General features: G+C 39.1%; 2 protein-coding genes across 3 annotated transcripts; one reads left to right on the top strand and one right to left on the bottom strand.

Moving 5' to 3' along the window:
* The first annotated feature begins 33,130 nt into the window (after window positions 1-33,130).
* On the top strand, window positions 33,131-71,784 carry EMB2394 (Ribosomal protein L6 family). Its single transcript, XM_087694839.1, has 3 exons — window positions 33,131-33,289; window positions 33,400-33,714; window positions 71,186-71,784. Exons 1-3 carry the CDS (start codon window positions 33,255-33,257, stop codon window positions 71,520-71,522), a joined length of 687 nt encoding a protein of 228 aa, XP_087550965.1. The 5' UTR covers window positions 33,131-33,254; the 3' UTR covers window positions 71,523-71,784.
* Window positions 71,785-78,506: 6,722 nt separating this feature from the next.
* LOC148025123 (uncharacterized) lies at window positions 78,507-94,253 on the bottom strand. 2 transcript variants are annotated; one of them, XM_087693809.1, is made up of 2 exons: window positions 93,669-94,253; window positions 78,507-78,999 (listed from the first exon to the last, which is right to left on the bottom strand). In XM_087693809.1, exons 1-2 carry the CDS (start codon window positions 94,246-94,248, stop codon window positions 78,980-78,982), a joined length of 600 nt encoding a protein of 199 aa, XP_087549935.1. In that variant the 5' UTR covers window positions 94,249-94,253; the 3' UTR covers window positions 78,507-78,979. The 2 variants fall into 2 exon arrangements, with proteins under 2 accessions (XP_087549935.1, XP_087549936.1); XM_087693810.1 differs by lacking the exon at window positions 78,507-78,999 and adding an exon at window positions 83,719-84,084.
* Window positions 94,254-144,179: the final 49,926 nt, after the last annotated feature.

Raw genomic sequence — 144,179 nt, forward strand, 5'->3', positions numbered from 1 at the left:
CTCTCTCATATATGTCCATTAGTTTACTCACGAAGTGGCCAAGCTAAAATATGACTTCATTGTATCAAAGTTGTTGCAATGTAGCATAGCATGTTCTAAGTGTAATTTGTTATATATGAGAATGAGAATTGACAAAGTATAATTGTAAATTGCTTGCAACCAAGGAAGTGGAGTCATTTATAATAACATTGCTTTTCTTGAAATGTTTTGGTAAGAGCTAGGCTCACTTTTGGCTCAACTCTCTCACCTAGTTGGCTTGTACTCTTGCATCAAACCAACTAGTTCTCTCCTCTCAATTGCTTAAAAAAGGAAAAGCTAAGTGATTCAAGAATGGATATAATGAGTATAATTGTAATCCGCTACGCAGTTTGATTTGCCATACGGTTTTTTTATAAGCTTCATCATTCGAGTATGGCTCCTCTCTATTTGTTGGTACTCCCTTCATTGATTTGGTTGATGTTGGCACTCCAACTAAGAGAAATATAGAGAAGGTGAAGATGATGATGATGATGATAGAGAATATAGATTCTCTCAACAAGTCTCACACATGTGCATACACACACTCTCTCTTTCCCCATATCCCCCTCCCTCCTCACTCTCATCTAAATATTCTTTGTATAGCAAGATTGAAAAACGAAGAGGAAGAATGAAGAGTAGCTTCTCTTCCTTGAGTCTTTTCCTCACTCTCCCTCACTCTCAAGCTATGGTGGAGCAAGCAAGAAGATAAAGAACATAGAGAAGAGTAGGTTCTCAATAGATAGAGAAGATGAAGAAGATAGAGAAGGGGCCACTTTAATGCCAAGAGAAGAATAGAGCAACGGAAGAAGAAGAAGATGGAGAATGGAGCTTCTCTTAATCAATCCCTCACTCTCAATCTCTCTTACTCTCTATTTTACTCATGCTCTCATCCCCTCCTCATTTGGACAACAAGACAAGAAGAACAAGAAGAAGAGGAAGAATGATTAGTAGCTTCTTTTCCTTAAGTCCATTGCTCGCTCCCTCACTCTCAAGTTATGATGAAGCAACTAAGAAGATATGCAAGATAGAGAACAAGAGGTTTTCAATGGTTTGCATGCACAAGAATGAGTTCTCTATACTTTTATGCATTATATAATAGGTAACCTTAACCCTTATTCACTCTCAAGTTCAATCTTCTCTCTTTTACATGCTATTGACTCTGTAGTGTAAATAGATGGACTTGCTTGTGGCTCCACTTATTTTTCAGGTCTTGTGTGTAAATGGAATTGAAAATATAGATGCCTATGAATCTAACAAATATGAATTTGACAAATATTAAATTGCATGGAACTGAGATTGACTCTCACATTTATAATAAGTATTCTTTGTATGCTATTGAAATTTGACAACTTGTTCTAATTTATGGTGAACTAGTTTTGGGTGTGGTAAATGAATAAAGATACAATTTAAAGAGATTGTGGCTCTAAATATCTCTAAAAAATACTCTATTATTTTTCTAGGCTTCACCTATCTTCTATTTTCAACTATTGGTTGTTATTTAGTATTTTGAGTAGTTACTAATATGATAGCTTATGAAAATGATGCTTCTAGTAACTCCCAATGTCCATGCCGGCTTTCTTCACATTTTTGACATTTGTAATTGTTATTTTTGACAAGTCACTATACTTAGCAATAGTTGCTATTTTGGCAATTTGTGAATAAGGCTAACATTTTTTCCTCCTAAACAAGTGCCACACCCTTGGTACTTGTTGCTGAAGGTAACATGCTTAAGCATGCACCATAGATATGGAATGCTTAGATGTCCATGATGCGATCTGTCGAAGGAGCAATGATTGACATTGATAATGAAGATGAAGGATGCATGAAGCTATAGTAGCAGATAGGGATGAGGGTTGAGATTGGTGTGTGTCACAAATTGCAAGGGATTGTATTGTTGATGATGGTTTACTTGATGATGGCCCTTCGTCGAGTGGAACTTAAATGGGTCAAGGAGGATGAATTATGACATGTAAAAGGTGAAAGATTGGCTACAGAAGTAGACATGATGACTCGAGATTCTCCATATTTTTCATACCTAGAATTTAAACCTCACATGTGTCTACTTCCTAGGGTAGTGTTAGTCTTCTAGTATGCAAGGCATAGTGAGAGATGGATTAAACTCCAATAGAGCCTAGGGTATTGTCCCACATTTGAGGACCCAAATCATTAGGTTATGGTGAAAATAATATGTGAGTATTCATGCTTACATAGGCTAATACTTAGCTAGAAGATAGCTTCATTGGGAATCTTCTTGTTGGTGAAATTAATGAAGGAAGGGAGCTTGATTGTTGAGGATGGAAAAAATTTCCATTGATGGGAAATCAATTCATAAGAAGATCATGAAGAGATTAACGCCGAATTGTTGAGGTTGAAAAATAGTATTTCCTTCTAACATTTCTATACCTTGAGGCCTTCAAGACATTCCTCTTTTGCTATGTTTTCTTCAAGCTTAATCTTTTCCCATTTGCCAACTATTCTTAATTTGAATCCACTAGATACAACCTTGAGAGAACTTCTAGTTGATTCTAGTTTGGAATTTTGAAAATTTTGAGCACAAGTTGATCTTCTTACCAGTTTACCTTGTACTATAGCTCATAATTTCCCTTATAGAACAAATGTGGCAATGCTTGGATTATTGCACGGGTTAAACTCTTGTGGTATACGTGGTTTGAAAAGAAAAGGTTGTTGTAGTACTTGATTAGATAATGGAATGTCTTATACGATTGCAAGCACTCATAGGGGAAGTGAGAGTTACGTATGTTGGATAATCCATATAGCTCTCCTTTTCTCTAAGATAGTGGTTAGACAACTTTTGATTTGGGCAACGAAAGCATAAATGGTATGCCATTCCCTTTAAAACATACTTTGCCCTCATGTTTTCCATTATATTCCTTGTACCTCCTTTAGGCTCTTTAAGCAGCAGCGGTGCTCAATGTGGCAAAAGGAAATCAAGCGGAGACTCTTGGAGACAACCTCAAAGATGTGCTCTATGATCTACAATCAGGGGGGGGAGCACGTGCAAATTATTGCTTATTTCATCTCATTAGTAGGCCTAGAAGATCTTCATGCTCTTGAACAAGAATATAAATATTGGCTTGAGCATACATGCGAGTAAGTCGTGATACTATATTATCAATTTCAATGAGACAGTTACTAAGCAATTCTTCTTTTGAGATTTTTTTGACTACCGTCTCCTTAATAAGAGATCGCATATTCAATTTAGGCTCCAAGCCTACTAGAAGGTCTAGTAAAAAAACCTCATCTTAAGAGTGATCTTATTGATTATGTTCTTTCTCTCAAAGTTTGTTTCTCTTTTTGTTGCAGGACTAGGGTCTTGTACCTCAGCTAGCTTGATGGTTTTACTTGCAACTAGGGACTACATGACTACTTGGATTCCACTCTAGGATTGGAAGTGGTAGCTATAGGTTTTGTGGGTTTTGCAATGTTAGCAATCAAGGATGACTAATCACTCAAATCCTTGGATTGTTTGGAAGTAAATGCCTACTTAGTAGTCTTGGGTGTAGATTAGACATTGAGCTCACATAGCTCTTATCAAACTTTGATGTTTACTTTACCTTTCATTTAAGATTCAATTTTATGGCTTGAGCAGAGGTACAAGGTTTCCACTGTTGCATTTCCTGTTTTTGTTTTGGTGATGTAGGCTCCTTAGACACCTTAGGATAGTCAAAGGAGCTTGCAACTACCATGGCTAGCTACTTGTCTGTGTCCAATTGTTTTAACATTCCCCCTTTAGAGTTTGACCTTTTAGATTGTTGATGTTTTGTTTCCTCCTAGGATAGTGGTAGTGGTTTTTTAAATACCTTAGGTTACTCGTGTGTGGACTGGCAATTGCCTTATACTATTGGACTTCGATGGCTATAGAATCTTGTGTTTTATTTTGATCAACAAGCATTGGCTTTTTGGGCCACTAATTTATTTAGTTTTGATGTTCTTTTTGGCTGACTTGGTCAGTAACATTGATTTATGTTTAGCTTTAGCTCTCTTGTTTCTTAGTTTTGATGAAGTTTGTGCCATGGTCATTGAAGGCACTTATGTAGATGGTTTAGGCAACCAAATCCATTAATTACCCACATAGTAGCCTTGTGCATCTAGTAGTACTTTGGGGATCCATTGTAGCTTCAAAATAACTTTCCATTAATACCCACGGCCATAAGTTCTTGGTCACTTGAATGTCCTTGTTAGGGCCATTTGGTGTTTGGTCTTTATAGCCTTAGCAACTGTGTCATATTACTTTTGGTAGCTCTAGTGCTCTCTTTCCTTTTACTAAGAGGAGATTTGTTTAGTGGCTCTCTTTTCTTATTTTGAGCCTTGAGTAATTCTTTGATACTTTCTTGCTTTTCTCACTAGGGTCATGATCATGATGCAATTTTCTTATCTTTCCCTTTAGGGAAATCAAGATTGCCTTAATTGAAAGATGTAGTGATCTTGACATTTGGGAGGCTAAGGTGTACATGCTATACCTTGTTATCGATATCACACTTTGTCGGATGCTTGAATGTTCTTCTGAGCAAGAATTCCTTACAAACATCTTCGATGTTTTGGAGCATGTAAAACATTATCAACATGCATTAGAAAAAAAATAACTCAAAAATATTATAGTTTAATATAGGCATTTTGGATTATCAAATAGGAAAGTTGGATATTGGCATCCATGGAGGGTGAATCTTTCTCTCCAAATCTTGGGTTTTCAACTTAAAGAAGAGGTAGTGGGGAATTTTAAAAAAGAGAGAATGTATAATGCACAAATTTTAATTATATTTATTGTAAGAAGTTGGGAATAAGGATTTAGTGTAAAAATAATATTGATATTATGCCATGTCACACTGACATTTGTATAAAAGGAGAGGACATGTAAATTTTCATTATCTTTTGACACATTAACACAATTACTGTCCTTCTCTCTCATCTTGCTCACAACTTCTATGGCTTCTCTCTCTTTCTTGTCTTTCTCACTCTAATTCTAGTCTTTCTCTCTCCTCGTCACTCTCTTTCTCTCTCTTCATGCAATCTTTCTCTCTCTTCTGTAGTCTTCTCTCTCCTCTTTCTCTCTCTCTAGTTCTCTCTCTGACATTTGACATTTATCCTCACACTCCTCCCTTTTTTGGTGAATTTTTTATTTTACTTTCTTTTCCTCCCATGAAATCAATTTGACCAAAAAACTGAGCAACATGCAACTTTCCTCTCTTCTCCATTTTGGTGAATTTTCATCTCCATTAAAGCTTACTGGTAAGGGTAATCAAGGTTTTAATCATTCCATTTATCTCTACAAATTTTCTCCTTATAGCTCTAGAATTTGGACAAAACATGGGTGCTCATTTCTCTTTGCATTTTCTCTTATCTGCTCTTTTTTTTTTAGTAGGGTTTGATGTTGTTTCTAGCTCTTATTGTTGTTTTATTGTAGAGATTGTTAGTGATCATATATCTCTCTCTCTTTCTACAAAGATTATTTTGGGCAAGAGGTTATATGTGCTCATCTGTGTGTGTGTGTGTGTGTGTGTGTGTGTGTGTGTGTGTGTGTGTGTGTGTGTGTGTGTGTGTGTGTGTGTGTGTGTGTGTGTGTGTGTGTGTGTGTGTGTGTGTGTGTGTGTGTGTGATTTTCTACTATCTTTATAGTAGGATTTTATGTTGATTCTAACTTTAGAATCAATTATTATTGTAGTAATCAACACAAAGGTAGAGTAGAGATTGCATCTTCTATTTTGCAACTCAATTTACATGTAAATTTGCCCTATTTTGTGGTGTTATTCATTTTATTAGTTGTTTTTTTGTTAACTAGGCTTGATGTTTTCCTTTATCTATAATTTTCAATGGGTTTTGATGATCTTGATTTTGTAATCTAGTGTTCTTGCAGCAATTAACGCAAGGTAGATCAAAGATTCCATCTTGTATTTGGCAAATTGGCTTATAGGTAAATTTTCTTTCTTTTGTGTTTCTTAAATTTATGTGACTAACTAGTTATTTTTTGTTAAGAGGAATTCGTGCTTCAAACAATTCAATCATTATTTTCTCATATCTATCATATTCAATAGGTTTTGATGATTATAACTTTAGAACCAATTGTTGTAATGACAATCAATAAAGAGCAGTTTTTCAATTTCTCATATATTTATACAATTATATTTGGAACTATTTGAATGTATATACGCATAATTAACTTTTGAGATAAGACATGCATTCGATTGCAGATTAGGGGAGAAATATACGTCCCCTAACCCTTGATTATTGAGAATATGTATATACACATTATTTAATTGAGATAAGATGCATACATAGTTTTTTTATTAAGATAAGATGTATACACCCAAACATCCATCTAGGGATAGGAGGAAGGTGCCTTCTCTCCAACATCAATTGATAAGAGTATGTGTGTATTCTTGCAATTTACAATGTATTTTTTGAACATATGTAAACATCTTTTTTTCGAGATATGACACATACACACGTACACCTATATGTTATGGGGGGAGAGAGAGAGAGAGAGAGAGAGAGAGAGAGAGAGAGAGAGAGAGAGAGAGAGAGAGAGAGAGAGAGAGAGAGAGAGAGAGAGAGAGAGAGAGAGAGAGAGAGAGAGAGAGAGAGAGAGAGAGAGCTCCTTCCAAATATTAGTTGATATAGTGCGCAAGTACCACATAGACATATTTATACATACATGTCAACTTTAAAAAGGTGTTAGTTAAAAACACAACTAAATATAGTATGTGAGCAATCCTTTGATGGTTTAAATCTTAGGGTTTTTAATATAGAACTAGTTTATTCTTTCCTTCATTATTTCATTTTACACGTTCTCTCTTCAACTCTTCACATCCACCACATCCCTCCCACCTATTATGATGGATGCTCACATGCACTTTGATGAAGTGGATCCATGATACTCGCTTTTAGAACCAAGGTGGTCATATCTTTGAGGTTTTCTCAAAGGTCTTCAAACTAGAATGCACTCTCAATGTTGGATTTCCCCCTTTAAGTCCTAGACTACTTTAACACCCTCGTGAAAGGTGGAAAGGGTGAGCAAGTATGTGAGCACAAGTAGAAGTAAGAAGCAAAAGCTATGGAGATTGGGGCAAGAAAAAGAGAGTAAGATCATAAGTGGGAACTCCAATGATTACCAATGTGTGACTTGATTTCCCTTATTCTATTGTCATAACAAAGAATAAATAATAAATAATAAAGGATGGACGGCCAACACCTACAATGTACATGTATGCAAGCACGAAATACATAGTAAATGTGGACGGCTACACATTTGCAATCTTTAACCCCCAACAACCTCCCACTTAAAGGTGAATGTACCTAAGTGAGGAGAAAACAAGAAGAAGTGATAAAGTATAATGTGTACATATAAATATAACTGGACGAGGAATAAACCACCTAATCCTATGCCCATCATCTTCCTAAGAAAGGCATAACATTCCACTAACAGACTTTTAGTAAGCAAATCAGTGGGATTCTCATATGTAGAGATCTTCACAAGCTCTATTGCTTGTCCTCAATCACTCTCTAATAAAGTGGTAATGGACCTTAATATGCTTGGTCTTTGCATGAAAGACTAGATTACATGCCAACTAGATGGCACTCATAAGAATCCAAATATAATGCAGGACTCATATCTGTGATATCAAGGTCTGAACCAAGTGGCCAAACTATAGGATCTCCTTGTAAGTCTCACTGGTGGTGGCTACAATATACTCAACCTCAATGGTAGACAAGGCAATGCATTTTTGCACCTTAGACATCCAAGAAACATCATCTCTAGTAAAGTTGAAGACATAGCTAGAGGTGGACTTCCTACTATCAATATCCTATATAATCTGAGTGCATGTAAACTACAACTCTAGTGTTCTGACTACCATAGCAAAGGCACAAGTCTACAGTGTCCTTAAGGTATCTCATGATACCCTTCACAATGTCCCAATTTCGCTAGGTGTTGCCATCTAAGGAGCCGCAACTCCCACTACAAATGCTATATCACATCTAGTGGCTATCATGGGATACATTAAGTTGGATTGTAGATGCATGTATGGGATCTTGGTCATCTTGACTCTTTCATCATTTGATTGGGGATAATATTCCTAACTCACCTTCGCATGAGAAGGTAAAGGGGTGCCAATTAGATTGATGCCCTAAATATAAAACCGCTCAAGTACTTTGTGAATGTACTCCTTCTATGAAAGGAGAGGAGTCCCTTAGAGCGATTATGCATAATACTCATACCAAGTCTATGAGATGCATGCCCCATATTCTTCATCTCAAAGCTCTTTTTAAGTTGATTCTTTAAAGCATGTAGCTCATCATGACTACTCCTAGTAATCAACATCTCATTAACATATAGTGCCAAAATGATAAGGTTGCCATCACGGGCCTTCTTCATATAAAGACGTGGATCTATATCACTGCGGAAATATGATTGTGAATACATGAAAGTATCAAACTTGTGATACCATTCCCTAGGTGCCTACTTAAGTCCATAAAGACTCTTCCTCATCAACTTGCACACTCGGTGTTCTCTGCTCTTTTCCACAAAGTCCTTAGGCTTCTACATATAGATATCCTCATGTAGGTCCCCATGTAAGAAAGTTACTTTCACATCTATCTTGTACAAGTCTAGATCCATCTATATAAACAAGACCAAAACTAACCGAAGGGTAAGCATCTTGACCACTGGGGAGAATATTTCATTATAATTAACTCATGTATCATATTTAAAACCTTTCATAACCAAATAGGCCTTATATGCTAGCTCATCATGAGCAATTCCATCATTCAACAACTCATTAACATATAGTACCAAAATGATAAGATGGCCATCACGGGCCTTCTTTGTGTAAAGACATGGATCTATATCACTGCAAAAATACGATTGTGAATGCATGAAAGTATCAAACTTGTGATACCATTCCCTAGGTGCCTACTTAAGTTCATAAATACTCTTCCTCAACTTACACACTAGGTGTTCCCTGCCCTTTTCCACAAAGTCCTTAGGCTTCTACATATAGATATCCTCATGTAGGTCCCCATGTAAGAAAGTTGCTTTCATATCCATTTGGTACAAGTCTAGATCCATCTATGCAAACAAGGCCAAAACCAAACAAAGGGTAGTCATCTTGACCATAGGGGAGAATATATCATCAAAACGAACTCCCTTTTCTTGTTTACAACCCTTAGTGACCAAACATGCCTTATATTGCTAGCTTACGGTGATCACGGGTGCTCTTCAAGCTGTAAACCCACTTGCATACAAATGCATGTTTTCACTACGCAATGGAATCAAATCCCATGTATGATTCTTCTATAGTGAATCAAACTCAAACTGCATAGCCCTCTCCCAAGTGTGACTATTACCTTTGTGCATAATCTCTTCATAGGTAAGGGACTCATCAAAATCTATCACCATTATATAATGCATAGAGGGCTCATAACGATCAAGAGGACATGAGGCTCTAGTAGAGCATCTCAAGTTTGGTTGGGAGGCTTATAGATCATGTCCTCTCTATCCAATGTCATGATCCTGCATAAGAGGCAAATCCCAAATTACTACATCATTAGTAGCTACATGCTATCTAATTGGGATTGGTTATAAGGTAATAGAAGGCTCCTTCTAAAAGATCATCCTACATGCCTTAATCACTTGCTCTGGTGGCTTGTGCATCTTATTCTCACGAAATACAACATCATTGCTACAGATAACCTTTCAAGCTTGTGAATCCCAAAAGCAATATCTCATCTTACCTACATTACCATATCTAAGAAAGATGGATTTGACATAGTTCAAATCTAGCTTGTTGTGTCTGTCCTTGGAAATATGGCAGAATGCCTTACCTCACATCTAAAGACTCTCAAATGAGCATATAAGGGAGGTTTACTAGACCATATCCCCTCTGTAACTCTACCACCAAGAGTAATGCATAGGGATCTATTAATCAAGTGAATTGTATACTAACCACCTCAACCCAAAATATATGTGGTAAGCTTGTCTCACTAAGCACGATGCAAACTCTTTCTTGATTAATCCTATTCATGCACTTTGCAATACCATTCTAGGGTGAGGTATAAGGGGCACTTGATTGACACTTAATACCTCTCTTATCATAAAATTTCTCAAAAGCATGTGTGACATATTCACCCCCATTGTTAGATCTTAGGTATTTTAGCCTATACCCAAAATGGTTCTCAACCATGGTAAGTATTGAACGGTAGGTAAAACTTTTGGATTTTTTTTAATGGGATAGGCCTATATTTTATACGAATAATCATCAATGAATGTGGTGAAATACTTAGCACTAGCTATGGGACCACAAATATCCGAATGACCAAGAGCTAAAGGCTACCCTATGCATATACAGTGAGACTTTTTATGCATATTATGAGTCTACCTTCCATATAAACAATAATTACACTAGAATATTTTCCTCCTTTCACATAGGAACCCCCCTAAATAATTACAATTATTTCAAAAAATTTATCACTTTTCCCCCTGTTGTCACCGAACAGGTGGCGGGGGGAGGGAGAAGGAGATGATGATGACGAAAAAGGGGAAGAAAAGGAGGACGACAGCGAAGTAGATGACGACAATGATAATGAGGGGGAGGCCATGGGACTTACCACCCCCCCTTGGGCATATCAACCAGTCCCCTAGCCACCTCGCCCAGTCTGCAAGCCAAAAACTCTCCCACTCACCGCCATGCATCCGTGAGTGGTGAGACACCACCACTCCACTTCCTCCCCATCTCCCTCCCATTATAAAATCCCCCCCCCCCCCCCCCCATCAAAACAAAGGGAGAAGAAGGAGACGGCACGTTGCAAGGGGGAGAGAGAGAGAGAGAGAGAGAGAGAAGGTTCTAAAAGATTCCTTCTCTTCCCCTTCTTAGAGGGTGACCACACACATTTACCCTTTTCCTCTTCCCACGAGCTTACCCCCCCCCCCCCCCCCCAATCGCAATAGAAGAGAGCCACCCCGGTACGCTATCTCTCTAACAAGAGAGAGAGAGAGAGAGAGAGAGAGAGAGAGAGAGAGAGAGAGAGATTTATAAGCTGGAAGTCTGGCTCCAAAACGAAGAGTGACACGTACCAATGGTAATCCCGCATCCAACAATAGAGCCATTGGCTAGGGCATTGCAGTTAATATGAATACAATGTTGGGTATGGATAATTCATCTCCAAATACCCAGGGGATCATAGGATAATTCCTTCCGTGTCAGGTTCACCATAACCATATATGACCTTGCATAGGTTTATGCATATGGTGCATTGAAATTCACACAAATCCTTGTACCCAAATAAAATCGTTGAAATGGATAAACTTCATCTCAAATATTCACAAGACTGAGTCTTCAAAGTGCATGTGTCAAGAGAAGTAAATTTCATCTAGATGCTATGCAACAAATCCATACGTAGCACGAACAGCATATAAGGTTCCAAGGTATTGTCGATTTTCTCTTCTTGCAAATTAGCAGTTATGTTTTCGCAACATTGAAGTTATATGTTGCAGCTTGCACACCTAATGGATTGTATGGTAAGCAACCCAGTTAAAGGAAATTTGTTTTGAGAAACTCTGGGTCATTTCCCAAAGATCTTTCTAACGCCGTGAACTAATAGCCCATGTTTGATAGATTGGGATCTTGATAATGTGCATAATTAGTACAAACAACAATCATAAGGATTAAAACTAAGATGCCTTGAGATCCATCTGATAACTACTACCTTCATCAAGCCAATTCAAAGTTAGGCCAGATACAAAAAACAACTCCGTGCCTCAAAGACAAGTGGAGAGCTCAAGGATTAGGAAACTCCAAGTCAAAGTAGAGACCAGTACTTTTATACTTGCTGGGAAGAATGTTGGGTTGATGATCAATGTAAGTGATCAATAGATCTTACATCTTGTATAGTTGTATAAGACCTTAACATATGCCTTAGCCAAAGGAAGGGAGTGTTAAGTAAAATTTTGCATAGTATCACTCTTAGATCCCAAGGGGGAGAGCGAATATGCAGATGGAAATGTTATCGCATCTATTCTTGCATTGTTTGGAAAAATACAATTGGTTTTGTTGGTTGATCAAACAACATCCTAAATGCTTTTACATTCAATTGATTGCTAGATTATCTTTTAGATGATTACTCCAAGTGCTTGTAATTGATTATAAATTCATGGCAAGGGTTTGTGATGACAAATTGCCATTGGAATAAAGGAATGATTTCTTGGAAGATGATATTAGGGTTGGCTGCCTTGACTGTGCTTGACTCTTAAATGATCTAATTAAGGAAATGTTCTTTGCACGGGTGGATCACCTCCATGATGGCACCGCGGATCAACCCAAAAAGGGCACTACTCGATTTATGGGGCAAAGGTCGAGTGGTGAAAAGGCCAACCACGGGAATAATGTTTCACTCCTAGGCAGCTTGTGGGTCAGTTGGACACACCTTGCCAAGTCTGGAATGGAGTTGAAAACCTCCATGGCCCCAACATCTGTGGCATTGGAATATCCTATTCTAGATAAAGGATGGAAATTGTGGTGCCATGTGAATTGGACCAGTTACTTCTGCAGGACTAAAGGGACATATAATTTCTCCTGTATGGGTAGGAGGCAAAGATTAACTCGAAGATAAGTTAAGGAACTTGTTTGTCGAAAGGATTGCTTGCTCTGTTTTCGTGTCGGTGCTATAAATTACGTGAACTAACCATGTTCCCTAAAAGGCTTAATTAAGGAAGGTGATTTCAAATGTCACACATAAATGTGATATGGCCTAATTAAATAACTAAAGAACACCTATTGAGGGAAGCAGGTGGGTGGAACCCCCGACGGGTCCATCCTACGACAGGGTGGTCCCAAAGAACTGGGAGGCTTCTCACAAGGTTTTACCGACCCTTAGAAAATTGTTAGAACATAACCCCAATTCATGTCATTTTAGGGGACCGGAATGGGACTATGCCCTACGAGTAGAGAGGTTGAGTGGCGCATCCCTCTTGTTTCCCATTCTCTTTGAACCAACTATGACATGGGTCTGCTTCAGCTTGGGTATATCTGCATAAAGTAGGATGTCTAGGAACCGATGCTAGAATATTGTCAAGAGACCTTGACCACTAGGAACCCAAATTTCAAGCTGATCCCAATGGGTTCGATCGCAAACGTTCCATTGTGAGGCGAACTCGAGAAACCCTAGGTGACAAACCCTGTAACATTCCATGGGAGTGCTGGGCAACAACTCTTAGAGACCGCTAAAAACGTGTTTGGACAGCCAATAGGTGGGCACGTTACATACACAAATTAAAACATGAAAATTCTAGGGGTGGGAGATTCTGCAAATGAGTTGATATTTTCATTTCTTTGAGGAACATATGCTTAAGGCGGCAATACCAAAGAGATATATGTGAAACATGAATAAGCCAAAATGTGATCAGTAGTAGTACCAGATAGAAGTAAGGGATAAAGACTACTAGTCTTGACACCTCTATCCAAAATGAGGTTTCCATGAGTGACTTCCATGCAAAATCACCAAATGAAACATGATATCCAGCATCACCACCTATCTAGTAGAAATGAGGCTTTTAGTCAAAGCCAACACATGGTGTGTATCATACAAAATAAATAAAGTGTTGAGACTCGAAGTACACTCTTAACGTTAGTATGCATGTACATGCCTTATTTACTATGTATGAAACAACCTGTGAATGTCATGTGAAGGGTGGATACCTTGGTTGTAACTCCTTATATACATTTTTTAGAATCTATCTTTGATGTATAGTCAAAATCCTTCAAGATGGCACCCTATTAGGTTGTAGAGGTCATAACCTGAATGTCTATCTATGTCTCCCAAAGATATGATGTTTTTAATTATAGTTTCTTCATTTAGGAAATATGTGATCGGTAATATTCACAACAATGGTTGTTCTTGGCTATCTATGATGTGACCTGAAATCTTGTACCAATTTCTTGAAAATTAAATGCCATTTTTTATTATTTTCTCATTTAGAAAGAATGTAGACTGCAGTATTTTCAAGATAGCATTTTCTTTCTATTATTTACTATGTAACCTGAATTTCTATACTACTTTCTTGGAGAATATTTTATGTTTTCTATCATATTCTAATTTAAGAATCTATGGGTTGAATTATGAGTATTCATGGCAGATTTCTATATTGGCTATTATTCTTATTTTGTTGTGGTAGAATAAGCCAATACACTTTGGCGATCTTGTTGGTTTCATGGGCATAATTCTCATGATTTAGATGTCAAGCCTAGAAAGAATAAATTTGCAAGAGCAACATGTGAAAGCACATGACTATAATATCTAAAGATCTGGGTGCAATGGAGGATTCACATCTATTCAAAGAAGATTTTAGTCATATCTATAAGGCAAATCATTCGAGTTTCATCTTGCTTCTTGAAGTTCTTACTATAAGTTCTATTATGATGCTCTAATTTCAAGATTCGTGCAATGGAGACAACACAAAGTTGTAATGGTTTAGTTGATAGCTTGAAGATCTCAATCTATTCAAGAGTTCTTAATGTTGTGGGTTCAAAGCAGTCAGGTTCAAGTTGAAATCTCATATCTGTGATAGCCTAGTAGTTTCAAGGATTCATTTTGGGAGTTTCAAGATGCAACCCTAATTTCAAGTCTTTAGGCTTCTTCTTCAAAATTGAAATGTTAGTAGAAGAAGATACAAGAGCAGCAAAAGAGGGTACAATCTGTTGAGAGGAAAGTGGAGATGATGAGAGAAAGGTGATATTTTTCTAGGAAGACATTATGATTCATTTCTATAAATGGAGGGTATCATGTTATCTCTTCTTTAAAATGTATTGCATTCATTCTATTTTAGAGCAAATAGAGATTCATGCAGTTTCAGGGTAAACATGCACTCAAGAATATTCTTGCAATTTAGAGAGTTTTTTGCCATTAGGAAGATTCGTGCAGTTGAAGCAAATTCCTACAACTCAAGTAGTTTCCTACAATTTAGGCAAATTTGTGCAATTTAGGGAGATTGTTGTAATTCAGATGTTTAGGAGATGGTGGAAAAGAATACGAAGAAGACTCGCAAGGAAAGTGTTACCAACAAAGAAAAAGATCAAAAGCAACTTTGAGAGATGCAATAATGAGAAATAGATTGGTAGGAAATGCTTCTTAGGCTAAGATGATGAATAGGAAGATAATATAAAAAATAAGAAGAGGAACTGATTTTACTTTATTGAAATCAATCCTGCAAAAATAATCTAAAGTGCAAAAGTGTTAAGGATTTGCAGAGATGACATGAATATCCTAAATTGTGGTAGTTTCATTTATAACTTGAAGTGTAAAAGTATCACGATCTTTAGAAATGGTAGGAGTAATTTGAATCGTCAAATATCTATTAGAGATGGTCTAATATGATAGAGAAATCTTATCAATATAGGATTTTTTGGACAATACCTGCAAAAGAGTTTTTCAGGTAGCTTGAACTACAGAAATTGCACATAGGATGAAAAACTACTACTTCATCATTGCAAAAGTTAGGAGGTTGGTTGAAAGAAAAGTAGGTTATTCACAAACGGCAAGCATGTTTCATCATGGGTGAATCTAAGAAGAAGCAAATTCTTTGAGCATGGACATACCTCAAGATGTTGGCCGTATAGTTACGAGTCTTGTGAAAGAGGGAAATCTTATAAGTATTTCTACATCGTTGATTTATGTATGCATTTCAATGGTCTTCGCAAGAACCTTTCAACAGCAAAGAAAGGTGTAGTTTCAAGGATGGATAGAGCATGAGAGAAGTTGAGTTCTTTTGAGAATGTACTTGATGATGCTTATGAATGGCATGATGACCATGAAGGCCATAAAGTTAAATCTTGCTCCACTTTGAAGCTTGTTCAAAGATTGTTTAGAGCAGTTGAGAAGATCAAGGAGAAATATGAATATGCTTTGGTTTTTGATTTGGATTCAAGTTCAAGTGATGATGATGATTGCAACCCTTTACCTGTGGTTTTACTAAAGATTGAAGCTGAGGGAGTGAGAGAGCACAAGAGCCAAAGCAACCAAGGATCCGTGAGTGCCCCAAACCCAACAAAGGAGCTTACCAACAGGATAGTGGAGCATCATATACCTTGCATGGATAGCTTGAAGGTATTTTCCATATTTTGATGTCTTGCAAACTTTCATAATCAATCTCCAATCAATTTTGCTAAAGAAGGAAGAAGTAATGAAGTTATCATCAAGGAGGTTGATCGGTTTGGTGATCAAGAAGATCAGTTTTGCGTTCAAGAAGATGATGTTGTCATGGATGAAAAGCATGAGGATTATGGTTTTCTCAATGAAGATGCTATTATGGATTATCTTCTTGGTTCTCTAACTAGCTTTGAGAAGGATAATGCAACAAGGAAGTTATATTTTAGTGAAGAAGCTTTGCAACTACTTGAAATGCAATTACCTGTAGTACAAAATGATTATTTTCAGATGTAGTTTTTCACGGTACCTATATTTCTAGCATACTGAATTTTATTTCAAGACATTATATTGTTCAACTTGAAGAAATTTAGTAAGTTAATATTGTTGTAAACTTTCAGGATATTTTCCTATATGAATAGTTTTTAGGACAACAAGCTTCAAGACAGGACATGATCAGTTTTCAACAATGTTCAGGTTTACAATAGTAAGTTGAATGTCAGGAATTATAGAAATTACTTAGTTTGTGTGGCTTTCTTAAAGATTTGCAAGGGATATGATCTATGGATCGATCTTCAACTAAGATGGTTCAAGGGCTTTCTTCTGAGTTGGAAAAGGAAAGGAATGCATATAAATTGCAGTAGTTAAGGCTTTATTTGTTATCAATCGGCTTCAAGAAGAGAAAGTTTTGCTTCAACAAGAGGTTTCTCATGTCAAGTATGCAATGGAATTGCAGTTTTCACATTGTTTTGAGGTTTTTAATGCTCTTGAAGAAGTTGTTTTGCAAAAGGATGATGAAATTACTAATTTGCATACTCAATTAGCATTTTCTCATGTTCCAAGTTAGGATGTTATTCTTGAGGATATGTATACACAAACAATTAGTTTGGTGGTGGATGATGTAGAGGGTGATGAGGAGGAGTTATTTCTTCAAGAAAATGCTTTAGTGGTTCTAGTTTTTAAAATAGATATTGATAGCATCATTCAAGGGTATTAGGAGTAGCCCAGAAGTGCAAGAAATGGAATTTTTGGACACCAAACTATTCAATCTACAAATCAAACTTAGTCATAATAGCATCCTAAATATCCTGTTGCAAGTTTAGGAGTAGTTCGAATTTTAGGATAGGTTAGGAAGTGAGCAATATAAAGTGGTTCGGGACCATGGAATCAGTCATATTGAATATGGGTAGCATGGGAAACCTAAAAATCAAGAAACTAAGGAGAACCAATGTATGGACAGTTTAGATATGCAACATGAGGAAGGACAAAAGCCTATTATTCAGATTGAGCAAAGATATAAATATATTATGAGAAGGTCTACAAGAGTGGTGAAGGATGAAGTACGAGAGATCGATTTGAAGGTGGAAGGAGAGGCTAAACCTATCAAAATAAGCATATATGTGGAGGAGAACTTCAAGAAATATCTCATCAAGCTATATACGGAGTTTCAAGCCATATTTGCATGGAATTACACTGACATGAAAGGCTTTGATTCAATGGTGTGTCAACATAGACCTAACTTAAAGAAGGATGGCAAATTGATCATACAAAAGCAAAAGCTAAATGTAGCAATAATTACCGATATGTTATTGATCCCATTCACGAATTCTCTTTTTTATGATATCATGGGACATGAGATGTCAAGTTTCCATCAAATTTTAATAATTTAGGAGTATTCAAGTTTGTTGGTAGCATCAGTATTCTAGGATGGCTTGCAAAAACCTGAATTCTTGAAACAACAACCTGAGTTCTTGCAATGGCAATGGGAAGTGTTGCAGTATTTTAAAATATAGGATATTAAGTGGGAAGTGCTGCAATAATCTCAAAAACAACAATTACAGCAACAAGCTAAAGATTAGAAGATTTAGGAACTTGAAAATAGACTGGAAAGTTAGTATATATAGGCTCTATCAGTTTGGATCGATACACCAAGCAATACTTTGCAAATACCATGCTGTAGATTGAAGTTATGAAAGATTATGATGCAAATGCAGATGCAATTCTGTATTGTTTACTTTTGCATGTTTTCTTAGATTATCTTACATATTCCTTTGGAGATACTATTTCTTACTCGAGATTCAAGTTGTGTGGTACATTCCCATACATTGCTTATGACGCAAATGATGGAGTGTCATCGATATATTTTTTGATTGATATGACTATTCTTTGTCATTGGAGTAGTGATCTACTTATTCAGCCATGGTTCTATGTCTTCATTCTCTATTATATTCTATGATATCTTTGTACTTAATGGGTTTCCAGCCATGGCATGTTGCTTTGAAATGGTTACACCATTATTTATTTTGGATGAAAGGATATGTGGATTAGGTCATGGCTACCATGCAACCATCCACTAGGTTGTGCCAAATATTGAGGCTCAAAGTACACTCTTAACAATAGTATGCATATAGGTGCCCTATTTACTATGTATAAAACAACATGTGAATGTCATGTGAAGGGTGGGTGTCCCAGTTCTAACTCCTTGTATGCATCTTTTAATATCTTAACCTTAGTATGCATGTAGGTGCCCTATTTACTATGTATGAAACAACATATAAATGTCATGTGAAGGGTGGATCTCCTAGTTGTAACTCCTTGTATGCATCTTTTCCGATCTATCTTTGGTGTATAGTTGAAATCTTTCAAGATGGCGCCCTGTTAGGGTTATAGAGGTCGTAACCTAAATGTCTGTCTCTGTCTCTTGAAAATCTAATGTTGTTTACTATGGTTTTTTCATTCGGGAAATATGTGGTCACAGTAATATTTAGGACAATGGTTGTTCTTGGCTATCTATGATGTGGCTTGAAATCTTGTACCAAATTCCTAAAAATTGAATGCCATTTTCTATTATTTTCTCATTTAGGAAGACTGTAAACTACAATATTTTTAGGACATCATTTTCCTTCTATTGTTTATGATGTAACTTGAATTTCTATACTATTTTCTTGAAGAATATTTGATGTTTTCTATCATATTCTAATTCAAGAACCTATGAGCTAAATTATGAGTATTGAAGGTAGATTTTTGCGTTGGCTATTATTCTTGTTTAGCTGTGGGAGAATAGGCCAATACATAAAGCACGAGTAGCAAACTGCAAGTGAACATCACCAATGCCAACAAAATCACAAACATGATTATCTCCTAATCTCAAAAAACCTATTATAGGATGATAAGTATAGAATCAAGCACGATGCAGAATCACATAAAAGGAAGCCTCCAGATCAAGCAACCAACACTTCACCAAAACTTGCTGCATCTAAGTTTTCCAATAATTGAAGTTATTGCCATTCAACTTATCAATGTTAAAGATGGCATTATCCTTAGAGGCACTAAAAGCACCTATCGTTGTGATTGCAAAGTAAAGAGAAAGTGGATGCTATAATAATAGTAAATTAGGCCCAAAACTGAGCCAAAACTAAATGCAATAGGTAGGGTGCACTACAATGTATGGTTGTCCACAAAATGAAAGCACTTAAGTGCTTAAACCAAGTTTCTACTCTCAACAAAATGACTCAAAACTGAGCTCAACACTGCTCTATAAAACTATAGCAAAAAACTATACAACCATATGCAAATTTCCAAAATGACAGCTCCTACTACCAAGGAAATCAAGGTAGCAACCAAGATGCACAATGCAACTAGTAGTGTCAAGAAAGAGCATAAATCACCAAGTACTAAATACAATCAAATATCCAAAGGTGTTAGCTACGTAGATGCATTCCAAAGTGCTTAACAAGCATGTGTCCACCATTGATAGCATGCTGACAAGAATAAGAAGCGAGTATCCAAAGCAAAAGTGGATCAGTCCATTAGTAGGCAATGTCTATAAAGATAATGCATGCATAAATTTATTGAGCATGTACATAAACAAGAGATTACGACTCTCTCTAATAAGCCAAGCTTTGCAAGGAAAAGTCGATGTACTCCAACTAAAGCAAATCTGAAATGTCTAAAGGAGTAAAGTAAGCTCAATACATAAAGCTCATAGCATTGCCCAAGTACATGGAGTTTACATTCGAGAGTATATATTTTACCATAGATCTTCAATCCCGTAAATTGAGAAACCAATGAACCAAGTAGCCACTACAAAGTAGGTATGTAACCAAGCTCAAAACCAAAGCTCAAAGCTCAACAAGAGTATAACCATACATGTACATCAATGGCAAGCATCCATATGTGCATGTAAAGCCCCTGGGTAGCATGTAGGCATCAATTGCATAAGCATTCAAGTTGTATGCTTGCTATCCACAAGGTATTACAATAATAAATCTTTCAATGACTAAGCAAAGCAAGCTCTAATCTGCATAGCCTTCCTGAGCATTAATACAACATCCCAACATTGAATATTCAATGCATAACCATAAGAAAACCATTGATTTTCATGAGTTTGTTGCCCCTAACTATGAGGAGTAGATTTTTCCACAACTATCAATCAATGGTTGATCAATCTCTTCCTAAATAATGCCCAAGATGGAGTTGAATATGTGCGAAAGAACCCCCAAAGGCAGCACCAGAGAAGAAGGCTAGAGCAATTGTCTGATGCAAAATCAATAAGGTAGCCCCTTAAAAATGCATCAAACATTTGCGGGGGTTGCTCCTAGGCCTTCTCCTATTATGGCTAACCTCAAAGGTCACTTGGTAATGGTCAAATTGAACTCTTACTGGGGAAGAATCTCAAGAAGGTGGGAAGTTGCCATGTACCTCAAATGGAAGAAGGGGGTGTGGCTTCCATAAAAGCTTTGTTGATCAGGCTGAAGAACAATGGATGAAGCTCCTCGAATACTCGCTCTAATACAAATTAAAAGTTGGAAAGGGTGAGCAAGAATAAGAGCACAAGTGGAAGCAATAAGCAACAGCTATGGAGATTGGAGCAAGAAGAGAGAGCAAGACGATATGTAGGAACTCTAACAGTCACCAATGTGTAACCTACCTTCCCTTATTCTATTATCAAGTAAAGAATAAAGAATAAAGTGACAGTGATAGATGGCCACCACTTGCAATGTATAAGTGTACAACACTAAGTACAGAGTAAATGTGGCAACTAGGCACATGTGGCATTTAACACCCAATGCTCGCTGCTTATACATGCTCCATTGAGGGATCCAATGTGACTTGGGTACCTTTAGAACAATTCATGGTATTTCAAGACAGGATGAACCACCAAAAAGTGGTGAACATGTGTTTGGCCCATGTGAATCCTTTGCACAAAGCATGCATTGTTCCCATGCAGATTGCACTAGGTACGACACCTTTGGAGCTCATGGAGTATGACTGCATATTGGCAATCCACCTCCTTGCATTGGATACCCTCATAGAGGAGAAGTTCAACAAAGATATGACTCTAAAGGTTGTTGCTATCACATGTAGGGGAGAAGAGCCACTTGAAAAGCTAATAAACATTCAAGAGGAACATTGAATGGTGGCATAGCAAGGGTTGGCTCTCATGGTACCATCCTCTTCATAAGAGCCACATCTCAACTAACCTAACCTTACCTCCTTGATAGCCATTGAGATAGATGGCTCACAATACTTGCTTCTATCTAATGTGCTACATGTAATATCCCCCCCCCCCCCCCCCCCGGTGACCCCCGTGCTTCCCCCCCATGCGAACCCCCCCTTAGATTTTTTTTTTAAATTACACAAATTTTTTTACTCTCCCCCTGCCGATTGCATGGCGGGGAGAGAGAGTGTGTGTGAGTAATGAGTGGGGGGGCATGCAGCCCCCAAATGGGCGGTGGTGTGTCGTCCCCCCCTCCTCCACCATATAAGGGAGCCCCCAAGTGGGCGGTGGCGGAGCCGTCTCCCCCCCCCCCCCCCCCCCCACCACCACCATATAAGGGAGCCTCCGCCCCTCCTCCCTAGTAATCAACCGCTGCAAGCCCTCCCCCCTTGTCGTGGACAGTGCGCCCCCCCCTCCGTCTTCGCCAGGCAGTTGCGCCCCCCCTCCGTCTTCGCCAGGCAGCTGTGCCCCCCCTGTGGTCTCCAGCAGGCCCCCCCCCCCGCGTGATCAGAGAGAGAGTGAGAGAGAGAGAGAGAGGAGGAGGAGGAGAAGAAGAAGAGGAAGAGAGAGAGAGAGAGAGAGAGAGAGAGAGAGAGAGAGAGAGAGAGAGAGAGAGAGAGAGAGAGAGAGAGAGAGAGAGAGAGAGAGAGAGAGAGAGAGAGAAGAAGAATAAGAAGAAGAAGAAGAAGAAGAAGAAGAAGAAGAAGAAGAAGAGGGAGAGAGAGAAGGAGGAGAAGAAGAAGAAGGAGAGAGAGAAGGAGAAGAGAAGAAGAAGAAGAAGAGGGAGAGAGAGAAGGAGAAGAAGAGAAGAAGAAGAAGAGGGAGAGAGAGAAAGGAGAAGAGGAGAAGAAGAAGAATAAGAAGAGAAAGGGAGAGAAAGAAGGAGAAGAAGAGGGAGAGAGAGGAGAAGAAGAAGAAGAAGAAGAAGAAGAGGGAGAGAGAGAAGGAGAAGAAGTAAAACAAGAGTGAGAGAGAAAGAGAGAGGGAGAGAAGACTATGAGATGGAGAGGGTGAGATAGAAGGAAAGCAAATTGGGGAGAGGGTAAAAGAAGAAGAAGAGTTATGCATGTTTGAAGTCACATTGATTGGCCTTAGATTCCTTATGGACCCTCGTACCACTTCCTTCTGCCAAGGCAAGAGCGGTCGATTTACCTCAAGGGTTGCAAGACCAAGAACGCACAAGGGTGGCACCCAAGAGACGAGATACAAGGAGCACAAGTGCTGAAGTTGCAAACGGAGCTAGGAACATACCCAATGCAAGCAGAGACATGAATACCACCAACCCTCCGGCAACTATAGCTCATATCCATGTTGTACCAAGATTTAGATTCTTCTCACGCATCTTGAATTCTTAAATAGAGGTAGAATTGCATGTATTCGCCATTAAAGGGCTTAAGATGGGTTGATCTTCTACCCTAAATAGGTAGCCATGATTAATAAAGGTCAAGGTGAAATCACATAGATCATTAAAAAGATCTAGAAGATAACCGTTAAAGTTGTTCCTTGAGAAACCCTAGATCCCAAGGGGGAGAGTAAACCCTAGGGAGGCAGTATATCAAGACTGAAAATGATTTAAGTAGGGATAAGCTAAGTTCCAATGCAACGGTGGCTTAAGGGACTTGTTGAGATGGTTTACCATTGATGTTTCTAATGAGGGTTGACCTTGTCTAAGATGGAAAAGAGGTTAGTAAGCAGAGTGGTCACTTGCTGGATTAGGAAAGGATGTTTTCCTAGTTAAAGGATGTTAGGCTGGTTGTTTCAGCTTGATTGTTTCCAAAAGGATACCTAAGGATTGGTTGTGGTTTTGGATGAATATCCAAGTGATTATATTTTCATGGCGGGAACTATAAGGATAAATTGCCATGGGAACAAAAGGGATGTTTTCCCTAGTAAATGATATTAGGCTAGTTGCTTCAACTGTGGATGATTTCCTAAAGGGATAATTAAGGAAGGATGGCGCTAGCTACCCCTCGCGAACCGCCAAACCCTAACCAAGGGGGTTAAGAATCCGCACCGGGAATGTGGACCGAACCTACCGCAAGAGGTCTCTCTATGGAAATTACTTGGCATAGGAGGACGCTTGGGTGCCAGGGGGGCTCTGGCTGTAAATCCCAATGCCTTCGAATCCTACACAAGTGTTCTACATGACTCAAGATGGGATCTCGAGGCCTTGATACTAGTTACAAGGCAAAATCTTGGTAGGATAAACCTTCAAGTTTTTATTTCCGAGATACGAAAGGATTATTTGTGCGGAGGCAGAAAGGGACACTTAATTCTCCTGTATGGGTGGGAGACAAACATTAACATGAAGATAAGTTAAGGAAGTGTTTGATCTTGTTTTATCTTGTCTTTGTGTCCATGCCCTAAATTACATAAAGGAACTTGTGATTAATGGGTTAATTAATGAAGCTGTTTTTAAATGTCAAACATAATGTGTTGTAGGTAATTAGATAACTAAAACAACCCCTGAGGAAAGCGTGGTGGATGTGACCCTGATGGGTCTATCCTATGGAAGGGCGGTCTTGGTTAGCTGAGAGCTTTCCTCAAAGGAAACGTTAACGAGAAATGTCAGGAAAAGTCGGACGATGGCCTTAGACAATGTTGGTTAGAACCCTGATTCATACCGTTTTAGGGGACTGGAATGAGACTATGCCCTACGGGCAGAGAGGTCGAGTGATGCATCCCTCTTGTTTCCCATTCTCTTTGAACCAAGTGCGATATGAGTCTGCCTTGGTCCAGTTGTATCTACGGAAAGTGGAGCGGCTATTGACCGTGATGCTAGAAGGCTGTTAGGAAGACTCGATTGCTAGGAACCCGGACTTCAGGTCGATCCTAGTGGGAACGGCCGGATAAGTTCCGTTGTGAGGCAGACTCGAGAGACCCTAGTTGGCAAACCCGTGTCATTCCTTGGGAGTGCCGGGCAGCATCTTCTAGATATATCTCTCGATGGATTGCTAAGACGTGTCCCACAATTTGAGGAGCGGGCACGTTACACTACAATATTTAGATATGAAGAAAGAAGAGTTATTCTCAATCCTTGTTAGGGATTTGATGGATTTATGATTACATGGATGTGCATTTAACAATGGCAAAGGTGGGAAGATATGATGGCATAAGCTTAGATATATTAAGTGCTATCATTGTGGCACAAGGGTAGATTTCCATGGTTGAGGTAGATTACCTTATATTAAGGTTGAGATTGAAATGGTATAGCATGATCTATTCTAACCAAGGCTTGTGGTTACTAGTAGGGAATTTGTGGATCCCTTTGCCTACAAGGGTGCCTCCTTGACACATGACAAGATGAAGATATAGAATGAGTTGGCAAAGGTAAGATCTCCAACTACTACACATTTGCATATGACAAAACTTGGGTGTAGTGTGCATCGAATCCACATGATTCCATTGATGCAATATTGGGTCAAGATGAGACCTTCAACAGCCTAAAGTCTGGCGTTTGAGGCACTTTTGAGTGGAAACAACACACAGTGGAGTAAGCACACAAAATAGACTGAAACTCAAAAGAGAATTCAAGAGGCAAAGAGAATGTGATAACTTTCTTAATAGATTGCTTGGAGCTCTTGAGAGAACACTAAGAACATAGAGCTAGAAGAAAATCTATCTTGTCTCACCAACAAGTATGTTATTCGTCTCTTTATGGAACCACAAAAAGAAAACAATAGGAAGAATAAGAAGATCTTCATGCAACATCATGTAGAATATCTTCCATGAATTTATCTTCAATTTAGTACATCACATCTTCATACCAACAAATTGAGAAGGAAAGGAACACAAAGGAATGCTCATGATTGAATATAAATTATCATATAATATTCATTCATCTCTTCCACAATAATCCATAGTCTTCATCTCAATATCTCACAATCTCACTCTCAAATACAATGTTTCTTGGTATAGAAATGGCCCTCACTCTCATGATATCTCTCTCGCACATTCTATCACTCATACAACGTAATACAATAGAATGAATGCCCATAATCCTCATTTGGTCATGGAGACACTCTCCAAGAGGTCTAGCTAATCCGAAAGGTCACCAAAGCCACTACAATGACTCTTCAGAGAGGAGACCAATGACACTATCACTCCTAGTCTTCAGCTTTAGTCTCCAACTGCTACTTCTTCAATAGAACTATCTACTTGAATTTGTATTCTCCTATTTCTAAGAAAGGAAAACTGTCCCAAGCTAAAAATCAATTGAATATAACATATATAGAAGCATACAAAGGCTAACATAAGACATGTAAAAGCTCAACAAAGCTATCGAAACCCAAACAAAAAACAACAAAACCATGTAAGTCAAACCAAAATCACTCCAACTTATCAAACCATCCCATACATCTTCAATCATATCACAAACAACTTATTCACAACTAACACAAATCAAACATATTAGGACCAAATAGTTTCTCAATAGAACCCAACAAAACTCTTCACACCAAACCAAATCTTCAATGAGCTATCAAATCATACTCAACCTAAACCAACACTCTCAAAACTAACCAAACCTATCTAATCAAGCATCAAACCATCCATTCAACTCCAAAAAATAAATTTAAAAAATCTAAAAATTAAGTCTTTTCAACCTTGAATATATTCCCACACTTAGCATAGGGAGTATCCTTACGACCTTAGAAAGAACTAAATACACAACTCTCATAGTTAGATAGCATTTCTTCATTCATTATGCCATCAACATCCTCAAGCACAACCATGACCCCAACATATATTCATAAATAACCTAGGTCTAAAAACATGAATGGAAGGAAAACATGAAACTCTATAGACCATTACATAAATAACAAAACAAATAACTAAAACTATTAAAGGATATAAGAGCTCACATGCTTCTTTGAATCAACCAAAGAGATATTTGATGTGAACCATTATCTCGTTGTTGTGATCATCTTCAATTGCAATAGCTTTACCACCTCCACTTTGATGAGGATAAGACATTCACATCCACACATAGACAAGATATCCACATAAACATTGAAACTCACATACTCACGATACAGTAGATTGAATGACAAAGGTCCCCAAAATGGATAGCAAAAAGATAGTGTCATGAAAAATCAGGATACAATATAGAGCTAGTCAACTAACTTGCTAGGATGTAAACACTTCTTCTTAAACTACATGCTAAGCTTAAGTCTCTCTAGTGCTCTAATCTCACCAATAACTATGTGGAAACATTATGAAGGAATTGTAAGCAACACATGCATTCCATCAAGATAATAAATCTAGTATGAAATGCTTGTGTAAAGTAGTATAATATATATATTTGAGCCACAAAGATATCCTCATTAGAATGGTTCAAAATGGGATGGACTTTTGAGTGTTCATGTGAGATTGTTGATACACAAAAGCTAAATACCAACAAAAATCTGCATAGCCAATCTCATAGAAACATCTTCTAATTGAGCCTAGACCCTAGTAAAGTGAATGTAAGAATTCAAATAGGCTAATGGATTCTCCATCCCATGACCTTGGAATGAGAGGCCAATTAACAACTGATCCTATTAAGGAATCTTGCAAAGTCCTTTGCCTTTGATAAAGTATGTCACAATCAAACCCTAGTGTATCCATAATAGATTGAGGGAGACCGATATATTTAGCAACTTGAAGAAGTGGGATAAGAGTGGAGCAATGAAGGGGCAGATATGACAAATCATAAAATGAAAATAGTTGAAGAGATAGGGATGCCAGCAAAGGAGGAAACCAAAACAAAAATGTTTGAAAGGAATTCTACTGAAAAGGTGGATAAAATAGGTGGGCCAATTGTAGAGGGGTTTGAAGGAGTAGGAGAAGATGTAGGACCAGTAAGGGCAAGTAATGAAAATATAAATTTGAGAAGTTGTGGGTAGGAGCAAAGGATAAAATAGGGATAGTATTTAAATAAGAATTAAGAATGGAAACATAAATAGGAAGGTGATGGAAAATCTGTTGATAATAAGTAAGAATATCAACAAGGTTAGGTGGATAGATGGGACAACACTAAGTAAAGGCTTAAAACAACACAAAGGCTTAAAGCAAAGGGTTGTTAGGAATATGGGTAAGAGCTTTAGCACACAAAGGTTGGATATTGGATTTATAAAAAGTATTACATTGAGGGCGTTGCACCATTACATCTTCATCCAAAGATGGATGCCAAGAATGCCCTCTACACTAGAAATTCCATTGCAAATATGTTTGAAGGTCATCTAATAAATTCACCTCAACAAAATGATCATACAATACTACTTATAAAATAACATTTTTTACATATATAATCATGTCTCTCTATGGAATACACACACACACACACACACACACATCTCTCTCTCTCTCTCTCTCTCTCTCTCTCTCTCTCTCTCTCTCTCTCTCTCTCTCTCTCTCTCTCTCTCTCTCTCTCTCTCTCTCTCTCCTTTTTTATTGAACATATAAATGTACAATGTAGGTATACTCTAAAACCATACAAAAATGTATGTAGACTATAAAAATACATCAACAATACATGCACACATGTATGTATATATACACACAAGTATGCATATATGCAACCATACGCTACATATAGAAACATATATGAGTGATATAATATATATATATATATATATATATTGAAAGGAAAGTGCGCATGCTTATGAGACTACACAAATAGACACATCTATTAAATGCATCCACACTTGCATACATCTAAATATATATGAGTGAGAAATTTTAGTGAAAGAAAAAGAGCAAAGTAGAGAGAATGGATACACAATTAAAAGATAAGAGAGAAAATCAAAATGATGAGAGCAAGATAGAGGATACACATTTACAAGACCACACAAATAGGCATACATGTATTAAACACACACATATACACAGAGTATACACATATATATGTAGGTACACACACATGTATATTAATCATACACACATTTGCATGTGTGTGTGTGTGTGTGTGTGTGTGTGTGTGTGTGTTATTATGAGAATGTATTATGAGAATGTATTTTATAGATATAATAATAACAAATATATTTATAATTATATTTAATATATATAATACTAATAATAATTATATATATGTACCTTAATTCAATAATATACATGTTAATTATAGTTATTAATACATGATCATAATTGAGTAGGTATTAATTATTATTTATCAATACATTAATTAATTCTTAATTAAATATATATAATGTATAAGTATATAATAATTCATAATTAGGTTAATGTATATATGTATTACTCACTCTCTTCCCTAATGTATGCAGGGCAATTGATGGTAGCCATATCAAGTCGACAATGAAGCATGACATTAAGGACATACCTACCCACTCAACATTGAGGTCATGCTTGCCTGGTATTGATGTAGAAACCACTTCCACTCTGTTCTTCTATAAGCAATATGTGATACACAAAAACCAAACGTGATGTTTGTGTCATTGTGTTAGGAGATTCCAATGATGTGGGCCATCAGAAAGCTTCATCCATCCACATGTGTTTCAAGTAGCGGTAAGGAGCCTATACTTCATATTCGAGGAGTGTGCATCATGTCCTACTTGCTTGTAGACTAGAGATATGGAGCTTGTCCAACAATCATCACCCCATTCAAAGAATCGCACCCTCTAGAGAGGTGGCCATTGGAAGATTTTCAATCGCCACCTTTGTAGAGATCATGTGCAAATTTAAAATGCATTCAATATGTTAAAGATCACTCGTGCATTCTTAGAGAGATTGGTGTCAATCTTGATCATGTTCCCATGTACATTTGTCGCTTACTGTGTTCTCCACAAATTTCTTTTGGAGAACATAGGCGACAAGTTTAGAGAGAATAACTTTGATGCCCATCTAAACAATGCAAATATAGTGCACAATTCACAACATCGAAGCATGTAGAGGACCAAGACCTACATTGGGCAATCTTTGAGAGTGAACTACACATGTTGATCTTTGAAGCAACATGCCTTCTTGGTTTTTCTATGCCAGTGTCACAAATAATTTAATAAAGGTGACACTTTTATTCTCCACTTTGAAAGTGAACATTGGATTGTAGTTTACAAATCTGCATTGAAAGTTGAAAGTTTACATTGAAAATATGCTTTCAAAGTTGATTGAAAATGTGCATTCAAAGTTGAAAGTTTATATTTAAAATTTCCATTGGAAATTATACATTAAAACTGAAGCATTAATTATTTTATCCTCCACTTCAAAGATATACAATGGATTATGCAAATTGCTACTCGCAAGGAACTTTGTATAAAATTTGAGTCTAAACAAATTTGCAAGGTTATTGAAGTTGCATCCAAAACACCAAAAGGCATATAAGGTAATAGTGAAAAACACTAATAAGATGGGGATAGTAGTTGCAAAATAAGTGCATTAATAAGATTTTTAAAAACCCTAACAATATGGGAATGGTAGCTGCAAACAAAGTATTGAAAGGGACCTAAGCCACTACAATGACATGAATCTAGTTCTGTTCTAGTAGGATATTCCTTGTTGGTGCAAGGAGCTTTGTAAGTTCAAGCTATGTTTCCATGTGTTTTAGCTCCACCTCCTCGAGTGTAGTTGCAAACATCCCTATGTTATGCTCCACAGATGTGTCTAAAGCCTCTATATCTCATGCTAACTTTTGCTTCTTGGTATTTTGTCCTTGAACTTGCTAGGTGGTTGCAAAATTGGGCGCAACATCATCCACATTATAATTATCACTTTGGATGGAGTGGAGTTTGCTTAACTTTTGCTTCTTGGCATTTTGTCCTCGAACTTGCTGGATGGCTGCAACATTGGACACAACATCATCCACATTATAATTAGCAACTCTTGATGGAGTGGAGTCTACCTCAAGCACCCTCGTTTGAAAGTGCATTTGTTGCTACTAGTACCTCCTCCTTATCCTTTGCCAAGGATACAACATCTAGAGACATAGAGCCCTCGCTAGGGAAGCCTCTTGTAGCCCTAAGACCTTAGGGGTGCCATTAATCAAGTGAGACATTCTACAAAAGTTCTCCCATCTTGATAGTTCAACCCATAAGGATGCCTTCTTCTTATGCCAAGTTTTCTTCAAATTCTCCCACTTATTTTTACATTGTGTGTTTGTAAAGTTAGTTCCACACTTTGCATTAAGCTCATGTGTTATGTCAACCCAATGTTTTGCTTTCAGTTGTCTCTATCAAGGCTTATCCACTTGACTTCATAGAAATCAACTAGCACACTTGTTTCTAGTGAATGTCAAAATTTTAAGGTTTTTTTTTTTTTTTTGGGCTATTGGAGCTTCTGTCAAGGAAGTGGTTGTGGAGGTACCCTAGGAGAGTTGTGTTTGTTGACTCACTTGGGTTGTGGGTAGGCGGATAACGATTGAAGGAGCAAGCAAAGGGGGCCGAATTGGAGTAGGAGGCATTGCCATAGAAGGCACAACACTAATTGGCACTTGGGGAGGTGGTGGTTCAAAAAGAGTGGCATGCATTAGTGATGGGAATGTGTTCCCATAAGTTAGGATTGGTGGTGTGCACGTTTGGGAGTTTGGGACAACCTCATCTTAAAAAGGGAAATTTGACAATTGAGAGTCTAGTCGAGAGGTTCGTAATGGTTGTTTGTCATTTGTGGAAGGTTGCACTTGAGGTATTGAAGCCTAGAATGCTAAGAATGCATGCAGGCAAAGGAAAGAATCCATTCTTCATGGATCCCAACATGGGGTGCTTCCCCTACTTAGTGCCTTTCGTGTACAACAAAAGCTTTCTCACATGATAAGGTTGAATAGGGTTGCCATAGCCCCACCCAGATGCATATACGTTTGGGTCTTGTCTTTCTTGCATACCTTTATGGGGTGCCCCTATAGGGGTTTGTACTATAGCTCAGCCTTCATGGTTCCATCCCTTAGCATGGAATCCTTGTGCATCAAGATATCCCTCTTGCGTTGCGGCTAACACAATGTTGTTGATTCTCTTGGTCTCAACTTTGACACTTGGACTTGTTAGATCATGCCACGGGTCCTTCATGGGCTCATTTGCACATCCTCTAGACCATGCCATCGTGATACATCATGGTTCACTTCCCACTTCCTGTGGCTCACCTCAACCATGTTGGGTCCTCTCGGCTCGCCTCAACCATGTTGGGTTCACTTCCCACTTCGTGTGGCTCGCCTCAACCATGTTGGGTCCTCTCGGCTCAACCTTTGAGCACGGGGCCCAATTGCCTTAGCTTCGTAGAGAACATCACAACAATGAGGGGCAAGGGATGGTTGCTCTTAGGCCCATTGTGGTACCTAAGAGGAGGAAGGAGGTAGACATGGGTTGCCCATGCCTTACACTTCCTTTCATCATACATAAACCTCATTCTACAATTGTAATAGAGTTAATGTGTAGGCACATGCATGCAAACATTGATTGACTTGATATTGAGCTATGTTAAGACCCCTAACCTATTTTTCTATGATTCAAAAAGCTTACTTCGTGTGGGGAGATGCAAGAGTCTTCTTATTGATGTGATCATTGAGTTTTTTTCAAGGGGAGGTCGGTATGAGGGATAACAGTACATTGATAACTAGTTTGTCACCACTGACCATGGGAGAGCCCCTCACATGCGCCTTCAACTAAGCCTTATATAAAGCCCCCACTATGAAGTCTATCACTATTGATTAAGGAAGAGCCCCTCATATGTGCCTTCAGCTAAGCCTTATATAGAGTCCCCATTATAAATATAGTTCATAGCCCTCTATATGGCCCTTTGCAACCTCTCTTGTGCTTTCATGTGCTCTTGTGTGTTAGAAGTGCAGGGTAGCTCATTTGTGGTTCCTTGTGTGGAGAGTGTAGGGAAATATAGGGGAGGGCATGTAGAATTATAATTGGACTGCCATGTTAGAAAAGTACTTAATGTGGTTGCCTTTTTGGGAGGATGATACCTCATGTGTGAGGTGTATGAAGGAATGAGAGGGTTGGTTCATCACAATATGTAGGGTAATAGGGCTAGTATAGTGGCACCTAATTCGCGCCCTATTGAAAATTCTTTGTAGCTAAGATTTGGGAAAATCCTTTTGTGAAGAGGTGCACAAGAGTAAGGGGAGGCGAGGGAATTACTCTGACAAATTATCTGGTTGCAATAGACGAGATCGGAGCTCAAGAAAAAATTTCAGTGTAGTAAAAAAAGCATGCAAAGCATCCCTAGTAGAAGGACAGGCTTTGTGGCAGTAGGATGTTCATTAACGTTGCAGAGCTTCCCTAGTAGAAGGACAGGCTTTGTGGCAGTAGGATGTTCATTAACGCTCTCTCCCCTCCAATCACATCTTCAAATTTCTGTCTTTTTACTAGCTATGGGATCCCTCTCAGAAGGGGGGTGTATTGGCATGGTAGAGGGGGCGTCACTTTATTGGCCCCCTTACCCTACATCATGTGAACATAAAGGCAATGTTGAGCCACCCATTTGAGGCTTTAAATTTGACCAACTCAACCACACACACTACCAATTTGGGCTGTCGTTTGGGTAGGCCAAAGTGAAGCAGCCAAAGCAAAACCCCGCAGTGTGCATCTTATCGTAACCAGGCGATTTGGGCTGTCCACTAGTGAGCCAACTTGGGGAGGTTCGTGGAAGAGGTCCAGCCATGGCTGCCCTGCAGCTTCCTTGCGCTCTTTCCTGGTAAGAATCCTGTCCAATCCTGTTTCTATCAGCTAATAGGACATGATGCCATCTCATTATTAAGTGCCTTGTGACCCTGGAACTCGCACTTCCTGTCTATCTCCTCTCAGCGACCTGAAAAGCAGCTTCAATGGCGAGAGCTTGAGCATTACCGCTGCAGAGAGTAACACTGGGCTCTGGAGCAATAACAAAGGTTCTCTGAGAATAGAGTGCAAGGAGTCGAGGATCGGGAAAAGGCCTGTACCTGTGCCCAAGGGAGTGTCCTTTAACATGGAAAACCAGACCCTCTTCGTGAAGGGCCCACTTGGGGAACTCTCTCAAACATACCCCCGTGAGATCAAAGTGGAGTGTGATCCTTCTGGCACTATTACTGTTGCGCGTGCCCTTGACACCAGGCGAGCTCGTCAGATGCATGGCCTTTTCAGGTAATCACCTGCATTACTGATGTAAGGAGTTATTGAGTGCCTTGCTCTAAAGTTGCAGTTTCAAATCCTCACTTCATCTAGCTTTCATGCATGTGTCCTGTGATTTTTCTTTTCGTAAAAGCCTGTCTTCAGAATTGCTAATGGCGGAGGACACTTACTTTCTGCTTTGTACCATTAATACAGTTACCTTACATTGTCTTTTGGGTCCATGTGCTGTAAAGTACCGTTGTGTAACTCAATATGGCTGTGCATTTCAATGTTTCTTGGCAAAGGGCTTTCATTTTCAATAGATCTGCTTCCATGTTTTTCTCGTCTTCCTGCAAATGCACTGCTTTCAGGCTGGATTGATAAACCTTCTTTTTTCCTTTCGTTTCGTGGAACACAATTGATCTTCACACATTTATCTTGAATTGATCATTGTCTAGATAACATTAAGCTAGTACCCACCAGTGCTTAAATGTAGAGTCTGTGGGGATTGTCCCTGTGCACTCAAGTAGGGAAACATTTTGGCTATTGTACTGTGAGTTTACTGTGTCTTCACCACAATGTATTGCTAACTGTTGTTTTGTCAACCAAGCAATGCTGGCTCTGTTGCTAATGCATGCATATGGTTGCTCTGCATATTTTCTGACCCTCGCACATCGTGCTTAGTTGCATCTTGTCAACAAAATTGTTCTTTTATCAGTATTAAAACACTGAAATTTACACTGGATCAATGGCATCACTGCTGCACTTATTTTAATGACTCAAACTGTGGGATTGCTGTAAATTGTTTGCTGAAAACCGTAAAGTGCTTATTTTTCATGTTAGCTACTTGGTTAGATCACCTCTTGCATTTCAAACTGCTGCTAGCCCGCAGCAGTTTGAGGAACATCATAGGGATAGTGTGTTTCCCTTGCCCCATCTCATTTGGATCCTTTGTTCAGTGGCCCTTAGGGCTTCCCTTTATGTCTTGGTATGGAGGTTTCCATTGTGTTTGTAAATGGCCCATGCAACATCAAAAAGGCATCTCTAAGCATCAAGAATTAGCAATATATTGATCTTTCATGGCATCCAACTCAATGTGATAGACCCTAGTAATTGCTGAAATTTGAGGCTTTCTTTACAGTGCATTAGCCACTACATTCTTTTTGCTATCAATATGTACAATTTGAAAATGAAATATTGAGAGGAAGTTTGCGAATTTCATATGCTTCTCAGACAGTGAAATCAACCCCTAAAAGATAGTGTTTTGAGGTGAAAAAAGCATGAACTACAACAAGCAATTCCTTCTCATAAACTTGTAAATTCTTGAATCTTTTTAGTACCATGGAGAACACAACTTTCATAAGCTACCACACGACCATCTTACATTAAAACAATGCCAATGCTATTACCAGATGCATCACATTGTAGTATAAAATATCTCTTGTGGTGTAATAATATAAGAATTGGATATGAAGTCATCTTTTCCGATGGCTTTTCAAACGTGGAAACTTCCATTGTTGTCCATCTAAATGGAACATCATTCTTTTGCAAAGTATGCAATGGAGAAAGAATTTTAGCAAAGTGCTAGACATATCTTCTCTAATAAGAACATAGGTCCAAAAAGCTACAGATTTCATGTACACTTCTCAAGTGTAGCCATGACCATATTGCTTTAACTTGTGTGGGATCCATGTGTACCCCATTAGGCAATACAATATGCCCTAGAAAGTGGATTTCATGCAATAGAGCTTACTTCTCTTGTCATTGGTTGATGCTAATGTAACTTATTAAACACTATGTCCAAGTGCTTTCTATGCTTCTCATTCTTTGAATGTACTATTTGTTGAGTGAAAAAATGCATTACATATTGATTAGCTCTTTTAAATAGCCCTAAAATATGTAATGATCGAAACTTTCAATAAAAAGAAATGTGTTTTTAGAAAATTTCTATTTTTCACAAGCCAAACCTGATTTGGGACGATCCACTCATCTATAAATAGATAGGTTTCCCACTCTTCAGGCTATCCTTGTTTTGTAGGTCACATGAGTCCACACTATGTCCACTACTGTTCGCACCTTGTTTTTAGCCTGTAGTGCACATTTATTTGCTATCTAGCATCCATTGACCATAGCCCATACTGTGTGCTTGTCCACCATCGCTTGGTGATTGTTTCTACTATTGTCAACTAGCTAGCCAACCTATTGGTCTGCTTCTTTATTGATATCAATTTTCTAGCATTTTTGTTAGTGTAGGCTCGTAAAACATTGAACTCACCCTCCTTAGTTGTTGCCCTACTGTTTACAACGTTGGCGATTAGTTTTCTAGTATTTGGTAGGTGGTACATTGTTGTCCTTGCTAGATTTAGGCTCCTTGCTGCGTTTTGGTTATTAGTGTATTACCTTTCCATATTTAAAATTCTTTTAGCTCTGAGTGGTGATTACAACACTTAGGATCCATCTCCAGTGGATGTCACTCTCCTACTACTCTCGTTGCTCTGCCTTTGAGCATCTTTTACACTCTTTTATCATTTTCATCATTTATTCATTGAGAGTTCTTATTCTTTTTTGTTTGTGTTTTTGTGTTATTATCTGTGTTATTTTGTTTTAGTTGTGTTTGTACATTGTGTGCTTTCTCAGTATAAATCCTAGCATATCTTCGCATCGTATCAAAGCCGGTGCTCTTGTAAAGAGTATCTTGCGGGTTTTGTGGAGAGCCCGGTGTTGTGCAAGATACATAAATGGCATGCAACCAATTCACAATGTTTGAAACTCCTTCTTGGGATCCTACTATATCTTATTAGGCTTTTCTATCATTAGAGGCTCTGAAGCATTATGACCAGACGAACAAGATAGAACAAGATAACATTTTTACTTTTACCTTCTTTTTTGTGGCCAAATACATGTTTCATGACAAACAAGTTCGAAGAATACTTGTGCATTAGGTATTTTCATAGCTATTGCTCTCCAACTCTTACAAACATTTCTCCTAATACATCTAGATCATAGTTACCAGGAACGGGGAAAATGTCCAAAGTGAGGAAACGGAAATGGAGGGAACAACATATATATATATATATATATATATGTAAATAAATAAATAAATATAAATATATATATAATATATATATATATATATATATATATATATATATATATATATATATATATATATATATATAGAGAGAGAGAGAGAGAGAGAGAGAGAGAGAGAGAGAGAGAGAGCCAACATTCCCTTTTACGAAAAAAAAGAGAGCTAATACTCACTTGTCTTAGAATCTAGAGAGAGATCATATCAACCATAATTCGTAAAATTAAACTCTAGAGACATAATAATCAAGTTTCAACAATAATAAAGATTCAAAACATTGTAACCAGCAATGGATTGTCGCATTCATGATTGGCAACAAGTGTGCATTGCAAAGACACAAAATATGCACTAAACTTTAAAGCCTAAATAGTAAAGATCCAAGTTACAAGAGCTCCAATTTCCAAGTCGATACTCTAAAGTTCCAAAAGGCTAGTTGCTAAGTGCTTTGATTCATGGAAGATGGCTCCACTATGCCTGAATGCTTATCCTACTGAACAACATCCTGCCCATCACTATCACTATTACCATTATCATCGTCATCTTTTTTCCAACGTATAAAAGAATCAGCCTTCGCAATTGATGTACGAGTTAGCAAGCGAAGATTGGAACTCACATAAACTAGGTCATTCGTCTTCATTGTACCAAGACGATTTCTCTTCTTTGAGTGAATGTGATTGAATGAGCTCCATAGTTGCTCTAAACAAGAAGAGCTAATTGTTTGGCTAAGAATACGAATAGCCAAACTCTGCAACTCTGGAGCTTCTGCCCCGTAGTTCCACCATAAAGTAGTTCCAATATTTGTCCTGTCCTCTAATGTATCCTTTGTACCAAACATCCCTAATGTTTGCCGATATATAGAGAGCTGATTTTTAATTTTGCGTTGCATTTCATGGCTAGGATAAAGCCTTGCAAGCAATGTGTTCCAAGCCTTGACCACCTCAAGGTCTCTTTCTTGCATCTTTCCTTGAAACTCAGGATCAAGCACATATGCTGCAACATGCATAGGAGAGTCATACTCATTCCATCTGTTGATGCATAACTCCTTGATCTGCTCATACCTATCTGCATTTGGTTCCAAACTCTCCAATCTCTCAATCATGCGATCCATACCTTCATAGATCTTCCCAATGCATGGATCCATGCCATCTGAAAGCCTCAATATGTGTATAATAGGATCAACCATTTGGTTGGTGTGATTCACCTCATCCCAAAAATCTCTATCAGAGACATATGCATTACATAACATAGCAGTAGGAGTGGCAGCCCCAGTCCAATTTTCATACTCATCACTAGCAAATAGCTCCCTAATTGCACCTTTGCAACAGTGCAATCGACCAAGCATAAGAAAGTTATATGCAAATCGTGTATCCGAGTATTTAAGGAGTTCTTTGTCACTTCTCGTGCGAAACTCAACATGCAAGTACTGATGATTACATATAAATGTGATAATCTTGTTGCCTTTTGCAACAAGAGATGCAATCCATGGCAAGTCCCCAATATTCTTCAACAAGTTATTCAAGCAAAGCGCCACGCATGGATTAAGGTGATATGTGGATACATTGCCATTAAAATGTTTCATGCTGCCTTATTTGTAGGTTCACCATCTACTACAAACTGTACTACATTTTTTGCCCCAACAGCTTGCACTGCCTCGCACCACTCGGATGCCAATACATTTGCACTCTTTCCAGTCTCTGAAGCATCATGACTACCAATGAAGTATACATCCCCACAAGAATATGCGACAACACCATGTATGGACCCATGGTGTGTGTCACTCCATCCATCTGCTATCAATGCTACTCCATTTCTTGCCCATTGATTGCGAATATTTGCTGTTGCAATCTCTATGGCTACTTTCTCCTTCTGAAGCAATGTAGTACTGATAGTTTTTGATGAAGGGGGCTTATATGTGGGTCCATACTTTGCAATCTTTGTCACCATATTTAAAAAATAAGGTGACTTGGCTGATTTGAATGCAATATGGTCATGGTAAAAAAAGCGTGCCACTACCGCATTTGTTTCCTCTTTTTTCTTTGGTTCCCATCAAGTGTGCAATGAATTTTGTCTCTTAACACCACGACCTACTGCCATTGATGGCCCACGAGAAGGTTGCATAGTGTTGGGAATAAAGGCCTCTTGCCTTTAAATGTGCTTGGGTGTGAACACACCCTTAGCACTTGTACACACACACACACACACACACACACACACATCTAAAAACCTAGAGGTACACACTCGTCATTGTAACTAAAAATGTGCACTCTCTCTGCGTTGCTCTAATCCACTCTCTCTCTGTCTCTCGCTGCGCGTAACAATTGACTATCTCGATTTTCATGCCTAACCTATCACTACAAACTGGTATCAGAGCCATCAGGTTCTGTGTGCTTCCCGAGATCTAACATGACTAGCAGACAAGTGGAGTTCTTGACAACTTGTGTGTCGGGCTGAGGCAGAAGACCATGTGCGCAGAAGGTGACCAGTGTGGCGACTGGGCAGCGGGGTCCAGCGACTAGGGAACGAGTGTCACGTTGAAGACCAGTGGGCAGCGACCAGACCAGGGAACCAACATTCATGGCGTGTGACAATTAGGGTGAGTTGAGGAGGAGACCATATGATTGACGAAGGCTAAGTCGACGGGTAGGCGAGCCGATGACATACGTTGTATAGGTCAGCCGTGAGACCGGGTGACGCCAGCGAAATCAGTTATTGTGATAGTCGGCGAGGGTTTTCCCAGTGACACAAGTCTGATAGGCAATTGGCGGGGCTTCAGGTCACACGACGTGATTGGCAAGTCAACGGAGTCACAAATTTGTTTTTATTCCTTCAAAATTTTCTTGAATTTTCCCTTGGCTTGATAGGGGTTTGCGCGCACAAGCACAGAATTAAGATTTGTGCATATTTTGGTTCGAAAATTTGGGGCTTTTCCTAGAATTGGGGATTGTGATGCAGAGCAAGACCATTTGTCTCAAAAATTGCAGGAATTTGTGACATTTTGCTTCTGACATTTGGGGCTTTTCATGTAAATGCAAAAATTGGGCTGAAACTTACTCAATTTCTTGACATTGATGCACATTGGACCCCGTGCAATTTGGGGCTTTTGCAGTTTGGGCAAAATCTGTGCAGCATTTGGTCATTTTATGTACATGCAGGTTCAATTCCATGTAGTTTGGACATCCAACACTTGAAAAAATTGGGGGTTTTGCTGAAATTGCTCTATTTTGGCAAATTTTGCCTGTTCTATGCATGACAGAGAAAATGCAGATGTGTGGTTGATGCTTTGAGCACAAAAATTTTGGGGCTTTTGATCGCTCGTGTCAAATTTTATGCCTGTGGGTACATGTACAACAGAAATTGCAGCTAAAATTTGGGATTTCTCTTGTAATGTGATGCATATGCCCTTGGAACAGCTGTAATCAGTCGTGGAATGCTGTAGCACATGGTTTGGTGCTTCTGAAAATTTAATGACAGATCTGAAATCTGTGCTTCTGAGTGGTCATTTACTATTGGTTGGTACTTGTTTGTACCTTGGTCACTTGGGTGACAGTTTTGCAGCTAAAATTTGGGATTTCTCTTGTAATGTGATGCATATGCCCTTGGAACAGCTGTAATCAGTCGTGGAATGCTGTAGCACATGGTTTGGTGCTTCTGAAAATTTAATTACAGATCTGAAATCTGTGCTTCTAAGTGGTCATTTATTGCTGGTTGGTACTTGTTTGTATCTTGGTCACTTAGGTGACAGTTTTGGGCCTGCATTTGCTATTTTTTGGTCTCATTTGGGCTGAAAATCATGGCTGGCAGCAATGACAGCAATAATCTCATTCACATAAAGAAGCTTGAAGGAGCACATAACTTTGTGTCAAAAGATGACGTACCAGCGAGACAATAGGGTTTGCAGGGAGGAACACGGAGTGAACTCGGCAAACATGGAGAAGAGAAGAGAAGATAGAATAAACTCTGATAAATGTAATGATGAAGATCTGAATCATGGAGTGAATGTGATACAAGGAAACAAGGGTGCCGTAGCACAAGGAAAATAATGAAGACAGCCACGAACCTCGAACCGCAATGTCCTCCTAAAGGGGTGTGAGGGTAGTGGAGAGGCTGGAGAGAAGAGGTGACGGATTGAATGAATCAGCCATGAGGAATGAATGAGAGAGTGGCCTATAAATAGGTATAGTCTGTCTAGGATGGCGTCCCTTTTTGGGGCTGCAAACCCTAAACGCAGAAACGTAAAAACACAAACTGCGGGTGAAGGGTTTCTCAAGAATAAGAGAAGAGTGAGGTGGAGATGCAATGCTATATGTTGAAGAATGCTCATGCAGCAGGTGCCACTTGGACAGTGTTTATCGTGGGGAAATTGTTTACTTGCCCAAGCGCCCTAGTACAAAGATGATGAAAACATGCAATGCATAGGAGGAATGTTAGACTTTGTGTGGTGCCAAGAACCATAAGGATATGCCCATACTCGATCTTAGGAGGTGGCTCCATGCTAACCAAGTGACTAAGGCAAGAAGAGAAGAGAAGGAAGAAGATGTAGAGGATCCCTAAGATCCAAGATTTCCACCGGAAAGGGAACGTGCAGTAAAGACTAGTAGATAGAGTAAACTGGAGAACCCGAAACACAACCTTGGGAGAGAAGCCACTAGCTTCGTGCATCCATGTTGGAAGGAATACGAAGGCCTCGTCACCAAGTCGTAGTTCAACCTCTGAGGTCCCGATCTAGGTGGTACCTGAAGATCCTGGGTATCAGTAGAAGAGATGACTGGTCGAAGACAACCACTCCAAGAAAGTAGAGGATGGTTGAAGAACTTCATGTGGAGTAGGTTCCCCCTTTGAGGTGGGAGGTGGAGGGGCCTCCGCTGAAGTCGAAGAAGTAGATATCCCCTTTGAGGGTAAAGAAATAACATCCCCCTCTGAATCTCCCTCTGAAGTAGATAGGGAATCCAAAAGCTTATGGATCACAGACTCCGAAATGTCTGATGACGAAGGAAGTGCTGCTGGTCATGCTGAAGAAGGTATCTAGGGTGTTGAAGAGCTCCCAGAGGTAGCCTCTCGAACTTGAGTAGTGGAGGGTGGGGAAGGGTGGGGCTCAGAATGAGTAAGAGGTGGGCAACAATCGCTGTCTCTCAGTGGAGCGGATTGGGTAGCCAAAGAAGAGGAAGGAGTCGAGTAGCCACAGTCTCTCGAAGGATCAGAATGATGAGGAGACGGTATTAAACAATCTCTGTCTTGATGGAGCGGACTTCAGATCCGTAGGTCGTGGAAGCCACTGTATCTGAAAATAAGTGGGAGAAGACTGCTGCTGATATTGCGACAATCTCCAGGAGGTCGTAGTGCCAATCGATCCTCCATGTGCTCGAAAGGACTTAGTGCGCATTGGATGCATCTTAGTGCCTTGAGCATAGTACTCTGATAGCCGATGTAGAATGATCTCTGTGGCCTAGAAAGGAGAGATGGCACAAGGAGTGTCTGGTGGAAGATGCATATACTCCGGGGGGGTGGGGAGCAAAGATCGAAGTTGGCAAGCATCGATGGTATACTCGGTGATGCCATAGGAGCACCCAGTAGTTTGGTTGTCTGTTGGTAAAGAAGCCATGGATACCAGTGTGCGTTGTTGAAGAAGGAAGGGTTCAGCCACCATGAACCACGAACTGCAATGTCCGCCTCAAGGGGTGTGAGGGCAGTGTGAAGCACGAACCGTAATGTCTGCCTTAAGGGGTGGGAGGGTAGTGGAAGGGCTGGAAGTGAGTTGCCAGTGGGAGGATGTGACCAGTAGTAGGAGGTTGCAACCAGTAGAAAAACGTAGGAGAGGAGAGAGAAATACTAAAAACGCAAGTGAGGAGAGAGAAAGACTAAAAACGTAGGCTGTAGGAGAGAGAAAGGCTAAAAACGCAAGAAAAATAACAGCAGCAGTCAATATGCTGAAATCAGCTCCGAACAGTGTGTGATAAGTTGGAAGTAGGTGCCAGATTATTGTAGACAGCAATGCCAGCTTAGACCGCGATGTCCTCCATATCTGAGGTGTGGGCAGCAAGTTGAAATACCTGAAATATGCAAAAACGAGATTGTTTATTTGAATGGAGAGTGATCAACAATAGTCACTTTGCTGTAAACAGCTGCAAACTGCGGGTGGAAGGCTGGAAATAGGCGCCAGACTGTAGATGACAGCAAGGGACAACTGAGACTGCGATGTCCTCTGCGAAAGGGGTGTGGGCAATAAGCTGAAAACACCTGAAACATGCAAAAACAATATATTGATGCAGTGGAAGAAAAAGAGAAGTTGATGTCGAACCCGCCACCGGTCTTTGCCTTCACTGGAGTGGAGGATCCTTGCCATGTTTGAGCAAAGCCAACTTTGATACCATGTCAAAAGATGACGTACCAGCGAGACAATAGGGTTTGCAGTGAGGAACATGAAGTGAACTCGGCAAACATGGAGAAGAGAAGAGGAGAGAAGAAACTCTGATAAATGGAATGATAAAAATCTGAATCATGGAGTGAATGTGATACAAGGGAATAAGGGTGCCGTAGCACAAGGAAGACGATGAAGACAGCCACGAACCACGAACCGCAATGTTCTCCTGAAGGGGTGTGAGGGTAGTGGAGAGGTTGGAGAGAAGAGGTGACGGACTGAATGAATCAGCCGTGAGGAATGATTGAGAGAGTGGCCTATAAATAGGCATAGCCAGTCTAGGATGGCTCCTCTTTTTGGGGCTGTAAACCCTAAACGCAAACTGCGGGTGAAGGGTTTCTCAACACTTTGCAGTTTGGCAAAACAATGCTACAATATCCTATTGCAAAAGAAGCAGGCAAAGCCAATTAAAACCAAAGGGGCAAAGCCCGCAGACATGAAACAAGAAGATTGGGATGAGTTAAATGAGCCTGCACGCTCAACCATCGAGCTATCGATTTTGGATGCCTTGCTGTTTAACATTGAAGGTTTGGATGCCTTGTGCATATGCTATATGGACTAGATTGGAAGAATTGTATGCACAAAAAAGTGCTGCAAGCAAAGTGTACTGGCTGAAAAGCTCATGGATTTGTGTATGAAAGAGGGTACAGCAATGTCTACTCACTTGAGTGAGTTTAACTCTATTTTCAGCCAGTTGGTTGCCTTGAAGTTCATGATTGATGAGGAATTTAAGGCTACTTTCTTGCTTTGCACTCTACCAGAGAGTTGGGATACATTCAGGACTGCTATGAGCAATTCTAATGTGATCCTTTTGTATGCTGATGTAGAGAGTGCTCTACTCATGGAAGAAATGAATCGGCAAAACAATTCATCCAGTAAGTCTTCTAGTGCTTTGCATACTAGGGGCAAATCACATTAAAAGGGCAAATATGATAGCAAGGGACGCAGTAAATCACGTGGCAAAGATGTTGAATGCCATCATTGTGGCAAGAAGGGTGACTTTAAACGTTGCTACAAATGGAAGAAAGAGAAAGGAAAGGGCAAGAAGACAGATGATAGCAAGGAAGAGAAGAAGGACAGTCAGCCTAAGAAGAGCAGAGTAAAAATTAAAGAGGTGAATGTAGTCACTCATGACAGTGATAGTAGGAGTGATGTACTCTTTGTCTCTTTACACTTGGCTTTACTTGTAGATACAGATGATGACATGCATACTTGGATTCTCGATTTAGGTGCTTCTTTTCATGTCACCCCTCATTGTGAGTGGTTCTCTGACTATACAAGGGGTCGACATGGTGTTATCCATCTTGGGGTCAACTATGCATGTGACATTGTAGGTATTGGTAATGTGCAATTGCAGTTTCAGCATGGCTCTATCTTCACACTTCACACTTTAGCATGTATGGCATGTACCTCAGCTCAAGAAGAGCTTGATTAGCACAGGACAACTAGCTGTCCTGTGCTTGATTAGCACATGACAGCTAGATGATGATGGTTTTCATACCACCTTTGGTGATGGAAAATGGAAGATCTGCAAGGGATCTAGAGTGATTGCCAGAGGTTGCAAGAGTGATACTTTGTATCCACTTCATGTATCTAGTGTGCGTGACCATGTTGTTACCGTGACTAAGCAGCCAAGTGTTTCTTTGTGGCATGGTTGGTTGGGACACATGAGTCAAACAAGAATGAAAGTTTTTCTCGTTTGGGTTACTTGCCTTGTCTTCGTTATGCTGATTTTGAGCATTGTGATAATTGTATTTATGGTAAACATGTACAGACGTCTCATAAAAAGTCTTTTTCTTTGAAATCTTTTTCTCTAGAGTTAGTACATTCAGATGTATGTTAGATGCCAGGATTATCTTTAGGGGGAAAGAAATATTTTGTTACCTTTGTTGATGATGCTACATGAAAGGTATGGGTTTATCCTATTCGCAGCAAGGATGAAGTGCTTGACAAGTTTAAAAAATTCTTGGCATTGGCTGAAAATCAGACAGATAAGACACTTAAGTGTCTTCGCTCTGATAATGGTGGGGAATGTGTCCAAGGCCTTTTAGGCATTTTTTCCAAAATGGAGTTGTAGAGCGTATCAATTAGACCTTACAAGATAAGGTCCATACGATGTTGTCTCATGATGCATTAGCCCATGGTTTTTGGGCAGAGGTGGTTATGACAGCCGTTCACTTGATTAATAGGTCACCAAACTGGTCGGGCAAGCCACCTTCATATGTTTACTTGAAAGTGTTTGGCTGCGAGGCTTTTGTGCACATTCATAAAGAAAAACGCAGCAAACTTGAGCCAAAGTCCTGTAAATGCGTTTTCCTAGGACATGGTGACGAGGGTGAAATGGGCTATAGATTGTGGGATCCCGAGAAAAGGAAAGTAGTACGAGCAATGATGTTATTTTTCGGGAAGATCGCATGCATAAACAACCCGAAAAGACTGAGGAGGTTCGTAGGTTTGTATTCCAAGAAGAAATACATTTTGGACAGCAAAATGAGCCCACTATACAGCAGCAAATACCTGCTGTCAATGAACTTGTAAATGCAGAAAATGATGCTGGAAATGATCAGCTAGCTATTGCCCATGATAATGAGCCACTACATGTGCAGGAACAACCAGGATAGCAAGCTGAAATGCCAGGACAACATTCTAAAAATGGAAATTTGCAGGAACAGCCAGCAAACAATGATCATTGGGTTAGGAGATCGTCTAGGGTTATTAGACAATCTGATAGATTTATTCCTGGTGCAAACAATGTGGTTGATTATGTCATGTTGATTGATTGTGGTGAACCGTCTTGCTTTAAGGAAGCAATGGACAGACAGGACAATAAGAAATTGTATGAAGCCATGTTGTCAGAGATGGAATCTCTTGAGAAAAATGGAACTTGGGACTTGGTGCAATTGCCTAAAGGGTAGAAAGCACTTCCATGCAAATGGGTTTATAAGATGAAGGTCACTTTTGGTTCCTCACCAAAGTACAAAGCAAGATTGGTTGCAAAGGGGTAGAAGCAGGAGCATGGAATTGACTTTGATAAGATTTTCTCTCTTGTAGTCAAGATGACTTTATTGAGAACCATTTTGGGCTTGGTTGTAGTTGAAGATATGGAACTCATATAGATGGATGTAAAGACTGCATTTTTACATGGTGATTTGCATGAAGACATATATATGCAGTAGCCTGAAGGGTTGGTGGAAAAAGGGAAAGAAAAGATGGTATGTAAACTCAAAAAGAGTTTGTATGGGCTGAAACAAGCACCCAGAGAATGGTGTCATAAGTTTGATACATTTATGCAGTCTCAAGGTTTCCATAGAAGTCAAGTGGATCACTGCTTGTACACCAAGAAGGCAGCAAATGACAGCTTGATTATCTTGGTTTTGTATGCTGATGACATGTTGATTGTTGGCAGGGGTACTCACGCCTTGGATTCACTGAAGCAAAGTCTTCATGGTAGCTGAAACGGACAAGATACCATATGCTTTAACTGTTGGCAGTTTGATGTATACTATGGTTGCTACACAACCTGATATTGCCTTTGCAGTGGGAGTGGCTAGTGGATGCATGGCAATCCTTGGCAAGAAGCATTGGGATGCAGTGAAAGGTATTATGAGATACCTCAAAGGCACTAAGGAGTTGTGCATTTGCTTTGGGAAGCAGAAGGCATTTGTTGTTGGCTTTACGGATGCAGACTATGCTGGTCATGCGGATTGTAGGAAGTCCACTTCTGGGTATGTGTTTACTTTCATAGGAGGAGCAGTCTCTTGGATCTCCAGGCTACAAAAGTGTGTCGCATTGTCTACTATAGAGGCAGAGTATGTGGCTACCACTAAGGCATGCAAGGAGGCTTTATGGCTTTCACGTTTGATGGGAGAGCTTGGCATCACAGAGTTACCTGTTCTCCATTGTGATAGTCAGAGTGCTATCATGCTAGCACAGAATCCTGTCTTTCATGCAAAGACAAAGCACATACAAGTGAAGTATCACTTCATTAGAGATGTACTTGATAGCAAGAGCATTGAGCTTGTCAAAGTGCATACAGATGATAACCCTGTAGACCTTCTCACAAAGGGTCTTTCAGCAAAGGGGTTTGCTCATTGCCGATAGATGATGGGAGTTTGATAGATATATGTATTTCAGCTTTATACATACCTAGACTTAGCTGATTCTTTTATCCTCTTAAGGCACATTGCCGTTAGGTGGGAGGTTGTTAGGAATAAAGGCCTCGTGCCTTTAAATGTGCTCAGATGTGAACATACCCTTAGCACTTGTACTTACACATATATATCTATCTAAAAACCTAGAGGTACACACTTGTCATTGTACCTCAAAACGTGTATACTCTCTGCTTTGCTCTAACGCACTCTCTCTTTGTCTCTCGTTGTGCGTAACGACTGACTGTCTCGATCTTCGTGCCTAACGCGTCACTACACGTAGCCACTAATCCTAGTGGTCTTTTGCATGAAGCACCATGCCTTGCTGGCCTTGGAGTCCATGTTGTTGGATTCCACTGCTATATTTGGCATCCTCCTGGCATGTGAATTTCCCATAGTAGTGGCTATGCGGTCAAGTAACTCTTGCCTTTTCTCAATTGATACATTGGTGCAAAAACGCACCTCTTTCCCCTCCTCATGTAGAAGATGGGCTCTCACTTTATCAGCCCCAGTAGTGTGAGCATAAGAGCAAAGTTTGTATTTCCAAGGGCGAGCCCCTCCACCTCTCAATGGCACCCCTGCATCTACCTCATCCCACCATGACCAAGTAGTGCTTCGACTTCATCCAGTTGTTGACGACGAAATACCTGTTGAGGATGATGATCCCATAGATATCAATGCTGCCATCTATATAGAAGTGACAAATAATCAGTAAACTTCAATGAAATTGCAGAAATTTGCAGCCAAAATTTCAACATCCATGTGTCAAAGTTCAATGAAATTGCAAAAATTTCAACCAAAGTTGAAAGCTCAATGAAATTGCGAAAATTTCAGCCAAAATTTCAACACGAGCGTCAAGAATCGAGACTCCTCGGACCTCACCTAATTGCGGGTGGGAGTCAGGCCAAGCAAGCAAGTGAGGTGGGCCGCACGTGAGGTAGGCGGGAGGGGCAGGTGGGAGAGGCGGGAGTAGGTAGGGCCCAGGCGAGGGAGGTGTATCAGGCAGAGCAGGCGAGAGAAGCGGGAGCAGCGGGCGATAGACGGAGCAGTGGGCGGCGGGTGGGAGAAGCGAGAGCTGGCAAGTTGCGACATAGGCGGAGCAGGCGGGTGACAGGTGGGCGACAGGCGGGAGTAGCGAGAGCAAGCGGGAGCAAGCTGCTCTGGCGACAGGCGATACGATCGTTTAAAAAAAAAAGTTGCAAAAACGGTTGTTCTAAATAGGGAATGACCTTGGAACGGGAGGGAACGGCCAGGGAACGGGTTGGAATGTTTCGCCTGCATTTCCTTGACTCGCTATGTGCCGGAACGGGCGTTCCTTGTCTCTATGATCCAGATTGGTTGGTGAGGTTGGCCACCTCTTCGATCAAAGAGAATATATGGCATTTGGGATGATGGGTGATTCATCTTCATCACAATTAGACCCAATGTCAAGTTGGTCTAATCCTTGAGTCATTCGAATCAAAACTCTCCCCTATATTTCCTTTTGGTATGTAGGATTCAACTCATGATAGGTTTGAGTATGTAAATGTAAGTCAAGGAGGCTTTTGAAGTAGATGTACTCTTGTAGGTATATTTGACACCTTTGTTTCATTTAAGCATGGTGTTGGTAGTCACTTTTCTCAAACTTCTCCCATCCCTCCATCTTTTGATCAAAATAAATATATTTTTTCTCATGCTTTTAATAAGTTTGATTTGCAGTCCACATTTGCATCGAGCACACTAGGCTTTGGATGATCTATTTTAATTCGTACTACTTTTTCATTTTCATCACCACATGTTAGCAATCCACATGTGAATGCTATTGTGCACCTTGGTACATTGTTAGCGGGAATGCCACCCTTTAACACTGTGCCTTACACATGCAAGTGAGCATATCTATCGAACCTGGGATGGCTATGTCATATGAAGGGTATCCCCCTCACTCCCTTGGACCATAGTGACCAAACAATGCGTTTCGTCCCGATGAAACCGAAAACCTTTAAATCAACGAAATGTTTCATTTTGCTTCGTGAAATAGATTGCAAAATGGAACTTATAAGGTGAGATTTTTTGACTTGAAAAAAAAAGATTTGTGCATCCCCCATTTGTTTCGTTGTGCGACCTTTCCAGCTTGTTTCACCTGTAGCCATTCTCCTTCTCCATTACTTTCTTGTTCTCCTACTTCATCACTTTTTACTTCTCCCACATCTCTTTCTATTCCTCTTTCTACCCTTTCTCCTCCATCTCTTTCTACTCCTCTATCCCTTTTGTCTCTTTTATCTCTTTTAGTTTCAAGTTTCATCTCCCTTTTTTGTTCTTCTTCACACTTTTCTCGTGGCTTGTATTTCTTCTTCATCTCATTCTTCTTTGTCCTAAGGCTTCCAATTGGATTTTCATGGCTCCTCACAAGGATTTTTTTGGAGATGTTTGGGATGATACCTTGCCCGTCCATTGCTATGAAGAACATCTAGAACTAAAATTGTGGTTTGTAAGTTTTATGGAGACATTTTGCGAAGCGGTTGCTCTGGGATGAGAGTGCATTTGACATGGACCATGAGCAAGGTTGGACATGGCTACAAGAGAGTATCCAAGGGTATTTTCTTAGCAGGTGGTGATACACAAGAAAAATTGGTTGAGGTGTAGTCACTCTTAAGAAGGCCATTGACCTCAACAAATTGAAGAAGAATGGAAAGAGGCAAAGATGAATCATATGAGTAGAGGTGGAAACTCAACTCAAGGTAGACTAAATTATGAGGAAGACGCTTTTGGTGCTTCGAATATGCCAACAAGTACACAAGTATTACAACCATTCGATGGCGTGATTGGTGCCTTCACCAATAAATGTCATTGCGGTTGATCATGATGTAATATGTACACCTGTTGGTACTAGTTTTTCTCTTCCATGTAAGGGTACTTCTATTGTTGGTGAGGGCACATCTCTGCTCATAGGGTTCTCGCAAGCTTGGCAAGCCAATCAAGAAAGAGAGGAAGAGAAGACAATCAAAGCACTTTGTAAGTATGGTTTGCGCTAAGACTAAAGCAAGAGTTATGTCATCAAAGGATGTACCCACAAATGCTCTGTGTGGTCTAAAAATTTTGTCCATCGTCCAATTGAACATGGCAGGAATATTCCTAAGCCCAAATGATATGCCAAGAAACTCATAAACCCCAAAAAATGTCACAAATGCTATTCTTGGCACGTTTGCTAACCTTATATAAATATGACGATACCCACTTTTCAAATCAATATGGTTGATAGTGGTTGACTTGTTGCAATCTATCCATGATATCATCCATCTTCGGAATTGGAAACCAATTCTTGATTGTGATCTTATTCAAAGCATAGTAGTCAATGCATATATGCCATGAACCATAATTCTCTTGGACCAAAAGCATTGGCGAATAGTAAGGAGATGAGCTGGGCTGAATGTGCCCCTTTTCCAATGGCTCATAATCTCCTTTTGTCGGGCTGCACTCACCCTATATGTGGCTTATTAGGAGGGCTACTCCAGGAATTAAATCTATACCATGATCTTTTAGCCTTTTAGGTGGTAGCTCCACCAAAGTGACCAAGAAAAGCAATTAGCATACATTTTCAGAAATGAAATGCAGTTCTTATCCAACTTAGATACATTCCCAACATTTTCATTATTACCTTTATCCTTAGTAAAAACCTAGTATGTTGAAAGATGATTTTTCATTACTTTCGAAATGGAAAAAGTTGATACAGCAAGGACCAATTATCCTTTCAGTTTTACATTCAAAGTATAGACCTTGTCCTTATGTTGAACAGTAATGACTTTGTCATGGGAGTCAATCACATGCACATGATGACATGCAATGAACTCTTTGCTGTCCTCATAACTTTGTATATACAAGCAAAGCTTCCCAATGAGAGGCGTGATTGGCTCTACATGGCCCTTGCATGCCATACTACTCTCTCCTAGTCCCATCTCATCCTCTTTGTTGGGTTGATCACTAACTACATTGGGTACCAAATTAGTCGATGTTTTGGGCTTTCCCCCTTGGGATCTCCCTTATTTTCAGCTTTTACAGCTTGCTGCCTATTGGGGTAGTCCTTTGCCATGTGTCCCTCTTGTTCACATACAAAGCATTTATTTGCAGCCATTAATTCCCTATGTTGTGAACCGATTTCCAAGTCTTTCCTTGCTGCTTTGCCTCTTCTCAGCCATATTTTCAGATCAGCCCTTTTTCTCAGCCTTTGAAAACTTCTTAGATGCCTTCTCATCATCATTTTCAGTGCCCAAATCCTTTCCATGCAGCAAAGCATCAGCTATGCTTGTAGTCTCTACAAGTTGTGATATGCTAATTATGGTGATCTTATGCAAAAATCCTGATTCTTTAGGCAGCCCACAATAACATTACTCAATTTGCTCATGAAGGGGGACAACATGATAAGAAGTAACGGGCTGCAATGCCTCCCAAAACTTCTTATTATATTCCTCCAGATTTTTGCATTGTGATGTATCCATCTTATTCCAAGCAGTCATAATATCCACTTCAAAGGTGCTTGTCAACCAATTAGAAGTAAACATTTGCTTAAATTGTATCCATGTTGAAGATGCTCTACCTTGCATTAGAAGTGTGAACCACTATTGCAATGCATTTTTCTTCCAAAAGGTGATTGCCTTTCGAATCTTAGAAGATTTGGTGAAATTGCCTCACGAGTAGGTTGCATCAAAATATTGAATGGAAGTCAAGGCTTTCAATCTATCTTGCATACCACCAAGGGCCTCAAACTTCACTCCTTTACCAGCCTCATCAGAGTCCTTTGCTGACCCTTTTGAAGTCAAGTTATCATAAATTGGCGGTTGCAAAAAGGGTGCATTTGCTGTATTATAACCAATACGATATGACGCATTTCCATGAGCAACATTTATTCCTTGAGCTCCATACAGACTAGGGGGTACAGATGCATTACCATACATGGCAATTTGTAGCCTAGGCATTATGCCTATACTAGCATATATGGGGTTTTGCATTCCACTTGCCATACCCAGATACAGTGGGCCTTGCATTGGATGCATTGGTTGCTGCATGCCATAAGTATTTGTACCATACATCCCCATATGTAGTCCTTGATCAGCCATAGCATGGAATATCATACCACCATCAATCCATTGGATTAGCAGTATCGAGATGGCCTTGCATTTGCATGTTTTGCCCCATTGGCACTAGTTGCTTTTGCTCATCACCATTTTTTGGTGCATCTTGAGGTTGTAGTGACTTTTCTTTGGGAGCTTCTCGCTGACCTGAGGCCTTAGAGGATAACATCTTCTTCTTGCCCTTCTTGTCCTTTGGAGAGTCCAAGAATGTTGTGAATGTTGTAAATTGAGGATCCTTGGCCAATTGAGCAAAGAGGTTTGTTGCTGTCCTTAATCGAGCCTTAAACTAGTCATCATATTCATCTACTTGCTTGTCATCAACATCTTTTGGCCTAGAGGGCAATGGAATCATGAAACCAACCTTCCTTTTTGGTAAGGGTGGTCATAACCTTATTTAACTCAAATTATAGCAAGCACTAAATATGCAAATCTAGAAGTACACATTTTACCAGTTGATCTTTGATAATCAACACTCGAGTGGCCCCAATAATTGGTGCTCTTTGTGGTATTTCTTTATCTTGTATTGCTATAAGGTTGAAGTACATTTAGATATGGGCTGATCTCCTTCAATCTTCAATACAATGGCTGTCATAAATGACCAGCACTTCTTGGGCACAATTTGCCCCTTGATTGTGTTTAGCTAAAAATGCATTACAAACTGATTAGCTATTTAAAACAGCCCCAAAACGTGTAAATTACCAAAACTTTAATTAAACAGTGTACGGTTTGGAGAGTTTCTATGTCCCATTTTGGGAGGATCCTTTTGCATCTATAAATAGATAGGCTTCCCACCATTCAGCCCATCCCTTGTCTTATAGGTATCAACCATCAGCACACCATCTTGTGGCTGTCTAGCCCATCATGACTACTGCCACATCATTATGAGCCCTTGGCGCCCTATCCATTGTTGCCACCTTGCTATCAAGCCTCTTCTTGAGCATCATATAGCTTGCGTTCATTGCAGTGCAAGCTCAATCTACATCAGATTCACCTTCTTTGGCTGTTGCCTAGACTCCATTAATTAATGCCTAGTCCCACAATGTCACCATTGGATGTTTAATGACCCAATTAATGGCTTAGACCCCAAATTGACCCCAAGGACCTACAAGTACTTGCTCGACATAACTTTGCACAACTTTTGCCAACGTCACCCATTGTGCATTGGGGTTACTTAGGCTATCACCACATGTGCACAACTTAATAATGCCAAAGCTAAGGATTAAAAATACACGTCCTTATGACAATCTTACCATTCACGTTCCTAGGAATGACTTTGGTGGAATGACCCGGTAAACACATGTAGAAGTGCCATCCGTGAGTTTTTGTAAGACCAAATGCTAGTTGCTAGTCGTTTGTTATAAGAGTTATAAAGCAAGTGATTTATCTACTTTATGAGATGTGGTTTCATGTATCCAAGTGCCAACTAAGACACTAGCCTTTTGAGAAGGTGGGGACTTTTGGATCCTTCAGAGTTTATTTCTCCTTGGCTATCAAAGTTCCTTGTTGTTGGCCATGCCATCACTTAATGGTAACCCAAATTCGGTTGTTGAAGGGGTCTTAATTAAAGGTTGGAGGGATACAATGGGTTGCTACGAAGATAAAGATTTAGGCGGATCTCCAAGGTAGTGAGGAATGGTATGATGGAAGAGTTCTACTAAGTTTAGCACTCCAACTTGGAATTGATGAACTAGTTAGCGAAGAGTTAGCACAATGATTGTAAGGATAAGTGGTAGGTTTAAAGATAGAGAGTTGGAGAGTTACCTCAGTTACTCGAGGCTGTCCTTGTTAGTAGTCAACCTAAAGAGATGAGGGGGAGAGTTTTCAATAGAGGCAAAGGAGTAGTTAGAGACTTTGTGTGAGAAGAGGTGGCACCATCACGGGCATGCTCCCATCAAAATGCTCACCCATACAAGTGTAGAGTTCCAACAAGCATGTAACTGTTGAGAAACCCTTCACCCGTAGTTTTGCATTCTGCATTTTGCGTTTAGGGTTGTGTTTTGCATTTAGGGTTTCATAGTGGACAGCCCCAAACAAGGGCTGGGCGCCCACAGTGGGACACCACCCTAGACATTCGGTGCCCTCCCTCCAGGCGGCGCCCTAGATATCCTCTTGCCTATTTATAGGCCATCTTTGTCACTAATTTGACATGGCTGATTCATTCAGTCCGTCACCTCTTCTCTCCAGCCTCTCCACTATCCTCACACCCCTTCAAGAGTACATTGCGGTTCGTGGTTCGAGGTTGTCTTCATCATCTTCCTCGTGCTATGGCACCCTTGTTCCTTTGTATCACATTCACTCCATGATTAAGATCTTCATGATTCCATTCATTAGAGTTTCTTCTCTCTTCTCTTTTCTCCTTAGTGTTTGCTGAGTTCACTTTGTGTTCCTCCCTGTAAACTCTACTGTCTCGCTGGTATGTTGTCTTTTGACATGGTATCAGGGATGGATTTGCTCAAATAGTGGCAAAGATCCTCCACTCCAATGAAGGCAAAGAATGGTGGTGGGTTCTACATCCTCTTCTGTTTTTCTTTTGCTGCATCAATACCCCAATCGGCGGTTGCTCTCCCTCTTGCGTTTGTTGTTTTCTAGCCTGCATTTCGGGTTGTTGTTGCCGCTTCCACCTCCCCTTTGTCGCGTTTACTGCTGGCAGCTCTTTTGCTTCACCTGGCGGCATTTCAACACCTACCCCCTGTTGCGTTTGGGTTTCCTTGCCACCGTCAGCACCTCCACTTGCCTTCTCAATCTGCGTTTCAGCCAGGCGATGCTGGCAACAACCTTCCATCCTTTGTCCACCAATTTGCCCTGCGTTTTGGCTCTGCCTCCCCTTGGCGGCAGCTGACGGCTCCTTCGTGACTATTGGTGGTGATATTCTATAGCCGACGACTCCTCCCTCCCTGCTGTAGGTTGCGTTTGCAGCTGGTTGGTCCTCCCTGCACCTAGCGGCTCTTCCGTGACAATTGGTGGCACTTTATGCACCTGGTAGTTGACCTCATGCTCTTGGCAGCACCCTCCTATAGCTGGCAGCTCACTATCAATCCTTCCACTGCCCTCATACCCCCTTTAGTACACATTGTGCAAGGTACACTGGCACCCATGGCTTCTTCCCCAACAGAAGTCTACCGGGTGTTGCGGCAAGAACGGTCACTCCATCGATGAGTGTCGATATCGACCTTTGCTCCCCGTTCCTCCGGAGTATGTGTGTCTTCCACCAGGCACTCCTTGTGTCACCTCTCCTTTTTGGGCCAAAGAGATCGTTGTGCATCCGCTATCAGAGTATTATGCTCAAGGCAATAAGCCGCAATCGATGCACACTAAGTCCTTTTGAGCACACGGAGGCTGTAAGACCTTACAAGGTGATAAGCCCTCTTGGAGACCACCCCATTGTGTGGAGGTTTTCCCGACCCACCCACTTCCAAGTACAGTGGCTTCCACGGTCCACATCTCCTCCACAGTCCACTCTCTTGAGAGCTTGCAACTATTTCCCACCCTTGGCTCATCTTGAGCCTCCTTCTTCCCCACCCTCTTCCGCTTAGGTTCAAGAGGCCACTTCTGGGTGTTTTCCAGCTTATTCTTTCGAGCCCCAGATACCTTCTTCAGCACGACTAGCGGCACTTCCTTTGTCATCAAATGCTTCGCAATCCGTGAGCCATGAGTGGTTGGATTCCCTTTCTCTCTCAGATTGGGATTTAGAGGGGGATTTTCTTACTTTGCCCTTAGAGGGGGCTTCTAGTTCTTCGGCTTCAGAGGGGCTCCTACTTCTACTCCTTCCGATTCAGAGAGGGATCCTATGTGCCATGAAGTTCTTCACACACCACTACCTTTCACTTTCGAGGAGCGGCTCTTCTTTGAGCAGTCATTTCCTCTACTCTTACCTAGGATCTACCTAGATCGGGGCCCTTGGGTCTTTAGTAGCGACTTGGTGGCTAGGCCTTCGTATTGCTTTCATCATGGAGTCATGGAGCTAGTGGCTTCTCTCTTGAGGTTGAGTTTCGGGTTCTACAGCTCATCCAATCTTTTGACTATCTTCAAAGGTCTCCTTTCAAGTGGTATTCTTAGATTATAGGGTGGATCTTCTTCGTCCCTTGGTTAGCATGTAGCCAACTCTTGAGATCGAGTACGGGCATATCCTTATGGTTCTTGGCACCACACAAAGTCCAACAATCCTCCAATGCTTTGCATGTTTTCGTTATCTTTGTACTAGGGCGCTTGGGCAAGTGCACAATTTCCCCATGAGGGACATTGTTTAAGTGGCACCTGGTGCATGAGCATTCTTCAGCATATAGCATTGCATCTCCACACCTCTCCTCTTGTTCCCCTTTTTGGGGCCTAAGAGGGGGTGTTGAGAAACCCTTCACCGGTAGTTTTGCGTTCTGCGTTTTGCGTTTAGGGTTGTGTTTTGCATTTAGGGTTTCACAGTGGACAGCCCCAAAAAGGGTTGGGCACCTAGAGTGGGGTATCACCCTAGACAGTTGGCACCCTCCCTCCTGTGGGTGCCACCCTAGATAGTCTCTTGCCTATTTATAGGTTGCCTCCGTCACTCATTTGACACGGCTGACTCATTCAATCCGTCACCTCTTCTCTCCAACCTCTCCACTACACTCACACCCCTTCAAGAGGACATTGCGGTTCATGGTTCGTGGCTGTCTTCATTATCTTCCTTGTGCTATGGCACCCTTGTTCCCTTGTATCACATTCACTCCATGATTCAGATCTTCATCATTTCATTCATGAGAGTTTCTTCTCTCTTCTCTTCTCTTCTCAGTGTTTGCTGAGTTCACTTTGTGTTCCTCCCTGCAAACCCTACTATCTCGCTAGTACCTCGTCTTTTGATAGTAACTTGCCACTTTCATGTTGTGTATGACAGCCAAATGACTATAGAACAAGTCTCTGAACTGCAGATCACCTTCAGCTAGCTAGACAATAGAGCAGCCAACTAGCTTGACTGAAGGATCAGTCCCCACAATCAGCTTAAATAGCCTTTTTGTTGCCAAATCCATAGCATTTGTTTTCCTAGCACAAGAAAAAGAAAGTCAATGCCAAGTTGTGATGGTGTGTCAGCTGGGAAAAAATGGTACGGCAAACACAAATGCAAAAGGGTACAACACGACAGAGAACACATTCTGAAGAATGTGTTTGAATACTAATGAATGTACCAATGAATGTTAAACAACCAATGGGGCCTCGGAACTTGTGTCCCTAGGATCAGGGCAGAGGTGCTTGAAGTGTGTTGTACTTGAATGGATCCTGAATAGGCAGCAGTAGTTTGAAATCTATTCGAGGATGAGAACAACTGATGATGGCAGTAGTATGGATGTCCATCAGTCTGAAAGTGCAGATGTGGCTGGTGTGATGACCTCAAATGAAGGTAGAACCAGGGCGAGTGCTGGGTGGCCAGTCTGAAGCTAAAACAGTGCTTAAAACAGATGTTGCTGGTGTAGGTCTGCAAAACTCCAAAATGCAGGTGCTAGACTGCTGGCGACAGGTTGGAGTAGGTCGTTATCAGCTGGACAGTCTCTTGGATGATGAAATGTAGCCGTATAAGTGATTGCCATTGAAGGAAGCAGTTACTTGGTTGTAGAAAGCCTCTAGATTGGGTCACAACAGGCTAGGGCAGCTCCTAGATGTGTGGAAACAGTAGGCAGCACTCCTGAAAGGCTCCATGAACCAAGGTATTTGTTGTCAGAAAAGTGTGTAGCAATGGAAACAAAGAGACACCGCTGAAATGGATTGCAAGAACATAATGAATAGGAAAGAACAAGAACACAAAGAACATTTCATGAACACAAAGAATAGAAAAGAACATTGCAAGAACACGAGAACTTAAAGAGAATATGCTCAGGAAATGGAATCCATATACCGAGGCTCAAGAACAGTACAAAGGTATGAGCAGCGAGTTATTGGCAGTGTGCGCCTGTCTCCCTCTCTCAAGATGGAAGTACTTGTGTTGAAGGATATGCATTTGAGTGACTAAAGGGAATTATAGAGGAGGAGGAAGCCTACCTATAAATAGGCTGAAAAGTAATGCCCAAAATGACCAGTTGGCTAGCCTCAAAATGGGTGCCAAAAACACATTGGCTAGCATAAATGCTACTGGCATAAAACAGAATCATTGGAAGAACTTCTTTAGAGATGCATCGAAGAAAGGCAAAGTAGGCATGAGATTCATTTTTCTCCCAAGTAACACTACTTTCTCATAGGTTTCTTCATCCCAATCATCTAGAATAGGAGAGGGCATTTAGGGACATGAGATGGTTCCTAAAACAACCTACCACAATCGCTCTTGCACAAACCAAGCTTTCATGATAACACTCCAAGTAAGATAGTTCAAGTCCCTTAAGCTTGTCATTGGTAGAGCAACATAGATTTGCCATTATAGATGAGATGTAGAGAACATGATAGAAGTGAAGAGGTTGGAGAGAGAGAGGCACTAGTGGGAGACACAACCCAATACCGTGAGCTCACCAGTTCAAGCAATTAAGTTCAAAAGTGAGAGAGAGGAACAATAGTGAACAGAGTGTAGTGATAGAAGTAGAGAGCAGCATGGAAAAAAATCGAAGATGGCTGTAAAACATCAAAACGTCAGCTGTACCAGTGAATTGCTAGCAATTTTTGCATATTCAGCAGTAGGTCAACCAAAATGCCAGTTGTACTGATGAAAATAGCAGCAAATTTGGTCAAAACATAGACACAAAAAATTCAGGAAAAATCTACTAAATGCAGGGGCAGGCTGCAAAAGCAGAGGCTGTGAACAGCAACGATTGGTTGGAAACTGGCTGTAGACAACACAAAATGCAAGCTGCTGCAGCAATTTACATACGAACACACTTGAAAACAGCAGTCAAAAGCAGGAGTTAGTACTAGAACCAAGAGGAACAGGGATTGATACCATATTAGAAAACTGTGCAGCAATGGAAGCAAAGAGACACTGCTGCAATGGACTGCAAGAGCATAATCAACTGAAAAGAACATGGCAAGAACACAAAGAATAGAAGAGAACATTGCAAGAACACGAGAACTTGAAGAGAATATGCGTTAATGAACAGAAAAGAACATGGCAAGAACACAAAGAATAGAAGAGAACATTGCAAGAACACAAGAACTCAAAGAGAATATACTTGGGAAAGGATCCATATATCAAGGCTCAAGAGTAGTACAAAGGTACAAGCAGTGAATCACTAGCGGTGTGTACTTGTCTCCCTCTCTCTAGATGGAAGCAATCATGTAGCTTTCATCACAACACTCCATGTAAGATAGTTAAGTCCATGTAACTTATCATATGTAGAAGTGCACGGAGGAGCCATTTGGAGAGGAGAAGAAGAGAAGATAGAGGGTATACGGAGAGGGAATACAGCCAAACCAATAGCAAAGACTTCACAAAATGAGAGTTCACATGCAGTGTAACAAAAAATCTAATAAAAAAATGAAGGCCAAGTGCTGCAAAATGAAGAAAAACCAGTCAAAAACTGCCAAAAATAGCAAAAACGGCATGTACAAATAGTCACCCAGCCATGGTCAGGGGCAAAAAACCTAAAACATAGGCGGGTGGAGCATTTAAGGTAGCAAACTAATGATTGTAGGCTGAAATCCAGGCACAGGCTGAAAATGTAGGTTATTGGTTTGAAAAACGCAAGCTTGATCAACAGGGGGAAGAAAGACTTGGAATCGACAGAAAAATTACAATAGGAACCAAGATCCTGCAATATGATACTATGTTAGTAGTGGTGCAGTAATGGAAGCATAGACAAGTGCTGAAATAAACTGTTGAACACAAGACAAAAGAGAAAGGAAACAAAAGAACAAAAGAACAGTGCAAAGGAAGAGAACTCAGAGATGTACTTGGGAAATGGAATCCATATACCAAACATGAGAATGACACGTACAACAGTGAGTCACTGGCTACGTGGGCATCGATACTGGCTAAATTACACAATAATATCAAGCATAGCCTAGGCTCACATGAGTTGACTAGACTCCTAACAAAAGGATTATGAAGAGAGGATCTACGTAGTCCAAACTTGCCTAGGTGTTGAATCGAATAAGATTGCCTCAAGTAAAGGGAAGAGCTCGTATGATGGTGGAACAAACATGTTATTCTCCAAATATTTGCACAACTCCAAGAATTCATGGCACAAAAAATTGAATTTATTGCTTAGCTATAGCAACATATATAGGAGTTAAAAAGAGCCTTGTGATATCCTCTTGGCATACTGGCACATTTGCAACACCAATGTTAGGGATAAAAAGGTTGGCTTCCATAGCGTCAAGGTACAATCCTACAAAATTGGCAAAGATTCAAGAGGAATTAGATACTTTTTAGGATGCGAATAAGGAAAAGGCCATCATTGCTGTTGTTGAAACATAGGATCGGTTACAAAAGTAGGAGGACAAACAAAAGATATCAAGGACCACAACCGATAAATGGAGAAAGCTAGTGATGAGATATTTATGCTCAGGGATGTGGAGATATGCTAGGGTTTGCAAAAGAAAACACATTGTATGAGCATGGTTGAAACACAGTGAACACACACCAAATCCAAAAGCAAAACTCAAGAATGATGGTAAAAATGAATGAATGAAAAGTGCTAAATAATTCATTCAATAAATGAATGAATGTATACACAATGCTCAAAGGCAGAGTTGTCCAACAGCTGATGCCTCTTATGGGAGATGGCTGAGGGAGATGTTAGAGTGTGTCATCCATGAGAGACAAATATGGAGTTGAGAAACCACCAATTTGAGTTGAGGATGATGGAGAAGTAGGCAAGTAGCAAAAACAAAGGCAAAAGGAGGAATGTCGGAGCAAGATGTTCCACTACGAGCAATTTGATAGATATAGGGCCTGATTTGGAGCAAAATGCAGCAGTCCACCAAGTGTAGATCAGCAAGGCGGCAATTGGAAACGGTAGAATATGTGTCGAAGGTATTGAAAGATAGTTCGACTGATGTAGGTGATGACTAGCAAGTATATGTTGCATTAGTTGGAATACAATAATGTTGGTTGGAAATTGGTCATGATGGTTACTGGTAAGTGGGGCAAATTGCAGCTCTAATAGCCACTTGAAGATGAAGGCAACAACAATAGGATGAGTACGTCAACTCTAGAAGGTGACATTAGTAGGTTGGGAACAAACAAACATAGGCCATCGAAAGATGAAGGGCAATTGTAGGATGTTCATGGCAACTGTTGGAGAAGGTGGACAGCAGCTAGTTGAGGGAGATGGCAGCCACGCAATGGAGATTGAATGAGTGGAGTGAGAAGCACAAGGATGCAAGTGACCTAGAATTCTCTCTACATACAAAGATGGAATTGTGGCTTGACCAAAAGGGTGTGGGTTTGCTTGTGGCGCAATGAAGCACATTAATGGCATTTGAGTTTTGGGGCTGCTTAATGGGCTAATGAAGGTTTAATATGCAATGCACTCGTGTAACGTGCCCGATTGAGAAGCCCTCAGTGACATGGTTTAGTGACCCATTGAGAGATATTCCTAAGTGATACTGCCTGGTACTCCTTAGAATAACATGGGGTTCGTCACTCTAGCTTGCTTGAGTCCACTTCACAAAGGAAGGTTTCGACCATAACCCACAAGGACTGAACTAAATCTGGGTTCTCAGAGTAGATTGAGGTCACCTATTGGTTCATCTAGCGTTGGTCTTCGAGTGTCTACTTTTTGCTAGATCACCCAAACCAAGGCCGACTTGTATCGCACATGGTTCAATGAGAGTGGAAAACAAGGGGGAGTGATATGCATCAACCCCTCTATCCATAGGATATAGTCTTTACTTTGGTTCCTAAAATGATATGAGGTCAGGATCTAAAATTATGTAGGAAGGCTGTCGTTCAACATCTTGTTGTCCATAGCGACCAACAAGCCTTCAAACTAATTTGCCCCTTGGTTTGCTTGCGGGATTGGCCTTCAATTTGCTCCTTGGTAGACAAATTTTGACCCAAACCTAATGTTGGCTGGCTGTCTCTTGAAATTCTTTGAAATCCCTAAAATTCACTTGCTGAATTTCAAGTAATAGGTCTTGAATTTTGAGCACTCTTTCTAGGGTGATAGGTAAATGCTAAATTTTACGCTAAATTAGAGTTTAGCAGCTGAAATTCTTCAATTGCACCCTATTGGGGCTGAATTTGACTGAGATCTCTTGAGGGAAGCTATGAATTGATAGAGAGAATGGAGAAGAAGCTGGAGAGAGAGAGAGAGAGAGAGAGAGAGAGAGAGAGAGAGAGAGAGAGAGAGAGATTTTTCAGAGTTTCATTGTCGAAATTGGCTGAAATTTGATTCTGCCTTGTTGTGGATGACTGATATATTGCAATACACTATCAACAGGAGTCCCACATGTAGTCATTTACCCTTGTGGTCCCCAAAATTGTTGTCATTTGCCTGCAGACAGTCTATAGGGGTTGTCACCTACCACCAATGGTCTCCTTCTTTCCTAACCTCCATAATGTTGGAAATTGCAATGAGCTTCCAATAGCCTTGGATAGCATTTCTCTCACTTGCATGGGCAAGTTGTGCTAAGTGGTAGCCTTCTTATTGCATTTTTCAGCAAATTTTCAGCCGAATTAAATTATTTTTAGAATATTATTATTAAAATTTATTTAATTATTAATTCTTGTGCAGAAAATACTTGTTCAAGTAAACAATTAAATTGGCTAGGACAAATTGTAATTCAAGTGATCTTAAGTATTTATTAGCCCCTAAACTGACATAATTTAATAAATTAATGTCGAGTTCTTAATGTCACCATTGACATTAATGGCTAATAAAATGATCTAGGTCGAAATCTGTCACTAGGCACCACCTAGTACCTGTCAAGTACAACTTATTACATCATTTTCCTTTGACATCCATTGACTTTTAAGGGTCCTTGGCCTGCCATTGTAAAATAACCAACTTGCACATCCCATGTGTACCTCACATTTGCACGTTTGATTAATACTTAATCAAATGCTAAGCAAAGTATTAAAATTTCACGTCTTGGTGATAGACCTCCTCCTTGAAATCCTTGCAACTACCCTTGATTGCAGTGTCTTTTGTCAAAAGTATTTGTTACCACTTTTGGAAATACATGCTAGCATCATAGTCAAATGTCGCGTGCACCTATTGTTTAGCCATGCTCATAGGATCTGTATGTTTGAAATTCCAGCCACTTAAATTGGTTACAATCCAAACACATGAATCATAACGACTGTTAGAACCATAAGGGATGCATCCACATGCCAAATCTCAACACTACTCTGATCATTAAGTCATTGTAATGCATGAATTGAGCATAAACAATACCTCATAGCAATGATATATCACACGATACTGATGTAAAGCATACATTAGTTGCAAACCATATGTAACTATACTTCTCTTGCATCACCTACAAATGTACATTGCATGCCATCCATGTAACCAATACATGCCTTGTAAATATACATCACATTCAACTATACGTTCTACATATCCCATGTACTCCATACATGTCCACAACCTTTGAAATGTATAGTTTCAGAGCCTAGGTATAAACCATATACATTTGCATGCCAACTTGTATTAAACAGTATATTAAATATTGATCTCAATGGTAGAAATACTATCAGGATACAATACCTAGATGCAAACCAAATAGATCCAAGATCCACTACATAATTGAGCAGTCCATCACTAGGGGAGTGAAGGTGCAACCTCCCCCTTGAGCATGGGGTAATATTGTGGACCTTATATACTTTGTTGAATGTGAAAGAGCTCAATCCACTTTAGCTCCAATTGAAGCTCATCAAGGTAAAGTGCAACACTAAGGATGATCTAGCAAGTCACTCTTCTTCATCCATTTGCATCTATCAATAGGTGAAACAATATTGAAACTTCACCAAGAAGTACATGAAAACTTGTTTTTCCTTTGAAGCATGTAGATACTTCATACTTTCATATTGTTGCAATTCCAACTTATCTAGCTTGCACTATCACATCGAGTTGAGTAGCCCCTCGTGTACTTAATATGCTATGAGCACCAAATGTATTACAAAACATGTTTTGCATACTTTGGACCATTGCAATGTGACTGTACATGCGACTTGGGAGTTTGCATACTACTAGCCTTACCAAGATACATTTTCCCATACATTCCAAGCAATACTAGTTACGAAGAGGGATGTAGAGGTATGGAGGATGAGATGGCACGAGACTCCATAGGAATAAGGTGCTCATTGGTGCTTTGCTCAATGAGATGCATTGTGTAATGCTACATGGTGAGAATGCACATGCAACAAGGTGCCACTTGGGCAATGTCCCTCATAGTGAAATTGCCAATTTGCCCAAGTGCCCTTTTACAAAGATGATAATAATGCAATCCAAAAGGGAGGTACAACAAGGAAGGGATGCTGATCTTGACGACAAGAAAACAATGTCGAAATTGAAAAATTCCAAATGACGTGCATGTCTCCATTGTAACTTAGAATGGCGATAGGGACATGAAGAATCTTATTGTATTGATGTGCCTTTTTGCCTTGCTATGGATTTGTTTCTTGGGCACTAGGGTGGGTGAATGGAGTTGTAGGGAAAGGAAGGTGCAAGTGATGCAGGGAGTGAGGTCTATTGCTAAGCAAGCAAGAACTCCCTACGTATGTGCTACCCCCCTTAATGTGGCCTAAGTATGTGTAGGGTAAAATAAAGTGAGCTAGGGGTTCGAGATAGAGGTAGCCGACTAAGGTAATGGGGCATTCTCTAATCTAAGAACCCCTAGGTGTGGTGTAATGAATGTGTGCATATTTCGTTTCTCCCTTCGTTTTATTTGTTTGTTAGTTTGTTGGTTTACTTTATTTAAATATGTCATACGACATCACTACATCAAGCTCTTCACCTTATTTTTATGGGGTTTGAGATACAAAAGCTAATGACGATCATACATTTACCGCTCACACTCAATCATATGCACATCAGCGCATACAAGAGAATAAGGGCCAAGATGACTTCTATTGGAAAGCTTTGATCATGATATTGTTGTTGAAGAAGAAGCCAACTCACTGATGAAGACATTTGAGTAGAGCTACTTGTCTTGAAGTTTGATTTTAGGGAGGTGGATTGTCATGGCACTTTATGCTTGAAGGCTGTAGGGTTTATTTCAATTGATTGGGTGCTGATGGCCTCCTCTTGGAGTCGTAAGATGAAGTGGTGTCACAACAGTTAGGTGGATGATAGATTGAGTCACAACAGTTAGGTCAATGATAGATTGGGAGAAGTGAGTAGGATCTTGCCCTCTCCTAGTTGTGACCATGACTTGGAGGAGTTAAGAGGCCCTTTTGTTCCTTTGGGTATCACTGGGCTTTGTCTCCTACAAACTTGTCGCCTTTTCTTGTTATTTGTGTGCTTTATACGAGCTTTCAATTGCAGTTGTGTCCCTCAATGTGGTATTGCATCTCAATGTTTCTCTATAAGGGTTTCCATGATCAATTGATTTGCTTCCATGTTTTCAAATGCAATGTTTGTGTCTTTTTGCAAATGCACTACCTTAAGGTTAACAATGGATAAATTTTACTTTTTTTTGTCTCCCTTGGAACACAATTGATCTTCATGCATTCATCTTCAATTGATTGATATATAGAAAAGATTAAGCTATTACCACTCGTACTTACAAATGGGAGAGAGAGAGAGAGGGAGGGAAGAAACGGCGACATGTCACGACTGGCTTTCTGCATCGACGTATCGAACCCCGGCCTGTTCCACTTGTGCACAACCTGCATAAGTGTGCATCACGGCGAAGGCAAGCTTTGGATGAGTGGGAGCAAGAGGCGGCAGTCTTTGATTGTTCGTCTTTGTCACGGAGGGTAAAGCTAACTCATTACTGGATGGGGATCAAGTAGTTATAGTTATGGAAACCAACCTGGTCTTACAGCAGATTGCTACTTTTCATGAGAGGGCAGCTATCTTTTATTTTACTGGAAGGACTCCTTTGATCACTAGAATTTGTGCTTGGTTGCAGTCCATGCTTGTCAATTTTGAACAATGCTAAGATGATGCTTCAGGGCATATGCAGGCCCTCTTGGTTGAAGAGATTTATGATGGTCTAAAGGGGTTCTTTGAGGTTCTTTTTCGTTCCGCGGAAGTACGGGCCCTTATTATGCAACACATTCCTTTGTTTATGGATGGGTAGCTAGTTCATATGGTCCCTTGGAGGTCCATGGCTGAGTTTTAGGAGGTGTTGAGACAGGCATTTCCAATTTGGGTAGAGGTGGTTGATTTCCCTGCACATCTCCAGAGACTCCTTCCTTTGGTCTTGAGAACCCTTGGGGAGGTTTTGGTGGAACCTTAGCTGGCTTCCCGCAATTGGAATAGGGCATGTATGCTTTGGGATATAGGGAAACCTCACCTAACAAAAGTTCTTTTTGAGGTTCCAGGGTTACAAACGTTGGTGTATGAGTTGAAATGGGGTACTTTTGTAGGACACTGTTTCAAATGTGGTGAGTTGGGCCATTTCATTTCGGAATGCGACAAAAATATGGAGGTAGTGCAATGCCCTATGGATCCAGATATGGAAATGTAAGACTACCTTCCTTAGTAGACGATTCAAAAGTCAGTAGCTGATCTAGAGCAGCTCTCCCAACATGGTCGTGATGAAGGCAAAAAGGATGTTTCCCATGTTGGTGGGGAGTATGCTTTGTTTGCGGGTGGGCGGAAATTGTCTCCTCAGGAGGATTCTTGGATCATTGTGGTTTGTCGTAATACTAGACATGATTCTTGTTCGACTCCTGCCCATCTTTCACTGCCCCCAATCACTCAGACCTTTCAATGTAGAGGTAGGGGATTTATATGAAACCTCAATCTTCGCGTGCTCCAATAGTGGAAGATAAAAGGAGTTGTGATTTTGCTTTGCGCTTCGATATGCGTGGGAGGCTTGTGCCTCCTCCGGATGTTTTCCGTTCCGAGCAAGTGCAATTTCCTTCTCGTGCTTCGATTGCAGGTTTGCAAAGGGCATATCTTGTAGATGTTATCCGAAGTGAAATGGAGAGATTCCAAACTACCAAGGCTATTGATGTAAAAGGGAAAGGAAAAGTGGTGGTTCAGTAGTTTTTCTCATTTGTGATTGATCATGAAAATTGCTCTGTGGAATGTGAAAGGTATTTCTTCGGGCAGCAAGCAGTATCGGTTGTGGAAAGTTGTGTTAGCTGGAAATTGGGATGTTTTCTACGCATCCAAATACCTGGGCTAGACTTGATAGGACATACATTTGCCAGAGGGACTCTTTCTTCTTGCAGTCATTGATATGTGGGTGGAAAGACAACATGTTTTGTCAGATCATTACTCTTTGGTCTTGGAAATGAGCCATATACCTGTTCATGCATTTAAGGCTCTCCTTGCGTGTTTGCTTGTTCAGTTTAATCAATCTATTCTGCAGCAAAACCAGTTTTTGGAAGGTGTTCAGCAATTGATAGCTTCTTTTAGCTGGAGGGTCCTATCTAGAGGGATGGAAGCATGGGCGGCTTTTAGGGATAATGTGCGAGCATTATCCCGACAATATGGTATTCAGCATGCTTTCTCTTTTCGAGCTGAATTGCAGCATGCCCAATCTTTATTGGCTCATTCCTTGTCTTTGTGTCAGACTGGGGATTCCAATGATGACTTGCTCACATGCATTGAATGGTTGAAAGGCTGGGTTCAATCTCTTTAGGAAGAGGAATATGCAAAATACAAACTGCTAGCAACTGTCGAAGCTTTACATGATAATAATTGTCAAACTCATCGTCTGCATCAGAAACATGCATGGGAAAATATTGTGCGCTTAAAGGATGGGTAAGGTGATATGGTGACTGATCTTGCCTCCATCATTCGGATGACTGTTGACTTTTATAGGTCCTTGTTGGGTCCGCAAGAGATTCTTTATAATGCTGTTCTCTCTGCTCGAACATATAATTGTGACCTAGTTAGTAATCAGGTCAAACCAAAATTGGTGAACTTAATGGAGGCTGATATTTCAGAAGATGAAGTGGAAGAAGTGCTGTTCCACTTTCCTTGAAGGAAAAGTCGTGATTGGGATGGGCTTCCTAATGAGCTGTTTTCAGCCCATGTGGAATGCCTTCAAATTGGAAGATTGTTGTCATTATGTTGTTTCCCAAGGTTCTCTCTCCAACCTCTTTGAAACAATGGAGACCCATTTCTGTTATGGGGTCATTATATAAAATATAATTGCCAATAGATTGCAGAAAGTATTTTTGCACCTTGTTTATCCACGTCAATACGGTTTCATTAAAGGTCGGAATATAATGCACAACATTTTGAATGTTCAATTGGGAATTGATTATGCCAAAGCTTCTAGCCAGTAGATTGTTATGCTTTAGTTGGATATTGAGAAGGCATTTGATCATGTTAGCTGGTCATTTTTGCGGTAATTAATGTCTACAATGGGTGTCGGTCCCCGTATGATTTCTATAGTTGATACCATTAGTTAGGCTGCGGTTCGTATTGCTCTTAATGGAGGGATTACAGAGGAAATTGCCTTATCTCGGTCTCTTTGGCAAGGCTGTTCTCTCAGCCCTTTGCTGTTTACTTTGGTAACTCGCCCGATGCTCTCATTATTGGATAAGTTGGCAACTCAAGGTGAGATAGTTGGCTTATCTCTTTCTTGCTGTGACCAGCTTTTGGGTCAATCTTTGGCAGATGATTCTATTATGTTCCTGAAGGTTGATCGCACTAATGTTAATCGGGCAATGGTGGCGTGGAATCTTTTTTCTTTGGCCTCGGGTCTTCATATTAATACTCAGAAATCTACCCTTTTCTCTGTAAGGAGAATGATCTATAAGCCTTGGGCTGGAATGGAATTGTGATCCCAAGGGGTAATATAACCAGACACTTGGGATATCCTATTGGTGTGGAGGTAGCTCCTTGTGCCTTGCTGGATTGGATGGCCTCCCGGATTCATGACAGGTTCATGTACTGGAAATCTTAGAGCTGGCCTCTACATGTCAGACTAAAGGTGGCTCAACGTATTATGAATAGTACGATTTCGTTCTTTTTGCCGTTGCTTCCTTGGACTTAGAAGTCCCTTTTGGATTTGGTTTAGCCTATCAGATTCATGTTGTGGAAAAAGAAAGGCAATCGTTTGGGTCAGGTATGGATTTCGTGGCAGCACTACTCCGAAAAGGATGGGGTGTGCAACTTTGTTGGATGTTAATTTGTATATGGCCGCTTTGAGGCTATCCCTCTTGCAGAGTCTATGTATTCAGAGTCATCCTTGGTCAGATATTACTAAATTCTTCATAGAAAAGACAGCCATCTCTCATGGTAGCACGGTTGTTCATGCTTCATGGTGGCATGTACTTAATTCCACGAGGCCTATTAAGGTCTCCTAGTGTTTTCTCCTTTCTCATTTGATTGCATCCTACCAAGAGATGCTACATTTTTCAGTTTGGCGCCCTCCTGATATTCGCAAGGAGGAAAATTCGCTGTAAGGAGAAATATTGGCTTCCTCAAGGTTGTTGGATTGGCCACAAAAAGATTTGCAGTGAGACAAGTTTAATCGGATGGCTTGGTTGGGGTTGAAGATTGTCCTTGATGGTGTTATTCCAGGGCAGCCCCGTCTTTATTCTTTCAAGCATATTCGTCAGTACTTTAGGGTGCCTTGTGGATATAGTGACATTTGGTCGTCCATACAGGACAGTCTACAGAGGTTCTCTCCTTTGCCTACGTTACAACCATTGTATCCGTGTCGTGATTGGATGTTTGTGCTTCCTGATGATTTTGAGAAAAGGTTAGCTAATCGAATATATCATCAGATGGTGGAAGCCAAGAGATAGGTCACTGGGAAAGTTAATAAATTATGGCATATTCAGGATAGCAAAAAGAAGTGGTTGGAAAGATTTATCCAGCTTTGGAAGTCTAAGGTTCCGTATCAAGGTAAAGTGTTCATGTGGAGGCTGCTCACTAGGGGTCTTCCAAAGGGAATTGTGCTCCGTCCTCAAAAGATTTCTGTAGGTCGTGTTTTCTGCACTTCATGTGATGAGACATTGCTTCACCTCTTTGTCTCTTGCCTTGTTGCACGACAGATCTGGAGTTTCATTTCCCGAGTGTGGTCCTCAGTGACTCAGCATCGCATACTAGCTCGTTCATGGATTATGGGAAATATGTCCTCTATGTCTTCTTTGCATTCAGATTGTTCTTGCCTTTTCCATTTCCTTAGATGGACAGCCTTGTGGCATATATGGCGTACTCAGAATGCCTGTATTTTTGATTCAGCATCAAGCATCCATGGGCATGTGGCCGTGTGCATGGATTAGTGCTATGGCAAATCTCTTGTATGATGTTAGCTGACCTGGTTCTTTTGGATATTGCTGCTCCTTGGCGGGCTATTGTTCGCTCTACTCCAGCTGTTCCCTCTGTGTGATTTATTAGTGCTACTCATGTAATAGGTTGTTCAGGTTGTTCTGATAGCTTGCAGGCCTCGTGTAAATATCTCCAGAGAGAGACAGTTTATGTCTGCTAGTTCTGTGCTGACCTGATGTAAATATTTACTACTTAATTCAATTATCTTCACGAAAAAAAGAGAGAGAGGCATTTAACATCTACAAGAACACAAATTGGTCTATGAGAAACTGTATGGACATCCTGGAAGTTGGGGAACTATCTTGTATGTAAAACAAAGAAAACATGGCTGAAAAGTAAACATGGAGAGAGAGAGAGAGAGAGAGAGAGAGAGAGAGAGAGAGAGAGAGAGAGAGAGAGCCCTGGGCTGATAAAGATCTCATCTGACTTTTGGTGTATAACAGAACCCTTACTGACAATATGTTTGTGGGAGTCTCGAAAGGTTTTGAAAAGAAACTTCAACTTATTGGGGTTGGATACCGTGCAGCACTTGAGAAAAATGATCTTGTAATGAATCTTGGTTTCTCGCATCCAGTTCGGCTAGCTATCCCTGAAGGCATCACGGTCAAAATTGAAGAAAACACAAGGCTGACAATCATGGGGAGGGACAAATGTGCTGTTGGTGATTTCTCAGCTTCAGTTCGCAAGTGGCGTCCACCAGAGCCTTACAAAGGCAAAGGAATTAAATATGCAGATGAGGTTATTCGCAGAAAAGAAGGCAAAGCTGGCAAGAAGAAATGATCTTACTTTATTATTGTGCTCCTTTTGGTCACCACTCACCTTCTCAAATGTATTCGAGGTTTGGAAAAGCATGGGCAGCTGTACCAGCAGTGGTGAGTACCCCTGCCCTCTGGGGCTTTTAAGGTGCTCCCCAATGTAAAATTACTGTGAGAATCCAAAAGCAGCAATCTCAATTGAGGAGGAGGATGTTGCAGGTGCAATTCTCTCATCTCATGCTTGCCAAATTGATTACATTTGTTGACTGTTTGCGGTTTGTCTTCTACTAAGGTGTATGCTGGTTGATGATATTGTGAGCTGTTCGTTGCCAATGAATGGAATTGTTGGATTATTTTGAGCCATGAATTGTGTTTGAGGTATGGAAATCTGGTAATAGCAGGGTAAAAGGTTCAAACTTGTGCACTGTGCTATCGTTCTTTTGTGAGCTATGATTTTTTCCTTAGTTTGGTTCAGTTTGATCGCAGTCCCACATATTGTGAACATCTTGAAACAAGCACCCTGTAGCAATGATAAAAGTCGAGGCTATTATTTATCAAGAGTTGTGAAGTCTCGTTTGATAAAGATGCACAATCTCTGTTATCAAGATCTGTGTTATTAGGGATTTTTGTACACCATTACAGCTAGAATTTTGACCCATTTTGTAATCTTCACCATAATGACATGATCATGCAGCTTATCCTTGGGCAGACTGTTCTTACAATAGAAGAGCATGCGGCAACTATCCGCGTTCAACTGTTGCGGTAGTATAGAAGAGCACGGTGGGGGAAGCGCACAAACTTTCTTTGAGCTTTTGTGATGTACATAACCGAGGAGCTAGTATAGCTGATGTAGTAGGAGCAAGATATACATGGGAGTAATGAATGAATGCATCATGTTCGAGTTGGTGAAAAGCAACATAACATAATAGTAATTAAAGTAGCTACAAGCAACGTAAGTACTAGCACAATACAATACATGTAGTATAATACATTTTCCCGTCTACTTGCCATGTATTGGTAAGATGTTGGCCACGGTACCTTTACCTCGATACAATTCTCAAAAGATTTGTGCTCATCTTTTAAGACACCTTAAAGGTGCACATACACTTCAATCTTGAAGTTCCAATCCACTTTGGTGTGCCAATGGCACTAATAAAGAGAAACCAACTTGTGTTGCTTGAAAGTTGATCTTGGTTTGATCCAAGCAATCCCTTGAAAACACAATTGGGAGAGCTTGGAGGAAGACCAATGAAGAATGGAAAAGAACAAGATTTAGAAGGTGTAGAGCAATGTGTCATGCCAAATATCTAAAGTCCTTGTTTTGTAAAAAGTAGTAAACATAGAGAGAATTTGAGGTATGACAATCATGTATTCTTACCATTTTGGATGAAAGGAGATATTGTCGATTATGCAGTGCTTGATTTTTGGTCCATCCACTAAATTAATAATGTTGATTTAAGAAAATATATTATCTATGCCAATTGGAATATAGAATAAAATTGGAAAGTAAAATTCTTTTGTGATTACAAAACTTGTGTGCATATGTGGGTTATGTACACATGCATGCATGGGTGCTTGAAAATTTTCTAAGAAAATTGAAAGTAGTCTAACTATCTACACCAATGCCATCATACTTTTGTTTGGGTTTATTGCATGGGTGTTACTTGAAAAGGCAAGGCCCTCTTAGGTGCACATGTATTCGTCACATGTACATTCTTGAGGGGCCCCTTGTGATATGCCACATTTTAGGCATTGTTGCCCTCTTGTGGAAATCTTTATGCGAAGCAAATATGGTGTGCAAGCTTTGCAAGTATTATACCAAAAGCGTGGTATAGTTAACTATCAATGGGAATCATATAAAAGGCAAGGAATAATTATTTCTCAATGGGAATCCTTTAGTGTGGTAATATAGCAATGGATATCTTACTCAATATAATAAGTTGTGGCAATGCATGAATGTCGTTTACATGGCATATTCTCTATCGCTTATCTTTGCCTTTGTCTTTGTCTCTATGTCTATCTCTTTCTTTTGGAGGTTTGGAGATGTACAAGGTAAAATTGTGAAGTTCTAAAGTAAAAAAAATGTTTCAAGCGAACCATATTGTGAATCACATATGAGCTTATACACCAACAATCAAAGGATGACCAAGTGAGATACCAAGATGAAGGCAGCTTGAAAGGAAGGCAAATTTTCAAAAAGCCTAAGCATTAGGCTAATTTAGGGTTATCAACTTACCTAGTAACACTTATAGTCTTTGTTATTGTTTATTCACGCCAATGGCACCCCAAAGTGTATTGTATATGAATATTGAGTTTTTGGTTTGTCTTATGTGCCTTTGTTGAGGCATCTTAGATGATGTTAATATAACTCTCTCTCAAAAAAAAAAGGAATTAGTGCAATATGTAATAATCCAAACATGTAAATATAATTTACGTTATATGTGCTACTTAAGTAAATGAGCCTGTGTGTTAATGCATTTACATGTGTCATGTAAGCACTTAATAAGTATCTTTCACGATGCAAGAGGACATTACGTAAAAAATATGACTTGGATTGCTAATATATGTAACTACATATGCATACACATGTACAGCTAGGGCCTTCACCCCTTGCAATAGTCATCATAGCTAATTCTTTACAGTAGGTTGTTTTAATTGAGTTTCAAAGCTTGAAAAATCATAATAGCTTACCCCTCAAGGAATTTCCTAGAAATACGTTGGGATGACTTGTATGGTTTGGGGCCAACTTAGAGACCTTGGACTTGTCGCCTCTATGACTTGTGGAGAAATGCCTTACCTATTAAGAATACCTGAAGTGTTTTCTAGAGAAAGCACATGGAGAATATGATTGTGTTGATGGATGCGTACACTTATGTTGTTAAGAGAAGCAATCAAAGGAAGCTAAGCTTGATAGAAAGCTAAAGATGTAGTCTCAAGCCCCAATACCTTGACCCTTAGGTAATTCTCTTGATAATCTATTGAGGAAAGATATCTTTCCTAGAAAGCCAAGTGGAACCTAGAAGTGTAGCACCAAACAATTCTCCTTAGTCTAGCAAGTGATGCAAACCTTCATTATAAGAATCCTATGTTCTAGATTGATTAGTGACCTAGGATGGAATATATTACCCCTTAAGGTAGTATCAATTAATACATCAATGATATGCCGAACCAACTTTGTAAGATCAAATAGAGGCACCAACTCATCAAATTCACCGTCCACATAGTCCCTATGTAACTACTTTGATCAAAATAAACTTATCTTGCTTGGAGCACATGTTAGAAGGGGAACCTAGAAAGTCAATTGACCAAAAGAGCTAAAACCAAGTTAAGAGCTTACACTTGTAAAACTTTTTCTTTGATTTGCAAACAAAAGAGTTTATAGAATCCCCAAGAATACTCTCAAACATATAGATCCAATAGCTAGAGCACCCATGGAATTGGAAAGACCAACCTAGTTATCAAGGGCAAGCACCCATGGAATTGAAAAGACCAATCTAGTTATCAAGGGCTAAAAAGCATTGTGTATAGCCTTGAAGTGGAATTTGATTCTAATTTTCCAAAGAAATAAGACTTCATGTTTTCTTCATTAGGGGAACACTTTCTTAAAAGAGCTCCCATTCTTCTAATCCTTGATCACATATGATATCTTGTAAATTAAGAGATGAGGAGGATGATAGGTAATGGCACCACAAAGGTATTTCACACTCTCTAGAACAATCTTAGGGATTACCTAGGGTCATCCCAAACAGAAACTAAGGGAAGGGCAATGGGACAGATCATATCCAACATAAAAGCTACAAAAGTGTCATGAATGAATTTCATAGAAAGTGTTATATCATGGACTTTAGAGTTGCACGAAGGCAAGAGCAAGCAAGCTAGAAAGTATCACAAGATTGATAAGTAATGCAATATTTGCAAGAACTTCATTCATCTCTATATTAGACCTCTTGCAATGTAAGTTGCTTGATAATTCCATAGCTATGTAGCCTAGTACACTACTTGCAACAAATTTGTTGAGTGGCCTAAGACTAGCTGAAAATCTTTCTAGTTGTGCATGGGTGGAAAGGGATGGACTTGGCTCATTCTAGACATGTCCCAACCTTAGTAGAGTTTTGAAAGAGGTTATAAGGGTTGATAATTTTATAAAACAAAGAAACAAGGAAAAATCCTAAACCTTTGTTATTATCAATCTTTAGATTGACAAGGGTGAGAAAAAGGAGTCTAACCTATCCAAAGACATAGCAGGCATCAAGCATGAATTAATAAGGCTTTCCAAGAGCCTTAAGCCTATGCTATATGGATTGAACATGTAGTGCATCCATTGTGGTGGAAACCATCTACAATTAGAATTTCTTGAGCCTACAAAAAAATCTCCAATAATTATTGATGTAGCCATGATGTAACCATTTGTAAAGTAGAAATGAGTATACCCTATCCAAGTTGTGATGTTGAAAATCAATGCCAAGCACCAATGAGTCCACCCTTATATCCAAAAATAAATGATTTTGTTATGAAAGAGGAACCCCTTCGGCCTTACTTGCACCTAATGACTAAAGTACTTAGAGTTGATATCAATGCTTTAGAAGGATTGACACTTTCTTAGGTAAAATCACCACTATCTAATGACATGAGGGTCAAAATTAAGCTCGAAGTAGCTAATGTTTGCAAATATTAGCAACTCATTCTAAACATATTTATTTAAGAAATCTCCTTCAGAGACTATTATTATCATTCTTTATGTAAGTGAATCTAAGTGACGATAAGATTTATAAATAGAGACATCATCATAGAGTCTTGGGCATGCCTAGAGAAAGTCATGTTATATTTGTGTCTTCTTGTGGGAATTTCCTCAAAGAAATCAAGAAGTGAAAAGAGAAGTATATTTGCCCTCAAATACCTAAAAGATTAGTCTCAATAAGTTTACCAATAAAAGGTTTGAATGTTAGCTTTTGAAGTCACCATATGGAATATCAAATAACATAGTTTTCAATTTTGACTTTCTAAACTATGTTTAAGTAAAGAAACTTGTGTAGATTGCATTTTCCTTCAATTTACTAGTTAAATGACTATATTAGGTTATTGCTTGTGAATTTATTAGACTTTTCAAGTGATGTCCCAAGTAGTTTTGCTTGTCAAAGTACCTAGAGAAGCAATAATATTAAACTATATTTGTTGTTGCACTTTCTATCCATATTGCAATAATTTTCTCAAAATTCTACTTTAGGGAGAAGTAGGTAGCTTGTGAGGTTATCCATTTTTATTAAATTTCAAAGATACATTCATTAAAACCTATGATTTATAGGCTTAAAGAGAATACAAGTCTATCATAAGTATGCCATGAAAAACCATTTTTCTATTTATATTCATATTTCTTGGAATAACATAAAGAAGTAAGAGGAATAAAAGACATTATCTTGGGGATTCAAGCTCAACAGTTTTGGCTTGATAAATGTGTGTATATCCCCCTTTAGGAATCCTAAGGACCCCCATCCCAATTATAACATGCCCATAGAGTGATATTCTTGCCCGCAACATGGAGGAATCAACGGATGAGGATTTGTCTACGAACATCTACACACATATGAGGAAGATGGAAATACAATCTTAATGAACTATATCTTGATTTTAATGATAGTTGTAGGATGAGATAATGGGAAACTTAGAGAAGAGATATCTTGTTTGCATAGTGGCCATTGGTATGTAGTGCCGAAATGCCCCAAGAGACAAGACTCAAATAGCAAGAGCAAACTTGAACAATGATACCCCAAATGTGATGTCAATTGCGATCTTGTTTGGAGTTGAGAGTTTCAACAAGGATTCTAGACCCATCTTGTTAAACATAATGATGAGAGCTCAAAGTAATATGGGAGGTGTAAACCTTCTTAGACCATTGTGATGATTGATAGACCCTAAGTTGAAAAAAGAGTGACAAAAAGAGAGCAAAGAGATAGGTAACCAAAGTCCTCTTAAAGAGAGAGAGAGTGAGATTATGCTAGCTATAGGCAAGCTGGCCTCTAGTGTAGAAAGTGCAACAACATATCTAAAATAGAGAAACATGAAAGTGCTAAAGTAGGCAATTTCCTAACCCAAGCATCAAATGGAAGTGAACTACAAGGTCAAGGAAGCATGAGTGAAATTTCAAGACTAGGAAGCTGTGTTAAATCAAAGAGCTCTAGGAATGTCAATCATTCTATCCTTATCAACCCAAAAAGGTCTAGTAAACTTTGGGAAACCAACATTTAACCTAGGGAGAATAGTTGGTAATAACATACCAATGGTGGTGGTTGGGTAGCATGAACACTCTAGCGTGTCAAGTGAAGCCATGCCTTCAACCTTGGAGGGCTTCAGTATCCTACCTTAATAACACATTGATTTCTTTTGCATAAGTGGTCACTAGTTGCAACGAAAGTTGTGATGCCTATGTTTGCATTGGCTACTGCTACAATGCTCTTGATTCCAAGCTCTTCTAGCATTGGTATAGCCATGTAACCTATTGGGCCAATTAAATGCATAGAGTGTGTTTTAGAGCTAAAGGGTTTATAATTAGTGTTGATAATACAAGAGGTTGATGAGCATGGGAAAAAATATGCAAAGGTCGTAGTAAGGAGGAATTGGTAATATAATAATAGCAATACTGTAGCCACATAAAGAAGTACTACCCTCCCACACATCCACTGCACGAACCTCCCATGCTAGAGTCCCGTGTGAAGGTTTGAGTTGCCACAATAACGAAAATTGATGATGATGAGGAAGAGGCAGTAGCACTTGCTTACCTACGCATGGCGATCAATGCCCAACAAACACATGCTTTCAGGTATTGATCAATAAGGGAACTGATTTTAATATCTTAACCCACGATCATTGGACTCAAATTGGCCAACCACAACTACAACCCACGAATGCCAAACTTAGCCCCATCAATTCAATATTCAACAAATTAACATTTGTACTTCAATTGCCAAATATTCAAATCTACAAAAGAAGTGTCGAGCAAATATATGATGGTAGCAACACTGTAACCTGGAAACTCTCCCTTTTTTGGGACAGACTATCACTCATGGCCTTGTATTCTCTTATCCCATATATATTGGTAGCCTCTCTATTTCAAGTAATAAAAAAGGTGCACCAATAGACCACATCTCTCTTTCAATAATTCATCAAAGTGCACCAATAATGTATCCTACACATTAGGATAATATAAAAAGGTACACCAATAGAGCAATTTTCTCTTTCAATAATCCAACATTGCTCCAACGATATGTTTTTTTCACTAGGATGATATCACAAAGTTTACCAATAGTCATCTTTATTTTAATAGTTCAACTAAGTGCATAACTAGGCCACATCTCCCTCTCCCTTTTGATAACACAACAAAGTGTACGAACATTTAAATCCACACACGATGCTATCATTTAGCTTAGTTGGCTAAGCACAAAGTTGAGGTCTTGAACATTTAGCATTGGTTGGTACATTAATATGCCCCTACTTTATGAGCTTGGCACCTGCATTTTAAGAAAAAAAAAATGTTTATAGATCAAGTAAGGTTTTCTTTCCTTCTCCATATGTAAAAAATCAAGACACATAAATGATGGATTATCCTTAAATATGCATTTGCTATAATAAACAATGACTCATCCTTAATATGCATTTGCTACAATTTCTCAATCAAAACATGAAAATCACATGACACCTAGGCATCACAATCTTCTCCTCTACAAAAATTGCATCCACACTTTTGGCTAATGTAATTTTTTTCTCTATCTCATTTCATATGTCATTGCCTTCGCTACTTGCTTCTTTTAACACGAAAGATCTTTCCTAATGGAGTGAGCCATGACCTTCTTTTATTTTCCTACATTTAATGAGTTTGTGCCCAAGCATAACCTTTAAATACAAAGCCTACTTGTTTTAGTTCCATCAAGCCCTTGTGATATTTGTCACCTTCTCTCTTGCTCAAGCATAATCAATATAAATCAAGCAAAGCATGGTAATATAAACATTTAAAAATTTATCTTACTTAAAATGCATAATCATGGACAACATGGTTATAATGGACAACATGGGCTTAATGCACCACATAGAATGTATGGATAGTAAGGCATGTATGGCCACAACGGGATGTATGGATAGCAAGGGTTTCATGGGAAGCATGGCCCAAATGAATTGTGTGACAAGATCATCCTCACAAAGTACAATGGGAAATCCCCCTCACCATGTGACTTAGAGGAATGGACGTCCAAGTTGGAGTCCTACTTCAATATCTTCCCTCACATAGATGATTAAGGGAAATTCGACAAAGGCAGGGAGAAGGCCTCAAATGGATGTTGGCTACATGGTGGACAGGGGAATTTAACAAGGGCTCATCATGCACATGAGAGGGCTTGCCAATCTCGTAGCTAGAAGGGGAAATTCCCTTGGCACCAAGTATACCCTATGGACCATGCAACGGATCCTGATGTGGGGGATGCCTCTAGACTCATGCCTAGAGTCATTGGCATTCTCTTGGGATGAAGTGGTTGCTAGTTGAGCACCCAGAGTAGTGAGCTGCTGCAAGGTCTTTTGAGTCTTTGAGTTTGAGAGAGCCATGTGCTTGATCTCTTCATCAAACTTGGACATCATTTGGAGTTGTTAGCGACCATGTCATTAAATTTGCTGTTCCATATGATGAAGCTCGTGCTAATAGAAGGCGTGATTTTAGAGTCCATGTCATTGCATGCTTCACAATCATGGCCATAAATGTTGGTGAAAGAGTGCTTTCTACAATCACCCTACTCATCCATGCGATCACTTCTCTTGTATTAAGTAATGTATGCTGGTGGACATGTTACATGAGATTTGATTAGGTTTGTAATAGTTGCAACATAGAGTGCAAGTTCTTCCCACCCTCTCTTGCTAGCAAATACAAAGCACATTGTGTGAAGACATGGAAGAATCAAATCAATCTTAACCAATTGATCGCCCCATCTGCCAATTATATTCTCCCATCATTTCAACCAATAGTCCAATTTGACAATATTATCACAAGACAATGCACATTGGCTCCCCCATTTTCTTACCAAAGTGGCATGCTTTCTTGCCACCTCTAATGTGGGTGAAAGTGCACTATGTTTCACACTTTTCAATGTGCTTCTTCCTTGAGTTTGTAGGTAGTTGTTATGTAGCATGCCTTTTCAAACTCTACTCCCAATGAAACAAACAAGATTTCTCTCTACCTTTAAGAGCATTATCAAGGGTACCATTAAATACCATACATATGGCAAACCAATTAACCCTTGCCTCATTGGCTATGACATGTATAATGATAGGACAACCAACTTGAGGCATAATATATTTTAAAGAATCCCAAAACAGAGTTTAAGTATTTGCATTCTTCTCTTTTGTAGCACAAATTCCAATCACCATAAATCCCTTCAAGTTTGGATTAGACATTGTCACCCAACCTTCTATTTTATTTAGGGAGTCAAAACATACCCATGCATTAAGAAGGTCAGCTCCATGCAACCAATGCATACAAATCACTAAATCAACTCCAGAACTGGGACCCCTTTTAGATATGTTCAAAATGTAGCACTTTGATTAGGCCTACCTAGCTTGGAAACCAACACAACAAATATAAATTCTTTTAAAGTTCTAGAATTTTGTTCAAACCATTGAGTACAATTGCAAACTCCTATTTCTTTTCATACAAAACTCTACTCTTGAATCTTCAATACCGAACAATAACTTTAGCAACATGGACATGTCCAAAAACATAGGGAAGGTCCAAATCTAAATGTATATCTAATAAAGCCACACATACAATTGATTTTGAACTAGTGGCATTAAATCTTCAAGAAAGTTATCAACTTTAATATCACCAACCATAATTGTGTCTTCAATAGTCAATGAATCAATGATAAGATGCCATATCACAAGAACTTGCAGTCTTCTTGAGCTCGGGCCATTAGTTTAATTGACTTGCAAGGTTGCTCTTGCCCCCTTTGTAGCATATGGTACACCTTACAATTACAACTCTTTATGCAAGTCATAACATCCATACAATATTGATGCATAATGCACGTTTTTCATCTTGCACATGAAAATCCTTAGACACTCTAATATACAACTATTCATGGAAATGCATATCATTAGGCTTCTTATTATTAAAGAAGTAGGGCAAGTAATTTTGTGGCACATTAGATCCCTAAGAAAAAGCTTATTTAGGCTATACATTCAATTGAAATCTTAGTCAAATCAATCCCTTTTAATATTTGGTCTCTTCCCCCCCTTGCATACAGGGTGGAAATTAGAGGAGCCAAGGTGTTAGGTGGCCCTCTCTATCTCTCCCCCTTAGTGCACTACTTCTTGATTAATCAATGATAATAGGTACTAAAATCTTAATACTTGGGAGGTATGCAACAATAAATTCATACTTTTTTTGTGATGTGATGGTTGCAACTTCTCTTTGGCTTCCTTCTTTATGATTCTTCATCTCTCATGGCAGTTGTTGACTCCCTTCCAACGGCTCTTGGATTCCTCCTTGGTTGTTATTTCTTCCCTTCTTGGTGGTGGGCGATGATTGTGTTGGTAAGGTGGAAGGGCTGAGAGGGTGGAGGAAAGGATGGGGATGATAGAGGTGGTGATAGTTGGAGTGTAATGGAGATGATAGTAAGGATATTGGTGAAGAAGTTGGGATGAGAAAGCAAATATGCTGACTGTGGTGAAGATGGGGGGATTAGAGGAGAGATAGGAAACATATGGAAGAAGAAGGAGATGAGGAGAGATAGGAAACATATGGAAGATGAGGAGAGATAGGAAACATATGGAAGAAGGAGATGAGGATGCAAAAAGACGAGACTGTGGTGGTGGTAGAAACAAAGATGGGATTTAGCTTGTCTATCAATCAAGCGTGTGGTTTCAAGATAGGGTAACTTGATCCTAGGCAAGTGGCATGGCACACATAAGGTAGCAATTGCAATCGATCATGACATGCACACATGTAATGGTGAGCTGTAGTTTGAGATGGCATGGATAATATTTGTGGGATTTCCCCACTTGATTGAGTGTAAAAGGAGTAAAAAATGAAGGAACTTCTTAATATTTGCATGCTCTATGTGTAACATTCTAATTGGACTTATTTGTGCATTCAATATTAGAGGGAGTGAACATATTGCACATGACTTGTCAAATAAAAAAATGGAGTTGGCAAGTTACATTCTAGTGAAGAAGGGCTTCCTAGTCACCCTTGAGCTTACATGGAATTTTGGCAAGGTCGTTAAATTTTGCCATGTTGCAAAGTTCAAGCTTGATCATAGTTGGACACTCGTGTGATGGTGGATATAGATACCTTGATCCCACCTTGATAACCATGAGGAGGTAAAATAAATGAGTAATATGTACCCTTCATGATTTAGAATAAATGTATAATGCCTCATGCTTGTATACAACAAAGAGAAATGAAGGAAGATAAGCTCCTAGTCATTCCCTACTACATGGGCTTTCTTACTGGGGTTGGTTCAAAACCTTTGTTCTTCTCATGAGATCATCCTCACATTCATGTAATACACATATATTATTATTTGTTTGTGACATGCTAATCATCATTTGGTTTTTATGTGGCTATTAGCAACTTTCACGTAGGAGTTAGATTAGGTTATTATCATTTTATCTTGTTGTGGAGGCCTACGTCAATCTACATCAATATGCCATGTTCCTTGAGGCACACTTTATCCTTTACAACCAATGTCTTATTGATTTTGTCTTTGGTCCACCAACTAATGATGGGGGTGAGGAGGAAAATTGTCTTTGGGGCTTTCACTTCAAGACTAAATCAGATTTGAGCATTTTCTTGATTCCATTTTTTAGGAGCAAAGTGCAATACATGTCTTATTTTCATTAAAAATAAAACATTTTGAATATCAATATAGGTTGGGATTTTATTTTAATACTTTGCAATATGCTCATGAGCAACTATTGGCAATGCATCCCCTATCATAATTTGATTACCCTCTCATGAGCATATTGCAAAGTATTTAAAACACACCCTCTCATAATTTAAAAATCCCAATGATTTATCGAGATGATTTGGTGAAAACACACCCTCAATCCCCATGATTTATCTCCCAATCCCCATGATTTATTGACAACAATTAAGATGACAATGCATCTATTGTCATAATTTCATTTTAGTACTTTGAAATATTGCTCATGAGCAACTATTTAGTTGAAAACACACCCTCTCATAATTTGGTGGTGTGATGAGAAAGTATTTAAAAATGACCAAGGATGGACCTCTTGTGGTGTACATAATCCAATATTGCCACAACAATGATTAAGATGATAATACACCTTTTGTCATAATTTCATTGTAATATTTATGATATTCCTTGTGAGAAACTATTTAGATGAAAATCCATTCCCTCTCATAACTTGGTGGTGTGATGAGGAATTACTTGAAAATGGCTAAATGTTATAGATGTTGGGTAGGTGACTTTGGATCTCTTCCAGGGTACTCTATCCAATTAGCATTGGATCAAAATTTGCAAAATTTGCAGGGTTGGTGACTTGTATCATGTATGTTTTATCATTCATCTCAAGCAACAATTATTCTACAAAGATCCAAAAATATGTCAAACCTTGGAAAGTTCTAAATCAAAAACGTCTTATACAAAGATCTAAAATATGTCAAACCTTGAAAAATATCTAAATTAAAAAAAGAAAAAAATTCAGCGTCCTTGAAGGCATGATTAGAAGGACTCCCAAGAGTAACAATTGAAGAAAACATGTAAGAATCAAGCTAATCATACATATCTCAAGCTTAACACCCAACAATACTCTCAAAGCATTAGAAGTGAACCTTCTAGGAGGGAGTTGATAGGCATGCACTTCTATCCATGTTATCCTTAAGTAACACTATTAAAAAGAAAATTATATGTATAGGTCCTCATGTGAGTATAGGTAATGCAATAGTTCTCCAAGCATAGGGTATTCTATTGATAGAGAATGTACACTTTAATCTAATTGTGGTTGAGGGGTTTAAAGGTCAAGCCTATGGAAGTCCAAGAGGATTGGCCATTCAAGATTGGGGGAGTGCAATTTTTAAAAAACTTTGTTGTAGTGGAAGGAGTGAACTATGATCTACTGGGAAGGCATGAATGATTATTAGAGTAGATTGAGAAGCCATCACAAAGATGCTAAAAGGAAGGTTGAGACACAATACGTTAGCCAATCTCAAGCCCTTAGAAGAGATCTCCAAATCTTATGTGTGGAATTTGTCTAAAGGACATGACTTAAGTTTCCAATACAATCTTAACCTAGTGGCAAGTCGTATGTTCATGCAAAGAAGATGGAGAAAAAGCCTAGTGATGAATCAGGGGAAAGTCCTCAAATGATGAAATCACAGGCTATGACACCTATGAATACATCATAGAACAAATCTTGCTTGATCCATGCTAGTTGAAGCACCTAGATTGTTAGTCCAAGGTGGAGTTGTGGAGATGGATACAAATATGTAATGGCTTGAGTCCTTGGATGTTTTAGGAAACAAGGAGGGCAAACTAGACCCTACCCATGTAGCTACCTTGCTCAAGGTAAGAGCAAATGAGGAAAGTAGTGCTCCTAAATTGAATAATTTTGGGAGCAACTCTTTAGAGTCACACTCAAAGATAGAGATAAGCAATGATAGTGATCCAAAAACCCCTCAATTTGCTAAAACCTATAGATAAAAGGAACCAATTTCCAATCTACTTGCATAATAAGAAGCATAAGAAATCAAGGAAATATAAATAATCTAATGCAAGCAAGTAGAAAATAACTCAAGATCTCCCAAAATGATTCATAGAATTCAAAAATGGGGATTGTATGACAATTATCATAGGGTCAAAAGTGAAGGCAAAGCTAATGAACTGATAAAAGGAACCATTCAAATGAAAGAAATGCCAAGAAAGGAAAAATAGTTAGACCTAGTTTCATTATGCCAAAAAGGAAAAATAGTTAGACCTAGTTTCATTATGCCAATGATCTCATTAAGAAAGAAGAGGGGAATTTATTAGACATCCTTAAAGAGTTCACAAATGTGGTGTATTATGATTGGAAAGTAGCACCCTCTAGTATAATTAGTCACACCATATGGATGGCACATGATACCAAGCCAATTAAACAAAGGCCATACCTCAAGAATCCAAAGTCTAGGTATTTAGTCAAAGAAGAGCTACATACATTATTCAAAGTTGAGTTCATCTACTAGATAGAGCACATGGATTGGGAATCACCCATTATTATTGTACTAAAAACAATGACAAGATCCATGTGTGTTAGTTATAATAAGGTCAATGATTCTACAAAGAGAGATAACTACCCACTCCCATGTATATAGCATATGCTTAAGCACATGGTAGGTGAAGAGGACTATAACTTCCTTTATAAAATTTCAAGTAGATGCAAGTCAATTTGGAAAATTGGCACAACAGAACCTTTGCCACAAAATTGGGTCTTTTCATACATAGTTATTCCTTTTGGTTTAACTAATGCATCAACTACCTTCTAACACTTAGTATAACATCCCCAAGCACATGTTGCACAAGTACATAGAGGTGTTCTTAGATGTTCAGTGTTTGGATTCCATTTGGTTAGAGCTCCACCATCAATGATAAAAAGTGAGAAGAGTATAAGAAGGGAATAGAGGAGAAGAAAAGCCTCTCTTCCTTGCACACATACTCTGTCACTCTTACTCTTATTCCCTCTCTCAAGCTCTCAATCTCTCTCACACTAGCTATGGAGCTGGAAGAACGAGAAGAACATAGAAGCGAGAGCTCTAAAGTCTATGCACACAAGAATAGGTTCTTTATTAATTTTTGCACATTATATACTTATGAATTCATTTTAGACAGGCACTTTAACCTTGCTATCCCTCTTTCGTCAACTTACAATTCTTATTGTTTAGCCAATGCCTATGCGAGTTGCCTATGGATTTTTGCATTATGTACACAAGATTTCACTTAGGCTACATGATATTTTAGTATAAAAAAACTTGTAGGTCATTAATTTACATTTTTTATGAAAGTGAGCCTAGCACTCTAAGTTTACAATACTTATTCTCTACATGCTCTAGATATACTAACTTTGACCACAAAATATTCAGAGAGAGGCATGTGACATTAAAAAAATGAGTAGAGAAACTATCTACACTCACATCCGAGCCTTGGATATCTTCACAAATGATTTCATAAAATTTTTGACCCTTGCTTTGGTGTCTTCTTGCTATTTCTAACTTCTAGATCTCAGATGCAATATTTTGGCAACTTCCATTTCACATAATTGCTGTTTTTGGCATTTACTAGTCTTATTTGCTTATTTTCTTAATTTCTAGCTCTCCACTTAGTCCTCGATGCTCATTTTTACTCCAAGTGTTCAATGAGGTTAACAGAGCTTTAAAAATTTACCCTAGTGAATTGGAGTCATCTAGACATGTGACATGATTAACATTTTACATGTTATTGTGGTAAAAATATTTTGAGAAGGCCTCTCTCTCTCTCTCTCTCTCTCTCTCTCTCTCTCTCTCTCTAGGGTGAAGTAATGCTATAGTATTTGAGGCCTCATGCACAATTGTTTTTTGTACTTCTGTATATAAATATTGCTATACATACAAGTCTCTTGGATTATAAAGTATGTACCACATAATGTCTAGTTATGCCTTGTTATAAATCTTGACATTTCTTTTAGATAAAACTTGATAAATATTTGTACACCTTCACATATTTAATCACATATGCACATGCATACACCCATGTATGCTCATATGCATGCACACATGTTGACACATCCAAGCTCAATGAAGGAGACTACATCGACCATATATTTCTTAATGGGATTCTTAGACTCTTTATAGATAATCTATTTCTCACCTAGGTTGTTTTGCTCCTCACATGTGTACTTAAAAAATGTAAGCATACCGTGTGAGTTTATTGAGAGGGGTATTTTATATGATAAAATTGAGTACATTATAAGATCATACTTACATCACATTATAGAAAAAGTTTTTCTATGAATAAAAAAACCAGAAGTGCTTAACAAAGAGCTCAGGATCATTCTACACCTCATAACATGTAATTGATATGCTTTTTAATATCCCTTGAATAGAAGTGATGCACTGAGTGTTTCTTATAAGTGCATCCCAAGCTCTTATCTTTCACTTTACTCTTGAATGCAAACAAGAAATCAAGAAAGCTCAAGAGAATGGAATGAGACTCACCAACCTTTTCCATTGTAGATAGATGATATCGAACTATAGAGGATTTTGGATGGCCACTTGATTTGTGCATGCAAGCTCTAATGGCTCCCCTCTAGATTTGAGCTTGATTTGCACTCAGAAGGTCAATGAAATATCAAAAGTGAATGATTGGGAAGGAGATGAGAAAGAACTCAATAGAGGTAAGAGGAGATTCTCACTCTCTATCTTACAAAGGCTCTCATATTCTCAAAATCTCGCTCTTTCTCACTCAAGATCAAGTTATTGAGAACAAGAAGAAAAGATACAAGAGAGAGGGAGCTTCGCAAAAAATGGCACATACAAAATCCCTTTCATTATCCTTTTTTCGACCTTGCATAGATAATGTGGATAGGGTTTTCAGTTTAGGCTTCCACCCTTTTCTAGCCTTTGGCCTTTTGTAATGCCTAGAACATACATGGGGATGGTCCCCAAACTCAAATTTTACAACTTAGCTCCAAATGGTTGTGATATTCTTACATAAAATGCCTTTGGCATTTTGTGCATTTTGTGGATTCAAACTAATATGGCTCCCCACCTCTTGCATGTTTCATTGACCTAGCTTGTATTGCTTCTATTTTATAGATGCTTATTTAAGTTGGTCATTTCGTTTGGTTCTCTTTAATTTTCCCTTTAGCTCTTGTCACCATTATCTTCTTTTCTAACCATCAACTTTTTCTTGCTTTTTAACTCATCTTATATAGGGTTATTTTGGTAGTCATGGTAGGGCATGAAGGGATCTTTAGGGATGATAGGCTCATAGATGAAGGTGTGGGAGGGTATTGGTGGATCAACCTACTAAAAGTTTATATGCATAAAAATCATGCTCACTAAGGTGGTTTTGGATTTTGTTGAGTGGTGATGTGGAGAGTGATATATGGAGATGGAGTCAAAGCTCCCTAGATATATGCCATTTTGGAGGATCCTATCAATATAAGCAAAAGCCTTCAAGGAAATATTCAAGGTTAATGTTCCTTGATTTGCCATGGAGTGTGTTTATGGGGAAGGCCAATCAAGGTCACTAGGCATCCCTAGCATAGGGAACCCTAGGTGCAATGGACATGCATCCTCATCCTTTCTCTCTCTCTCTCTCTCTCTCTCTCTCTCTCTCTCTCTCTCTCTCTCTCTCTCTCTCTCTCTCTCTCTCTCTCTCTCTCCAATTTCTCTGTTTGTTATTGGGTTTTTTTTTGAGGACTTAGGGGAAGGTGGCAAAGGGATTTGATAGCATGATTTGAGAGAAAGTGGTAGTTCAGGAGGTAAGATTGTAGGGATAGGGATAGTTAGCACTAGAGTGGAGTACTGGAAAGAAACGAGTTACTATAAGTAGTTAGCATATTGTTGTTCACATCCTATAGGACTTCGATACACTAGGTTGGAAAAAGTAAGGAACAAGGATAGAGCCAAACAATTGTTGGTGGCTCAATGCCAAATAATATGAAAGGGAAGCTATCCTCCTGCTCCATATGTAAGGGAGTCCAAGAGAAGGACGAGGATCCTTAACCATTACTAGTGGGCCAATGCTAAAAAAGATGGAAGGGAGATGATACATAATGTTTCAATAGTAGGATGAGGAGATTTAGGTATTTTATTGTTGTGATTAAAGTATTATATGTGCAGTTCATGAAGTCTTGGACAAAGGCTTTGAATGAGGGAACTAAGGTATTTGGTTGGAATCAAATTTGGATTATGATTAGGAAGCCTAGATATCAAGAATATTTGGAAAATTCCAACACCCATGAACATCTTAATAAAGCCTTAATTGAAGATACACGGTCAAGGGAACTGTGTTGGGTTTGCCCAAATATGCAATTGTGGTGGTAACGTGAATTGTGCCACATCATTGGATTGGAGTAGGATATGATGTTAGGATTCTTGGATGCCATACACCTGGGAAAGCTTGTTGGTATAATTGTTTTGTGACTTCTTTGTATCTTGGAAGATTTGAGAATATGTGCTTTATCCCATTGGTCCAAGAGTTTTCCACGAGATTCAATATCATGTGTCAATGAGTAGCAAGATGAGGGAAAGAGGAAGGGTGTTGGAGATGTCTCAAATTCAAAGATGGCAAGGATGCCAATCTTCTTTCAAAGAAGCCATCCAAATGCTTACATGTGAGTTGGAAGTTGTAATTGTCAATGGGGTCAAAAGGTGGGAGGTCAAGTGAGGCACATGTTGGGTGATGAAGGCAAAGAAGCATTTGATTTCCTAGAGGAGGTTATGGAAGGATAGAGCAATGGAGTATGTGGCTATAGTCTCTCAAGGCTTAGTTGTTGATTACCATCGTCACGGTTGTTAAAACCATAGAATCAACCATTTATTAGTATTCCTTCATACATGCTCTACAAGCACTAGGTATGGAAATGTAGATGGTTGGGGAGGCACTACCATATTTTCATCATGGATAGTGACTTATTGTGGGTTAAACAAAAGCCTACCTCATGAATACTTAGCATACTAGAAAGTTCCAATACTTTCAAAAAAAAAAAAAAAAAACTTCACTTTGACATTGGTTGATAATGAGATATTCAAGAACACAAAGCATCACAAAAATTTATTTGAAGAGAATGATAAAAGGCATGTGAACTAAAAAATGAGTTGATTTGGAGTGTTAAAAGAGTCAAGGTGGCCTATTGAGCATGAAGGATTGCAACTCCATGGAATATATAGGGTTCTTTGGCTATTGAGCTCCTTACCCCATGGAATATATAAGGTCCTTTCGCTATTGAGCTCCTTACCTGTGTTGGGGTTGCACTCTACTTCAAGTTGACTTCGAGTAGTCTAAAGTCATTTCTTATATTGTAGTGGAGCCCATCTTCTATGAATGTCCTTTCTTTGCATCTTTCTTTTCTATGGACTCTCAATATGCTCTCTAATTTCTCTCTTTCTTTTGCCATGTATAGCTTGGCTGCATGTAACTCATGTCTTGTCTTGATACCCCAATTGTAGCTTGAAGATTTGCTTTTACTTGTATCTTAAAGGGATGGAAAGTTGTCTAGGACAATAAGATACGTCTATTTCTTAGCTTAACTTGCCCCTTTGGTCCTTTAGTGTTTCTTGCATTTCTCATACTATTAATTTCTCCTTGTGTTAGTGGTTCATATGAAAGTTCATATAGGTTTCTTAGTGTTTTTGAGAAGATGAAGAATCTCTAATTTTTGCACCAGTATTTTATTTGCTAGATCAAATCCAATCACCATGGTCTTACCATATCTAAGTAGTGGCTTCATTGTGATCTATTTGCTTCCTCTAGTTTCTCATTGTTAGGCCTTATTTTGTTTTTCTTGTAGCTTCAATGCCACTTCCTAGATCAAATCCAATCACCATGGTCTTATTGAAGCCACTTCCTAGATCAAATCCAATCACCATGGTCTTAGCATTTCGGAGTAGTGTCTTCTTGTTTTTCTTGTAGCTTCAATGCCACTTCCTAGATTAAATCCAATCACCATGGTCTTATTGAAGCCACTTCCTAGAATGTCACTTCCTAGATCAAATCCAATCACCATGGTCTTAGCATTTCGGAGTAGTGTCTTCTTGTTGTGATCTATTTACTTCCTCTAGATTCTCTCATTGTAGGGCCTTATTTTGTTTTTCTTGTACCTTCAATGCCACTTCCTAGAATGTTAATTGCTTAACTATTAAGAGAATGACAATTTCTTAACTATCAAGATTGAACATATTGAGATCCTCTATTAGGAGATCTTCCAAGAAAAATTTGGGAATCCTTGTCCAGAGCTTGGTGACTTTTTTTTAGACATAAGTCTTGGACTCTATGGGAGATTCCCAAGGAGTAGCTCCAATGTTTGGTCATTCGACACAAACAACTTCAAGGGCCCTTGTAGGGTATCTATAATTAGTCCTTTCCCGGTGGTTTTATTGAGTCCCTAGATCAATTTCACATGCTTGTGAAAACCAACGATTTGGTCAAAGAAATGGAGAAAACTTAGTAGTCCACAGCGGATATGGACTTTGAAGCATTGGAACGCCTACCAAATACATTACTAACTAGCCGAGTGATTGGAATTCTCGTACTTTTGAAGTCCTCTCTATCGAATCATCCACATACCTCTAGATTGTAGCCCCTATCTTGTCTTGATCAAAGAGAGATTGTGCTTGTCCACGATTGACATCATAAGAAGCTGCCATCTCCAATCAAGCAAGTAGAGGTTACTTGGAAAGTGCAGGAGCAAATCGTCTTTTGGAAATGCTGCAAATTTGTCGAGAAAAGGGATCAGCAGAAGAATGCATTCGGCAAATAATGCCCAAATTGGATCATATATACACGTGAATCCTTCACCAAATTTTAGGAAATAAGACTGTGAAGTTGGATAAGAGGTTAATAAAACCCGAACTTGGACTTCTTAAACTCCGGGTCCTAATTAATCTCGAGCTAATCTGAAAGCAGGTTACTTGTCATGTCCTAAAGGGGTACTTCACGCTCGTAATCAGAATCCTGCTTGAGTTCTTGACCGTTTAAACAAAGGCTATTACAATGTTCTTCTCAACCTGACTTGACAGACACATACCGATTCACTTGTTCCAACCAGTATAAAGAGCACGGAGTTTCTGAGCCGCAAATAGATATTTTGTATATCTGATATTATGGCTTGTCTGAGCCTGCAGGATGGAGGGATGATCTCCGTTTGTCTTCGGTCCATGCAATGGGAATTTTAGTGCTAAGTTGTCTACAGCCAGAAATTATTGGTTTTCAGTGAATCTGAAATGAGAAGCCAGGTGCAATATGCACACCTTCGATTTTACTGATTTTACTGGTTTGAGGTTTACTTCCAACCTGGTTGGTTGATTAATTCTCCCACTGGTGGACAGTGTGTTGTCGGCTTTAGGACATGACATAGTTCCACCCACAATATTGTCTAGTTTGCACATTTAGCATCACATCAGACCACGAAAGATCTGCCTGCAGTGCCTTCTCTCTGCACTATCTTAATCACTCTAATACAATCCGCATAACAAGACAGCTGAGTGATGCAATACAATCCTTACGGACCCATAACTTTTCCAGACTCCCAAGCTCTTCTCCCGTACACGCACATTGAAAGCTTAAGTTTCTGCAAAACGCCCAAACAAACAGGAAGGTGAGACCAAATGACATAACGAAATAGGAAAATGACAAAGTTTCCAAGCCCTTCTTCCTTATAAATCATGAGCACCTGAAAGAAAAAACAGCTGACTATTGCCAGCATGATGGTTGGCTCTCCTGGCTGAATTCAGCTAAAATATCATGAAGAAACCAACAGCCGACAAGAAAAGAAGCCTTCTGCATCCATTGCTATTGTTCAAGAGCAGGCTCATTGTCATTTTCAGGCCTATTGCATTATGATTAATGATAATTTTCCTTCTCTTGCTTGTCTTCTGGTTACGCTATGCTGTGTCAAGTCGAGATGTGCCTAACAATCGCTTGAGAAAAAGACCATTCTAGTGTTCATGCCTGTTCCTTTATGATCATGAGGATTTGGCTTCACTCGGTTGCCTTCTAGAGATGCTTTGTCAGCTGAAGTGAACATGTGCCTATGAGTCTGGTCTAAAAGATGTCTACGTGACTGTCTCCTTGAGAGCATGCATGCATGTAATATTATAGCGACAGCAGATGCCACATGCCTTGATAGACAATCAATATGTGCCTGGCCTCCAGTCCAGTGTGTATGATGTCTGTTTGCTAGTATGTTCTAGGAGAACAAGTTATATGCATGGAAATTTACAGCATGCTAGACAATAGCAGATGCTACATATTGAAAATCCTCCCTCTGAAAAGGCCGGTAAGGTCAGACAATAGCAGATGCCACATTGAAAATCCTCCCTCTCTGAAAAGGCCGGTAAGGGCAGACAGGCACAATTTCCCCTGTGATACATTCTTATCTGCCATAGAAACCCTACCAAATATCATTCATCAGACAGAAAGCCACTAATTACCTGGAAAGGGTGAAGTTCTGACAGCCGAGGACGAAGGGAACATGTAAAAGTCCGGATTGAGGGCTCTGGAGATGCCGTGGATGACGAGGTGCTCATCGAAGTAAAGGTCAGGGGCGACGATGGTCTGCTGGTCAACGGAAACACGGTCAGAGCCAGGGCTAGAGCTGTGGATGCGGATGGAGCGGCCAGGGAGGAGGCTGGGGAGGCCAGCTGTGGGCGGGTGGAGGAGGAGGTCACGGAAGGGGAGGCGGGGTGAGGCGATGTGGTATGAGACGGTGTCGAGGGTGTGCAGGGAGGGGAAGGCGAAGGCGATGGACTGGTTGAGGGGCAAGAAGATGGTGGCGGACGCAGGGAGGCGCGCATGGTTGGTGAGCAGGATGAGGTTGATGAGCAGGGTCTGCGACGGGTCGGCGATGGCCGGGGTGGTGTCTGGGAGGAAAGACGCAGCAGCAGCAGAAGAAGAAGAGATGGAAGAGAACGTCGACGAACACGAAGCTTGGCGCACCAAGAAGAAGAAGAAGCAAGACGAGAACAAGAGGAGGAAGGAGCAGGAGAAGAGGCTCGCCATTTGTGTGTGCATGCGGTTCCTTTCTTTCCTAAAAAGCAAGCCACCTACCTCAATTTCTCAAACGGGAATCCCTTGTCACCATACTATTGTAATAGCATATATGTTGGTGCAATGACATACATGTCAAATCTATACTATTGTAATAGCATATGTTGGTGCAATGCTACTAACAACCCCGACTTACATGTCAATCTAGTGATTGCAATTTCCTATACAGATACCACATTTCCAAGTGTTTCTCCCATCAACATCTTCAATGTGTAAAAGGTCCTCCGGAAATACTAGCATTAGTTGGTGACGAGACCATGGTCGACATGCATCATACGGCAATAGATGAAAGCCACAAATCAACTAGAGGTGATGTGTTTTGGGTGGTTAGTTATATGCAATATTCTTCATCATGCAAGAGCATGGGCTTTGTGTGTTGCTTCTTTGTTTGGAGGCATGCCAGTTGGCTATTAAGGATGGATTCAACATAATATTTAGGGAGTGTATTTAGAAGCTTAAGTAGGAAAAGTGCAAGACAACTTTTGTTTATCAAATGGTTATAGTTAAATGAAGTTGGAGAGGGCCAAGTGCAATATCATTGCTTGAACAATTCTAGCCTTGCAACAATAGATTATGATTGTTATGAAGTTATAGAATTCTAGCCTTGAAATGGTACATTCATAATTAGGAAACATGGCTTCAAAATAGAGACATTGTGAGCTATTCATGAAGTTGGGGAGGTGGTGAAATATTTCTTGGGAAGGGGTTAGAGCTATGTCATTACAAAGCTTAGGATTCATGACTTGGAGGATGAGCACAGATAAATGCAAGTTACTAAAATCAAGCCTGGCATTGCAAATACCATGATTAATAAGTAAATACTGTGTTGGTTAATACCTCGAATATAGTTTTTTTCTCAATATTATGCAATGTTCACACTAATCTTCTAGTAGAAAAGGGCCACTTTTGTGGCATTCAAACCCTCTACAAACAAAAACTACAACAGAATGGCAGGGATACCAACATCATTTTCTGATGAGAATTTAGGAAAAAAGAAGTTCGACATAGTTGTTGGTATTATCGATGCTATTGTCATTGGTATAATTATGGGTATAAATGTTGATATGTATTCATTCCAACACAAGTCCCAATACTCTTCTTGATGATAATATCAGGTGCACATTTCAACATCCATTCTAATACTACAACATATAGGGCTTATATTGACGTTTCTAGTGATGTTTTTAGACTATGGATAAACTGCTCCTATTGTTGCTAAAAATATTGTCAGTAGCATCATTATAGAGCCATTGCTATATAGTGTCTAGAGCCATCCTCTATACAACGACGGTTACAGTAAAATAGCGACATTAATAATGATGGTCACAATAAAATTTGTGATGCTAATAGTGATGATTGTAGGCTTAAAAAAGAAATTGGCTAGCAACCTACAAAAAAAGCAGCACTGGCACCCTTCTAGCCAATTAGGGACCGATAATAATATTCTGCTAGATTACATTTATAATCAATCATACTTTTAAGTTTAAAAGACTTTACATGATTTGATAGACTATAAACATGTTGCCAAAAACAAGTATCCCATTATTTGAACGTCCAAAAAAGTACAATGATAACATGATTAACATAGAACTACAATGAGTGATAGGGTAGAAAAACAATAGGAAAAAGTCTCTATAAATATCACTCAATGTGAGCCACATACAATGAAGGGAAAAAGTGTATATAAAAGTAAGCTATATACAATGAAGGAAAAACGTATGTATAGAGCACAATGCCAAAAAAGAGAAGGGCGCTCCAAAAATCCAAGCTCATATAGCTTGTCTCCATTCAAAAGCTCATCTCAATGTAACAGATCATTGAAAGGGCTTTGCAACATAACCAAAGATTAGTACAAATTAGACAATATACTATAAGAACTCAAAATTTACTGCCCTATAAAAAAAGATGACATATTGGACCACGACCACATAGAGCTTATCAATGAGTGTAGTCAGACTATGTCTTTTTGCATATCTTGTTTCGAGGCCTACAAGATTGTGATTTGTGATGGAGTGTTGTAGCAAAAAAGATAAATTAATATGTTTATAATTAAATTTGTACTATGAGAAACATATAAAATAGGAAAGTCATCATAACAAATAAATAACTTATAAAGTCCTCCATGTAGGTCTTGTGGTTGCCACTCCCAAGTTGATGTATGACTCCCACCTCTCATCGTGCTCCCGTCGCCTCCCACTATTGCCGCATTGTGGAGATGAAGCAACCTCCTCTCTAATCTTCGTCCAATTCTCTTGATCTAGCCACTCAGGCTCTCCTGTGCCATTTTTTATTGCTCTTTACACATTTGATAGCCTATGGGACATGTAGGTGCACATCTACTCCATCATCCATCATGTATAAAAATGATTAGACGTAGAAGGTACTATTAACTCCTCATGCAAGGACGCTATGATATAGTCATTGCTAGCCTTTGGTATGCTTTTTAATTTATCCAATATATTGTGTTGAAAGACTTGCTAGCACAACTTGCGCATGGGTGCTACTAGTCTTTTCCTCTCATCATTTATATATACAACACCAATGGATGTCTGCATAAGTACTTGTAGCCTAGTAGAGTAGGTCTAGTATATGTCCTCTTCCACTTGGGAGCATGCTATTGAGCATAATTAGAAGATCCATGTACATTTGGTATACCTATAGGAGCGGCACTCGCCACCATAAATAGCTAAGCGAATCCTAGTGTAACAAGAGTGGCAATACCTACTATAGATGTAGCCAATATGGGAGACGTGTCCACTTGATCGATAGAAGATCCTCCCTAGGACCTTGATGAGAGCGAGGAGTACCAATCGGCCATGGGATCATAGCATCTATCTTTGTAGGATCCTTGGGAGTTAGCTCTAGTAGGACAAGGAGATGAAGTCTTTGGCTCTCCATGACATCCATGAAAGCCACCACCTCCACTAGTTGAGTGAGGCATGTTTGAGCCACCTCCCTCTACGGCCAACCTAGAGTGTTGACTACATCTACTGAAGATCAACATGTCAGAGCATATTGAGGTGAAGCACAAGGACATTGACCAAGATAATTCTGCATCTACTCTATCTTTGAAGCATACTATCTGATTTGGAGACATATGTATGAAAATCCCATCCAGATCCTCATTTGTGAATGGTCGACTTATACTACTCTTTGGAGTGTGGTGATTGGTACAACAAAAAAGGGATATAATTTAATTCAATGGAGAGGTGAATGTGAAGTACAATAACAATATATATCTAGACTTGCATAATTATTAAAAAACACATAGTAAAGTACCAACATAAGTAAGGGATCAATGACTCTAATAGTAACCTATCATAAATATGATCAATTTTACAACTCTATAACTTCATCTTGACATAGCGCAACATATGCCAAAATATCTATGTAGACATCTTCACAAAAAGAAGAGTTTAATTCTCTCTCAAAGGATTTTTGTATGCATATCTCCTCTATTAGTTTTGGATTTCTCGAGCTTGTCTCCTCCACATGTTGCAAGTCCTCCTTATCTAACACTTCCTATAAGTCTTTCTCTCCTACATGTATACTCTCCTTGTCCATGCTAGGAACATTGATTTCATCATACACTTGAGTCATTCGAGGTGTTACATGGATAGCATACAATCAATGAGGTTGTTCTAAGTTAGGGTAGAGATCACATGTATGGAACAATCAAGAACTAATGAGCGGTAAAAGGTATTTGTAGCTTTCAATTTACTGATTTTTTAGAAAAAGGACATGCACCTACTCACAGTGACTTGGTAAGACAAACATGTCTTGCGAATCATTCTACTTCTTCTCAAAATCTACCTCCTAGGAGTCTAGATGGCTCCTCTTGTGGAATGGTGGCCCATGATTCTTCCAACACTACTTTAAACCACTGACATGCATCAAGTATGATCATGTAAAATCTATGATAATCTACTAATATTACACTTTGCAAGTCACCAAAGTCTCCATCTCCTCTACTACATTATTTGAATTTGTCGCTCGCCTTCAACTTTCCTGTTCAAACTTTGCTATGACACCACCAGAATTTGCCGTTAAGTGCAATTTATTTATGTGCTCTACTAAAAAATATTTTCCACATGACCAGCCCTGTAGACTTTATATTGTGCATTGAAACTTTAAATTTAGTTACTTATCACTTATACTTATTGCATATAATGATGATAAAAGCATACATTTACCTTTGGATTATATCCCTTGGGGGATTCCACTCTTGTCATGTGGCTATCTCACCTTCATGTGATGCTCTTGTTAATGCATCATGTAACCATCTCACAAGATGAACCACGAAAACTCCTCCATACTTTTCAAATATTGAACATGTTGTTGGCATATACTAAACTGAAATTGTGATTGTGTTGCCTCTCATTTCCTTCTACAAATCTCGTTCCTATGAAGTCACTTCTCCATGGATACATGGTATATCATATAAAATCGATTCGCCTTCTCCTCCATGGTTCCATCCATCCTCTTTTGTACCCCATTTCTAATGACCACATCTACAATTAGTTTGTCATCAACCTTGAGGGTCCATAGTAATCTACTGTTTGTATTCACTGTCACAAGTCACTCAAAAAGATGTACCAAGGTCTCTAACACTAGCCTGCCTTTAGCCATGCTACATGTTGGATGAGCTTATTATCACACAAAGCCTTTGAAGGTTTTCATGAAGCATTCCAAAACAAACATATGCATTGATCCTACAACCTCCACTTCATCCACAAGATGCACTAGGAGGTGGGCCTGTATTGTGAGTATGCTTGTGGTTAAGTACTTTTAAAAAAGGCATACTATCTCCACCACTCCTTGCCGTACTGATTGAATTGAGAATGTCCTTATCTCCTTCTATGAAATCCATCGTGCTAAATTTGACAATTTAATGTCCAAACATATCTTTTGGAGCAAGACAATTTGTGATTAGAATTGGTAGTACAAACTTCACAATTCTAACACATTATATATTATAGATCAATGTAAAATAGAAAATACAAGGATCACTTAATCAAGTAAGTGACTATCTTGGCTAGTACAAAATTGGTATATCTTATGCCATTTATGGGATTTGAGTCTTGCTAGTTGGTCATCTTTAGAAAATGTAGAACTTGACAGAGCACATCATACCCACTAGTGTATAGATAGACTTGACAAATTGCTTCATTATTGTGTGTTTCTCTTTGGTGGATAGGACCTGAGGAGTAAAAGTAGTTGTACATGACTATCAGAGCTTGTTTATGGCAATATGCCTCTATGTTACCTATTTTTTTCAAGTCTATGCTTGCCTCCAGAGTGTCTCTCTTTCCTATGATATGATCCCATAAGGAGCTACCAAAATTCTTAAAAATATGTATGGGATCCAAAAGATGATCCATGTATGATGACTCCAATATGATAACTTAGAGAAAATTGATGACTGTTGTATTCCACTTGGAAGGGACTCTTTATGGACCTTCTTTCACTCATACTAGCTTTGGACATTTATCCTTGCAAGAGGTCACCCAAGGAATCCTTCTCTCAGATCATGGCCCTCTAGCAAGAATGTTGTGTACCCTTGATAAACTATCTTCTTCATTGTTTAAGACCCTTAGGAGTCCTGCTTTGGTCCATAAATGGGATATGGATGGTAACCTTAGGTGACTAGCCCTGTAACAATCATTGTATTTAGTCAACATGATGTTATAAAACTATGATATTAGAGAAAGCAATGATAATGGAGACTCATTTACTTGGGCACTCAAAATCAAAAATTCATGCACCCACAATATCTTAAGCTCGTCACCCAATGGATGGAGATAGGCATCCATATTCTTAACTTTATAGCATCTAGGCATAAGCAAGATAAGGATTAGGTGTCCTCTCTGGTCGGTAGAAATCCAGGGTGTAATATTATAGTTAGCAAGGACTATTGGCCACACACTATAACAGGTCAAGTGCAATTCGAATGGATCCATGCCATCCATAGCAAAACCAAACCAAAGATTCCTTACCTCTCTTGAAAGTTCTGAAAATGTTGAATTGATGTGATGTTATACTTGCAAGTTTGTTGGTATACACTAGATACCATCCGTGAATCTATTTTGTGCATTCCATGTTGTCAAGATTGCCACATGCATGAGGTCTGAAAACATGTGATAGACACGTGGTATGAGCAGAAACTATATGAGAACCTTTTGAGAGACTGTTTGACCTTGCAAGTCTTGTCAATATCTATTTACACCACACTTTAGACATGTAGCCATGGACTTATATTCTCCTTGAAAGAGCACAAAATCATTGACATAAGCATGTATGTTATTATAATCCATGCCAAAATTTTGCAACACTTGCCTTGTGTCATTACGAGACTCTAATATTGCGTTTTTGGATGGAAATATGTGACATTTCAATGTTTTGAAATTTGAATTCCAAAAACTTTGAAGAAATTAGTATATGTTTTTATATAATGAAAAAATCAATGTATTATGTACCTAAATAGCTTGGTCACACTTGTATTGCCCCATGCGTACCTTGTATACTTAGGAATGCAAGAAGCATCTTTAAGTGGGATACTCAACACCCATCATACAATGGTATAGAAGAATTCTCTTTCAATGTGTCAGAGGACTCAGCATCCATGGACAGTAATGTCTCAATTATCACTTCCATCTCTTAGGCTCCAATAACTAAGGGAAGTCCAATTGGTCCCCAGTTTCTTCTCCAATGGAGGGCACACTAGAGGAAGCACCTTTTAGAGGATACATTTGCTCAGGTGCTCCTTGCATGGTATACCCATGAACTCTTCTTATTAGGCACACGATATCCATTGCTTATGATATGCTGGCATCCCTCTATGAAGATTTTCATAGACAAAGAATATATTGAAGAATATTACAATTAGAGATTGGCTATGCATCACAATTAGTGTACATTTTACTCACAACAAACTCATAGTCTAAGATCACTTGATAATGATTTCATGATGGAACTTGTTGTAGCATCGCAATGGTCAATGAACAAATGATGTTTTCGGAAAATTGCAAATTTGCATCGAGTGGTGCAGGGACATGGGACACATTGATTGAGATATGTCTCTCATCCTCCAACATCATGGTTGCCATCATTGGTTATTTTTACTATAGTACAAGCAATAAAAACATCCTTAATGCTATGTTATGCTCTCACTCTCATTCTCTTAATTTATCTCTCTCTTCCCCTCCCCTTCTTTACTTCCCTTTCTCAATCTCTCATTCCCTCTCTATGTCTCTTCCTAAACTCCCTTACTCTCTCTCTTTCTCTCCCCCTAACTCCTTTAAATTCTCTCTCCTTGCTCTCTATCTCTCTCTCTCTCTCTCTTTTCTTTTTTCTCTTTCTCACCCTCTTTCTTTGTATTTCTCCCTCCCCTCCCCCTCTCTCTCTTTCTCTCTCTCTCTCTCTTTAACTTTCTCTATTTTTCTCTCATTTCCTCTCCCCCCTCTCTCCCCCTCTTATATTGAAAATAAATATTTAAATATTTTATTTATTATATTAAAAATAAATATTCGAGTATCTTTTTAAGTAAATAAATATTTTGATTTAATCAACTATCTGTCGTTTTATTCAATCATCTCTCTTTCTCTCTCTTTCTATTTTTTTATATCTCTCTCTCTCTCTCTTTCTTTAAATCCATCTTTATTTCTCTCTCCTCACCTTTGTATCCCTCTGCCCCCTTTCTCTCTCCATCTTCCCCCCTCTCTCTACTCTCTCCTTTTTCCCTCTCCCTCTCTCTATTTTTAAAAATTTTAAAATTTCTATTTTCCTCTCCTCTCTCTTTCCCTCTCCACACCCCCTCTCTCTTTCTCTCTCTCTTTCCCTACCTTCATATCCCTCTTTCTCTTCCCCCCTCTCTCTTTGTCTCTTTCTTTCTCTTTTTCTCTTCCTCTCCCTTTCCATATCTCTCTCCTTCATTCTCTTTCTTTCCCTCTTCACACACACACACACACACTCTCTCTCTCACTCTCACTCACTCTCTCTCTCTCTCTCTCTCTCTCTCTCTCCTTTCCACACACACACACACACACACACACACACACACACACACACACACACACACACACACACACACACACACACACACACACACACACACACACACACACACACAAGAACAATGCATAAAGAAAAATGAGAAAGGTAAGAAAGAAAGGGCTTATCTCGAGGCTCAAAGATGCATGGGTGCTTCCTTGAAGCTCTCCTTCGCACCCATCTTCTTCCTTTTCTCAATCGAGGTCTTCTTCTTCTTCTCCTTTGCAATTTTCCTTTTCTTTTTCTCCTTTGCAGACACTCTCTCTTTGTCTCTCTATCTCACTCTCACTCTCACTCTCTTATTCTCTCTCATGACCTCTCTTTCTCCCTTCCTCTCTCTCTCAAATTTGCCAAACAATCCATGACTACAATATTGCAGAATATTCTGATATTTTTCCCACAGTTAGACACCTCTATATGTGTTGCTATGAGCCTCCTATGATCATCACTATTAGCATTGATATATAGTGATAAAAAAATTGCTACTTTTTGCAGTTATACTTCCAATCCCTTGTAGTGTAATGAGCATATTGACATCATTTAAATTTATGCTATGGATGAGACTTTTCTTTTCTATGCACATTTTGCAAGAAGAAGCATATTGAGAGCAAGTGAGAATGAAGGCAACAAATACATCATAGTATCTTTCATACTTTTTGGTTTATTTGCTTGCTTCTCTTGAACAATCTCTCTTCTCCACAATATCATTGAAAAAAACCATGACTTCAAGACAGTGTTTATTATTTTTGCATACATGCATGTGAATCTAGATTTTAAGCTTTCTTATGATAGATTCGAGTGAGGAAGTGTGCATGAGTATACATGTGAGCTCAAGAGAACTAGAAAAAATTACGAGGTATATTGTGTGGTTAATTTTTAGTTTAAATCATGGAGCTTGTATGTAATATAGAAAGGGTGAGATAAATAGAGAAAGAGATGAAAATTTATACTTTGGTATTTTTAGGAAAAGAGACAAAGATAGAAAAAATTACAGTTTACTTTCTTTGTTTGGTTTATTTGTTTTCATATATATATATATATATATATATAAAGAGAGAGAGAGAGAGAGAGAGAGAGAGAGGTATGAGGTATTTTAAACATAGATATAAGTTATCTTGTAGAGCCACGGGGGATTCACTAGTAGTAATACGGAGATGTCACATACATGCAAGAAATATGTGAAAATACCCCTTATCTACCCCCTATTTATGGGACCTTACCTTATAAAATGTACCTTCCTTCCCTTAAATAACCCCCTTCCCTTACACTCATGTGGTACCATACGATAAACCCTAGTGGACCCCCCCAACGTAGAGCACATACTATTAGAGGTAAGCTTCCTATGTATAGAGATAACCAAAGCATAAGACATTCAATGACAATGTTGTCATCCAGCATACATTAAGTATGCTAATTAATGTGAGAAAACATAGCTTACTACAATTATCGATTTGTGATAGAAAATAGTAAAAGTTAACCTTAAAATTTTAAATATTGATTGAGATTTCATATGAAAAACTTCTTTGTTAGAGATTATGGTTTATGTTTTAGATGTCTTAAGTATCTTAAAATTGTCTAAAGTGCAAAGATACTTTTGGGTGAGTTTGCATAAGTGCTCATCTCTCTCCTTCTCTCTCTTTTTGTCTCTTTGTGTTTTCCTCTTTTCTATTGTTTTTTTAGTATACCTTTATGTAAATACTAACTCTTGCTATTGTCTTTTTGTAGAGATAAATTCAAGCAAGATTGGATGGGTGTTCATTGCTTTCTCTCCCCCATTCACTCACACACACTCTCTTTCTTCCTCTTTGTGTTTTCCCTTCTTTGCTATCTTTATAGTAGGGTTTGATGCTAGTTCTAACTTTCAGATCAATTATTGTTGTAGCACTTAATACAGGGTAGAGCAAATATTTTGTAGTTCTAGGTTTTGATCAACAATGATTCAATCTTATCTTCAACATATCATCTTAAAGGTAAATTTTCCCAGTTTTGTGTTGCTTTTATTCATGTAACTATCTAGATAGTTTTTGCTAAAAGGGATTCATCAATTGAGCAATCTAGTCACAATTTTCTCATGGCTATGATTTCAGTAAGTTTTGTTGATCATAAGTTTTAAATCTATTGTTATTACTGCAATCAATAGAGTCATGTAGATATTCTACATTATAGGTAAATTCTCTCTTTTACATTGCAAGAACTCACAAATAATTAGTTATTTTGGTTGTTATTCAAGTGCTATGTTTATGTGATATGCAATGTTTTGTGAAAGGTTTAGGTGAAGCACAAAACTCTTAACCAACTATTTTGCTGAGATGAGTGATTTCTTTGTATAAGATGATATGGATCTTGTAACAAGCGAGATACATACAAACTAGGGGTTAGACACCCAGTCATACTGATCGGGGTATATAAGGTGTAAGAGTCCCAGATTAGGGCAACCAATATTATCAAGAACATACTCTTCACCTTCATCTTTAGCTTCCATGACTTCCTCCTTCCTTCTCTCCTCTTTTTCATCTTTCTCTCTCCTCTTCTAGTCATCTTTTCTCTTCTTCTTGCTCTCTTTCTCTCTCTTTAGGTGTTCTCTTCTCTCCTCTCAGCTTCATTCATTACAAGTGGTATCAGAGCTTTAGGCTTTGGTCCTTTTCTTCTTTCCCCTTTTTCCCTTTTCAAATCCCAAAAACCCTAGTTACTCAGGTTATAGGTACATGTACAACAAGAAGGACTATAGTTAATCTTAGATTTTGGAGCAAGCAGGAGCTATGGCTGGAGACTCAGACATATCTAGAGTTGGAAGAGGGCAAAAACCCCATTTAATTTTTGCCTTAGATCCTTTTCTCTCTCCCCTGCAAATTGCCATGGCTACTAGCCCACACATTAACCTCTCCAAGCTTGCTCCAAACACCTCCAAGACATTAGACAACCCCAGAGGTTGACTCCCCGCATCTCCAGCTCCTTTTTAAGCACCTTGGGAGGTCAGGGAAACATTGCCACAGATAGTAGGTAGCAACCCACAATTTGCAGTGCAAATTGCGCTACTACCCCTGGCTCTCTCCTGCGTTCTACTCCTGCTCCTGGCCTTCTCCTTGGCACTCTTGGCCTCCTGGGGCAAGGGCTAAACCTTTCTCAGCAAGATTTGACCCACCCTCCCCCAACATTGAACCCCTGATTGAATTCCTTGCCTGCTGTACACTACATGTGGACATCCATTACTACTCAGTCCAAGATCTTGATCTAGGCCACAACCTTAGAGCTCAGCCATCAGGCCGCCCCCCACCCCCTTACCTTTTTTGCCTCTTTCTTACTCAGATTGAAGCTATGGAGATAAGCATGCAGAGATTTCTTGAGGGCAACCATGAAAGCTTCACTTGAAGCTTTCCACCTTTGAAGTTCAAGCTGGGAACAAGCACGAGAGCCTCCTCATTACAGTGAACGCATTTGAATGTTGAAGTCTTCTTCCATGGGAATGCCCCAACCAACTAGGCTTGATTGATGGAGCAAATGGGCATCATGATGAGCTATGCTTCAATCGTCTCCCCAAGCATTGAAGAGGTATGTCAATCTGATCTTAATCTCTCAAATTTATTCACTTGCTGAGCTTAATCCCTTATTGGAGAGATTAAAGATTGCATAGGCTTAGTAGCTCAATCCCCCTTGTACGCATGCATCATAACTAATCCTAAAACTCATTGTATTGGCTGACATTAACTCCCATCTTGTCTTGTGACCTTGGATAAACCTCAAAGTGAGTAATAGCCATTGTAATTGGGTAACTAGCAGCCACGACTACCAACGTAACCCCTACCAACCCTTGTTCATTCCTTGCATCTCATGAAAAGGTCCAATGTCTCCTTTCCAATGCATATCATGCTGATTGCTTAATGAAAATGTTTGCCATGTATACTCCGGTTGAGGAAAAAGGCTGATTCAAGGTGAGATGGTAAGACAAAAGAGAAGTGACCCTTCCTTACCACTTAAGACCATGGGTGCATAACCCAACCCAGGGGGAACTTTGCCCACCTCCCGGTGATCGGGAGTTCGATACTTGTATGTAGGTGCAGGTACTTTTCCATGACCTCCACTTTCCCTGATGCAATGATCCCCTTTGGACACCTCCTCAATGCTAATGGCACCCATATATGACACTTGAAGTGCATGCAGTCAAAAGAGATGTGTGGCAGTAAATTCACTTATGCATTGATGGGGCAAAGTAGATGGGTATGAAATGATGCTTAGGATAATGCTCAGTATGCTCAGGATGCTATTCATGTTACTGATTAGGCCTCTCAAACTATGCTCCATCCATATAAAGCTTTTGCAATAAGAGACAGGCATTGTTTTTGGTCACAGTCCTGCAGGACTATCATGAAGATCCCATTACATGAAATTCAGTTTTGAATTTGGGAGTGAATCCTATATCCCACCTTGGAATGCTTTATTGCAAATTTGAATGCTCGAAGATGTACATGAGGCGGCCCATAAGTGCAAGTTTATGTCTGGTTTACTTGGTCACTTATATGCGGAAGTGAACATGTTCAAGCCAACGACTCTCGAAGATGCAATTTCCTTGGCCCATGATGTTGAAGACAAAATTCGAGGACGAGAGAAGCAACCACAACAACTTTCAAACAATGGTAACTTTGGTACAAAGCAATTCAATTCTAATTTTTGAAGATTCAATCAAAACCGCCTTCTTCCATCTTCATTCCATAAATCTTGGACACCACCCCCTGCTTTACCATCAAACACAAATCCAAATCCTAAGCCATCTCTTTAGCCAAATCCCAACATTCCTAAACTTCCCGCTATTACCAATAATGTTTCTAAAGCCAAATCCATAGTTTGTTATAAATGCCATCAACTTGGACATCTAGTAGAGAGAATTGTCAATCCAAAAAGCCAACTGTTCACATCAACTATTTGGGAGCGACTAAAGATGAAGACCATGAAGAAATGCTAGATTTCAGGGAAGATGATGATGATAACGACACCACTTCAGATACTTTACTAGGTATACCAAATCCCCATTCTTTATTAACGATGAAATGTCTTGTGCATGGTAAAGAAAAGACTGTTTTACATTATGATGGGAGTACACATGATTTTATTTTTGCAAAATTGGGTTTTGTCCCCTCTAGTTTGAATAAAAAACCTCCCCAATCAGAGCTACGTTTTGGAAGCTATGCCCATTTTTGTGCATTAGGGTCACTGTGGATACGGTGTAGATCGCATGCACATTAATTCCATTGCAGAAAAATTTGATCATTTTCTGTCACAAAGGTTAATAGCTCATCTCAAAGAGGACTTTTTCCCCTCTGACTTGAATCAAAAATCTCATAAATCGAAGTTTTCTATAAAAAGTTACATGCCATTTACTGACAGCAGGTCCTGCAGACTGCACCTAGATGGCTGGCTAGAAAGGCAAAAGCAAGGCCCATGAGGAACTCTAGAGGGAGATTAGAGACTCTCGGGTCTCCATGAATGATGAACTGAGCTCGGCACAAGATTACCATGGTGATGTATAAGAGGAAATGGCCCAAATAGACCCATATACCCTACTCAATCACACCCTATGTCAGCATGAGCTTTGTCACATGGAACGACATAATGACATGGTCACCAACCACCACCAAATGATGTCCAAGTTTGATGAAGCTATTGAGCACATGGTCCTCTCAAAGTTGACGACTCAATAGACCTTGGGCCAGCTCACTACTCTTGTTGCTCAATTAGCTACCGCTTCATTCCAAGAGAAGGTCAATGACTCTAGGCATGAATCTAGATGTCCTCCACATCAAGAGCCATTGCATGGTCCATAGGGTATACTTGGTGCTAAGGGAATTCTCCCTTCTACCTATGAGATTGGTGAAACCTCTCATGTGCATGATGAGCCCTTGTCGAACTCCCCCGTCAACCATGTAGCCAACATCCCACTGAGGCCCTCTCCCACCCTTAGTCAAAATTCCCCCACTCTCCCTAAGGAGCCCCCGTGCACCCTAAATGAGTTAGCCCCATCATGGACAATATGGTACCAAGGGCCAGCGTGGAAATCATGGACAGCCTAGATATAATGGACAGCATGGGATAAATGCACCACATGGGATGTATGGACAGCAAGGTATGTATGGCCACCACAGGATGTATGGGCAGCAAGGGTCTCATGGGTAGTATAGCCCTCATGATCTACGTGACAAGATTATCCTAATGAAGTACAATGGGCAATCTCCCTCACCATCTAACTTGGAGGAATGGACGTCCAAGTTGGAGTCCTACTTCAATATCTACCCCCGCACTGATGATAAGAAAATACTTTTTGCTTCTCTCCACTTGGAAGGATTTGCCGACACATGGTGGCACTATATCAATCGTGAGAATCATCAATTCATTGATTGGGAAGATTTTAAAATGCATATGGTCCAAGTGTTTGTGTCTCTTGTGGAACAAGAGCAGTTGGCAAGAAGGTGGTACACTCTTGACCAATGTAACCTCACTGTATGTGAGTACAAAAATTAGTTCATAAACTTGACCATTCATGTGGAGAGCATTAGTAATGATGCTAAATTGCACAAGTATATCTATGGGTTGGAACCGAGCCTATCACCAGATGTTATGACCCAAAAACCTACCACACTGTTTGATGCAATTGAACTAGCTGAGAGATATGCAAGAAAGTACCATAAGAATGAACATTTTCAGTAAGGTTTTGGATAGCCCCGCATCCCTTCATGATCAGCCCTATACGGAGGTGGTTTTCAAGGCACTTTTATGCCTAATAACAACCCCAAAGTACCCACTTACTCTGCCTTCCATGGTGAAAGAAAAATAGGCACTTTTGGGACAACATTTGGCTCTAATGTTGAGAATAAGTATGCTGAAAATAAATAGTCCATTGCATTACCTTCCCATGGATCCAGTGGCCAATGATTCATTTCTTTGGATGTTGTGAAGGAATGAAAGGAAAAGGGCCTATGCATTAAATGTGGGGATTAGTACACTATTGATCATGCCTCCAAGTTCTTGCACAAGATAGCTAAGGTCAAGGTTCATAGTATGTATGTCATGGAAGATTGGCATAATGATGAGGATGACTTACCCACTGACCAGGCCGAGCTTGTGGAGGATGTTGATCAGGAGTAGTTCTATGACCTGGAGGATGGGTTTCCTTTTGACCCAGGCGGCGATCCATCATGGATACTTGATCTGACATCCCACTTGCCTACCATTTCCCTTTGCTCTATCTCCTTGGATGCTTGGATGGGTTACCAAAGTCCCAACACCCTATGCATTCAAGAAAGTATCCATGAAAAGCATGTCTTCATCCTTGTGGATAGTGATAGCACCCACAATTTTGTCAACAAATCAACCCTTGATCGGTTGAAATGCACCCCTGTGGAATTACACCACCCCTCGAAGGTCCAAGTAGCAAATGGAGAAGAAGAAATCAGCACATATGTATGTCCTGCAGTCCCCTTATGCTTGGCTGAAAATTATGTGGCACTGGTTGATATGATTGCCCTATATTTGGGCCCCATTAATGTTGTCTTGGGTTGTGATTGGCTGAAATAATTGGGAAAAATTGCTATAGACTTCTCTCAGCTCTACATGGAGTTTATGATGCATGGACAACCCATTTGCCTAGAGGAAGTTCAAGATCATGCTAATTTTTAGCTCATTACAGCAAAGCAACTCAAACAGGAGTTTAAGAAATGCTCACAAATATTTGTTTTGCAATTGAATAAGGACAATTTTGGTGGTCATCCCTGTGCAGTATCTAATGATTTAGCCTTGCAAGCCTTACTTGGGGAGTACAGTGACCTATTTTAGATGCCTATAGCCCTGCCTACAGCCCTTTTCCCTGAAAGGAAAATGGACCACCCAGTTGACTTAGAGCTCCATTCCAAGCCAGTAAACAAGTCCCCTTACAGACTCTCTAAGTGTGAGTGTGAAGAGGTTGCAAAGCAAGTCAAGGAGTTGATAGAGATGGGTTTCATTGAACCAAGCTCTCCCCCCTATGCATTCCGTGTCCTGTTAGTCAAGAAGAAAGATGGCTCCTTTCACATGTGCATTGACTACAGAGATTTGAACAAAATCACAATGAAGAACTGCTACCCCATCCCATGGATTGACGATTTGCTGGATGAGTTGAAAGGGGCATGCTTTTTCACTAAGATTGACTTGCACTCTAGCTACCATCAGATTCGTATGAGGGAGGGAGATGAGGTCAAAACAGCCTTCAAGATTGATCGTGGATTTATCATTTTCTAGTGATGCCCTTTGGGTTGACTAACACCCCGCTACATTTCAAAGCCTCATGAACAAAATCCTTCAACCCTTTTTGTTCAAGTTTGTACTTGTTTTCTTTGATGACATCGTCATTTACAACAAGTCATTAAAGGAGCGCTTGACACATGTTAGAATGGTGTTTGACATATTGAGAGAGCATCGACTCTTTGCTAAGGAGAGCAAATGCACCTTCATATAGACATCTGTGGAGTACTTGGGATACATTGTGAGCAAAAATGGCATACAGGCTAACCCGAAGAAGGTGCAATGTGTTAGGGAATGGCCCACTCCTTCCACCACCACTTCTTTGTGTGGCTTCTTTGGCCTCTCTTCATTCTATAGACACTTCATTAAGTACTATGCCACCATTGCAACACCTTTGATTGATCGATTAAAAAAGGAATCATTCTTTTGGGATGCCATTGCTGATTATAGCTTCAAACAGTTAAAGGACGCGCTTACTTCCGTCCCCATCCCTGTCTGCCCTGACTTCTCTAAGATACTTACCATTCATTGTGATGCCAGTGGTGGCAGGGATATTGGTGCAGTATTGTTGCAAGAGCATGGTGTGATTTCATTTGAGAGTTGCAAGCTTGATGAGAAGGAGATGCAAATGAATGTATATGACCATGAGATGTTGGCCATCCTCCATACCATCAAGAAATGGCACCACTATTTGTATGGCAACTGCTTCCAAGTAAAAAGCGACCACCGAGTCCTCCAGTACTTCTTGAGTCAGTCCACTTTAACTCCTAAGCAAAGGCGATGGGTGGCAACCTTACAAAATCATGACTTTGACATTTTTCACACTCGGGGCAAGGATGATATTGTGGCTGATTCACTCTCTTGGATGTGGGCATGTAGAGTATCCTCTATTTCAGAATTGCATAGTGATTGGGTTGAAGAGCTTTAAGAGGCTTACTTGTGGATCACTTCAGCCACATATTCTAGAAATTACAGCATGGGGACATGGTTGAAAACTCCCAACATCAGCTCAAGCATGACCTTATTTGGTTCCATGGCAAGATTTTCATCCTACACACTTCCCCCTTCACGTAGAAGATCATGGAAGAGATGCATTCTTGCCCCACTGTTGGTCACTTGGGTGTTTTCAAAACATATGACATGATTGCCAAGAGCTTTCATTGAAAAGGCTTATGGAGGAATGTCAAGGACTTTGTGACCAAATGTGTTCCATGCCAACAAAACAAGGACAATACACTCAAGCCCGCTAGCCTCTTGCAGCCCCTCCCTTTCCCTGAAGGGAAATGGGCTCATATCACAATGGACTTTATCACTGGCCTTCCCGCGACTAAGAAAAGGTGGAACAATATCTATGTGGTAGTTGATCGTCTCACTAAAGCTGCCCACTTTATCCCTAGTAAGACCCAATACACTGCCTCTCAGTTTATGGAAAATGTCTTCAAGTTGCATGGCTTACCACAAGTCATAGTACATGATCAGGATGCAAAGTTTATGAGAAACTTTTGGCAGATAGTTTTCACATCCATGGGGACCAGGCTTGCTCCATCCACTGCATACCACCCTCAGACTGATGGCTGGACTGAAAGAGTGAACAAATGGCTTGAGACATATTTGAGGCACTTTTGCCATGATGTATAACACACTTGGGATACGTGGATCCACTTGGCTAAGTTTGCATTTAATAACTCCATACACTCCGGCATTGGAATTTTCCCTTTTGAGGCCTTATATGGGTATAAAGTTCCCCTCCCCACAGTCTTATTTAATGATAAGATAAACCCATAGAGTCAAGCTGAGTTGGATCGCATGCAATCCTTAATTCAACAATGTAAAATGAACCTTCAAAAGGCCTAGACACGCATGAAACTCTATGCTCATGAGAAAAGAAGGCATTTGGAATTCCAAGAAGGGGAATTGGTCCTTTTGAAATTGTTTAAGTTCCGCTATTGTACTCTCAAAGAGGGCAACAGTAACAAGCTGGTCCATCGCTTCTATGGCCCATACCCAATTCTAAAGAGAGTTGGTGACTTGGCTTACCGCTTAGAACTTTCCCCTACCACCAAAATCCACAATGTGTTTCATGTCAGCTAGTTGAAACCCTTCATGGTCTCCTCAATGGACTACGTGGAAGAATTTCCCCCCATAGATGAAGAAGGAAACACTCAATATATCCTAGAGGCAATCATTGGGCAACGAGATAAGCACTTAAGGTCCTGATCCATTAAAGAATACATCATCAAATGGCAAGGCCTACCCTTGGAAGAAGCCTCTTGGTTCCTGGAAACCATTGTCAATGGATCCTCCCCACCTCCAAGAGGCCCAACAGTTTGAAGACTAGCTAGTTATGCCCCATTTGACCACCCTCTGCCTCTATAGACTGCACACTATTTTAGAACAGTTTTGTACTTATCCAAATCTCAGGTATGTGCCTCCTACATAGCCTAAAAGTACTCATCATAAGCTCGGTTTTGACATGTGGCATGCCCCATTTGTAGCAGCCTATCAAAAGTTATGACCCGTTTACCTCAACAAGCCGATCTTGGACAGCATGATGTCCCTAGTCTTCACCCACCCAATTTTCATTGTAAAAGGGCTCAAAGTAGTACTCTGCAACCCTCCCTTAGCCACCCATCACTCCCCTCCATTTCTCTTTGTTTTTGAGGGCAAAACCTTTAGGGTGGGGATGGATTGTAACAAGTGGGATACATACAAACTAGGGTTTAGACACCCAGTCACATTGACCGAGGTATATAAGATGTAAGAGTCCTAGATTAGGGCAACCAGTTATTATCAAGAATATACTCTTCAACTTCATCTCCAGCTTCCATGGCTTCCTCCTTCCTTCTCTCCTCTTTTCTGTATTTCTCTCTCCTCTTCTAGTTTTTTTTTTCTCTTCTTCTTGCTCTCTTTCTCTCTCTTTAGCTCTTCTCCTCTCCCCTCTCAGCTTCATTCATTACAAATCTACTAGAAGTCATAGCTCAAAAATCCTTTGATTTATTGATCCTATGTATCATATAATCCATATAACACGTAACGCACTGAGCCATAGAATATCTAATGTGTCAATCCAATGTGCCTATTTAGATTTCCATGCCATGTGGATGCCATCCTTCTATATCGACTACTCTTTAATATTTACACTTTTGTGCAATGTATTGAGTCAAGTCAGACTCCTATTCATTATAATGCAATTTCTTTTTATGAAATTCTGTGAGCATTCTTGTACTACTAGTTTCATTTTATTTCATGTAAACAGTATGATTAAAGTGATGCCTTGAAACTAAAGCCTTACTTTATGTCGATGTATATACCTATATGCATTTCGATATTAATGTCTGTGTTTATTTACAAAAGTGTAAACATCTCTTAATGCCATATTGATCTATATGACATATTGGTGATTTCTAGTTTGACCTAAGATGCTTATCGTTTAGGGCTTAACACACATTTCTTTACATCTATTGCCTAGGTATTATGCTGAGAGAATAATAAGTATTCTCTTGATAGAAGCATGCAATTGGAAATATAAAAAAGGAATTTGGATCAGAGATACATATCATTGCTTTTCTTGGGTACATATGTGTTTAAGTATGAAGGGAGCGTTTAGGGTGAAAGCATAAAAAATTATAGATATATCAAAGCACTAGAATGGTAAAATTCCAACTCGTAGTAGACGAAGGAAGGTTGATTCTCACATTGTAATAGAGATATTAATACATGTATTCATGTAAAAGCAAATACATTTTGCACCTATTATAATCGTTTAACAAAACATTGCAGATAGTAAGTTTTAGCAACACATTGAGAATGAGAAATTTCATGATATTTATGTTATTAATTGTCTTGTATTTATAAAAGTATAGCCCTTGTATTGCTGTGATATTGAGAGTTTCACAAGTTCTTTTAAGTGTTACCACCTCAAAATTGGTAGATTACTCTTTGACGGGCATATAGCCAAGAATCTTGTAGAAAACCTTGTATTTTTTTATGAGTCCAAGTATATATTGCCCAAGGGGGTTTGAAAATATAGAACCCTTGAGTCTATACACATATCAAATCTCAATAGTATAGAATGGCCATTGTGTAGTAGTGACATTTTGTACATGTGTAGCACAAAAAAATTGATAATAGACATATTGAACTCTATGAAGCCAATGAGTGGGTCAAAGAATGTATACCTAAGTTGATTCATACCAACATTAAGTTTTGTATATATGTTTAAGGAATGTGAGGGTATGAGATGTACCAAAAGCATATATGTCATGAAAAGTACATTGGAGGATTATGTAATAAGGATTCTAAGAAAAACTTGGATGTCAAAAATCACACACAGTCTTGACATGGTGGAGTATTGAGTCACAATAAGGGACATGGCTTTCAGGTAGAATTCTACTCTCTAGTTGAATATTTTCTTACCTTGAGATGGATCGGCTAACTTTCCTTCCCAATTGTAGTTACTTTGTTACATGAGAGAATTTATGCCTAGTGTTTAAGTATCGTAGATGGAGGATGCTCAGGGATGAATGGTTGTGCCTTGATCAAGACACACGTGAAAGTATAAATGTGGATGTTACTATCATCTCTGAGGGCCACGAGCCCCAAGTGTTGCAAATGAAGGATGATTGGCCCTTGAGTATAACGAGCTAGGAAATCACAATGTTAATGGAGAATCTAGTTGCTAGCTTCTATTTTAAATTAGATGGTAGGAAGAATCGAAGCCAAGCTGAGGGTACTATTCTTAGTGGAAAGTGCATAGTTCTATATATTTTAGAAATTGTAAAGTCACCTTATAATTCTAAGTCTACAAGTTGTAATATCCAACACTTGTAAACTTTCATATTTTTTTTGGCTAATGGAATATTATTACTTTGCAAAACCATACACTTTTAATATTTTAAATTTGTGTTATTTTTAAACTTGTTGTGTATTTATGTAATTATATTCTAAACTATTCAAATATGTGTATCTGTACATGTACTTTAAATTTTGAGATAAGATGCATATGTCCAACTGCACATTGGGAGAGAGAAACACCTACCCTAACCTTGATTCTTTTGAACATATACACACATTTTTTAAATCGAGATAAGATGCATACATCTAAGCATCCACTCAGGGGATGGGAGAAGGTGCCTTCCTTTCCATATTAATTGATAGAGTGTGTGAGTATTCTTGTAATTTACAATGAAATTTTGAAAATATATAACATCCTTTTATTGACATGTGATATATACATACACACCTATGTAATGAGGGGGGATCTTTCTAGATCATAGTATATTTGACTGCAATTGTCATGTTGACATGTTTATAGATCCATGTGAACTTTACAAAAATGTTAAGTAAAGCCATAACTAAATATCATATGTGAATAGTGTTGAGAATAGCAAATGATGCTTGGTATGCATGCCCATAGAGGCTAAATGTGTGCCCAAAAGAGGCTTGCCCATAAGTGGCTTTGTATGAGAGATATTACAAAGATGTATGCTCTAGAAGCTCTAGGAAGAGATGTCCAAAATCCCATATGCACAGTGAGGTACAGTGGTACTAACTAAAAAGCTATAAAGGCATGTACTTGGTTGACACTCATTTAAAGGAGAATGGTACTTTCAGTTTGAGTCACTCAAGATTGTGTTTATGAGTCCAAGCTAATCTATCTTGGAACCTAATTCACTTGAGTTACAATCTCTTCTCTCTATCATGTATCGGTTCTATGATTTGAATCCACCATAGCCAACTAACTCTAGATCTGTGTTTCTCGACATGGTATCAGAGCCATGGCCAAGCTAGTTGGCTAATGTGTGTGTACTTTCTCAATCTTCCTCTCTTCCATCCTCTCATTCTCTACATTTCTTAAAGTCATCATCTTTGAAGCATAGCTCTTCAGTGTGAAAGTCACCTTTTCAATCTCATTTCATTGAGCTCCTTGAGAAGGCATATTATTTGCATATTGATCTGACAAACAACAAGAGGAACGTTATAGCACACAGATCATGTACAATGTCAGGCCACAACTCATGCCACTCTAGGGTTCTAGCAGATCACATCAAGCTACTTGCTCTCGTTTAATGAGGAGCTCTGTGTCGGAGATCCGCCTCTGTGAGATAGTGCGCAGGATCTGATCCATGTTGGAGATAGGTTCAATTTCTATATTGCTCTCTTGGAGCTGTCCTGTCTCGTTTATGCACACAACACTCCATGTGCTTTGTTGTTAAAAAGTTCAGGCAGGAAGAAAGGAGAGACTTGGTGAGAGAAGATGTGGATCACTCGGTTCATGGTTTCGGTGCCTTTCGTGGCATTGGGGCTTCGGATTGCTCCCATCACCAACAACAGCAATAGCCTTGGCAATCATGGAGGGCGGAGCTCTTTTGTTGCTTCTGAAGTAGCCCTTCGCCTTGCTTATCTCCTTAGTTTTGCAACATCTTGGGGTGCTTCTTTATGGGCCACCTTCATAGGCAAAATCATCATGTTCAAACATCTTCCTCGACATCAGTTTGGCAATCTACAATCAAAAATGTTTCCAGTGTACTTCAGCATGGTTGCAGTTTGTGATGGAGTTTGTGTAACAGGTTTCTCTTGGGGCTGCATCCTTGGAAAACGTCGTCTTCAAAAGAAAAGCTTCAGCTCGTTGATCAAGCACATTGTTTTTTTGAGGAATTGAAGGCCAGGAGCATAAAACAAGGATGTTATGCATACTACATATTGATCTCAGCATACTCAAAGCTTGGGAGAGCTGACATTATTGAGTCATTGGTACAAGAAATCTATCGTTTGCCAAAAGCGTCCTTGGATTTGCCATTGTTCAACAACCTTCTTTGAATGTATGCTGAGTTGGGCCAAATGGATGGCATGTCAAACACACTAAAGATGATGGAAGAAGAAAATGTGGCACCAGATCATGCAACTTACAACATCCTGATTAGTTTTTTTAGTAAAGAGGAACTATTTGATGTAGCAAAAGAGACCCTCCAAGATTTACTCGTTAGAAAATTGCGCCCAAACTTGAATTGTCTGCACCACGCTCAAACGATCAATACCAATGTAATGATGAGCCATGAGACCAAGCTAAATAGACCCCACAAATCATGTACCCCAAAATCTATGTCATGTATGACAAAAGAGAGCTTGTCAAGTCATAGCAATGTACCCATCTTAAACTCACTGAAACAGAAAACCAAAAAGACGGAGAATATCAAAGAATGCCAAAGAAGCATGAAGGAAATGAAAAAGATAAAATACTTTGCTGTTACAAACTAACAAAATGTTTTGCAAAAATTTCCCATAGAGGATTTTGAATTCCCTGAGTGGATCTGCTTCCCATAGTGGATGTAAAAGACCCTTGCCAAAATGTAAAGTTTCAAGCTTGACTTGACTAAGCCTGCCAAAGAGTTAGTCTCCTGGTCCATGTTCGCATGTAGGGGGGGCAAATGACAACAGGTGTAGGAACTCATCATTTGAGGGGGGGTGTTGAGAATAGCAAATGATGCTTGGTATGTATGCCCATAGAGGCTAAATGTGTGCCCAAAAGAGGCTTGCCCATAAGTGGCTTTGTATGAGAGATATGACAAAGATGTATGCTCTAGAAGCTCTAGGAGGAGACGTCCTCCCATATGCACAGTGAGGTACAGTGGTACTATCCAAAAAGCTATAAAGGCATGTACTTGGTTGACACTCATTTAAAGGAGAATGGTACTTTCAGTTTGAGTCACTCAAGATTGTGTTTATGAGTCCAAGCTAATCTATCTTGGAACCTAATTCACTTGAGTTACAATCTCTTCTCTCTATCATGTATCGATTCTATGATTTGCGTCCACCATAGCCAACTAACTCTAGATCCGTGTTTCTCGACAAATAGTCCTTTGATGATTTGAAACTTAGGTTTTCTAAGGTGTAACTAGTTTATTTCTTGTTTCTTTTTTTCGTTTCACATATTCTCTCTTTGTCTCTCTACATCCACTACATTTCTTCTCCTTATTGCTGTGATGGATGACTTTGACACATGGATCCATGAGACTCTCTTTGCTAGCCAGGATGATATCTTTGAGGTCTTATAAAAAAACTTCTACCTTGAATGCATGCTTTCACAATTGAATCCTCCTCTTTAAATCTTCAAAGTCTTTGTAATCACCATTGCCACTTGTACATACTCCATCAAGGGATTTTGCATGACTTGGGTGCCTCTGGAACAACTTATGTATTTCAAGCAGGAAAGAACAACCAAAAAGTGGTGAATAGGTGTTTGACCATGTGGATCCTTTGCATAGATGCATTGTTCCCATGGGCAATGCACCAGGTACAACACATTTGGAGCTCATGTAGTAATTGTGCATTGGCAATTTACCTCCTTGCATTGGATACATCCATAGAGAATGAGAATGATGAAGATAGAACTCCATAGGTTGTTGCTATCACATACAGGGGAGAAGAGATGACTGAAGAGCCAATAAATGTTCAAGAGGAATATCAGGTGGTGGCGGAGCAAGGGTTGGCTCTCATAGTGCTATCCTCTTTAGAAAAGTCATAAGTCAATAAACCCAACCTCGCCTTCTTGACACCCATTGAAGTAGATGGTGTGCAGTACTTGCTTCTATTAGATGCACTACAATACTTGGAAATGAAGGAAGAAGAGTTGTTTACCATCCTACTCATAAATTTGATAGAGATCCTCATCAATTATGATTATATGGATGTGTATCCAATGATAACAGAGGTTCAAAGATATGATGGTACAAGCTTAAATATAGTGAGTGCCATCATAACAACACGAGAAAATTGCCCTGGTTGAAGAAGATTACCTTGTCTCGGATGCTGAATTTGAAGTATTATAGCACGATCTTTTTGGATCAAGGTCTCAACTTCCTACTAAGGAGTTTGTCAATCCCTTTGCATAAAGAGGTGCCTCATTGATACATGAGGAAATGAAGATACAAGATGATCTAGAAAAGGTGAGATTTCTAACTATCATATATTTTTACTCAATGAAACTTGACCATAGGGTGTGCCATCCCCATAGTCCATTGGTGAAATCTTGCCAAAAAATGATGCATGAGTTAACCTATCCACTATCTATGGTCAAGGATTTCACCGATTGACTCCAAAGGACCCTATTCACCCTACATACAAGTTTCATCATGTTTTGATAACTCTAGATTAGTTACTAATCATGTTGTTTGATTTGACCATGTCATTCAAGATATACTATATATAGATGAGTTTGCATTGAGGCAAGGATGAACTTGACATGCATATCGATGAAAGGATTTAGCTCTAAAGGAGTACATTGGCAATCTTGTTACCAACTTGATGTTGTTCCACAAGAAGTTCTTACTATACAAGGAGAGGAAACAATCATGAAAGCTCAAGTTCGGACTTTTTCGAGCTATACCTTTGATATCTAGCTTGGAGAAGATGTTGCTAGTGTAACTCCCCAAGGCTCTCGGGGTAAGAAAATTGAAGGGGCTTCAGTGTGCCATGAGCTTGGTTGAAGGTTTCATGGCTGCCATGGCTGCTGCCCATAGTAGGGTTTGAGATATGTCAAGAACTAGTGGGGGATCTCAATACCCATGCTCAAGCTTGCCCAGAAGTATGCCAAGATCTGGAGGATGAAGCACAGAGGGCTGAAGCTGAGCTGGAGCAGGAGGAAGTGAGCATGCCACTCAATGCAAAATGCGCCGTGATTTTTGGGCTGGCTTCAGGAGGCTCGAGGCAGGGCTAATGGGGCTTATGGGTGCTCTAGATGTTGAGCATGAAGGGGGGAAGGCTCTAGGACAAGCCATTCAGGCTGAGGAAGAGGGGGAAATTAGTGATGACCTGCCAAATTTATCTTCCCGCCTCCAGATGTGTCCATGGTTCTTGGGAAGGCTCCAAGAAAGGCTGCCATAGTCTTCAAAAGGGCTGACAGCTTGCATGAGTAATCCCTGTGTACCTGTGAGAGAGATGTAACTGAGGTTTTCTAACTGTGAGAAACTGTGAGAACCCTAAATCTATGGGAAAAGAAAAGGATCAAAGACAAAGATCTGATACCACTTGTAATGAAAGAGACCTAACTAGCCTAACTAAGGAAGATAAGAGAGAGAAGGACTGCAGGAGAAGAAGAAGAGGAGAGAGAAAGACAGGGAGAAGAGAGAGAAAGAGAGGAAAGGGAGAAAGAAGAAGAAGAAGAAGCCATGAAAGCTTGTGAAGGTGAAAAAGAGAGATTCTTAATAATTCTGTGATCCCTCAGAATACCCTCTTACACCTTATATACCATTAGTGTGACTGGTATGTTCCCATGCCATGTTCCCATATTCCCCGCTCATTACATGAAATGGCCAAGATTCCATATGCTTTGGCTATTGGCAACTTAATGTATGCTATGGTTGCTATATGTCTTGACATTGCATTTGTAGTGGGAGTGGCTAGCAGGTACATGGCACACCTTGGCAAAAAACATTAGGAAGTAGTGAAGGGTATCATGAGATACCTTGAGGGCACAAGGATTTTATGCATCTACTTTGGGAAGCAGAAGGCATCTGTGGTTGGCTTTACAAATACAGACTATACTGGTCATTCAGACTGCAGAAAGTCTACTCTAGGGTATGTATTCACCTTCATGGGAGGAGTAGTCTTGTGGATATCTAAGCTACAAAAGTGTGTTGCATTGTCTACCTATAGAGGTAGAGTATATGGCTACCACTGAGGCATGCAAGGAGGCTTTATGGCTCTCATGTCTGGTGGGAGAGCTTGGTATTATAGAGGTTACTACCCTCCATTGTGATAGTTAGAGTGGTATCATGTTAGCACAGAATCCTATCTTTCATGCAAAGACAAAAAACATACATGTGAAGTATCATTTCATTAGAGAGGTACTTGATAGAAAAAGCATCATTTTTTTCTAATTTACTTTCCTATTTATTTTCTTGTTTTTTCATTGTTCTTTCTTGTTTTTTTGTCACCAAATTTGAAAAGTGAAAAATCTCGTATTTTTTTTCAACCAACTTGATGCAGTGCATCAAGTTTGCATAGTTAAGGCAACATTTTTGGAGAAGTCTTTAAAATTATAAGTTTTTTCAAGCGAGTTGATGCAATGCATCAAGGTCTCTTCTTTACATGTTTGGTTATTCACTTCTTGAGCAGCAGCAGTAAGGTTTCATGCTTCTTTTTTATCATTATTGAGATCATCATGCTTAGACTCATTAGGATGTTTAGCCATAGTCACAATCAACACCAATTTGCAACTATTGACACCATCGTTTCAATGATTGTGGCAGCTTTGGAATGCATCACAATTACTGTCAATAACCATGGCAGTTCTCAAATACATTACATCGATCAACACATTGTCCTTTTATGCTAAGCTAGAAGACCTATCATCTTTCTTGTGGGCTATCCATGGAGTTGTAGAAATTACATAGTACAGTAGATAGAATCTCAGCAAGGAGTAGAGAACACATAGTAAATATAAGAAGAATAAAAATTGCTTTAATTTCAAACAAACTGATACAAAGATTGCTTTGTCCATCCATGCACTTCCACTCTGAAGCTTAGATGGTGATCCAAACAAATGATAGACAAAGAGCTTAAGGGTAGTTGGAAGAACTCTAACTCGGTGAAAGATAGATTGAAGATGGCTTTAGAGGGTTCTTCCTTTTATAGCCAGATAAGGTAGTCAGGTTGGCATGTCTAACCATATTATGAACCTTTCCTAGTCGGCCAAGGAATATTTTCTTTATCATTAGGATCCGTGATAACTTTCATATCCCGTAACTCAATGCATTGTGCCTTGAGTTGCTACCAGCATGATTACTCTATCTAACCCAAAGGCTAGATCCACAAAAGTCATATTTTTACCATTCGATCACTTAGACCTCATCTAACATACAAGTCAAGACCTAACCAATGTTTGCGCTTACACATAGCTTCTCCTCATAATGAGGGCCTTACAACTTAGAGCACCATGGATCATTGGTGGCACCTTATAAGGGTGGGTCATTGAGCATATCTAATAGGAGTTTCTCATGTTATTTGTAATGGATGCTGCCTTGGATATGTTGTTATTACTTTCAAGATGTTGGATGCTAATATGGAGATAAATATACTTGCAGTATTGTAGGTAGACTTTATTATCCACCTTGGTATTATTGTGTATCACTTCTATCCATGCCTTTGCTATCTATGATCCACCTGTAATCCAAGTGCTTCTAAATTGATTAAGCATCCAAATTGGAATAGTTATAGTCATTTCTACTTTTCATCAATACAATGATGGTCATCATTAACTCTCAACCTTCTTCTCTTTTATGGTTCAAATTTTGATGACCATTTTATTATGGAATTGGCAACAAGTTTAAAGTTGATTATACTATTAAAATTGTTTTGATTGTGGACTATGATGGTTATGATAATCTTGATGATATTGGTGACCATGATCATGATTGGTATACAAATGGTTGTGATCATAGGAACGATGATCTCAAAGTTGATACATTATTGATCTTACATTAGTATACTTTTTGAAGTTTTTGATCTATTGCTTATTGCAACCTTGATCATTCGGGATCATCTCTCTTTTATTTATTATTGGATTGGTTTAAGGGAGTATTTCAAACAAGCTATTTGCTTCTTGCGAGTATTTTACTATAATGTGGCCTATTATTATATGATACAAAGGACATAAACAACCTAGGGCAAAGCACCAAATATAGAAGCTTGGGATTAGGTACACACATTTTTTGGATTTACCTAATTATACTTTTCATGTAAATTAACACGTTGGATGTCAATAAATTTCAATAAATTTTAAAGATGATATATTTTATCCCCAATTTAATGTATTGCATCAAGTTTCCTTTATAATTGACCTTTTGTAATGGCATTTTATGTTGTGCATCAAGTGATGTTGTGATTCATGTGATTTTCATTCTCCACTTAGTGTAACGCATTAATATGGATTGAAAATTGTGACAAAATTTTCACCCATCTTGATGGGGTTGAAAGTTGTGACAATTCATTTTCTTCTTGATGCAACATATTAAGTTGTATGAATTTATGGTAATTTTTATACAAAGTTGATGCATTATATTAAGTTGATATGATTTTTGTTTTAATTTTATACTAACTTGATGTACTTTATCAAGTTAGGGTAATTTTCTATTTTAAATCTATACAAGCTTGATACAAAGCATGAAGTGAGATTGACAATTGTGAAACTTCATTCTCTTCTTAATATACTACATTACTTTGGTGTGAATTTGTTGTAAATTTTAAGCTAACTTCAGGCATTACATCTAGTTAGTATGATTTTTTGCTTTAATTGCATACTTAGGTTGGTATGATTTTTTGTTTTGAATCTATACTAACTTGATGCAATGCATCAAGATCTTTTACATTTTGTTACATTTTTGTTCTCAATTGATGCTATGTATTAACTTAATATAATAACTATATAGATGTGATACCAACTTGATGTAGTGCATAAAGTGGCTAGTTTTTTATAGTTATTTACTTCTATTTGAAGCACCATATCAAGTTTATATTATTTGGAATAATTTTTCTTTTATTTTTTATTAAATTGTCATTTAACTGATGTAATGCATGAATTTAGTAGCCTTTTTAGTATGTCTTTGGCACCTACTTGACATGACGTATCAATTCTTTGTATTTGGTGATAGGTTTATTCTTTAATTGATGCATTTTATCAAATTGGTTTGAATTTTGAGTAAATACTATATTAATTTGATGTATTGCATTAAGTTTTATTTTATTTTTCTATAATTTTATTCTTCATTTAATATGATGTATCAAGTTATTACAAATGTTGTGTTGATTGCATAGAGTGCATTAAGCTTTGTGAAACTTTTTGATATTTTTATCATCTTACTTGAAGCACTACATAAAATTGGTACATATTTTGAGTAAACTTTCTCACCAACATAATATAAGACTTGAAGTTTCTAGTTAGTTTACTTTTCTTAAGATGTAGCTTATGACTTTGCAAATTTTGATATTGCAATTTTTGTACAATTTCCTTTTCAACTTTATGTTGTGCATTGAGTTGCTAGTTTAAATGAAGGTACTTAGCTTGGACTTCTTAGCATGAATAAATTGACATTAGATACTTGGAATTTTTTACTAATAGTTCATGCATTGAATCAAATAGTTGACTTCTATGCTTCTATCCTAGGAGTCAACATATAAGAAATCATCTATAGAACATACATTCAAAGGATATTAGGAAATACCCTTTCTTGATATGCTACAAGGCCTTAAAATGATTCCTTTTACTCTACTAAAATTATATTTTTTCAAATTATAATTAAAAAAACTTTTTTATAAATATAATCGTGTAAATTTTACGAAATATAATACATTTTCTTTTGAACTCATGCGGTATCTTACATGTTCTATAAGGTGGACCCCTCGAGGCTCCTATTTCCATCTAGAATTCATCCTCTCTCCTATGAGTTTATATTTTACTTTATGTTAGTCAAGTACTCGATGTAATCCATCAAGTTTGCTAGATGTTTCTTTAAGTTTCTATTGAATGTATCATGTTTAATGTATCTTATGTAATAATTCTTACATCTTGTTGATTTTTATCAATTAACTCAAACTTTAAGCACAATGTTTCACTAATTTCATGTTGTGCATCACCTTCTTTCTCTTTTTATCATTTTTCTCATGGATAAGACTCAGAAAGAGAGCAGCAAGTCTAAGAAGACGTGGGAGTATACTCTTGAATAGGATATCTCTGGTCCATTTGATTCTCCACCCTCCATTAGTATGACAATGAAGGGTAGCAAAGTTCAAGTTAAAAGATCATGGTGGCAAATTGGGTAAGCTACTAAAGTATCAAACCCTTAGCAAGAGAGCATTATTTCCAGGTGGTGCTTTTGTTGAACAAAGTAAGACCACACAAGCATCAAGGTAGTGGAATAATCAAGGACCTGAGGAACCCAACCCTTAGATGTTCAACAACAACCTCCTCTACCATCAAAGTCCTCATATATAAAACTATTATAAGATACATGCCTCATACTGAGGTATAAAACGAAAAAAATATTCACAAAAAAACTTGTCCTCGTTATCGCTAAACACATTGGTATTAGCGTCTCCATAGAATTGTTGCTATTGGCATTGCTATTTGTGTTGACATAGATAGCGATGTGAATTGCGACGCCAATAGCAATGCGTGCAGGTAAATTTGTGACACTAATAGCGATGGTTACAGAGATTTTTTTTTTGGTGGCAGGGCAGCTTGTGCTGTATTTACATTCTACAAATGGGTTACATGTAAAGTGTACAATGGTCGTCAAAATGAAGGCAAAGTGTACTTGAATCCACAAGATTGATACATAATATAAATACAAGATCGCTTAATGAAAGCGCTCATGGAATCATGGTAAGATACAAAGGATGATAATAACATAATGCATAGAAAATGCCTACATAAATCACAGGATCAAAAAAGAAGAGAATTTGCACTCCATGAATCCAAGTGCGAGCTATAGATCCTTGCCATCTGAAAGCTCGTCCCAATGGAAAGGAGCATCGAACAGACTCTACAAAAAAAGAAATAACGACACATCAGTCCACCATAAAATAATGCATTTTAATTGAAAAAAGTAACTACGGACAAGAAAGACAAGTGACTTATTGGGCCGTTGCGTGCATATAATCTATTGATCAATGCAGTGAGATTGTGCCTCTCTGTATATTGAGTCTCTAGGCCGATGGGATCGCGGTTTGTAATGGAGTGTTGCAAAGAAAACAAAATACAAGTGTTATAAACACGATTGTCAGTGAAAGCGATATTGCAAAAAAAAAAAAAAGCGAGAAGAAGAGAAGAAAAACTTACAAAGTCCTCCAAATAAGTCTTGTGGTTTGCACTCCCAAGATGATGGCTCACTCTTGCCTCTAGTCATGCCCTCGCTGCCCTGCATTGATGTCTCCAACATCCTGGAGAATCTATAGCCTCCTCCCTAAGTTGGCACCAGTCATATGCATCTAGTCACTCGAGCTTTGAGGCCCCACTCTTAAGTGTCTTGCATGAGTCCGACTATCTATGGGACATGTATGCATGCATGCACTCCATCATCCAGCCTATGAAAAACCTATGTGCTGTGCAGTGAGTAGTGGAAATTCCTCATTCAAGGATGCTACTATGTAGTCATTGCTCCCCTTTGGTATGTTCTTCCAATGATTCAAGACCTTGTGCCGAAAAACTTGTTGGCATAACTCTCTCATATGACCCATCACCCTCCTCCCCTCATCATTCATGATGACGACTCCTATTCTATCATCTATAAGGTATACATACCTCTCTAGGGTATGTCTAAGATGTGCCATCTCCTATCTGTGACCGCGCTCTTGGGCATATCCAAGAGACCATTGTACATCTGGTATACCCATAGGGATGGTATCTCTTAGATTAGCACCCATAGGGGTGCCACTTGCGGATGGCTGATGGAGTGATTGGAGTAGACATCCCCATAGGTGATGCAACTCCAGCAGAATGACAAGATGTAGACACTGTGTCGGTACCTCCACAACAACCACTTGAGCCAACCTCTCTTGAACCTACACGAGAGTGAGGAGTAGCACCTATATCTCGAGCTGACTGCAAGATCAACGTATCTATGTCTCCGCAGCATCCCCTAAAACCACTCCCTCCATCCTGGAGTATCAACCTCGTCTATTGGAAATCGAAGCATCAGAGCATGTTGAAGTAGATCTAATAGAACAGCATGATGGTATCCGAGATAGCTCTGGGTCCACAATATCTCTGAATCGAACCATTTGATCTGGAGACATACACGTGAAGATCTCCTGCAGCTCCTCATTGCTCATCCCTTGACTCATCGTGTTGTCCAAATATCCACAAAGGTCACCTGCACAAATAAAAATTGATGTTAGCATAATCAATATAAAGATTCAAGCAAAGCACGATAATACAACTCTAAAAAAAAAGATGTTACTTAAAATGTATATTCTAAAGTACCCTTATAAGCGATTCATCAACGAATTGAGTAAGTGGATGCTACAATTATGATGTAGTCTATGGTCCCATGTCAATCTCCTGACACAACTCCACATACACTAGAAGGTCGATAGAAATGTCACCACAAAGGATGAGTCCACCTCGTTTTCAAAGAATTCTTGGCCTCCTGTCTTTTCATCATCATTACCCAATTCTGCCTCCTCTACATGCTCCAAGCTTTGGGCGACCTCCAACCCTTGCAATATCGACCCCTTTGTTTGCATACTATCCTTATCTATGTTGGGAAAATTGCTTTCATCATATACTCTCGTAATTCACGAAGCTGAAGGTACAACATACCACCATCAAGGTTTTCGAGGGTTTGGATAAAAAATTGCCTGTTCAAAATCACATACAAGAGAGATTTAATATTTGTGACATATACCATGTCGTAATAAACTTTAACAAAACATGGGTTCATGCACTTGTTCACAATGGGCCAGCAAGACAAATGTGTCGTGCAAATTCGTCATATTTTTTCGGAATCTATTTCGAGAAATCCAGATAGATCTTGTCGAACAGTTGCCCTTGCTCCTTCCTTTACCACTTTGAACTATTGTACATCGAATAGGATCATGGACAAGCTATGGTAATCCACCGTGATAATACTTTGCAAGTTCCCAAAATACTCAATCTCATCTATAATGGTGTTTGGATCCGTGGATCACTGTCGGCTCTCTTACTTGATCTTTGCCATGACACCACAATCAGTTGTGGAGTGCATTTTGTCGACACGCTCCATGCGAAAATGTCGTCTACACGACCACGTCGCACTATATATTTTGTAATGTATATTGAAACGATTAATTAGTTGTTATATATAAAATCTAGATACAACAGCTTATAAAACATGTGGTCACCTTTGAACTACATCCCCTCGAGAATTCCCACTCCTCAGTGGAGACCTCCATCCCTTCGCGAGAGGTTGCGATCAAAGCTTCATGTAACCATCGCATAAACATAAATTGTGGCATCTCCTCATGCCCTCGGGATATCAAATCGGTCAATGGAGCGTACTGCGTCAAAATTCCAATCGTGCTTCTTCCCGATATTTCTTGGCTTGCTTGTACCTAGCGAGCCATGTCTTCATGGATGCATGGTGCAACATACAAAAACGATTCACTTTCTCCTCCATTGTAGCATCCATCCTTTTTTCTACCCCATTTCCAACCACCATATCTCCGGTCTAGTCTATCATTGTCCTTCAATGACCATAGCATACTGTTGTCTAAATCCACCATTGGTAGCCACTGTGAAATATACACTAACACCTCAGACACCAACCAACCTTCAGCCATGCTACCTTCTGACCAAGCTTGTTGTCGCACAAAGCCTTTCAAGGTCTTCATGAATTGCTCCAAGAAGAACATCCATTGCGTATAGATAGGACCTACAATCTCCACTTCATCTACAAGATGCACCAAGAGGTGGGTTTGTATCGTGAGCATGTTGGTTGGTAGGTACTTCTCAAAGAGACAAATCGTCTCCACTACTCCTTGCCTTGCAGATTCAATAGAGGAAGTCGTGATCTCATTGCGTGAGATCCATTGCACTAAAATTGACAATCCTTAAATTGACCAGCGTATTTCTGGAGTGAGGCATCCTGCGATCGCGATTGGTAGTATAAATTGCCACAAATGAAGAAGCATTACGAATACTGACTAGACTCGATAGCAAAATATGCAAGCCACTTACAATCCATTCATACTATAAACCTGACATATCTTATGCCAATCAGGGGATTTTAGCCCTGATAGTTGGTCATCTTTAGAAAAAGTGGATCTGAGAGAACACATCATACTCGTCCTGATAATTTGCTTCACAATGCACTCTTGTTTAGTGGACAAAACCTAGGGAGCATAAGGTAGTTACAAGCGACCATCAACACTCAAAGCGCTTCCATCTTGCCTACCTCCTTTAAACCCATTCGTGCAGCTGCAGTGTCTCTCTTTCCTGTGATGTGGTCCTATAGTAAGCTGCCCACATTCTTGAAAATATGCATGGGATCCAATAAGTGGTTGATCTATAAGTGGGCCTAATACAACAACTCATAGAAAACTAAGAACAATTGCATTCCGTTTGGATGTGACTCCGTGTGGACCATTTTCAACTCATACCAGCTTTGGGCATTCATTCGTGCTGGAGGTTGTCTAAGAAAACATTCCCTTAGTTCATGACCCTTCGGCAAGAAAGCGGCATGTCCTTGATATACCATCTTCTTCATGGTTCGTGACCTTTGGGAGTCTAACTGTGGTCCACACAATGGATATGCATGATAACCTAAGGTAACCCCAGACCTGTCCCAACACCTCTATCCTGTGAATATAAACTTGAATGAGCTATGATAGATATGACCAATGAGAATGGAAGCTTACTTATCTAAGCACTCCCCAAATCTCGAAAATTCATACATGGTCCATATGAGAATGGCTCGTATATTGGTGGACCATTGACTATCGCACTTGCTCATATCTTCCATGGCGACTCCCTCCTCCCACAAAATCTTAAGCTCATCGACTAATGGATGGAGATGGACGTCCATCTTCTTGACTTTGTAGTGGCTAGGAATGAGCTAAGGATCAAGTGTCCTTTCTTCATAGAAAGACATGGTGGGATATTGTAGATATTTTAAGAAGTTGAGCGGAGACTGATTGGGTTCATGTCATCCATAGCAAGACCGAGACAAAGATTCCTTGGCTCTCATGCAAAGCATGGAAAAGTAGAGTCATTGTGGCTCCATGTGCATGAATCCGCTGATATTCATTAGACTCCATCTTTGGATCTATTCTGCGCATGCCACATTGTCAAGCTCACCAAGCCCGACGTACGAAACATGTGATGTATACGGGGGATAAGTGGAAAGTATCTAAGAACTTTCTGAGGGATGGTTTATCGTTGCAAGTCCTGTTGATACCTGTGAGCACCACACTTTGGACATGTCTCCATAGTCTCATACGCTCCTTGAAATAGCACGCAATCGTTGACACATGCATGGATGCTGTTATAGTCCATGTCAAGCTTTCGTAAAACATGTCAGGCATCATCACGAGACTCAGACATGGCATTTCCAAGTGGTAATATATGGTACTTTAGCAATATGAAAAGAAATCATAAAACACCTTGAAAAAGCACAATTGTTTTTTATAATGGTACCAAAAAGAAATCGATGAAGTGTATGTAGAAGGTACCTGAACAACTCAGTAACACTCGCATCGCTCCACCTATATTTTGCTTGCACACTTAGGAGTGCAAGCAATGTCTTCAGGCAAAATACTTGGCACCCATCATATAATGGTATGGATGCTTCCTCTCTAAGCGAATTAAATGTCTGGGCATCCATGGGCATCAATGCATTGATCATGGCCTCCATCTCACGCTCCAAGATTGTAGGAAAGTGTGAACTTCTTTGTTATTGATGGTATAGACTAGGTAGTGCCCTCCAAGTGGTGTATTGACTCAGGCACTCTATTCATCGCATACCCATAAACTCTTCTAAGTGGCCACAATAGGTGCACTCCTCCTTGGGATGAGACATCACTTCCCTCTATAAATTTTACGCACATCCAATGTTTTTGTATATGATATTTAATTAGTTTGCAAATATAACGCATGATTGATACACACTAAGCCTACCATTTGCTCAAAGTTTGAGATTGCCTAATCAATGATTTCTGATTGAAACTTGTCAAAGCATTGTATGTGTTCAATAAACAAGCAACACTTTCGTTTGATTGCTAGCTTGCATTGAGAGCAAGGACATGGGACACACTGATCAAGATAGAACTCACGATCTTGAATATCACGACCTTTATCATTTTCCATTTTGTCTACGTTACGACAAAAAAATTGTTTTTGTTCTCATTCTCTTTTTTTTCTTAATTTGTTTGAGAAGGGATTTCTTCTCTTGTAACTCAACAAAATTAACGTAAACTAAAGTCTTGGTTTTCTCCCTCTTTCTTTGCACCTTTCTTTGCACTCTTCGTTTTATGTTCTCTTCCCTTTCTCTTTCTTTCTCTCTCTCTCTTTCTTTGTTGCCCCTCTCTTTGTTTCTCTTCACCCCTTATGTTTTCTCACTCATTTTTCTCTCTCCCTCCCTCCCTCTCTCTCTCTCCCTTTCCTCATTTCTTTGTTGTCTTTCAGGCTTATTCTCTCTCTCTCTCTCTCTCTCTCTCTCTCTCTTGTTCTCTCTTCCTTTTCCTTTTTTCTTCTCCCTCTCTTCTCTCTACCCCCTTATGTTTTCTCACTCATTCTCCTCCCTCCCTCCCTCCCTCTCTCTTTCCCCATGTCTTTGTTATCTTTCATGTTTATTCTCTCTATCTTGTTTTCTTTTCCTTTTCCTTTCTTCTTCTCCCTCTCTCATTTCCTATCTTTCTTTCTCTCTCTCTCTTTCTTTGTTGCCCCTCTCTTTGTTTCTCTCCACTCTCTTATGTTTTCTTACTCATTCTTCTCTCTTCTTCCCTCTCTCTCTCTCTCTCTCTCTCTCTCTCTCTCTCTCTTTTACTTTCTTCTTCTCCCTCTCTCATTTTCTATCTTTTCCCCCTTGTGGAAGTTACTATATGTATAACCTCTACATCACGTGCGTTCAAGACCTATTTATAAATATTCTTATATGTGAATTTTTCTTGAATAAAACATAACTATATTCTATTAAATACATAAGTAATCCCTTTATATTACACCCTTCTATATGTAAAAAATATATAAAATTGGTATTTTAAAAATACTTTATTTTGAACCCACATGATGCACACATATATTAATGAGTAACTTACCCAAGTTTCTCCCTCAATGCACCTCATTCTCAAGAAAAACCCTCTCTTTGTTTCTCTTCATTCCCTCATGTTTTCTCACTCATTATGCTCTCTCCCTCCCTCCCCCTCCCCCCCCCTCTCTCTCTCTCTCTCTCTCTCTCTCTCTCTCTCTCTCTCTCTCTCTCTCTCTCTCCCTTTTCCTTTCTTCTTCTTCTTCTCTCATTTCCTCTCTTTCTCCATCAATGCACATCATTCTTAAAAAAAACAAAAATTAAGACGAAGAAAGAACAAGAACAAACCCTCTCTTTGTTTCTCTCTACCCCCTCATGTTTTCTCATTCATTTTTCTCTCTCTCTCTCTTTCTCTCTCTCTCTCTTTATTATGTTTCATGTTTATTCCCCCCCCCTCTCTCTCTCTCTCTCTCTCTCTCTCGTTCTTTATTCATTTTCCTTTCTTCTTCTCCCTCTCTCATTTACTCTCTTTCTCCCTTGATGCACCTCATTCTCGACAAAAACAAATAAAAGAAAAGAAGAAAGAACAAGAAAAAACTAAGAGGGAGGAATCTACTCACCGCAAAGGCCCGAGGATGGATTCTTCATCTCCTCTTCGCAACGGTCCCTCTTTGCCCTTTATGCACTTCCTCCTCTTCTTCGTGAGTGGTGGCGGTGGTGGTGAGAAGCTCTCCTTCTCCCTCTTTCTCTCTTGTGACGCAAATAACGATGCAAATGATATGCATCGCAACTAGCCATCGCTATTCCCCTATATTCTTGTAGTGAATGAAATCTTGAACAAGAGCAACAAATATGTACTATAGAGTCTAGATCTAACTCTTTGACATCAAATTATAGTTCTAGTAGTGAGGAGGAGCCAATGTAGTGTCCAATAAAGTAGAATGTTTGATTTATTGAGAAGTCATGAGAAGCTAGGGTACCTCTTCTTGCAGCTGAAGGGCCTTCAAAAAAAGATGTCACATGAGAGTACCCTAATCATGAATGGTGTTTATCATATTCTTCTCAAGGATATCTCATTTTGTGCCTTGCAAGAAATCTTGGGTTGAAGATGCTATCAATTGACAAGCCAAAGCAATGTCGGGAGGCTATGTCATGTAATTATGTAGATTGGATAGCTCCATGGTTTATTTAATAGTTTCTAATGGTCCAAGGTTTTGGATTAGATTTAAAAAAATTAGGTAAAACTTAGTGTAGTATCGGGCCGTTGAGAGGTAAAACTAAACAAAAAGAAAAGCTTATTGTGGCATTGTCTTCATTTATCCAAGGCAATGTACTGTTACATGTTGTACCTGCATCTCAAAAGTCTATTCAAGCCAAAGAGACCTCTCATCCTATAGAAATAAAGACTAATGTAAGAGAATGTAATAGCCCTATACAAAAGAAGAGGAGTCTACCGAGGCTAATACCTCCATCAAAGAAAAGACCACAAAAGAAATCTAAGAATAGGTGGAATTGGAGCTAAGTACTAGTTCTGATTTTGAGGAGTTCAACAATGAGTCAACAAGTGAAGGATAGGAACTCATAATGTGAGGTGGAGAGCTCAAAATAGGTATCTTACCTTTAGAGAAAAATACGCTTAGGAGATATATAAAATAACATAATCTTGTCAAAGATAATTTTATCTCCCTTTTAGTTGGGTAAATATATCGTGGCCCCATAGATGAGAGTATTGGGCTTAGACCATTAGAGGTGAAAGAACCCATCAAAGGACATGTTAATAACTTGAAAAAAAAAGGAAAATAAATCCTTATGCTACAGTTGTTTCTTTAGTGGTTATTGTGAATCCTTACTAGTGTCTGGAAAAAGAAAACTTTCACATATCCAAAGTAAAGATATATGACTATTATGTCATAGGTGGCTCACACTCAACTAAAGTAAGAAGGCAACTTCTAGAAGAGTATCCTCATACACATTACTTTAAATATGCTAAGTGTAAAGTGTATGTAGGATTGAGTTTTAAAGAAGCAAAGCTTTTGGCATGGGATCACAATAATGATAATGATTTCAAGAGAAAAATATCCTTCATTGAGAATATTGTATTTTTTCATATAGGATATGAGGAGTATATGCAAAATTATGGTAAGGTAGACATGAATCTCAAAAGACTATGCTTATTAGAGGTTGGTGTGGTAATTGATGAGAACTCAAAAGGCCAATGGTTTTTGTAAGTATGATCCAATGTTCAAACTTGCATTTAGGACGTGGGATTTACAAGATCAAATCTTTCGCATGTGGGAAGATAAGCAATTAAAAGGTCAAAAGTTGAAGAAGGCTCGGGATGATGCAAATGTAATTCTAAAGGGAAAGTCTAAGAAGATAGATGTGACCATTGAAAATCTTGCTGATGAAATGAAGTTGTTACCATGGTACTATCTTCAAGGTGTGAAGGATGAGAGGGTGCTTATATCCACTTTATCTAGGGTAATAGCAAATAAACTCTTCTTAGATAAGATGGTCTATGAACTAAACTCGTAAGTTTTCTTTTCAATATATTTATCTTATTTTATAGTTTGCTTTTTCAAATACTAAGAAAATACGTGTGTTTTGTAGATATAAAGTTTATATGAAAATACAAGAGAGGATAACAAAGCCGCTCAATTGTTCTTCATGGGATGAAGCTACTCGTGAATACCTAGAGTTCGGTTACATGAATGTGTTAAAATATTTTTTCCTAGCATTCAAGGATTGGATATGTATTGATGCTTCTTGTCTTGAAATATAACTTAGTTATATTGTATAGAGTAATAGTTTTCTTTTTCTATTAAAGAAACCAACCAAAGGTAAAAGAAATGGAAAAGGACAAGCCACCATTGCCCTCCACAGATCTTAATCCATTTGGAGAGGGCAAAGCAAGAGAGATCATGTAGATTAATAAAGGAGCAATATGTACCACAACGTGACAATGTGCATATGTGCTCATTCTATAATCCACAATGTCCACTACAAGAGACACATTACAAAGTTATTCATGGTGATACAAATGACTTAGATAAATTGGTAGATCTATATTACTTCATCCTTGGAATTGTAGATATACCATATGGATTCAACACATAGGATCTACTACAATGATAATAAGACTTTCACATTCAAAGAAGTCTCGTAAATGATAAAAAAATTTAAGAAATAAAAAAATCTTTATTGCTTAGATTTTTTATCTTCCATAGTACACACCAAGCCTGTAGTGTAGCACTTGCCTTCAAACATGAATTACATGGAGTAGAATCTTTCATTTGGTATAATTTCTTTGCTCTCTACCCAAAATAATTTATAGCCTTGTATATGTTGATGTTTTTTATATACTAAAGCTAAATATGTTTTTATGTAGGGAGAAGACCAATGTTGACCACACACCTCAATTCCGATTCAAGTATTACTTTATAAGGAAAAGACCAATATTGACCACACGCCTTAATTCTGATTCAAGTATTGCTTTGAGATGATCACCGTAGGATACTGAGATGAAGCATATAAGAAAAGAGTTAAAGCATATACAATTGAAAAAAATACAGAGAACATATTCAAGTATGTAGCTATCACAAGAAAACTAAAGCATGTGAATGGTAACAAGTTTATGGTAAACTCAGATTGCTTGACTTATTTTTAGCACAAGATAATTGGGTGCTTGATTTACTTTCAAGAACATGTGTGCATATAGTTATTTTACTAAGAAGAAATATTTAAATAACATAACAATGATATATATAGTCCATGGAAATTAAACAATATATTTAAGATTTTTATCATCGATAGGAATAATAATCACGGGCGTTATTTAGAAAGGAAGACATTATATTGCTATGGAGAAGGATGACCTTTAAGTGGCATTTATTAAGATGCGAATTCAAGATATCCTTGAATTTCCAAATGAGGATTAAGAAGTAGGTGCAAAGGTTATAGCAAACATTGAGAAGGCCCATGCCTTCTCTATCTAATGAACTAGGAGAACTTGCAGAGCTTAACTAGCATTGAAATTGTTGAAGTAATTGAGGAGAATGAAGAAGAAGAAGATGATAATAATAATAGTGACGATGTAAAAAAGACCAAATAGCAAGAGCAATACCTTGAAGATGAACAAGCTGTGGATGTATAAGACAAGCTATTTATGTATTAGATCAATATAGGTTTTGTAGATGAAAATTTGTTTCACTTTTCCTGAAGTAAGCTCTCTCAATCTATCATATTATTTTGTATGTTACAGTTAAGCATTCACCAAAAGATACTCAATAGTTTATGTTTGGATACTATATATATATATATATATATATCTCTATAATTGTGTAGCATATTAAATATTACTTATAGATTTACTAACTCATACTAGGATTTGAAAAGTTTAGTTTTCATATTTTGGCATATAAGATTATCGTGTAGATATTAATTTTTGTTTGATAATCTAAAGCTTTACTTATGCAAAAGCAAGTTGACAATATATTTTTGAAATGATAGCATGTTAATGGTGTTTTTTGTTGATCAAAGATATGAATTAGTTAATGATTGTACACTTTGGTAAGTAATTATAAGAATATATTTCTTGTCAATTAAGCATCAAAGTTGTGCCAATTAACTTTAATTAGTTTCAAGATAATTATCGTGTACCATGTTTAATTGATTATTCAGTTTTAAAAAAATAAATTTATGCTATGTAAACTTTGTGATATCAAGATACTAGCTTTTCTATTTAAAAATATTTTAAAAATAATCTACTTAAAAATATTTTATCAAAATATTTTTATTTAAAAATATATAAAAGCTATATATTATTTTTCACCCAATTTTTCAAAAGGGATCATTTTCTTAAGTTTTTTGAGAGAATTTAGGGGAATCTCCTTAGGAGAAACATGTAACTTATCCAAAAGGTTTTACAACTATGTTTTCTCTTCTTCTATGGTGGTGGTCTTTGTGGTTGAGGGGGAGCACCTATTGCTATACTAGAGGAGGATTCACCTCGTGCTTCGGGTGGGCTATGGCATCCCCAGTGGGGTTGTTGTAGCAAAACAACGAGCGGCTTGCTTGATGTGTGCCATGCAAGCTTTGAGGAGGGTGGGATGAAGAAGAGAGAGGTTAGGAATGTAAGAATGGAGAAAGTAATAAAAGAAAGATGTGAAAATGAGAAGAAAAATGAACTTTTCACCCATTTAAATCTAAAAACCAAGTTAATGCAACTTTATATGCATGGTCCATCATGTAATCATGAATCCATAACCTTTTATTATGCAAGGAAACTTCACAATACACTCGTTAGGTGGCCAAGAGCCCAACATATTTTTTTTGGCAAAAAAAGCCAGAAGATCCTTGATTGGCATCTGAGCCTCTTTTTTAATTTAAAAAAAGGCTCTTGGCACTTAATGGGTGCGTATGTGAAATCTTGTTGCATTTCAATATAGTTTGATATTCTTAAATTATATTGCACCAAAATTATGGATATATCAATAATTGAGAAATGAACATTGTGATTGTGAGTCCTTCGAAACTTCGCACCACATAGACTATATAGAGGCATTAGGAGTAAAGTCTACAATAAGAAATGACAAAATTTCACATATTTTTCATATTGAAATTGACAATGCTAGAAAAAACTACAGCTAAGATGCACATTGAAGTCGAGAGTGAAGGATGAGAGAAAAAACTTAATTCATATTTTTAGGCAAGTACAATAGTTTTATATTGGGACATAGTCATGTGTCGTACACAAGGAGAACACTATTCGAAAAAGATAGCGTTATAAACTATATTTATTTCATGGGAACGAGCGCATCCTTCACTGCTTGAAGATTTCTTACAAGTTAGAAGTCCTTGGGAGTTACAGTGATATGTTTCATATGTGTTGCACAACATTGAGTATCAATTATCAAGTCTACCAAAAAGGCCTCTACAACACATTGCAGAGCATGAAGACATTCTTTTGTGAAGCGATTGGTTCTATCCTGACCGTGTGTCAAAAACCACCTCCTACTTTGTGTGCAGTAGAGGTCTTACACAATCTCACAAACAAGTCTTGAGAAACTTGTATTTGAATGACGATATCAAAAGAGCACTGATAAGTCTTGATTTATCTCAAGGCCATTGTACCTAGCTTCCACTTTTGTTTCTTGTGGGAATGCTAAGGAGGATCCCTCTTAGGGCGACTTAAGGAAGCAAGGTTAGGTTGAAAAGGGGGTGGTCCATTTGTAGGCTATGTAGTGCCATTATCCAAGACTGCATATGAGCTAGTAGATACTCTATGAAGCTGAACACGATATGGGGCTATGAGGGGAATCTTCTTCATAGCTACCTTAGAGCTAGCCATCTTTCCTACATAGCAAGAGATTTGAAATCTCAATGAATAAGATAAAAAGTGAAACCCTCTCTTATAGTGCTTAAACTATAAGACTCATTTGCATAGACACACACTCTCTTTCTCTCTTAAATAATGAATTGCATTCACATTGAACATATTCTTCATCTTACTATCTTAGCTCTTTTTGAACCCATTTACTACTTTCTTGAAGCCTTATTTCTAGCTACTTGGCATGGTTTTCTTTGGCACTTGAGGCATCATAACACACCCTTTTAGTGATATAAAGTGATTCAATCATGTATGCAGTCGATTCATCAATACTTTTATTTACTTTTTTAAAAAATGAGAGTTAAGCTTCATCCACTTCTATGAATTTGTACCACTGAGATAACAATTGGATCATTGAATTGCTGTCGTTAACCCCTCCACCATGCTTGGTTTTTCTTTAGTGTGCACTATGTGCTATCCATGTGAATTTTCCATCCCTTGCGTGGACCAAACTTCGATGCTTCGCTTTTTTGCAAAGTATGGCCTATACATCTCAGGGAAATGCTATGAAGGAATATATCACATATGAGTAAAAATATGTTCAATAATTTATATAGTTCATACTTTTAAAATATTGACTTAGTACACACCATGTAATGTGTGATAGAACTTTTTTCCAATGCTCCCACTATGTTTTTGCAGAAGCTATGCACAATATCGATAAAATCTTGCTTATCTTCATTATCAAACACCGCCTTTCAGAAAAAGAAAGTTAATTTTTTGATACTAATCCAAACCTTGGATTTGGTCAACCTTATTTTACCTCCATTACTTTGATTAGAAACACAGTATACAACTTTTCCACCCATTGTAATCTTGCAGCCTACAAATTGTGACATTTTTTCCCTCATTGATGGGTGCTGAAAGAAACTTTCTAGCCTTTGCTCCTCCAAAGCAAGGATTTTTTAGCAACTTAAAATTTTTTCTTGATCTCTTCTCATATGTTTCAATTGTTTCTCTTGTCAAATTGTAAAGCTCTATTCATCAAAGTTGCACTAACACTTTCAAGCTTTACTCCTTTGACAACCTCACTTTTATCTAATGTTATGACAAACTGTAGTTTACTATTACATTCCTCAGTAGACATATTGTAGTACATTACCATTGTCATCTACACCTTGTATAGGTCTAGACAATAATTGTTGGGTTCAATGAACTTTACCTCATATACACTTTTGATCCCAACCTTTAGTGTTTCCACACCTTGAACATGCATGGGATCTCTATGAGCTCGAAAACCTTTGCATCAAGATGTTTTGGGCCTTTATTAACTTTGAAGGTCTAGGAAGAGGCATGATTCTATGTCTCTTCAGTTACACGACCAAACCCAGCCTTCACACCCTTGAATATTTTTTAGTAAGTCGCTATACTAATACCGACCCCCTTGTCACAAATGGATTGTGCAACCACAACTAAAAACTTGTTTGACATATCTTTCAATGTGGACTCAATCAACTTCTCCTTTATAACCTTGAACTTTGGATTGCTTAAAGTTTTTTCCAATGTACCTGCCTTTAGCAATCTTCTAATAGATGATCTAAGCTCACCCTCACCTAGGTTTTCATTCTGAGCTTCCTCGCATACTTTAATACATCGCTTTCATTGGCTACTATTCACCATCAACTCATTGATTGGCTTCTTCTTTTGTTTTCACCCTTGTGTTAGCTTGTTGTTAATCTTTTTAAGGTCATCCAATTGTGCCTTTGCCTCCTCATATGAGATACTAGTGTCATAGATAGTGTCCTACATTGTGACAATTTGATTATTTTATTGAATTATAGTCTCATAAAACTGTGCCACTTGTTATATGAGTTGTTGAATATAAAGTTGATGTGTAGTGATTACATCGTGATAAATTTTTATGGTTGCTTGGCACATTATAAAGACTTTGAATGCTTGATCATTGAGTCGCTTAGTGTAATCGAGCAATCCATTATTACCCTCACACACATAAAAAAATTTGTAATTCTTGAGAAAATTGGGGGTTTATTGGTTTATTGGTTAGGAGATCAATTGGGTTGTAATGTGTGGTTGTCCAGTCACGTTTTTTTAGTGGTCCATGGAGAGATGAGTCTAAGTGATGCCACTCGGCACTCCCATGGAATGTCACGAGGTTTGTTGCCTAGTGTTTTCTGAGTTCGCCTCGCAACGGAATGCCCACGGCAGAGAACCCACTAGGATCTACTTGAAATTTGGGTTCCTAGTGGACAAGGTCTCTTGACAGCATCCTAGCGTTGGATTCTGGACATCCTACTTTATGTAGAGATACCCAATCCAAAGCAGATCCATACTGCACTTGGTTCAAAGAGAATGGGAAATGAGAGGGATGCGCTGCTCAACCTCTCTACCCATAGGGCATACTCCCATTCCAGTCCCCTAAAACGGCATGAATCGGGTTCTAACCTAGCAATGCCTAAGGTCAAATGATGGTAAAACCTTGTGAGAAGCCTCCTAGTTCTATGGGACCACCCTGCAGACCCATCGAGGTTCTGCCCACCTGCTTCCCTTGATAGCTTTATTTTTCTAATTAGGTCCTACCACGGTTATGTGTGACATTTAAAATCAGCTTCATTAATTAATCCTTTTAGGGAACAGGGTTTGTTCGTGTAATTTACGTCACAAACAAAAATACATAGCAAGCAATCTTTTGACAAACAAGCTCAACAAATTTCTTAACTTATCTTCATGTTAATCTTTGTCTCTTGTTGCCCATACATGAGAAATTATGTTTCCCTTCTGTCCAACACAAGTACCTGGTCCAAATCACATGGCACCATGATTTCCATCCATTATCTAGAATAGGATCTTCCAACGCCCTAGACATTGGGCTCACGGCAGTCTACAACTCCATTCCGAACTAGGTAAGGGGTATCCAGAGCTCCACTGACCCCAAGTGACCTAGGAGTGAGACACAACTTCCGTAGTTGGCCTTTTCGCCACTTGACCTTTGGCCCGTGAATCGAGTAGTGCCCTCTTGGGTTGAAATGTGGCGTGACCTTGGAGATGATTCACCCGTGCAAAATATCCTCTTTTTAATTAATCCAATTAAGAATCAAACACAATCAAGGCAATTAGCCTAATATCATCTTTCTTTTCTTTTTTTTTTTGGACTTGCTTGAGTACAACCATTGCAATATGTTGAGGCTATCAGTCTTTCAATGGGTTGGGGAATGTTGAGCTTTGAAGGCTCACAACATGGATATTACAGTGATGATTGTGCCCTGGTCTCATTGTTAGAGAAGCATTTGTTGAGATGGGAAGATACACTTGAGGTTTTGTAGCCCTCTTTGGAACGTGTAATGTTGGTACAATTGAGGTAACAACTGCCATGAGTGCCCGGTGTAGAGTGTAACCTAGAAAGAGAAAGTGGTTATGATCATGCTTTGGGCCATGTGATGTGGGTGATCGGCAAGGGTGATTTTTGCTCTTGGCAGTGCGAATTTGTTGTGGCTCTTTGTGAGGTTGGTGTTCTTGCGTTGACTTGGGCATTGAACACTTTCGCACAAAGACTTGCATCATCGTGCATCCACTTGTCACTTCATGAGAGTATATGCAAGTCGCATGGATCAAGCACAATGAACATATGCAATCACATCAAGATATTACTTTATCAAAATCCTATGATGCTGACTGCGATGCATATTCCGATGCTTGTTAAAGACGTGGCATATATTAGCAGTAGGTAAGAAAAGTGTATAAAGGTGGGGAGCTTGTCCCTTTAACCATTTAAAGACAAAAAGTTATGGTAGGATGGCCTTTGTTAAGCAGCTTATATATCATAGGGGCTACTCTATTTGTACGAGACGAGGTGAGTCTGGGTGTTCGAGCGACTAGGGCTGTGCCAATGAGGGGCTCCTGTGAGGCTGGGCGGGGAAGATATCGGTCGGGACCCGAATGGTGTAGTCCCTGGCTGCAACTATTTCCAGAATACTTTTGAACAATGTATCAATTCCTGCTTGTCTCAAGCTGCTCTCTCCTCTTTCGAGCACCTGGTGCTCGAGGGTCTGGTGGGGGCCTGCACGACCGGTGTTGCCATGCCCCGTGTGCTCCATTGAGCCCTCGTCCTCTTGGCTTGGGGAGTTTTCAGCCTGTGTGTCCTGGGTAGTGTCATTTGGGGCCTCTTTTTGGTGTGTACCTCTTTAGATTAGGCACGTAGAGTTTTGGTGGGGGCGCTAGTGCCTTCTGCTCCCTCCAACGGGCGAAGAGCTTCCTTACAGGCTAGTTGCACTATGTGGTCCATGACTGCTATCGTAGAGGGACTTGCAAAATTCAAACCAAGGGTTAGGCCCTGAGGCATGATAAAACTATTCGCATAGAAGGGATTATACATTGGGTTATCAAGTGCATATGACGAAAAGGGGTGATGTGAGGCATGAAGTGTTTGTTGTAAAGGACGGCCCCAGTGATGACAGTCGTCCTGATTCGACTGCAGAGCATATTCCAACTATAGTAGATCTTGGCTTATGCTAAGCTATGTGGATTGGTTGTCATGGATTGGAGCAGGGCTCGTCCTCGGAAGGATGGACCGAAAAGGGGAAATGTGTATAGAAAGGGACGGTGCCCCGTCTACACCATCAGGGATGTTGGTCAGGGCTTCCTATGGTGGTAATGAGGGTTGCATGCCCTCCACCTGGAGGTGGGAATGGTCAGATGACTTCTAAATGTGTGGTGAGAGGAGGAATTGAGAAGCTCAGCCTATCAAACACAACTCTTCTCCCTGCACTTGACTATAGTTGCTTGTGTGTGTTGATATTATCTATACAGGGTCACAAAATTCAATGTTTGTTTATGTACATATTTACGAATCCATGTCACTTCATGAGGATAAAAACCAATTTTAGAACTCAGGATTGTACTGGAGTGTGGCACGCGCATCCAATAATTGTGGTAGCTTATTCAATAACGATAGATATTTTGCAACATCGAGTAGCATGGTACCTTGTCCGAGTCTACTGGCAACATGTAACTCCTCCTCAGTGAGAACCTTATTAGCCAGAGAGTTTGCTTGGCTAGTTTTAGCTAAGTCCATACCCCGAATGGTAGTCAACACTCGAAAGTAAGTTAGTGCCACGTAGGTTGGGTCTCTTTGAGACCACTATTTGGCCAATCACTCCTTTGAAACTGTCATAATCTGGGCTCCTAGTTCGGCCATTGCAATGCAGTTTTCAAATCAACGTTTTTCAAATTGACTTCGACCCTTTCATTGTCACTTTAGTTTCTTTGTTTCTAAGATATTTGGTTGGCAGAGCACATCTTTGAATGTTACAGTTAAGTGTAGTTCATCGGATTCCTCGTCAGAGGTGAGTCGCATGCGCTCATGCAGGAGCCTATCATAGTCCTCATCAAGATGTTCTTGCTCTTCCCAGAATAGGGGAAATGGCAAGTATTCTTCAAGCTGCTCCCTAGGGAATGCACCCATGTTTGCAAGGACGTAGACATGTGCGAACACTTTGAGCTTAGCATCCAACTCAATT

This window comes from Lygodium microphyllum, chromosome 15 (assembly GCF_053477565.2).
Source record: "Lygodium microphyllum isolate KBCC chromosome 15, Lygodium_microphyllum_v1.1.10, whole genome shotgun sequence".
NCBI lineage: Eukaryota > Viridiplantae > Streptophyta > Polypodiopsida > Schizaeales > Lygodiaceae > Lygodium > Lygodium microphyllum.

Bases quoted from the DNA above. Each gene is read 5' to 3' on its own strand.
- EMB2394 (XM_087694839.1), top strand. From the start codon at position 33,255: ATGGCTGCCCTGCAGCTTCCTTGCGCTCTTTCCTG. The intron at 33,290-33,399 runs GTAAGAATCCTG...ATCTCCTCTCAG, and splicing joins CTTCCTTGCGCTCTTTCCTG to CGACCTGAAAAGCAGCTTCA. The intron at 33,715-71,185 runs GTAATCACCTGC...GGTGTATAACAG, and splicing joins CAGATGCATGGCCTTTTCAG to AACCCTTACTGACAATATGT.
- LOC148025123 (XM_087693809.1), bottom strand. From the start codon at position 94,248: ATGCACACACAAATGGCGAGCCTCTTCTCCTGCTCCTTCCTCCTCTTG. The intron at 79,000-93,668 runs GTAATTAGTGGC...CTTAAAATGCAG, and splicing joins CAGAACTTCACCCTTTCCAG to GTGCCAAGCTCATAAAGTAG.